This window comes from Lynx canadensis, chromosome X (assembly GCF_007474595.2).
Source record: "Lynx canadensis isolate LIC74 chromosome X, mLynCan4.pri.v2, whole genome shotgun sequence".
Classification (NCBI taxonomy): Eukaryota; Metazoa; Chordata; class Mammalia; order Carnivora; family Felidae; genus Lynx; species Lynx canadensis.
Window position 1 is genome coordinate 107,472,454 of NC_044321.2, and position 144,179 is coordinate 107,616,632.

At 46.1% G+C, this 144,179-nt stretch overlaps 1 protein-coding gene across 1 annotated transcript; it reads right to left on the reverse strand.

The window, feature by feature from the left end:
• Window positions 1-11,073: 11,073 nt before the first annotated feature.
• GPC4 (glypican 4) lies at window positions 11,074-120,732 on the reverse strand. Its single transcript, XM_030306025.2, has 9 exons — window positions 120,573-120,732; window positions 48,265-48,423; window positions 32,796-33,187; window positions 20,704-20,869; window positions 15,619-15,749; window positions 15,371-15,517; window positions 14,460-14,596; window positions 13,656-13,831; window positions 11,074-13,555 (listed from the first exon to the last, which is right to left on the reverse strand). Exons 1-9 carry the CDS (start codon window positions 120,730-120,732, stop codon window positions 13,353-13,355), a joined length of 1,671 nt encoding a protein of 556 aa, XP_030161885.1. The 3' UTR covers window positions 11,074-13,352.
• Window positions 120,733-144,179: the final 23,447 nt, after the last annotated feature.

Genomic DNA, 144,179 nt, shown 5'->3' on the forward strand with positions numbered 1-144,179 from the left:
GGGCGGGCGGGCCCAAAGAAGGGAGGAGGAGGAGGAGGGGAGAGGCTGCTTTGAGGATAGTGGCTTCAGAGCTGGTGGTGGGAAAAGGGAACATGAATGAGGAGGGTGGGGAAAAGCGGGGGTAGCAATATAGATGGAATCATCCTTGAAATAAAAACTTTCTGCACTTCTGACCATGCAGGCATACTGAAGGGGACTCTTCCCTGCTGGAAATGGAAAAAAAAATATTTCCATAGCATCATACTGACATTTGAAGACGACCGACGAGAATGCAGGATGCTGGTGAACCCAGGCAACTCCCTCTGGTCTGGTCAGGCAGGGGTGATCCATGTAGTCAGAGGAGAATAGAGTCACTGGGGCACAGATGGTCCCTTGGCGCTCCCTTGGACACTGCCTCTAATCCCCACCTGCTGAAACTCTGCAGTGAATGCTACCAAGCCCCTCCTCTGTCTTGGCCAAGGCGGAAGCTGTTGTTATTCCGCATTCATCTGGATTCGTGTGATCACACCAAATACACCATCCTACTCTCGTCGCAAGGTGACACCAAGGGAAATCATCCCCTCCTCCCGTGAGGACAACCAGCTCAGCTAGGCCTCTCCAGTCGAAATGGGGAAGGAGCCACGTGGGTCCTACATACGACAACTGTGCTTAAGGCTAACAGTGCAAGGCATTTCCTTAAAAACATTTCCCCCCAAAATGTTAGTTATTAGGTTATGCCATGGTCTAATCTCTTGTTAAAATTTAAACCATTCAAACCAAAAATGGGTTTGAATTATGAAAAATATCTAAAGATCTGAACGCAGACAAGCCAAAATTTTCCCGGAGTTATTTGGTTGTTTATTTTCTAAAGTATCTCTTGGCAACATGTACGAAACTGCAAGGAAATTTTAGTTAGAAACGTCTGAAAACTTCCATTTCCAGTGGAAACACTGACAGCAACTTCAAAGGCTCTGCCACCTAATCACTGAGCAAACAGTCCACGTGCATACACTTTGGAGTTGGCAGAAAACCTGTCCTAACATTTAGAGATGCCCAGAGATAGAACACCACCGGAGGTAGTGAGATCCCTGTCACCGGACGTGTCCAAGCAGTGCTCGGGCAACCACATGGCAGGACTATTGTAGAGGGCAATCAATCATCAAGGATTCAAGATTGACTTGGCTGACCTTTAAGGGACTGTGGGAATTGGGTTGAGCTGGTGTATGTCTAGAAGGTGATAAATTGATCTCTACGTAGCTCTGCGTACATTCCGGAATCCCTGAATCTCAGTGAAGTTTCCTATCCCCGCCAGAGCTGCTGATGGCTAAGGCACTGATGATGTAATGCTCCACTTCTCCATCCCGGCTGCAGCGAGGGTGCCCTATACTCCTACTCGTGTTTCCCTCTAGTAGTACGCAGGTGTAGCCAACCCAGTTATCTGCCTACCCAATAACCATTCCTCCCTTCTTGCTTGTGAATCAGCCCCTAATTTGCTCAGTGCCTATCCTCCTCCCTGAAGCCAGGTCTTTCAAATAGGACTAGCCTTGGGGCGCCTGGGTGGCTCAGTCGGTTAAGCCTCTGACTTCAGCTCACGTCACGATCTCGCGGTCCGTGAGTTCGAGCCCCGCGTCGGGCTCTGGGCTGATGGCTCAGAGCCTGGAGCCTGCTTTCGATTCTGTGTCTCCCTCTCTCTCTGCCCCTCCCCCGTTCATGCTCTGTCTCTCTCTGTCTCAAAAATAAACATTAAAAAAAAATTTACAAATAGGACTAGCCTCAGCCCAGGGCATGAATCTTGGTTAGACTTTATGCTCAACAGCTTCGGACACGTGAGCCAATCTGGACAACAAGAGGGGAGGGAAGGTTTGCCGGAACAGGGTGCCTTCGAGGAAAGGTTCTTGGCTCCTCGAGAGACTTGAGGGAAAGTGTCTCATTGCTACCAACAGAAAGTGGTGTGTGAGGTTGTATTAGTACTCTAACTGCTACAGCCATTTTTTCAGCTCTATTGAGGTTTTCCAGCCATCTCTCAATCATGAGAGAAGGTATCCAACATGCCACGGTTGGCAAATTGAAAGATGGAAAGAACCCGGATCCTTGATAACAACATTGAGAAATAACCATCCCTGCAGCTTTCCTTATGTGGTAGATTCTCGTCAGAGGAGATGATGAACCCCTTATTGTTTAAATCCTTTTGAGTTAGATTTATCCTTCCTTGTAACCCAGACCGTCTTAACTAATACCACTGTCTTTGATGGGGTCTTGGCTTCTCAGCATGTTGCAGGGATGTGGCGAACCACTCTTTTAATCCGTGTGCTCTGGGCCAGGAGGCTGCATGAAAGACGGACAAGGGACGTACTCAGAATCATCCTCTCCCCCTACTAGTTTTCTAGAGTGATCTCCACTCCTTACTCAGGCTTCCCTTGTGGTGTTATCATGCTCAGCTAACTCCTTAATCCCTTATGAAATTAGACCTCTTGTGGGTCCGCCTCACTCCCTCCACACTTGCCTGGCCTTTTCTGGGGCCTGAGATGTGGTGGATGGGCTCCGTTTGGGAATATTAAAGCCTAACCTGTCACTGTGGCAAGACGACTGCAGTCTCAGACAGTTGACCTGATGCTTGTCTTCTATTGCTTTGGAGTTGCCTCTGACTGACTGCCCCACAGGGCTGTGTGCCCGTATCAAAGGCCAGGCTTAAAACTGCTTTGCCTGGGTCAATAATTCTCCAGGCGTAGTCTCCGGACCAGCAGCGTCACCTGGAAAAGTTGCAGAAATGCAAGCTGTTGGGCCCCATCCCAGATCTGCTGAATTAGAAGTTCTGGGGATGGGGCCTGGCTATTTGTAGCGGATCGATCGCTCCGGGAGATACTGACGCACACTACCTCGGCCACTGCCATGACTGCTCACGGGGGTATAGGCATTTCCTAGGGCTCTGATGTGATTATATCACACTGCAAGGGTCCCATTTCACTCTGCAGTTATACTTCCTTTGCCGTGACTATTTGATTGCCTGTCTCCCTCTCTAGTGGCGAGCTCTGCCAGAATGGTCACCACGTCTATTCTGCTTCGCTATGGTATCCCCGGTGCCTGGAAGGGTGCCCGACATATAGTACGTACTCTGTCGACGTTTCTGGAATAGGAGGAAGGACCCCTGCGGGCCACATAAATGATCGGATGACATATATTGCTCCATACTAAATTCAGCAAATTCCTAAGGTCATATCTAGCGAAGACGTTCCAGTTGTGCAATGTTCTCTCTCTGAACTGGGTAAATTGACTTTCAGGTCTGCCCACCTTGAAGCAACGAGGACGCCTTCAAATGACTCCAGAACATGACTTCCACTCAGCAAGCTGTCGTGCTGGAGAGCCGCGGATATCGGCTATTGCTCATTCCTTTGTTCACCTTTCCCTGCAGCCTTGACGCTGCAGAACACTGAGGACCCCAGGGCCAGGATAAAAGGAAACACGAAAAAGGCCTAAGAGGCCCGGCAGGGCTTTTTGTTGGTGCCAGCCCAACGCCACTCACTCCCCGCCCTTCCAAGACCACATCGGATCCTTCGAGAGAGGAAGATGGGACTTGGCTACTGGGAGCCACTTCTGCATGGCTTTCTCCCTTCTCCCTGTCCGCTCTGGAGCTTTGCTATGTGACCAGGAGAGAAGAGCTTTAATTCACAAATGCGATGGCAACTCAGGGTCTGGCAGGAAATTGGGGGCAGGGGGGTGGTGGCTTGTGGTGGGGGGAGGCACAATCAGGGGGATCGAGGGGCGCTCACCTGAGCGTCCTCCTGCCTGCCTCCTAGGAGGGAGGCTCAGTGCGTGGAGTTTCTCTCCCCTGGCTTCACCGGTGGAGAGGAGAAAAGAGGTGTGTTTTCAGGGTGTGGAGGACGGCGAATGGGTAAGGTAAAGGGACCACTGGGCGTTTCTCTTGTTTTCAACCTTTAAATCAGAATATGTCATTATTAGACACTTAGAATCTTCTCTTGTCGGGAAGAAGCAGGCTTCGCACTCCCATCTGCTCATCTTCTATAAAACCCCAGCCATACTTTGATCCAAATGCGGCCTTCCTGCTACCACTTGGCAACGGCACGGCGGGTGTACAGGCCCACTCCATTCTACATGTGTGCAGTGTGTGGCCTACAGAGTGGGCGCCGAGAGCGCGGAAGGGGCCGGGGTCCATCTCAGAGTTCCGCAGCTGGGGCTCCTTCCTGCCCAGGCTCCAACCTGTGCCCGCTGCCGGAGGTGAGCTCAGCGGCCAGGCCTCAGGAATGCGGTCATCCAAGTGGTCACGGAGCCCGGCGTGCAAGGCCTTGTCAGACTGCCCCTGCCCTGGGCAAGGCCTCGTGATGGGGCAGCTCCTGGGGCCCTGGTCCCCTAGAAGGCCACTTCTTACCTTGGAACTCCATTGTGTTTTCCGGCTCCCAAAGTCCCGGTGTGTGCGTCTTCCCAGCATTTCCTCATAACCACCCTGTGCCACACACAGGGCACAGAGAGACCTCATTTAAGAGGAAAGCCCAGAGAGAAGTGAAGCAGCTGTGTTGTAGTTTTCAGACTGTGATCTAGGTCACCCAAGGGGTAAGGTCACATAAGCTGCCTAGGATGGTCCCGCCCCTCTCACCCCCTCTTCAGAGGAGTCCCTCCTTAACCTGATATATATTTGGCCCATTCATCCTGCAGGCTGGCTGCCTAATGCTTGAAGTTTCCCATCTCCCCTAAAATCCCAAGTCCCTGCAGGATGGCGTCTGGGGAACCAGACTCCGGGGATCCTTCCCCACGTTCCTCTCCAGAACCAAGAGGCCAGAGCAGAACAGAGTGGCCTAAGATGCCTGGCAACACTGGGATGTCTGCAGGGGTAGGGCTGTGCGGGTGGGCTGGAAGCAACGCTTGAAGAAACGGAGAAGACACACCCACGTGGCTGGCCACAACCCAAGGATGTGACAGTGTGGGAGGCTTCGAGGACCACTTCTAACGTATCTGAGTGCACTGTTAGCCTGGGCATCCAAGAAGTGCCCCTCGTGTGGAACTGGATTGTCTTTACCAGAAAGCTCCCAATCAAGATGGTCTGGGGGACGCTAGGGCATAGGAGGTGTGAGAGGCGCTGAGCCCCTTCCGGATGCACAGTAGAGTGCTCGGCACGGCCAAGCCCAAGGATAACCCTGTAGGATCCGTGCCACATGCTTCTTAGTTCATGTTTATACACCCGGGTCAGCATGTCAAGGCCTGTGCAAGAATTTCCATCAGATCATGCCCATTTGAATTTTAAATTGCCTTGCCTAGCTTTTGAGGGTTTCATACTCTGATCCCATTCTTCTCTAGTCCTGTACTAACAAATATTCACCTCCATTCATTATTATGTTTTTAAAATTTTATTTATTGAAGTAATCTCTACACCCGATGTGGGGCTTGAACCCATGACCCTGAGATCAAGAATCATACACTGTACCGACTGAGCCAACCAGGTGCCCCTTCACCTCCATTCTTTAGACACATTGCTTTTCCACCCCTCGATGACCCACATCTGTCCCGCACCTGTCCTCGGGCCAGTTAGTGCCACCTGTCAGCCCTTACTCCTTCAATTTCACAGCTGCCAGCATCTTACTGGGAGGCAACCCGTGGCACCCGAAGAGTACTAAGAACAGAGGATCGGTCCTGCCCACAAGTAGTTCACAGAATTCCCTGTCCTTCTTTTTAAGTCCAGCTAGAACCCTGTCCCTCCCAGGAAGCCACCCCTGCCACTGTGGTGTGCTGCTCTCGCTTGATCAGCAGGGCAGCTAAGAACTTCTGTAATTCACTGGCATGTTTCCCGAGTGACCTCTGCCTCCCCAGTGGAACTATGGGCTGAGAATGGGTCTCCCCTTTATACCCTCCTTCATCTTCCCATGCAGAGACCAAGGCCAGCCATGTCGTAAATCATAATACTGCCAAGAGAACACTTATCATGACGAGCAGTGAGTAATGAATAGAATTGTTGAATTACTATTTGTACACCTAAAACTAACATAACACTGTATGTTACCCATACTGGAATTCAAACTAAAAAAAATTTTTTAGGGGCGCCTGGGTGGCTCAGTCGGTTAAGCGGCCGACTTCGGTCAGTCAGTTAAGCGGCCGACTTCGGCTCAGGTCATGATCTCGCAGTTTGTGAGTTCAAGCCCTGCATCAGGCTCTGTGCTGATGACAGCTCAGACCCTGGAGCCTGTTTCAGATTGTGTGTCTTCCTCTCACTCTCTCTCTCTCTCTCTCTTTCCCTCTCTCTCTCTAAAAAATAAACATTAATATTTTTTTAATAATTATAAATTTCAAAATAAATAAATAAATCATATGACTTCCTCAAATCCCATGTGCTTCTGGAAACCCACACACCCGGAGCCAAAGTGACTGTCATTAGCAATCTCTGCTAACCAAGGGCTGGCCTCTTCAGGTACTTCTTTGGAGTGTGTTTCAATATGACAGGGACCTGCAAATTTTTCGGACGTAAACTAGTTCTCCAAAAGGGAGCTGAGTAGACAAATTAGGCAACGCGGGGCACATCAGGGCCCATCCAGCCCTGATTGTGTGTGGGCCAATGGCACAAGGGGCAGGTTGAAGAGTAATACCAATGTCTGATGGCTACCTCAGAGGATGCCTCCCTTACCACACCGCCCTCACCCGCCCCTGGAGTCCAGGGATTTTGTTCACATCAGCTGGTCACCATCAGCCTACAGCATCCATGGTGTAACCAATTTCATAAGTCACTACTTGATTCCCCAGGTGTGTGTTACATGGTCAGACCAGTGAGGCATCCCTTGCCTTTCTTTCATTTGGAGGTAGAGTCCACAGCCCCTGCTGGTCTCACAGGTTTCTCTCTGGACCTTGGATCAAGGTTGGGGTCAAACACGAGTCTGAGTACCGGTAGAGCAGGACCTTCCCAATTGTTTTCAGTATATACCACCTGATGGGCATGTGTTCAGAGGAACAGTCAACAAAAGCTCCCAGGTTCCCTCTCTGGGTAGGAAATGGCAAGTCAAACTCTCCTGTCCCTAAAGCACACGTTTTGTCTTAGGATGTGGTCTTTTCTAATGTGCACGGAGACCAGTCCAGGAGAAAAAAACCTGGTACTACACTCCTCTTCCACGGCAGTGCCTATGAACTTGGTTCTTTGTGTCCAACATCTGACCCATGTCTAATGTTTAAGGTGAAATCCTGTTGAGGGTTCTTGAAGATGCCCAGATTATAGTCACAGGGTTCTATTTATCCCAAGATGTATTTACCTCCTTGCAAAGTCTAGATGACTATGCAGGTTATGAATTTTCCGTATGTAAACCATGGTGTTTTTCTTAACAGACTGTGTTCGTGTAAATGTTCAGCAAGTTTACCCTTTCCAACGATGCCGCTGCCAGGGCCACCCCAAAGCCCTTCCACACAGGGTCACAGGAGGCTGTCCTGGAGAGGGCGGACAGAATCACTTAATGCCTGTTCTTCCAAAACCAGCACAAAGGCCACATGGTCCCTATGCACTATCAACTGAGCTCTTCCTGCTTCGAAGTTCACTGAGCAAGGAGCCACCACGTGAGGTTACAAAACCTTTTTATCAACATTTGTTTCCGAAAAGAAGGGAAGGGAAGGGAAGGGAAGGGAAGGGAAGGGAAGGGAAGGGAAGGGAAGAGAAGAGAAGAGAAGAGAAGAGACAGAGAAGAGAAGAGAAGAGAAGAGGAAAGGGAAAGGAAAGGGAAAGGGAAGAAAGGGAAAGGGAAAGGGAAAGGGAAAGGGAAAGGGAAAGGGAAGGAAAGAAAAGAAAAGAAAGAAAAGAGAAAAGAAAAATACCGTACTGGCCCTGTGGAAGGCCAGGTTAAAGGTCATGGCCAGTACGGTTCTAATAGCGGCAAGTGTGACAATCGTGTCCCTTCCTGATGACTGACACGACAAAGTAAGGAGAAAGGAGTCACGGAGGGAAAACTAGCATTTGGGGAAAAAACAGAAACAAAAACAGAAACAAAACACCAGGCTCTGGTGGCCAACCAACCTCTGTTCCAAACCTGGTTCTTGCATCTCTTACTGTACGTCACCCTTGGAAAAGTAACCCGAGTCCTTACACGCAGGTGCAAAATGGAGCGACTTCTGCTTGTGGGACCATGGCTGCGCCTTGGCCTTCGTGCCCCGTGCACAGGTTTGTCCTGGCTCCCTGCTCAGTCGGGATGTTTACGGGTGCCCAAGCAGCCAGGAACTTTCTTTTCACAGTAAATACGTTCAAATAACTTTTGGCTGCTGCGGCCGGAGCTGGTTGCAAATTATTCCGCACCGAAACGAGCTTTTCATTGCATTTTACAAGCGAGGTGAGGGCGGGGGCACTCAAGACCTATAAAGGCACGTACAGTGAACGGGTTCAGATCCTGATGCCAGGGCTCAGAAAATGACTCACCGACCGGAGTTCCTTCTTTGTGGCTAACCCGGCACCAAGTGCCCAGCGTGGTGAGTCACCGAGAACAGTGGGCTACAGTCAGTTCTAGGTTATCAATGTCGGCGCAGAAAAGCAAGTCCCGGGCTGTGGTAAACCTAAGCAATTCTATCTGGAATGCATTTTATATGTGCACGCGTGTATTTTTTTCTTGGCCGGAGACTTACCTTCCTAATGATGTTCCCCTTAGGCTATCATTAAAGTTAGCCCGCGCTCCCCAAGCACACACCGCCGACAGCAGGGGGAAGGCAGCCCGTAAGCGATGGGGGTAAGGTCGGCCTGGGACCAAGGGTTCGAAAACACACAAACGTGCGCGGCAGTAAGTACGTGTCTGTGCGCGCACAGGATTTCCAGCTGTGCCGCGGGAGAAACACGGTCCACGGAGTGGCAAGGAAGGTGCTGCAAAACTTCCCCAGCCACCGGAGAACAAAAGCGTAAAACCCTTCAGAAAAGCATCTTGGCCTTGAGCCTACCGGTCGCCTTTCATCAGCGCTCGCCGGGTATGCCTGAGGCGCGGCGGCCTGTTCTTTCCAACAATCCGGTGCTTATTTTTTCGGGATGCCTCGCCGATGTTTAAGAAGCGTCCCAAGGAGAGTGAGATGTGCACTTACTGCCACGTGTTGGACACTCGTGCTGCGAAACGGAGTCCTGTAGAGTCTACGGACCAATGCTCGAGTCTCTCCAAACGCTGATGGATAAAAGTGCAACTTTACACGAAGACTGAACCCTGACCCTCGTTTGCGTATTCGAATGACTCCTTGGCAATCGGACAGACAACTTAAGGCTGACTGGGAAAACCCAGGTACGCGTTTCCGGGACGCTCTCCTCTCCATCTTTGCATGACGGCGGCCGCTGCTTCGAGGCCTCTGGGCTTGAGGAAACTTTTAAGAGCACGGAATCCTAGGGGCCCCTGGGTGGCTCAGCTGGTGAAGTGTCGGGACTCTTGGTTTCAGCTCAGGTCATGATCTCACGGTTCGTGGGTTCGAGCCCCACATCGGGCTCTGCGCTGGCGGTGCGTGAGCCTGCCTGAGATTCTGTCTCTCCCTCTGCCCCACACCTGCTCTCTCAAAAATAAACTTAAAAAATAAGTAAAAAAGAATTTTAAAACGTATTCTAATAGAGTAGGAATCATTCCCAGGGTACATTTCCTTTGAACCATTCTCACACATTAACAGTGGTGTTCATGTGCGGTGTTCTAAGAGGATCTTCCCAATTGCTTTGGCCAGTCAGTACCTTCTTCACTGGTGACGATATGTTAACAAACTACCAGGAACAAACTTAACGTGAACAGACAGCATCCTAATGATGCACTCCAGGATTGTAGCACTATCATGACTGTTCCTCGTTCAATTCGACACTTGTTTCTTGAAAAAAAAAAAAAAAATCACGTAGATCCATCTGGGCCAAAATAGTCAAAATCCCAAATGGGGTACCACTGAGAAGCCATGCCTTTAGAATAGGAATCTGTATCTTTAGGGATCCCTCCTCTCAAAGGTAATTAATTAAAAAAAAATTAGGACACTATATGCTACCTTCCATGTAAAAAAGAAAAAACAACAACAACAAGGAGGAAAAAACCTCTATTCATACTTGCTTGCACATCACGAAACGTTGGGAGATATATTTATAAACCAACTAATAAGTTTAGAGTGTGGGGGTAACTGGACAGATTGGATGCAGGAACGGAAGGGAAACTTCCCCTGTATACCTTTATGTAGGTTTTGGTTTTTAAACCCTGTCAAGTATTAATTACCTAATGAAAAGCTAAACTAGATAATTTAAATATTATAGGGATTTGCCTGATGGATGGCCTGGAATTCCTAGATTACTGTATGTTATCTCCCAGAGAGTTTTCACATTTGTAAGGACTTCCAGAAGAAAGTAACCGGAGGAGGTTAAAAGTGGAAACTGAGCTTGTACAATAAAGTGTATCCCAGAATGCAGAGCTACGTTTCCCGCCCACCCCCCCCACGAAGAGCTGAGTTGGAAAAAATGTTCCCAGTGCTTTTTTTTCCTGGTTTCGAAAAAGGCAGGAAAGTTGTACTTGGTAGTTTGGCATTTGCTCGAGGGTGAGAAAGCACACGCAGGCCTCCTGTAGCAGATCCGGTTATGAACGTACTGCACCCTTCAGCTCTGCAAGTGGACACATTCTGCAGACGCAGAAGGCCAAGCCGGATTTTGTGTGGCATCACCTACATCTATTTTTATGCTGGTTCTAGAATCACAGGTGGCAAATTCTACTTCATGTGAACTGTTAGGTTTCTAACACCGAGGGAGGAAAGTTTTAACGTGCACATCAGTTCTCTGTCCTTTGCCTTTTATCAAATAATAGGTGCTGATTACAGACTCTTTCCTGAAATGAAATGTACATCTAAGAGTCGTTAAAATGTTTTTTTCTTAAGGTACAAGAGTGGTGAAGTACTGGGAAAGAAAAAACTTTCAAATGACTTTGTAAAACACAAAGTCACATGCTATTAACGGAGACTCTGGAAAAGTCAGGTCTACTAACAAAGCTTTTATTCTACCTCATACTCTGAACTCTTAAGATTTTAAAATATTCAACTTGCCTTTATTCTTTTTTGGTGGGGGGGGGGGGGGAAGAGTGGGGTGCAACGGTGAGCCTGCCAGCTGGTTAGAAGCCAAGAGTTATCCAGTCAGATCTGAATGGAAAAATCTATGATTTGTTTATTCCATAGTTCAAGTTCAAAAGCAAGAGACAATTTAAATAATAAAAGGGTAACAGGGAAAAATGCAAAGAAAGAAAACAAATCCGTAAGAGTCCAGAAGAACCTTCAAGAATATTTAATTCGGAAAATGTTATTGGTGTAGAGAACTTGACTGAAAGAAAACAGCTGGGCAGAGTTCAAGGTTTTAAATTAAAAACAATCTAACAAGGTCTACGGGGATAACTCTTTGAGCCACAGTTTGGAGACCAGATTCATTTCTAACCAAGTAAAAGTAATAGCAGTCTAAGCTAAAAAGGAAATTCCTCACAACTGAGGTAGTTACTAAGTATCAGCACACTTTCCAAGTTCTCACAAGGCGGCTGAGCTATTTACAATCCATTCTCCTCATACATAAATGGAGCACCTTTTCAATTTTGTCTTCTGTGATTTGTTTTAAAAAAAAACAACACTTATACACACCAGCCAGAATATGCCTATTTTATTAACATCATGCTTTAATAAATAACTGGCTACTTCTAATAAAATTAAGCCTCTGTTTACAACAGCCCCCAATATTCCATTTGACCATTCTGCAGAATTTGGTGTAAAAAGTTGAATGAAATGTAGACCCTGAGCTATCAAGTAATTATGTTTCAATATAAAAATAGAGAATTACTCTTACAACTGAAGATTGAACAAGAACACAAACCACCTCTCTGTGGGTTTTAGCTTCTGTGGAATCGGTTGGGATCTTAATGGCTGTCTAGAGCAGGAAGAGACTTGCAGAATTTTCTTTCTGAAGACTTTCGGGACCTCCTTCTTAAAGTGATTTGTTACATTCTCATAGTTTTATGAGCCGTCATTTGTGAGGATACAAGCAACGGGTTCCTAAGGGTCACCGCTAAGATACCACCGTCTTCTCAGATCTATCTCCTCTCTCCCATCCTCCTCCAAAAACAACATCACATGAAAAGATTCCCGACACTCAGATTCCCCCCCCCCCGCTCCGGTGGACGTCTTGGCTGTTAGGGTGGCACAGCGTGGTGAACCACTGCCAGTCCTCTGTCTTTTTCATCAGAGAGGCCTGGACAAGAAGACTCAAGCAGGACACCTTAGAAATCTTTTTTACACAAACTGGAATCCAAAACCAAATGCAAATGCACAGACACAGACTTTTTGAATGTTGACAGCTATCCCGTGAGCCCAGGCTGTACCCTGGTTCTGACTAGCCCCCAGACAGCTCCCTCCACTATATGGCTGGGTTTGAGATCCGGCACACCATAACGGGGGACCAAATGAGCTTATCGGTCACTTATTTCGGCCATCGGGGTACCAATTCAAAGCAGGTCAGCGTGGACGTGAAGACCAGCATACAGCGGCTCGCTAAACTCGCCCGGATAAAACACAAAAAGACAAAAACCCACCCCCGAGCTAAGTGTGAACATGTGGTAACTGGGACACCCTGAATGCCTTCTATATTTCCAGGGAGAGTGTATTCAAAAGAAACCTTCTTCTAAATGGGCCACACTTTAAGTGTAAACGGGTTTAAGGAAAGGACCGATCTGTGATCTTAGTTTGTGTAACTCAGTTCAACCAAGATGGGTATAGTCTGCAGTCTCTTCCGGTCCCTGGCCATAAACGAAGCATAGCCTTCTTCTTGTACTGATACTCGAACACACCGAACGAGTGTTTCAGAAGCCCCCTGTACGGCCTGCGCGATCTGCCCTAACTTAGTAAAAAACAAAATCACATCCACTCGTCTCCAGATAAGGCAACTAAAACAACAGGGATAAATGGAAATTTCACTGCTTGTTGGGCTTTTCCTTTTAATAAGATAACATGTACAGCTATTTAATATTTCAGAAATACGTACATGTTACATGCCAAGAAAGGACCCTGGTTTTCTTGTAAGAAACAAGGTGAGATCATAATTGAAGGAAAAAAAAAAAACAACCCACAAACAAAAAGAAAAAAAAAAAAACAACAAACAAACAAGAGTGATAAAATCACAAATGCACAACTAACTACAGTTCTGTACCTACACTGTTAGCCACGTTTAACATGATTCCAGGGGAGCAGGAACTGACTTGACATCCAAGTCCCTTTTCCCCGCAAAACTGAATGAAAACACAAAGTCAGCCTTTTGGAAACCAGTGGCCACATAGTAAAAACTGTACATCGTTGTCCATTCATTTAAAAAGCAAAGTCACTAGGATGGTATAAAAGTGATAACCGGTGCCTCCTTAACTTTTTGACGGAAACTTTTTCTCGACAATTAAGAATTATCTCCACTCTCTCTGCATAACCAGGAACAAGATGCAGGAGACAGCGAGGAGGTAGGGCTGCGCCCCAACGCGGGCACCGGTGTCGCCGGTTTTATCACTGGCGCTCTTCCCCGAGTGGTCAGTCGCGTTGTACTCCAACTCCGAAGGGCACTGCTGATACTCACAACCACTGCCGCTTCCCTCTCCGCTGCTCTCATCGCCTAGTGGTTAAAAAAACGGAACAGAGGTTTCATTCTGTTTGTTCTCGTCACAAGGCGCCCAAGGACGAGGTGTAAATCTCAAACCGCGACAAACGCTTACTGATATCAAAGAAGTCCACGTCATTCCCGTTGTACGCGTTCTTCATTTTGCTGGTCATGACCCGAAGGGCCATGATCTGACGAAGGATCAACATGTCCGTTTTGCTGGTGTCGACCTGGACCTCTGGGTTATTGCCCTGGTTGGCTAACCCGTTCCCCGTCACTGCGAACAGGTATCTGAAATGAGAAACGACCCTGTGAAGATGATCAGTAAAACAGAAGGTCGCCAAAGATCACCAGAGAGAATCCTGCTTGGAGTCTAGTTATTTCCGCGGAGGGCGATGCCCCGGAAGTTCTTCCGCTTCTAAACAGCTTGGATTTCTCCTTTTCCCGGGCAGGCATCTTGTTTCTCCAATTTGATGGGAACCTTTTGGAAAGCAATGGAGGTTGATGGCTCAGAGTCAAGTGCCGATACGGAGGCTACGGAGCAAAGTTACTAAGTGTCTAGGGGGAGGGACGCAAGACGTCACCCGAGAAGAGCACGAGACCTTTGGAGAACTGGTGCTTTAGGAGGCGAAGCTGGTGGGCAAAGACCCACAGGGACCGAGTACCATAAAGACGAAACTACTGGAACGGCCTGAGCCCTGGCTGCAGCCCTCACGCGGGGTTGGAACCGCCGTCACAGACTTTGGGCCCAGTACTCTTTGTAAGTAGCCGGGTGCCTTCCCGATGCCTACGGGGTAAAGCCCATTCCTCAGAACGTCCAGAAGACTTCCACGTCACTGCTACCTACTGTGAGATGCTCCAGGATGCCTCCCTCAACTGACAACAGACAGACCCCCTCTGGAGCGCTCCCGGGGCTGACCTGCTCTTGCCTCTCCCGTTCCAGCAGCCATCCTCGTTGCCATTCCCAGCGGCCATCCTCTCGTCATTGCAAACGGTGCTGGGCAGAGAGGACCAGAACTTTTTGGCCTCTTTCAGCTTCTCCTTGACATCGGTAACCTAATGAGGTGGGGGGGGGGGGAAGCAAGCGCTCTGTAAAAAACTCACGGCCACCTAAACGTGTGTCTTCTGATCATTTCTAAAGTAGCTCCAGAGTGCTATGTAATTCATTTTCAACTTGAGTCACAAGACAGAAATGCAGATCAAATGTATACAGAAAAGAACAAGATCACGCCCATGAACTAAGAGTCGAAATGCAAGCTCTGAACAAGTTGCCCGGATCCGCTGCCCACTCGACCTCTTTATTACAACTACCAACTGCCGCCTGCCAGCCTCCGTGCCCTGTAGATACAAGGAGAAGACACCCTCTCTTCCCACCAGGCTTTTACACTCTGGCTCAATTATCTAGAGCAACCCCTCTGTGAAAGCGAGTGCCTGTCATCACGCTCCCTCCTCCTACTGTATGCACAGCCTGCTGCCACGTGCTCGTACTTTCCGACCATCCCAGCGCTTACTATACACCCTCTTTGTCACTTAAACCTGGGATGTCGGCTTCTCCCTCTTTGCTGGGGCTGAGAACGAGGATGAGTCTTACCGCGTCCCTATGACATGCACAGCGATGGGCGCACGGTACACGCATCACATTTCCTAACTACGTACCGACTTTATGAGCTAGAAAATCAGAGGCAGATTTATTGACATCCACATGCAAGTTGCTTGAGAAGTTTCACCTGAAAGACCCGCACTTGAAAGCCTTCCAACTAAAAATGCATTCGGAGCAAATGTTTTCAGTTCTTTGCCATTAAACGCGGCCGTTCCTGCCAAACTGCTCACCAGTCGGTCCAAACTAGTGCCGGCTGCTGTGGTTGGGCGTTCCTCAGGGTGATATGGTCTGAAGCGAGCGCTGAAGGCACCTTCAGAGATGGAACGGGAAATCCGGCCGGCCGGGAGGGGCTTGGGAGGTCCACACCCCTGGAAAACCTGCATTGAGGCAAGCACGAGTCACATTAGGGGAGTCGTGTCCCAAGCTGGAGCAGGGGAGGGGCTCTGCCCGTCCTCTCCAGTGTCCTGCCTTCAATTACCTTCTGGGACACTTGCACACTGTTCTCTTGCATATTCATAATAGCATCGGAAATCTTCACATCGATGGGGTCCATGACCGATTCGATGTTGAAAGGGCCCTCGAGCCTCTCCGCCACCATCAGCATCGCGTCTAACGTGACGTTGGGGGAAGAACAATACAGCATAAACAGTAAATCGTCAGTCTGGCCTTGGGTCATCAGTGTGGTTATTTTACTGTCTCTCGTTTCGGGGGGGGGGGGGGAGGAGGCATGCGTCATAATTCATGTTTTTGTTTCTTTTTAAAAAATGTTTTATTTATTTTTTGAGAGGCAGCATGAGCAGGGGAGGGGCAGAGAGGGGGACAGAGGATCTGAAGCGGGCTCTGTGCTGACAGGCTGACGCCAGTGAGCCCGACGTGGGGCCGGAATTCACAAACTGCAAGATCATGACCTGAGCCGAAGTCAGTCGCTCAACAGACTGAGCCGCCCAGGCGCCCTTTACAGCTTTTTCTATTACACCGAACTGCTTTTAGTCACTATGCATTGCTAGCTCTCTAAAATGTGAAGTGGCCAGGTGAATGCTCTATTCCACAGCAAGGAAACCCAATCAGGAATGTTCTATTATACTGATTATTCGTTCCTTCGTGTGTCAGTGGCTGTCACTGTAAGGCTGTCCGACTCAAAAACGCAAATCTGTTAAAATCCTGGCGTATCACTTTCTTGCTTTCCTTTTTGAAATGAAACCCTTTCAGATCCCTGAGTGCACACCTGCAAAGTACAAATGACAGTGTTCCTAGGAATTCTAATGACTTTTCAAATAATGACCTTTTGAAAAATGCAATTTTGTGCGAAGATAAACTTCCCATTTCAAACACAAGGGCCTCGAGTTAAAGCAAAAAGATGTACCTCCTTTTTGTTCTGGTGAAAAGACAACACAAGGCCACAGTACACAGAAAGCCACGTGCTCACAGCGTGAGTCTTCACGGATCAGTCTGCGAATTACTTTCACATTCTGGAGGAGTCTAGAAGGTTTCGGCACACACTGACTCTCTTAAAATACGCTGTACTTGTTTGTCTGCTGTATGCGTTCGTTGGGATTATGAGGCTTGGTGTTTTCAGTGTCCTCTAATTTTCACCAAGAAATGTCAGGCAAATTGGATGTCCGAATGGGAAAAGGACACTCCTGACAAGCAGGAACTTTTCAACTTGTTCTCTCCCCTTTCCACTCTAGTGCCGAAAGCACGGCAGAAGGGTAGGTAGGCCCACGTTATCCACAGCCTTCAGGCAGGCCAAGGACAGCTCCTAGAAAGGAGGGCTAGTTTCCTGAAGATTATTATGTGCCCTTTTCAAAGAAGGCCGCAGGCCACCGAGTGGATCTCCTACCTAAACCTTCCAGTGCAAAGGAGTTTTAGCATCAGCATATCAATGACACCAAATTTGGTCAACCTTTCACCTTGAACCTAGGACAAATACAACACACCGTTTTAAGGCACGGGGATCATTGCTCTCAACTGCAATGGCGATGTCACAAACCACAGACAGATTTCCGTGAAATGCACTTTTTTTTTTTTTAAGTAATAACAAATGAAGTTTCAGGTTGCATTGTGGTAAGCGCCAATAAAGTGACGCTTCCAACCTCTAAGCAAAGGCTGCCGGCATGAATATACCATTGTCCTAGAGGAGGAAAAATGCTTTTGATGTGCTAGCAAAAGGAGACTTTTGTAAACAAGTGGAGCACAACTTAAATGTGTTCATCATTGTCAAAGCATCAGGGCTGGCACGTACAGAAAGCACATTCTTCGCCGAAGAAGTCGCTTGCTCCAAATAAAAATATTATGAATAGACAGATAATAAACATCCAAAATGCAGAGCTTTAAGCAAGAAAAAAACCCAGCGCGTTTTGAAACTACTTATTCCCCTAGTGGCGAGGAAAGGCCAGATCACTAATGTGTTTGTGAAAGACTGAAAGGAAACATAAACCCGATTCTTCTGGCTGTTTGGCGTCTTTGTAAACTCTGGGAATGGAGGGAAGCCGGGCCTTTGTTGGGGCCGGTGCCATGGCGCTGGGCGCTGCGCGGCTGAAGAATGCGCGAGCTGCCTCCCACCCCCGGGGGAGTCACGGTCGGCCGTCAATGAGGCTCTTCCGTAGGAGCCCTGATGTAGAAGCCCCAAGAGAGATCCAAAGATAGTTGGTTTGGTGTTTTTTCTTCCGGCTGGTCTAGGCTGCCGGCCTCTGATTTGCGGGGTATCTGACTGGTTCCTGCCTCCTGCCAGCCACCCTAAGACCCCAATACAAAATTCATGCTGACAGCAACGTGTGACATGAATAAGGCTGGCTAGGAGTCAGATGACTGTTAACGCAGCTACAGCAGGTGATGGAAAACGAGGCGCAACCAAGCATCACTTACGCTTTTCCAGAAACTGACTTTGTTTCGGGGGGGGGGGGGGGGGGGGAGGGGGGCGGCGGTCGGGGGGTAGTATTTGGCTGACCTCTTGAACCAACCTCTTCCAAAACCAAGTCCAGGGTGCTTCAAACTGCTTGGATCCATCTGGATAAAGGCTGACAACACTGTAGATGCAACTCAGGAGAAGGAAAAGGAGGACGTGGCGGCCAGAGGGCAGATGTGGAAAACCTATGCTTAGTGTCTCCAAGGGTCTAGACCAACTGCGGGATTTCAGTGCTCAGGTTATTTGGCACTGGGTCGGCCCCGCCCCATCAACAAAGTGTCCCCTTCGCGCTAGGCAAAGCGATTCCTTTCACACTGTGCCGCCAATGATCAGAAACCCACACCTTCGGCCTCATGACTGACTGGGAGAACAAAAGGCAGTTTCCCCGACTTAACCCCAAGATCTGATTTAAAGAAGTGGGGGTGGGGGGAAGCCCTTGACCATTCATTAACTGCAGCCGTTTAAAGGGGAAAGCAAAATTCTTTGCAAAGAAAGGAAAAAAAAGAACTTATAGCTGAGGCATGTAAATTGGGAGTGAATTCCACAACCACAGAGCAAATTAAACCCTGGTGAAAATTCATACAAAAAGCACAGGGGATGAACAATGTCTATTATTCCCGGCCTTTTAGACAGAAAGAATAAAATACCCATTAAAAATTAAGTTTAGATACCATTATACACCTCATCCCTCCAAAAAAGGATCATTCCAAATAACTGAGGAAAATTGATTCAGAAATCCTATCGATTTCCACTTGGGTTTAATTTGGTTTCTTGAAAGGGAACAGATGTAATTTTTAAGACTCTCAACAAGAATAACAGCAGCACCTCAGCCTCACGGTACCTGGCTGAAAACATTAATTAAGCCAAGCCAGAGGACGGTTTTGATTTGATGTGGGCCCTTGGAAAAATATTTTGTTAAAAACGGGGGAATTTGTGTTTTAATGCCACGAGTTACAGTTTCTGCCAGACGTGTTCGAACAAAGGAATAGTGCAAGGGACACGCCCCCCTCTGCACCTTACTCCTAACGGATCCGGACACAAGTTGGCAAAACTAGGTGACCGTCACTGTACGTCGTTGGTACCGTATGGCGAATTCTACTCCTTTGCCCCGAGAACTAGTACGTGAGGTGTTATAAAGTAAAAAGGCTAACCAACATTACAAAAATGAAGTTAGCAAAACTGAACTGCAAATGTGGCGTTCGGGTGTGGGGGTGAGGGTGGGATTAAAAAAAGAGAGAGGGAGCAAAAGCATCAACTTTAGATCTGGAAATGCCACGAGCTTTGCTTGCCATGGGAAACAGTCGAAAACAACGATCTCCCCCCTGGCTTCATTCTGGGCATGATGCGCCATTTGTCCGCGTGTTGCCTTCGCTGGTCTTAGGCCTTCCCTTTCATGGGATTCGGCTTTTCTGCATGTAGATTTTTTTTCCTCAGGTCTTCTAGCTTTGAGCTATTTAGGCTACAATTGTGCCGAAGTGCTTAATATTCACGTCTTTTTTTTTTCCCCTGTGTCAGTGTGCTCAAGAATCTGCTGGAGCCAATTTATTGATGCATTTTCAAACAGACTTAATATGGTAATTAGCTCTCATGCAGACTAGAAAGCATTCTCTCCCACTCCAATCCCCCCCCCCTCCGCAAAAGTGCCAGCAAATTGTATGCACTTAAGTTCTGCAATTACACAAATGTGACTGGGGGCTGGGGGAAGAAGCGAAGTTTGCTTTTGTCAGCTGTTAGTATGTGTATTCGGTGCCACTATCACAGGAACGTCCATACTGATGTCTTAGGACTAAGCTATGCATGAAAAGCACATCAAGGGAGTCGATGACTGGACATTGAAATTAGCTTCACTTGTCCTTTCCCACAGATGTCGATTAACCCTCTCAGAAATTGGGTCCTTCGCTTACATGGCGGTCTGGATGCCGGGCTTCAGGTGCACGTTGAGAGTGTTTACCTCTAAAATGACTAGATCAAGAGCCCCTCCGTCCCCACCAGAGCGGTCTGCTTCTATCAAATCCTCTACAGAAACAGAACTCCTAAATTCTTACAACTGGATTGCACTTCAAATCCCCAAGGAGTATCCGTCCAGTATGCAGAAGATTTGGTCACAGTGTGACAGGTGTAATGATTCAAAAGCTCAGCCAGTGGGGTGCCTGGGTGGCTCAGGGGGTGCATTTCGGCTCAGGACATGAGCTCATGGGTCGTGAGATCAAGCCCCGCTTTGGGTGAGCCCGCTTCTGTCTTCCTTCCGCTTCTGACGGCGCCTGCTTGGGATTCTCTCTCTCCCCCTTTCCCACTCAATTCTCTGTCTCTCTGTCTCAAAATAAATAAATAAGCATAAAAGAAAAAACAAAAAGCTCACTCAGTGATGGCTGTACTCCAGCATCTACACGGACACAAACCTATCGTGTTTAACGAAAACTGACCTTTAGGAGGAAAATGTCAAAAAATCCCATTCTCATTATTAAAACTTGCTACTCACCGTGTCTAATGTCTTCTACAAGTAAATGAACTTGTAGAACGGTATGAACTCTGAGTACAGTCAGAACCCTGGCAGACAATAAATACTGAACAGAACTTTCACAGATGACAATTACAACATTCCATATGGCTGGCGTTGAGCTCCCTCCAATGACACAAATACTTCCCTCGCTTACTCACCTATGAAATTGTTCCACTCAAAATCAAGATCCCCTTGGTGGGCCAAACAGCCTCTCATAATGTTTGAGCAGTAGTTGTAACATGGCTTCACGGTCACGAGCCCCTGGCAGTGGGAGCAGTAGACCATCCTCAACAAGGCGTGGGTACACTGGGCAGTGGGGTTCACCTGGTTTGGGAGAAGAGAAAGACAATGGTGGGGCCAAGATAACACAGAAATCCCAAGTCCATCAAGCTGACCCTGAAGGTTGGGCCACAAATTCAACTTGAGAATGAGTTGTGACAGACCATGCTGAGCGGGCCTGGCCTGCTTCTTCTAGAGGAAGATTAGATAAAAGGAAGGAGGGAGGCTGGGAACAAGGGTGGAGGGAGGGAGGAACAGGGCTTAACCTTAAATCATCAAGGTGCATGGATTTCCCACCCTGTAGACTCCCATTCTTCCTCCCTCCCAGTCCTTTTCTCTCTTAAACACACTCACTCTCTCTCATTTTCCATGGCTCGATTGTTTCAAAGTCCTCTTACAAGTAAATCTCCGGGATCGGCCACGAGACACAGCAGAGGTGACCTCCTCCTGCCCGCCATGCCTGGCCTGGGGTGGCCTCTGCCTTGCCAGACTGGGACCCCAGCGGATCTTCTTCTCAAACATACAGACCACAAGACTGTCCTTTGAACCTTAATCCCCCAATCAAGGTTTAGAAGGGTACCCAGTCTGTACTCCATTCTGTGCCAGTAGCTATGCAGAAGGGAAAAAACAACAAATACTCTACAGACGTGAATCTGAGTAAATGTAAACGTGGGGTGAGGCGGAGGCCTTCCGAGGCCCGGGAGCAGTACAACACAGTGTTCAGGGAAAACCTGATGGAAGAGAGGAGGCTTCAGTTACATTTTGAAGGAAGGGTTGGATTTAACTGGCCAAATGAAGGGACACCATCCAAGCCGGGGAGAGGGAAATGAACACGGGCTGTAAGAGGGCGTACCGAGCGTGTGGGGCTGAGGAGGTGCGGGGACTAAGACTGAATGCCAAGGAAGGAGGGTGCGTGTGGCCAGGGCCTGAAGGCACATGAAGAGCAGGCGACTAAAGTTCATGACGAAGGGGAATAGCAAGGATGGAAACGGTACCCAAGTCAGACTGGGCTGGCCGTCCACTTAGTGTCTGCTTTATACTTATTTTTTTAAATTTATTTTCTTTAAAAATTTTTTAGTGTTTATTTATTTTTGAGAGTGTGTGGGGGTGGGGCGCGGGGCAGAGGCAGAGAGAGAGGGAGACACAGAACTCGAACTCACCAACTGTGAGATCATGACCTGAGCCACTCAAGTCGGACGCTTAACCGACAACCACCCAGGCGCCCCAACTTCTTTTTTTTTTAAATGTTTATTCATTTCTGAGAGGGGGGGGGAGGGGCAGAGAGAGGGAGACAGAGGATCTGAAGTGGGCTTTGCGCTGACAGCAGAGAACCGGATGTGGGGTTCGAACCCACAAACTGTGAGATCATGACGTGAGCCGAAGTCAGACGCTCAACTGACCGAGCCACCCGGGAGTCCCTCCTCTTTCTACTTCTATACGGTGATGCTGTCTGAGGCCCGCAAGAGCTGGTTCCACGGGCCATACGTTTTCACCGATGCTTAGAAAGCGTGGCTAGGCATCACTCGCTGGCAGCTGCCCAAAGGTTCCCATCTTCCATTCTCTCTGCCCCAGCCTCGGCTTTTCGGGGTCACTAGGAGAGGATTAGTGCATCCTTCTCGATCTGCACACGTGAACTTTACACCAGCGCAGGGAGCACATGCTGGGACCCAGGGCAGTCTGGCCGCGCACTTCACCTCCTCCGCAGCGTGACTTCAGATGCCGCTTATCAACAGTCCCCTTAGGAACAGGAACCGGGGCAGAGGTCGGGGAGCAGGGGGCGGGGGGGCTGGAACTAGCAGGAGAAAACCTTAACACCTTTGGGCTCCTACCTGATGTATACACACACACACCCTCTTATCTTCACCAGACCTCTAGCCTAAAAGGGGCAGGGCGGGAACATCCAAAAACAAGGTGGTACCCGTTTACGTTAAAGTCAACATTCCCGATAAAGAATTAGGACTTTTCCAAAGTCTTAACCAGGCCCATGTTAGTCCTTTTAATTATGTTTTAATGTCCAGCGTAATCTTGGCTCCCCAACCAGTCCGGATAACTAAAAGTTCATTCCTTTGAAAGTCACAGGCGGTTAAGACTTAAACGCCTGCCCTCCCCACCCCCTCATTTTGTGGATGGGCAAACAGGCCTGGAGAGAGGAGGTGGCTGGACGATCCTGGCGTCACAGAAGTCAGAGCTGGAAGGGGCCTTAGAGATCACAGAGTCAGGCTCTCACACTTAAGAGATAAGAAAACCAAAGCCAAGCAGATTAACTGACTTGCTGATAGTCACCCTGTACATCTGATTCTAGAACTGCACCTGACCAAACATTTCCCAGACGGATCATGCTTCCCTGTTCTTCTTACTACACACCAGGCACGAAACTCTCAGCTGGGGCATCAGTTGCTTTCCTCTTTAATGATACTGCTAGACGCCTGTATTTGAGAGACGTAAAGAGTCAGAATGTAAATCTCTACGAGAAATCACAGAATAGCCTATGGCGTTTGTTGAATATTATGCTTAAGAGTTAACAACGTTGGGGCGCCTGGGTGGCTCCATCGTGACCTCACAGTTCGTGGCTTCGAGCCCTGAGTTGGGCTGCGCACTGAGCCTCGAGCCTGCTTAAGATTCTCTCTCTCTGCCCCTCCCCTGCTGGTGCCAGCTCTCTCCAAAAAAAAAAAAAAAAAAAAGAGGAAACAATGTCTCAGTACAAAAACATGTAGAAAGCTAAAGTGCCAACAAATAGTTACTGAGCACTTATCTCAGCGGTGGGGATTACTCTGGAATGTATTTGTGATAAGGTACCGAGGCCGGTAGGAATCTGTGTTGGAATATGGAACTTGTTCTAGAAGGCACACAGACATTCCAAAATGCTATGGGTCTTTAGGAAATAAGCAAAATTGAAAAGCCCAAGAGTTATACTCGAGACACAGTTTTTTCCAGAGAGACCTTTTTTTCCTTCTTTTTTTTTTTTTTTTTTAAACTCTAGGACGTGGTCCGCTGTATTCTTAGTTCCACCGTAAGTCAAATCTGGGATGTAGCAGATCTTGTAGTACAGTTCCCTAACACAGGGACATGTTGGCTCGAGTTTGAAAAACAGAAACTGAAGGAAATGACACAGTAGAGTTTTATTAAAGGAAGATTATGAAGCTGGGTTTGGCCGACTTTTTCCATTTCATTCTCTGGCTAAGCACTGGCTCATGCTCTACACAGGACTGGCGGTCTAACCACTAAAAACGATCACAAGGAACTGAGCTATAACATGCTCTGGAAACGCTAAATACCAGGACTGAGGAGAGGTGGCAAAGTTCTAAGAAAACTGCGATGGGGAAGCACACACACAACAGCCATGTTGGGGCAAATCGAATGGAATCTTTTGTCTCACAACCATTAGCCAGACCACTGTGAGGAACTTTACATGAAGGGAATTCAGACCCTGGGAAAACAAAACCCTTGTGTGAGAATGAGGCCCTGGTATAGAGGAGGGTGTTAACACAGTCAGGAAACGGAAAGAAATAGGGGTCCCCTGTAATGCTCATCCCCACCCCCAGAGGTAATAGCAATAATGTGACCACTCCCCAGGCCTTGGGTCCCCCTCTCACCGGCCCAACCAAGCTCAGGATGGTGAACCCAGAGTGCCAAGGAGCAGCTCTCCCTTTGGACTCTGGAGTACCCGGGGGAGAAACAAAATGGAGTAGATTCCTTAACGCCCCTCACCCATTTAGCTCATCCCCCCTCCCATAACCCCTCCAGTAACCCTGTGTTTGCTCTCCATATTTAAGAGTCTCTTATGCTTTGTCCCCCTCCCTGTTTTTATATTATTTTTGCTTCCCTTCCCTTGTGTTCATCTGTTGTGTCTTAAAGTCCTCATATGAGGGAAGTCATATGATATTTGTCTTTCTCTAATTTCGCTTAGCATAATACCCTCTAGTTCCATCCATATATTTGCAAATGGCAAGATTTCATTCTTTTTGATTGCCGAGTAATGCTCCATCATTGTCGTGCTATATGCTAACTTGGATGTAAATTTTTTTAAAAAAGGAAACAAAATGGATACCTATCTTTTAGAATCCTCAAGAGCTTCATTCTGGGACTTTATTTATTTTCAACGGAAATTCAAGTTCATTCACATTCTCCTCCCTTGTAACCCTCAAAATCAATGACTTCTTGAGTCCCCAGATAACTTACTAAAGTAAGTACTTAGTAAAGTACGTTTACGTCGAGACCCAAGTCCAAGTGGTAGATTGGGCCACATGCAGAGTGATAAAAGGGGTAAACTATACTCCAAGGGCTTCCTTTGATCCTTGTGTTCAGCACCAAGGGTCTGGGGAGCTCAGTCGGTTAAGTGTCCGACTTCAGCTCAGGTCATGATCTCACGTTTGTGGGCTTGAGCCCCACGTCGGGCTCTGGGCTGACAGCTAGGAGCCTGGAGCCTGCTTTGGATTTTGTGTCTCCCTCTCTCTCTGCCCCTCCCCTGCTTCCGCTGTCTCTGTCTCTCAAAAATGAATAAATGTTTAAAAATTAAAAAAAAATGTTCAACACCATGGTTCCTTTGGGTTACAACTCTTGACCACATTTGAGGTTTTCCTTTGGTTTAGAAGGGTCTGTTGAACTCTGATGCCACTAATTTCAGAATCCTAGGGGCTGGGGTAGGAGTGGGAGTAGGGGTTATGATTACTTTGATAAAAGGCACGTTTTCTCAGACCTCTCTTAGAGGAGTTACTTCTCAAAATGGTATTTAGAAACAGAGAAGGGAAAATTATACATTCTTCCCTTTCCCCTTTGAGCCACTAAGAGAATGGATCAATGGGCTCAGGAGGAAAAAGCTTATTTAGCATTTATGGCTTCACGATCATGAAGGTCCTGATGTCAAGGCTGAAGAGTAAAATATTCTGCTCTATGTCAGAATTACCTGTCTACTGATAGCTTTTATTGGATTTTATTAGTACGTAAGATACAGTTATAGAGTACTTACTAGGTGCCAGGCTCTGTTCCGAGTACTTTACGTGTCTATTAACTCCTTTACGCCTCAAAATAATCGTATGAGAGGAGTATTATCATTTCATTTCACAGATGAGAAAGCCGAGGTCCAAAGAGTTTAAGGGATTCACACATGATCGTCCAGTAAACGGCCAAGCTTTGCATGCGGGCATTTTGGTTCTAGAATAGGTACTCTCAACCTCCTTGAGTATCGGAATGGCTTCTTTTGAGTAACAGAGAACAGTGAAGGAAACGTGAGGGCAGCACGTGGGGCTGGGCCTTCTCCACAGCTCCCCAGACCCAGCACAGGGTATCCACACTCAGGGATGGGGAGGGATGTCTATCCACGTGGATCAGTACTTGACTAGATCCTTGGATGAGAGGACATACTACTTAATAAACAATAAGGACTTATTCAGCCAATGCGGTAACGTCACAATGGTTTAAGATGCCACAGGGGCGAAGAAAAAAATATATATGCCACTCACCGGCCCCTGCTCACCAAGAGTTCAACAGCTCAAGCAAACACTGCTGCACATGGAGAAAAAAAGAGCTACTTCAACAACAACAACTCCAGAAAACAATACACACATTTTACCAAAGTTCTGACGTTTTGAAAGAACTGTAGCTATGTGGCAGAGATGACCAATTTCTACTAGGAAGTGGGGCATTACATATGAAAAAGGTTTGACATTATTTATGTAAGAATGAGGTGGTGTGGGTGCCTGGGTGGCTCAGTCGGTTAAGAGTCTGACTTCAGCTCGGGTCATGATCTCACAGTTTTTGAGTTCGAGCCCCGTGTCGGGCTCTCTGCTGTCAGCACAGAGCCTGCTTTGGATCCTCTGTGCCCCTCTGTCTCTGCCCCACCCCTGCTCCTTCTCACTCTCTCAAAAATAAATAAACTTGAAAAAAAAAGAATGAGGTGCTTTGACTTGTTTACTTTGGGGGGGGCAGCATGGTAGAAAGGGGACATCATCAGGACTCAACACTTCTATATGAACTCAAATCAAAATCTGAGTTAGTGACCCATGACAATATATTAACAGCCAATTTCCAAGTCTTAGAAAATCCTTCAAGACTGACCGAGGTCTTTCTAAAGGCTAAAGTGTCTTAGGATTTTAGGAGGCAGTCTGTGTTTCATGGTAAAAGTCAATGGGAGGGAGGAAGAACCCTCATTTCCCTTTCATAAGATACTCATTCCTGCCATCCTCAGGATATACATTTGACACTGATATCTGCACACCATTTCTGCTATAAAAAGGCTTTGCAGAAAAGTCCCCTTCTCTGCAAAGACTTTTCTAATATAGATTGCGACTTTCTACTAAATAACCTCCATTTTCCAAGCACCACATTAAAAACTACTGCAAGCAGCCTGAAGAAAAGAAAAATGCTGGAGAGGAACTCTTCACGCAGCCTGGATTTCGTTTCAGTAATTCAGAGCGAGCCTTAAGCCACATTACACAGTGATGGCAGTCAACAAGCTGCACTGAAGTTAAAAACACATTTCCTTTTAGTTTATTCCAGTCCCTGACATACATTTGCTGCAACGTTTTTTTGGGTCTGCAAAGCCAATAGTACTGAACAAACAAAAAAAGATCTAGATTTTATCTGTTGCTTGGTAACATAAGCACCCAATAAAAATAAGGGGAAAATCTTTCCCAAAATTATGGTTAAAAAAAAGACAGGGAACCCAAACACGCTGTGAGACGTGACGAGTTTATTCAACAACTTCCTAGTTTTTGAATTCACTGAACACTCATGAAGAAAGGACGATGAGATGCTCCCATTTCCTTGAGAACAGGATTTTAATTTTTTTTTTAACGTTTATTTATTTTTGGGACAGAGAGAGACAGAGCATGAACGGGGGAGGGGCAGAGAGAGAGGGAGACACAGAATCGGAAACAGGCTCCAGGCTCTGGGCCATCAGCCCAGAGCCTGATGCGGGGCTCGAACTCGCAGACCGTGAGATCGTGACCTGAGCTGAAGTAGGACGCTTAACCGACTGAGCCACCCAGGCGCCCCAAGAACAGGATTTTAAAGACGTAACAAAATACATGGAATTAACCAGGACCCACTCAGGAATATTTATAGACACACTGTAGGTAAGACTGAAGCATCAGTTGTATTGACCTCCTTACAGAGGGCTCCATTTTTGTCCTGAGAGTATGCCGCTCAGTTTCCTCAGTCCTTCACACTCCTCCCATCCCATTCCCTTCCCTATTAGCTGAAGTCCTACCTTCCTCTTTGCAATCCTACTGTTTATAAAGGTTGTGAGTGAAAACAAATATTAAGTGTTGAAAAAATGTCTACACCCTGCTTCTTAAAAGCTTTTTGTATAGGGGCACCAGGGTGGCTTATGTGGTTAAGTGTTGGACTCTTGATTTCAACTCAGGTCATGATCTCACGGTTTGTGGAATGGAGCCCTCCGTCGGGCTCTGCGCGGATAGCACAGAGCCTGCTTGGGATTCTCTGCCTCCGTCTCTGCCCCTACCCCCCCGCCCACGTGCTCGCCCCCTCGTGCGCTCTCTCTCTCTCTCTCTCGTGTGTATGCATGTGCGCTTTCAAAATAGATAAACTTTTTAAAAAAAAAAGCTTTTTGTATAGATTTATAAAATTTACATTTATCGTGATTCAGGAAATGGCAGAATAATTTGAGCAGCATTCCTGAAGGGGGAGCAACGGAAATTGTTTTCAAGGCAGGACAATCATTTAGACATCACAATGTAAAGCACTGATTTCTAATTATAGCCCCTGTAGTTGGGGTGGGGGTGTAGACACAGTCCCATTATGTCAGTGTTAATTGAAACCATGAGAACGCAACTGTCTTTGGCATAGGAGCTATTAATTTGCATGGTGCATGCAACCACTTGTGCGTTATGGCAGGTAAATACGAAATGCATCACGAACCATGACAAGTACGATGGAGTAAGGAATACGGAGATGTGTAACGCCAGAGTACTCGTGAACCATTTGTTACTAATTAAGGGGACTCTTCTGAAGCTGGGACTGTGAATCTCAGTGGAGTGAGCTGCAAGGCAAGTGTCCTTCAACTAAGAAGTGACTTTCTCTTGGAGTCAGTTAAGCCTGCTGGCGCTAATGGCCTTTAAAAGGTTTCAGTGATCATCAAATCATTGCTACACGTGTAACTACAACTCTTGTGTTGCAAAAGTTAGCTGGAAAAACAGGGCATCTGCTTACACACTGAAAAAGTGGGAACATGTTTGAGTTAGGTATACAGTAACTAGTCCCCAAGACCACAGTGCTTTTCCATATTTGACTTTGAAAGACACCTTTGTAGAGCGGGTGGGTAAGGTGGCGGGCCGGAATTAGGAAATCTATCCTCCACTCTGAGACGCCTTTCTTTTCCACGCCCAATAATAATTAATTCTATCGGACACCAAAAGAAGGAATGTCTATTTCTTGGGTTGCTCTAGTTACACCTGCAGACTACCCTTTGACAGCAACCGGCAGTGGGGGGAGCCCATATGAAAAACCAGTGCTTGGGTCCCCAAACTGGTCAAGAAGCTTATCTTATTAACCAAATATAGGGTTTTTTTTTCCAGCATGTTCAATTTGGAATAAGGTTTTGATAGATCATTTACTGTCTTCCCTATACCACTGTATATTACAATTTTCTATTTCATAGTCATACTCTAGAAATTAGTGTAATAAATATTTTCTCAAATACTTAAGTATTCCTTGCAGGCTTCTAAGCAACAACATTACAGAGATGAGAGATTTTTTTTTACATATATTGTGTTTTAACTCCTTTAGAAACTGATTTGATGCCCGAGTGTCTTATTATTGTGTAATTTAAATAACATAACCCAACGTAGCTGAAGGGTTTGCTTTTAAGTTAGTCCTTAGTCTACAAGAAGCTCAGCAGGGAAGCACAACATTATTTAAAAAGTTTACGGGGCTCCCAGGTGGCTTAGTCGGTTAAGCATCCGACTTCGGCTCAGGTCACGATGTCGTGGTTCGTGGGTTCGAGCCCCGCATCGGGCTCTGTGCTGACAGCTGGGAGCCTGGAGCCTGCTTCGGGTTCTGTGTCTCCCTCCTTCTCTGTCCCTCCCCCACTTGTGCTCTGTCGCTCTCTCTCCCTCTCTCTCTCAAAAATAAACAAACATTAAAAAAAAGATCTTAAAAAAAAGTTTCCAATTGCAAATACAAACTTTAAAGCAGACATGAAAGAGCATTTTCAACCAAACAAGTGGCAAGTGATGTTTACTCAAAGTAAATCAAGCCCTACAGCTTGTGTTCACTGTATTCTCACAAAACTACGCAAATATCTCTTAGGCAGATACGAGAATACAGTGACCATAGAATACACATTAACTCTGAAACAAATTTAGGGTTATATTTAGAAAGGAACGTTCTCCAACAACTTAACAGTACTAAGGTACACAGGAAATCTCTTGCTTAAAAAAAATTCATACCAAAAGAAACATCAGAAATGGATCGTGACTCTTACTTTGAGTCACATGCTCCTTACGGCATAGGCTAAGGGCGTTTGGATCTTACATACAAAAGCCGATCTTGCTGATTTCCCACCATGAATTCTGAGAAGCAGGTCAAGAAGAATGTGACACCGGGAAACCACAACTGCTTCCTTGTCCCTACCCTGGGAAGTGGGCTGGTGTGGACAATGGCAAGCCTTCTGGCCCTCAACCTTCTCAACGGTGCCGAAGGGTCTCGAAATCACTTCTTGTTTTATCTAAAGCCTTCTACCCCAAGTGGGAGGTTCTGCAATCTCAGTTCTCTAGGGGGTCTCCAACTTAGCAAAGTTAGGCTAACCAGACTTGTGCTGGCCTGTCCCTTTACCCAAGAATCAAAAGGGGGATGGTTAATTTAAAAGCAACCACTTTTCAGACGCTTACAAAAAGGGCTTTCTCCTCCTTGACTTTCTCTTCAGCGCAAGTCTGCACACATGCACACACATACACAAGCAGGCACACACACTCATTCAAGTCACATAGCAGCGCCTGTCTGCCTATCCAGATTAGGATGAAGCCAAGGACTTGCTGAAGAAGGGCAGATGTGTGAGGTGAGCTACAATGTAAATGACTTTGATCTGGAGTCACTGTGCCTTGTTTCGGGACTCTGACGCGAGCGCCTGCAGGATTCATAATGGATGCCGGGGTTGGCAGAAGTTCAGCAATCAGATTATTCCTTTAATTATAACCACCATCCCCCCACGTGCACACATCCACCCTCCTATGCCTCAACAAATTGTTGCAAGTTGTAAGGAAAACATCAGGAGAAAAAGGAGTGAACAGAAACATGCTGGAAAGAATTGTTTCCTGCAAATGTATGGCCTGGAGATGAGAGAGAACAAACAAAACTGAAATAACGAATGCAACCAATCAACGAATCCTCGTATCACCCAATCCTAGTACGAAATATCCCATAAGCATCTAATCTTTTACGGCACACAATTCATCAGAATCTGCTCTTTGCTGGGTTAACGCAAGTTTCGTCTCTAACTAGGGTAACCATGAATCCCGGTCCGCTAGGGACAATCCTATTGCTTATTTCAAATTAGTGGCACATGTGGTCTGGGTAGGGCTGTGAATAAGCACCTCTCGGTTTCGACGATAAGCATCCTGGTTTGGACGATAAATTGAATGGTCACTTGAACTCTAGATGAACTGGGAGACAATCAGATTGATATTCCAGTTGTGTTGCTGTTCAGTTTTTATTTTGACCTCTCCTTCAGTCCCCCAAACAACCAAATGGCCTAAGTAAAAGCTGCTGACCTTATGACTGCAATTTTTTTTTTAGCAAATGGACTACAATTTAGTTTTTTCCTTTGGAGGCCGGAATGTAATGGCACCAAGATCAGTCCTCCAGAAGGTAATGTGCCCCAGGTTATTCTGTTCCTTCACTGGTATTAAGTCATGGAAGGGTAGAGGTGGAAAGGCCTTCAAATTTCGTCTTTTTTTCTGGGGAAGGGGGAGTAAAGGAGCCATAGAACCATTTCCCCCTCAGAATCTGACTCAATACTCGACTTGGCAAAGGGGAAAGCAAAGCTTCTCCGGTGCAGCCAGGAGGTGAAGTCCCCGTGTCTCTCTTCCTCTCCTCAAGGAGGCCCCTGAGACACCTTCTTAAGGGGCTTCAAAGAACACAGTCCGATTCCTTCAATTTACAAATGAGGAAACTGTAATATATTTATTCTGTCTATTGGTACTCCTATAAACAAAGCCGTAAGTCAAGAGCAGGTGGCCCACACTGATTGTCATAAAAAGCTCTGCCTTCTCAAGAGCATGGAGTACACCTTAAAACATAGAACAAGGAAACACGCAGTAATGGATGCTAAATACTGTTCCAGACTGCAACCGGCAGGCCCAAACCCAGTCACTCAAAGCAACTAAATATGGAACCTGTCTGCTTCTTCCTCTGGAGGGGAAGTAGAATAGGAGGCAAAAAGAGTATGGCGATATTAAACTCAGTTTGAAAATGAAGGTTCCAAAGTGAACATACAATCTGCTTCTAAGAATAGCTACCAAGGAAACCACTGAAAAGAATGACGATGTTCCTCACAGCATTGGTTTCTAACTATACGGCGTACGTGTATCGGGCCAATGTGTGCGAGGGAAAAAGGCAAGAGAGAGAAGAGAGCAGAACAGAAGAAAACCGTTCTCGAGCCCACGTATTTGTCTACCTCCCAAACTTCCTCTTAAAATGCAACAACACAGGGGTGCCCAGGTGGCTCAGCCGGTTAAGCATCAGACTCTCGATTTCGGCTTAGGTCATGATCTCAAGTTCGTGAGATCGAGCCCCACACGGGGCGCTGAGCTGACTGCGTGCAGCCTACTTGGGATATTCTCTCTCTCTCTCTCTCTCTCTCTCTCTCTCTCTCTCTCTCTGCCCCTCCTCTGTCCACGCTCTCTCTCTCAAAACAAATAAACATTAGATAGATAGATAGATAGATAGATAGATAGATAGATAGATAAAATGAAACAACACACACAAAAAAACACAGGATGCAGCCAGTGCTTACCACGGACACTTTGCTCACTACGTCCCTCGCAACTGCCAAGCCCTGAGCAAAAGTACGGGCTGCTACAAACGCACGGGTGACCTGCAGCTTCAGCTTCCGAGGGACATCTCCAAAGGGCTTCAGCTGCTCGGTGTACTTGCTCACACATTCCAGGTACTCGTCTGTAAAGTGGTACTGGGAGTTCACCAGGCGGAACATCCGCTCCAGAAGGCGAGCCCAGAAGTCACTTAGCATCTCTTCCAGGTTGACGCTTCCCGCCACATAGTAGCGCTTCAGCTCTCCGAAGAGATCTTTAAATAGCTCGGAATTCTGCATGTATAAGCGGCCATATGTCTTCACGAACATGTCATTGAGGGATTTCTCTGCGTTTTCCAGCAGTTCTTTGAAGAATTCTAAAAACCAAACAAAAAAAAAAAAAGAAGAAGAAAAAGAAAGAAAGGGTTTTCAGTAACTGAATAACGGAGGGCTCTTCGGGTCCATTTGAAGACTGAAAAAAAAAATCAGAGAATTAAACTGGAAAACATGCTCACATAGGTGGATTTCTTTCGAGGGGATGTGGCATTGCTGGTCGTTTGTCAACGAAAGGAAACCTAGGTCACAAGTTACAAAGTCTCAGGGGGAAAAAAAGAATTTTTAGACCAAGAACTTTTCGGAAGTCGATATAAAACACACACACAGCCAGACACTTCTCTCATTCAGTCACAAGGTGAAGAAAGAACCAGATAAAAATGGGTACATGAAGTCTAAAACATGAGATCTGCCAGAACTTTCCTAAGACTCTAAACCAAAACCAATGATGCCTCTGAATTGAAACCTAACACCAGTGGACAGGTATTTTCAAAACATGTTGTTTTACTTGGACACATTTTTTTTTCTTTTTCTCCTTACATCTACATGACATGTAAGAACGCTACCCAGGAAATGCTAGCGGACAAGAAACATATGAAACACCCTAAAAGCTAGCACTGAGATTTTCCGCAACTAAGTTCACAGGTGTTCCCTGGGACATTAGTACAAATTGGGGTATCCAAGCTGACCTTGGGTTCTTAAAGGATTCATATGGTAACATCATGAGATTCTTGGCGGGAAGTGGGGAAGGAGAGAGAGAGAAATGTCTCACAGACTCAACCACAGATCTGGTATATTTATAGGACAACAGGGAAAACTAAAATAAATAAGAATTCCTGGTTATTTTGGATTTACTTTTTTGGCCTGAGTGTTAAAGATAGTAATCTCTTAAGTACACATGGCAAATTAGTTTCTCCTGAAGCTTTTCTTAGGCAGGTCAGAGAAGAGAAGAGCTAATGGTGCATCTGTATCAATAATTCTTCAAGAATCTATGGTTGGTATAAAAATAAACACTTCATGACATCAAGTTTATAAGCAGGAAATGTAATAAATACCGAAGCAAAATATAAGGACATCAATTAAGAAAGTGCCTCCAGGGGTGCCTGGGTGGCTCAGTTGGTTAAGCATCTGACTCTTGGTTTTGGTTCCGGTCATGCTCTCGCAGTTTGTGAGTTCAGGCCCCACATAGGGCTCTGCTTGCTTGGGATATTCATTCATTCATTCATTCATTCATTCATTCATTCATATTCTGTCTGTCTGTCTCTCTCTCTCCACCCCCGCCCCGTGCTCTTCCCCGCCTCCTTCCCTCCTTCCTTCCCTCCCTCTCTCTCTCTGTCAAAAATAAGTAAATAAACTTAACCAAAAAAAGTGCCTCCAACCAAACATGGAGCAGCAAAGAAAATATGGTGCCTCTTTCAAAGCCAGAAGAACATTAACAATCTTATCAAAATGCAATAGGGTGACAAAGCCATTATCTTCTCATAATGGGAAAGCATACTGGCAGGCAAATCAGAGGCTGAAAGCTGCCTTCAAATAGTTTCTCAAAACCTGCACTGGAAACACAGAAGCCTTTTGGAGGGGATGCGTGCCTTTGCTTACTTCCAAGAGATTCCATACCTATGTCCCTAACTCGTCACCACGCATAGTTGCTCGATGCTTGAGGCTGAAGTCCACAGTCTTCTGCATTCCAGCTTTATAAACTATGTGTGTTTTGTTTGTGGGGGTGGTTTTGCACAGAGAACGGCTCTTTCCTTTTCCTTTGGTTGAGTTTTTCTCTCTACTACCATTTATCTTGTATTTCCTAGGCTTTCTTCAAGGAGAGAAAGGAAAATGGATTCTCTCCGAAGAGGTAAAAAAAAATTTAAAAAATGAAAAAAAAAGGTTGGGAGGCCAAGTCAACTCCTCACCTCCATTACAACTGCACAGTCTGGCATTTTTACCAACGTTCTCTCCCTGGAATTAGACCAGAAAGAACACAAGGAGATAGGGGAACTATATGAAAAGCATTATTCAAATCAGGTACCTGAGAGGCCTCTGATTCTCTCCAAAATCCTAAGTGATTCTCAAGTGTGGCCCCAAGACGGGCAAGCATCACCAACATCACCAGGATACTTGTTGGAAATGCCAAGTTCTTGGGCCCCACCCTAAACCCACTGGATCCGAGGCCCTGGGGATGGAGCCCAACCATCTACAACCCTGCTTCCCCTAACATGTGAGAACCACTCACCTCTCAATAGGGATCAACACCAGCTCAGGGCTGTGCTAATATGAAGCATGTGGGTTAAGCGTTTTAATTAGAGGAAAATGTCTTCCCAATGAGTTGGGTTTTTAAAATTTCTTTTCTTGCATTCTTGGGTATGATTTATGATGCTTTCGGGGGGACAAATGTTCCTGTGCGGAAGTCTCTACTAAGTGTGTGGATGCAGGTAGCACTTTTCTAGAATTCAAAGCTGGGGAGTCTTGCGGTAAGAAGAGACCTTAGTACGTGTCCAATGAGTTGCACACATAGCTCCCACATACTGGAAAAACAAAGCCTGGTCATTGAGATCAAAATGCAAGCCTTCTGTCAATCCAGTGCTATTAATATTTCACGATCCAAAAGAGAAGATTCCAAAGGTAACCACAGGCCCTTCCTTAATATTGGATTTTTATTATAGTGCTCATAAAATTGGCACACGTCATTTAGCGTAGAAGTAGGATGTTGAAAATTATTTGACTTGTGCTTTGATGACTCACTTAATAAGTAACTCTGAATACTCGCATTTCTAGTGAATGGCATCCACAGGTTTTAAGGGTAGGGGCAGAGTGGCATTTCAAAGGTATTTTAATTGAAAACATCTATAAAATGTCAGAGTTCGTTGTTCAGGCTTCAAAGTGCTCCAGGTCAATGAAATGCTCAGACACTAAACATTTTATGGACAAAAATAAAAGTCTTAGAGTTCGTCATTCAGATCAAAAACCTATGGGTTGGTGTAGCTCTGTATAACATAGCTTTGGAGTATAAGAGAAATGATCTAATTAAGAGGAGAACCGATTTCAAACCGGCATGCCCTCTGTCTAACACCATCGTGGACCTTACTTTGTTTCCCATGACTCAAATCCGGTCTAGAAAGGGTGTGTGTGTGTGTGTGTGTGTGTGTGTGTGTGTGTGAGAAGTACATGCGCTGTGTGTTATGTTAATTTAAACTTTAAGAGATTAGCTTGGCGCTACATACATATTAAATTCTAATTCCTTTGATTGTTCAGAAAATTCATTTCCTTTCCTTCACACTTTAAAGACTCTTTAGTGTGGCTATATAAGTTGCAAATATAAAGATCGTTGGAGTGGGCTATATATAGAAATTGTATAAAACTGATATAACAAGTTAAAATCTGATAATTTAATCCCTCCTAATGGCTATGCAATTTGACAAGTATTTACTGAGTGGCTATTAGGGGCTCAAATCAAAGCACACTGTTTTACCATGCACTTTAACCTTCTTGCCGAATCAGACTCCGGTCAGCATTTCCAGAAAGACAAATTTCCTTCATCCAATTCACCTTCACTATACCGCCAACCCTCCACACGTGGTTTTACGTGCCCCAGAGATTTTTAAAGCATCTATAAAATCCTTAATCCTTCGTTTCATATAGCAAGTTTTAAAATATTCGTCTCTTTCACCTATGGAAGTTAACAGAACAAAAGTGAAGGGATCCCAAGAACCCAAACTAATTTCTCTTTGGACTTCTTATGGTCCTGTTCGGTTGGACTATGTGGCCTATGCCATTTGCCTCGGACACCTTGCAAGGTTGGCAGGCATAGTTTAAATTCTAAAATCCATACTAAGGGGCACCTGGGTGGCTCAGGCAGTTAAGTACCCAACTTTGGCTCAGGTCACGATCTCACGGTTCATGAGTTCAAGCCCCACATCAGGCTCTCTGCTCTCAGAGCCTGCTTCAGATCCTCTGCTCTCTCTCTCTGCCCCTCCCCCCAAAAACAAACAAAAAAAACATTAAAAAATAAATAAAACAAGATCCATACCAATTACTAGGCACCTGGGTGGGTCAGTCGGTTAGCATCTGACTCTTGATTTCAGGTCAGGTCACGATCTCACCGTTCGTGAGTTTGAGCCCCAGGTTGGGCTCTGTACTGACAGTGTGGAGCCTGATTGGGATTTTCTCTCTCCCTCCCTCTCTCTCTCTCTCTCTCTCTCCCCCTTTCTGCCCCCCCGCTCAAATAAATAAGCATTAAAATCCATACCAATCAGGTACAATATCAAAGCATAATAATTTGCTCTAAGGAGAAAAAAAGAGAAAACGGGAGAAAAAGCTTTTACATCTGCTACTCCTATCAAACTAGCAGCTTTCGTAGATTGTTAAAGAATTCTTTCACATCCCCTCTCCCCCTTTCCTTCCTAGGACACTTCCTTCTACAATGAGGACTAGAACGTGGGTTAGACATTCAGGTCCCGGTCCATTAGCCATCAACAGCAACCTCATAAATGGTTGTAACGTTCATCTCCACTTTTCCCCCATTATTCAGAAATCAGGATCAGGGTCAGAGCTTAACTGCTAACAAAGAACCGCGTAGGCATGAAGACACCTCGCAGTCATTCCTTCTTAATCATTGTGTCTGAAGCCAAGTGTAAGACACTTCATGGCTCAGAGAGAACCAGCTAGAGCAGTGTAAACCAGAATTCCACAACGACCAGAAGCTTAGTTAACTGGCATTAGGTCTCCCCTGTGGCAACTGCTTGTATTCATGAAAAATGCCGGGCAGGGAGTGTGTTTCAACTGATGCTACCAGTGGCTGAGAGACAGTCAGAGAGAAGAAGACTGTGTATAAGCGTTGAAAATATGGTATCTGTGACCAGGGTTTATTTCTCCTTCAGCTTCCAGTTTGGAGGCTTAAGTGTTTACGTTCTAAGGACCAAGCTACTCCCAGGTCTCATGAAGGTGCACCTGACATGGGGGTGGAAATAAACACCGCAACATGCTATACATATCCAACCCGGCGTGACACAGGGGGAAAAGCATGGGACCTCTCATTGATGAGCTGTGTGACCCGGAATGGACAGAGGAGCTACCCTCTCTGATCTTCTGTTGCCTCATCCATAACATGAGGCGGTCACTACTCATCTCACATGGATGATGGCCAGCACGTAGGAGATGCTCAAGAAATGGACACTTTCTGTCAACTGTCCAGGGCTATTTTGTCACCTTTAGAGTGTCTTCCTGTCTACAATCACTTAAATCTTTCTTTTGAAGCTGGTTTTCATCTTTCCTGGCAGAGTCAAATAGTATCCAGCTCCGGGTACGTAAATGAAGCCAAAGCGGCTGGAGATGGATTAGGAAGACCCAAGGCCTTACACAACTGGGAGCAATTTAGTCAAGGGAAATGCTTAACGACTCTGACTTCCAATGCTGTGAAACATCTCAGACATCTACGACGGTGGCAGCTGCCACTGAAACACAGCAAAGACAGAAACCTCAACCCATCGAACAGGTTTTGTATTATATTAGGAGGGAGTATCACACACACCGCACGTAGATAAACACGGATCAGGGCATTAGAGTAAGCCAAGAACTGGGGAAAGGAAAATTAAGAAATAAGCGGCAGGTCGGTCCCCAAGCCTCCCCGCGTATGTCATTTGCACACCGCCTTCTTTTCCTGGAGTCTGCTCGGTACATCGAGCTGGGGGACTCTAAGTATTTTCCAGCTCTAAAATGCGATGATCCTCAATGTCAGGAGTATCACTTTAACATGGGAAAAACTAGGATGAGAAGGCAGCTTTTCCATATACGAGTTTCCTCCATAAATATCCTGTCTTTTAAAAGAACGAAAAAGAACATCACGTACAGCCACTTGTCTTGCATCAAATAAACATTCAAAATTCTCGAAACAGGTCAAAAGGCCCCCGGTTCTGCTGTTCAATGCCATTAGTTACTCCATTATAAACAATCGACTGGCCATTGATTAATGAGCTAGAAAACATTCTAGAACTAACCCATGACCTACAGAGACTGGAAGCCCTTTCTATTCAATCCGTTTGGCGTGGTGCTACAAATTACCACCTTGTATTTATATTATTATGAAGCTGCTTTTTACACAGATGGATTAATTTCCTCTTTACTGTAAAGACTGTATTTCACAGCCCTGGTATGGTGCGCAAACAGTAAGTTACCACCTCGACGAAATTCCTGAGAAAAGAAGCCTGTGAGTGCTACAAATCATACCTTTCTCACTGTTAAGAAAACTCCGAGAGTTCTATTCACCCCCTCACCCAAGATCACGCGTTAATAAAGAATGGTTGACATAAGCATCTATAAACGTCAGAGCAAACGGAAATTAAAAAAGCATCTTACGGACTGAAACCAAACTGAAACTTTGGTCTTTGACCATCTCCTCCTGTCTTACTTTTTCAGTAGTCTCTGTATTTTAAGTTTTCAGCAGGGACTTTCCTCTATCCTGGCATAATCTTACACTCCAAAAGTGCCTGGGAGGGCATGGTGTACGAAAAGGACATATACATGGGGCACCTGGGTGGCTCACATCCAACTCTTGATTTTGGCTCAGGTCATGATCTCATGGTTTGTGAGTTCAAGCCCTGCATCAGGCTCTGCACTGACAGTGCAAGGGCCCGCTTGGGATTCCCTCTCCCTCCCTCCCTCCCTCCCTCCCTCCCTCTCTCTCTCTCTCCCCCCTCTGTCTCTGCTCCTCCCTTGCGTGTCCTATCTCAAAATAAATAAACTTTAACCAAAGCTTTTTTAAATAAAAGGACATGTATTTGACTAACACTCATCAACCGGTGGCATCTCGATAGACCTCTCCTAGGTTGATGACAAGACAATTGCCAAGTGCAGGCCTTACTAGGGGCTGCGAACATATGAAAAGGTGCTAGGGATCCTGCCAAAGTAGGTTGATCTTCTTAATTAATGCATTTCGAACGCTAAAGCTCCTTATGTTGATCTCTCATGGCCCCTGTCTCATGCTACTGTAGCCAGAGACATGGGACAAATACTGTAAGGCCCCTTGTACTGGACCTCGTCCCATCCATACTAAGGGTCTACCCAACACCAGCCAGTTTCCTTTAACACCCATGTTTCTGCTCATTCAAGTGCCCAGAGAAGGCAGAGGGGATGCTGAAGCTACCCCAGGAGGGTAACTTCCATATACTAACCTCTATGTGGATCTACTGTATGGCCTCATATACAAACCTCATCATACAGTCTAGGTGCTCATGACCTAATTAATATCAAGAGAAAAGTCAGGACAAAACGCAGCATAATCAGTTATGATGCTAATTTGCATCTACCTGCACAAAACACCATGAGGTAGGGCCAACGTTGACATAGACACAATGAGTGTTAGGGACCTGGGGTAATTTTTTTCAATAGACACTGCTCAATTTTGAGCACCCAAATCATTCAGTGACATTTTATAGCCAGAAAAATACTATACCTTCATGTATCCAAACATTACTTTATTTCCCTTTATTCTATTCATTTAACTTAATTGCTGGAAGTTTCCATGCATTTTTCTGCGGTCTACAAATGGTCTACAGTGAGCACTGATACTTCAGGAGAAAAAAAAAAACATTTTCTTCAAACACCACCAAAGCACTTCTTGTATTTTTCATAAAAATGATTTTTTTTTCCTATCAAGTATCCCTTTCAAATTATTGCAATTTGAAAGGTACGGAGAGGTATGAAAAAAATGTAAATAAATTGCCCACAATCCCACCGCTAAAAGAGAGCAACAATGGTTTATCAAATTACCTCTTTTCCCCATGAAGATATGCATCACATGCTTGAAATCATACCGTATTTGTACCCTGTTCTCAGGTAACACCGTAATGGTTAACGTTTCCTATGTGATTAAAGATTCTTCAGAAATATCACCTGTGGGGCACCTGGGTGGCTCAGTCGGTTAAGCGTCCACCTTTGGCTCCGGGTAATGATCGTGCAGTTCATGAGTTCAAGCCCCACATCCGGCTCTGTGCCCACGGCTCAGAGCCTGGAGCCTGCTTTGCATTGGGTTGTCGCGGTCTCTCTCTGCCCCTCCCCCACTCACGCTCGCACGTGCTCTCTTTCTCTCAAAAATAAATATTAAAAAAAATTTTTTTTAAAAAGAAACATCGCTTTGTAACAACTGCGTATACATGACACTGTACGGACAGGTCACAATCGTTATGGGACCCTTAGACCGATTTCCTGTTTTTCATTATTATAGGTTAATGCTGTGATGAACGCCCTTGTACATCAATCTGACCGCAGACCTTTCTGTCCCTGAGATAAATACCTACACGTGGAATTAGTAAATCAAAGGCTGGGAATGCATTCGAAACTTCTGACAGACTGACCTCCAGAAAAGGTGTGCCCACGTGGCACTCCACCTGAGTCACATGTCTGAGTCATATTTATTCCGAGAGTTTCGATGGCTTTGCTAGTTCTTTCAAGCGAAGGGGGGGGGGGGGGGGACGGAGACGGGAAGGGACAATAAACAAGAAAGGCCTGACCGGCTTGAGAATTCTCCCAGTCAATCAGTCGGGAGTCAGTGCTAGATCAAATACGCCCCTTTCTTTGCCTGGACAGACAGCTGCCCGCAAGAGGGTGGGCAGAGAGGAACAACAGCGTTCTAAACTCCCAGGCTCAGAGTGCAATGAACCAACAAAGTAGATAAAAGCAGTTCAGCTGAAGCTCTTCCATTTATTTACTTGCCTCCAAACAGATCAGCTGCTTCTTGCTGCTGCCTTGACTTCTAAAGAAGTCAAAGCTAACAGCAGAGGCCCGCGGCGAAAGCGCCCCGGGCGGAGGGATCCTTGGAAGCTGCACAAGTATTTGCAACCCGCCCAGAGCGCCAATGCTACGGCCACGATTGGTCACACTTCAGATAACAACTCAAAAGGCAGAAAACCTTTGTCAATACAGAAATGTGTGTGTTTTGTCTGAGCTCTTGATTTGATTACAGTAAAGCTGGCAGTGGCTCTTTTTCATCAAGTTTCACAGAGAGATTATAAAAGAGTTAGCATGGAAGGAAAAGAAAATAGAATCGTAAAGGAAAGGGGAGTGGGGCTTCCCAACGAAATCAAAGACCATTACTATTATGATCTGGAAAAGAGCGCTACATTTGCAGGATGGCCAGAAGGCCTCGGGTCTCTCTCTGTAGTTTTGTGGCTGTGAAATGTTGTCCACTGCACTGTGGCAGAAGTTTGAAAAGGCAACACATTTCTTAAAAAGGCCTCAACGGATGAAATCTGAGGTGAGGATGAAAAAGCGACCCTAGGTTGTATGTACGTTAGACATTTCTTTGACACATTTATTTTGAGGATATTTAAGACTTTAAACAAAGGTTACTATTTATTTGAGAGAGAGAGAGAGAGAGAGACAGAGAACGTGGGGGAGGGGCCAAGAGAGAGGGAGACACAGCATCCGAACCAGGCTCCAGGCTCTGAGCTGTCAGCACAGAACCCGATGCGGGGCTTGAACCCACGGACAGCGAGACCATGACCTGAGCTGAAGTCGGAGGCTCAACCAACTGAGCCACCCAGGTGCCCAAGACTTTTTTTTTTTTAATGTAAAAACCTCCCAGGGGGCCTTTGGTTATAAAGTCAATATGGATGTGCAAAGGAAAATAATAAAACCATGCAGCTGAAAAAATAAAGTCAGAGGTCAGGGCAATTCCGGAAATTTCAGTTTGGCTAATGGCCATGAAGCTGGGTTGGACGTATCTGCCTTTTAAGGTGAGCGGCCAGCTTCCTCCCACCGAGGTCACCGATTTCGTGGGCATGTGAATTCTAATGCCATCAACTCCCTGCACCTCCACGCTGGTTATCCGACTGGCCTAATGAAGTGGATGGCCAGTATGAAGTCTGGGAAATTTCCAGTCAGTGATTAAAACACAGATTTGGCTAAATCTGCAGAGTGTGACATGTCCTGCCTTTGTGAAATGATAGAAAACAAGGGGGCGTGAGGGCTTAAGGAAAGGGTGGCCACTTTGATTTGCACTTGGCCCATGCAGATAGATGGGACAGACAATTATTTCTTTTATGTGCGTTTTAAGCTAATTCAGAAAATTTCTACTATTATTCGAGTTAACAAGCTTCAGGCTCAAGGGAGGGTTTTCAAAGACCTGCGGAGAGTAGTGGAGTTAAGAAATCATAGCGGGAAAATAGAGGGTACCAGACAGGCGGCTAATTAACATCTTGTAAGACCTTTCACTAAAGCAGCTGGTCTAGTCACATGTTTAGAAGATACACAGAATTTTTAGAATTGAAAGGGTCTTTAGAGAGCATCTAGCTCAACCCCCTCATTTTATGGATGGGAAAACTGAGACCCAGCAAATGTCAGAACCAGGCTGACAATTCAGTGTGCTGTCTCCCAAAGTTACTCCATTTGCTCCCTAAAATGATGAATCAACAGAGTTTTCGCGATGGGCTAGCATCAGACAACCTATCTCCTTAAGATTTCTTCAACATGCAAACCAAACCGTTTGATTCGGGAAGTTGGGCAAAAATATACTCGCATACTTGTTAACATCAGTTTTACTACGTGATTCAGAGATATACTGAACACGGCAGCTCTAATCTTCTTAATCTATTTGGGTTGTTTGAACCATGCTTCTTTTAAAAACAACTAGTCTCTCACAAAACACGACATTTTGGGGTGGGCCTTTATGTTGTGGTCCCAAAACACGGATTACGCCCCACTTCTATTATTTCTATTCCTCTGCCTGGCAATTCTTTCAAAGCCCCCTGAACTGCGCATGTGATTAGCATATTCATGAGACAACCGATTCAGCTATGTTAATTAGCAGTTCTCCTTAAAAAAAAAAAAAAAATCCCAGAACTCGCCAAGAGGGGGAGCAGCCAGCTCTGTCACTATCGCTTCCCGGCTCTAGGTGTCTAGCCTAGGATGGATTTCTGGCACCGAACATCGTAAGTTAAAGAGTGGACAGAGAAGATTACAGTGTGGAAAAATAAAGAGGTGAGACCTTAGACTCAGATGTGCAGGTTTAAAATGTGAGAAACCCGAGAATTCTGTGGGGGAGATGCGCTGCCTGAACGTGTACCTCTGTACTTCACTCGAGCCTGACAACACACACCTGCACACAGTTGACAACTTAAAACAGGATTTACAGGGGCGCCTGGGTGGCTCGGTCTGTTAAGCGACCGACTCTTGATTTTGGCTCAGGTCATGTCACGGTCCTTGGGATCGAGCCCCATGTTGGGCTGTGCACTGACAGCGTGGTGCCTGCTTCAGATTTTCTCTCTCTCTCTCTCTCTCTCTCTCTCTCTCTCTCTCTCTCTCTCTCTCTCCCACACACACACACACACACACACACAATTCTCTAAACTCTAAAAAATGAATTTACAGACTGTATAATCTCTTCAGATGGGCAAACAGAAAACTAAACGTGTAGAACAAAAAAAAAAAAAAAGCCTTTAGGGATGAGGGAACTGGCTTCGAAACACCACATTTGGCACCTGAACTCCGGAGCTTCTCAAGGCGGAATGATGGAAACTTGGGGTAATGGGATGGTCTCTGGTTAACGAAGGCTAATCCCCTAAAAAGCCTACAAATTTTGTTTTTGTTGAAAAGTTTATAACAAGCAATTGTTCCTGTCTTAGAAAGAAGTGGGTATCTCATAAACAAGACTAAAGGTTTTAAGTTGCCTGTGCTCGGGGTCACCACTTTAATTTTTTTTATGTTTGTTTATTTTTCAGAGACAGGGAGGGGGGGGCAGGGGCAGAGAGAGAGAGAGAGAGAGAGAGAGAGAGAGAGGCACAGAATCCAAAGCAGGCTCCAGGCTCTGAGCGGTCAGCACAGGGCCCGACACGGGGCTCGAACTCCTGAACCACGAGATCATGGCCTGAGCCGAAGTCGGACACTTAACCGACTGAGCCACCCAGGCGCCCCTAAATTTATACCATAAGCTTGGAAAATAGCAAAAGATGCTCCTTTGAAGTTGCTTGACCTTGTACGTTCCCATGGGTCCCTTTCCTATTTCCTCAGGACTCACCCTCAGCCTTCTTTATACCACCTTGCAGCCCCATCATGGTTCTCCAGCTGCCATCCTGCTGCTCGGTCCAACCTTCTCTCTTCCATTCACCCCAAGAACCTCGGGCTTGTCCTTTACAACGGCTTGGACAATTCTTTGAGCAAAGCACCCTGCCCTTGGATTTCTGAGCATCAAGACAACCTCTGTACGATTTTACTCACCATCATCTTTAGGCCTGAGGAGTGTTAGCAGTTCCTAACGGCCATCCTTAAAAATCAGTCAACAAACACAGCACACCCACGTGAGGCTTATGGTTTGTTGGATAGCAGTCACGTTTTACCATACAAAAGCATTTCATTATCTCAGAAAACCCAAATTGGAGGAAATAGGCAACATATCCCACACCTGTTCTGATCACCAGACCAAACACATTTCAACTACTATTCATTCCCTCAAAAGAAATTTAATCTGTTCTCACTACCTTTATTGTCTATGCCATAGTTGAAGTTAGAAGAAACGAACTAGAGTTTCATAATCATTTTCATGACCAGTTTTGAAACTGATACAGTATTATTAAAACATTTATTGAATGTGAAACCTGGTAGGGAAGGGCAAGAGAAACTTTTCTCTGTAATTTTTTTTAATGTTTTAATTTATTTTTGAGACAGAGAGAGACAGAGCATGAGCAGCAGAGGGGCAGAGAGAGAGGGAGACACAGACTCTGAAGCAGGCTCCAGTCTCTGAGCTGTCGGCACAGAGCCCGACGCGGGGCTCTCGAACTCACAGACTGTGAGATCATGACCTGAACTGAAGTCGGACACTTAACCGACTGAGCCACCCAGGCGCCCCTGTTTTCTCTGTAATTTTTAAAAAAACTTCTATTAACACTTACTGGTGGTGTTTCTCTGTGTGGCTTCTTAAAAACTACACGTTGGAATCATATGAGTAATGCCACAAAACCATGGGGAGCGAGAAGGGGAAAGAATAGCTAAACCAGCAGGCCTGGAGGCGAGAGAGATCACTAACGTCTGTGGCCTCATACCAGGAAGAGACAGGTCTAACAGGAAATGGGGCAACTTGGGGCACTTGAAAACTGTTTTATCTCCAACTCCATCATGCTGCCAACAGGTTAGTTGCTTGTAAAGAGCAGGACTTTTTCCTTCTAAATGACATGATAAAACCCCAAGGGGTCATTTTTTTTGGTATCAGCAGCTCAAGTTTTCAAAGATGGCTATCTGATTATCTTTCTAGGTATTGTCCTCAACGTTAAAGAAAATGCTTGGGTTACTGTGTTGAATGAGAAATGCCATAGTCAAGCAAATACCAGTCTTTCTAATAATTATAATAATAATTTATATAAAAATAAATATAATAATTATAATTAATAGAATATAAATAATTTGTATAATAATAATAATAATAATAATTAGACCACCAATATAGACAGAGGTGGTCTAAGATGTCTTTTGATATCAACACCCATCTCTGCGTGGTATTAGCACGTTGTTAAGTACTCTTTATAGTTACAACATGTGCGGTGAGTGGGGTATTGACTAATAAACAGGAAAGAGATATAAAAACATTTGTATCCAGGGGCACCTGGGTGGCTCAGTCAGTTAAGCGTCCGACTTCGGCTCAGGTCATGATCTCACGGTTTGTGAGTTCAAGCCCCACGTCGGGCTCTGTGCTGACAGCTCGGAGCCTGGAGCCTGCTTTGGATCCTGTGTCTCCTTCTCTCTCTGCCCCTCCCTAACTTGTGCTCTCTCTGTCTCTCAAAAAATAAACAAATGTAAAAAAAAAATTAAAAAAAAAAACATTTCTATCCATCCAGGAAAAAGGAGGACATAAAATTAAGACTGAACCCAATTTTGCACAGCAACTGTTGATAAAATGGGCACGAAAAATGGTATGCTATGTAGGGAAAACTTCAGTTCAACTACATTACAAATTAAATATGCTCTCATGGTCTAGCCTGAGAACCCAACACTTATTAAATCGGTTATAAGTTTCAAATAACAAATCTCGAAGCCAACATTTGAAATACAACCTGTTCTTTAGCTGGGGACTGCCTTATCAGCTATATAAATCTAATTTCATCCAACTTCTCACCATGGTAACAAGCCCTTTGCAGAAATACTCAAAGACATTTCACATCTCGAAAATTTGCCTTGTACTTCTTCACCACACATAATGTCAAGAAAAGCACGCTTCAAAGGTACTATGTAATTAGAATGGCCTTTAAAACAGGCACAAAGAAAACCATTCCTATGAAACTTAAACCTACTTCATAATAATCTTCAGACTGAGTACAGAGCACCAGAGAAAAGAATCCTGAGGGGTTTGGGATCCCACACTCCCTGGGTTTTAAAGTCTGTTACCGGTAGCGTTGCCTCCGATACGATTGAAGCGTCTCTCATTTGGACCCTATTGGCTAGCTGTTCACTATTAAAAGAAAGTGCGCCTACGAGCTTATGTTTGGCACAGGGGACCGAAATGGGTTTGGTCATGGCTTTACGTGGACAGACCACACCAAAGTGCCAGCTGAGAGACGAGGCCCAGCTTAACAGCAATTATAAATATAGTAGCTACTTCTGGGTCATCGCTGCATGGAAACCCAAGAGCTGAGTTTTAATCCTATCTGTGTACCACAGGGCTTCTAGGAACTCTAGTGGTCTCTGAGGAATCCAGTTTGAAATCTAATTGGAAATCCAGCATCTGCAGAATCTCTCTGGTTATGGTAAGTTTTCAGACGCCTGCTTTTTATTAGGGAGGTTTTTTTGTTTTGTTTTGTTTTTTAAAGTAACTTGCGTCAACAACACTATTTTGCGTTCACCCAAGAAAATAAATGAAAGCCTTTCAATTAAACTACGCTAATCTTTTTGTCTCCTTGTGACCATATTTCCATAATGCCTACCATACAGATTCTAGAGCATCCAGAAGGGCGCTAGCAATGACACTGGAGGACTAACTCGCCCCTAGGATCCAACAAGGAGAGTATCTTTGGAGAAGGCAGGGGAGCTCTGAAAAAGCAATTGGACAAACTGAACTGTCACCTCTAAAATGTGACTCGAATAAAAGGTAAAGACCAATCCAAGAGCAAAGCACGTCGATGCTTACTTGGACCAGACTTCCAAAACCTACCATCAAACTTCTTGTAACGGGAAGCAAAGATGGCTTGCAAACGATTGCACTGTTCGCTGACCACACTTTTGAAATCATCTTTACTTTGCAGGCTGTATTTCTCCTCCATCTCCGGGGAGCAGCAGGTATAACCCTGAGGACAGATCTTCAAATGATCACCTGGAAGATAAAACGTAAGACAATCAAGCTCCATTATCATTCATCAAGGCCAAGAGGGAAGAGTTTGGCTCAAGTGCACACTCTCTGCTTCATTTCCACCCGTGAGGTTCCTGCAAAGGCCTAGGCATCATGTGTATCTGAAAAGTTTTACTAAACTGAAAACATAGAGGGGGGGCGGTGGCTGGCTGGCTCAATGGGTAGAGCATGCGACTCTTGATCTCAGGGTTGAGTTCAAGCCCCACGTTGGGGGTAGAGTTTACTTAAAGAAAAAAAAAAAAAAACTAAAAACATCCGTTCTGTTATGGGAAGGCGAAAATAATAAAGCCACCTACAATAGACAAAAACTTTTGATTCAGGAACATTGCTACACTACAGGAAAATCGGTGCTGCCAATAAACATTATCGTTCAATATCAACCAAAGTCTTTTTTTTTTTAATATATATAAACTATTCAAGATTCTATGAGGCATAAGTTTTTCTAGCTTTTCTGAGTTTACATTCCAAGAGGGGGTACCTTAAGGAAGAATGATTTCTAAAATACATGACAGCCGAAAACTGAGCAAATACACCAGCGGTAGTTATACTGAGGAGAAGCAAAGGGATAAGTGGATTTCAAGGGGTTGTCGACCAAGAGGAAATAATGCGAGTTCACACTGGGTAATTTCAGGCTATGATAAGTCACAAAGGGTAATGGCAGGTGATCTTCAAACTTCAGGTTTTCTTGTCCGGCACCCTCTATGCAGTTGTTAGACACCGTGTGACCTTATGATACTGGGATGTGTAGCCACTCATCCCAATATAGACTAATGGCATCTGATAAATATAATCTTTATGTAGTGATATAGCCCTGAGAGTCAAGACAAATGTCAAAGACGCCATCACTCCACAGCAGCTCAGACACACAGAGGATCTCCCTCCCCTATACCAACTAGGTTCTGCTTGTGGTTCGGACTGGACGGTGCGGAGGGCTTTTTTTTTTATGTTTATTTATTTTATGAGAGAGGGAGAGAGCACACGTGCAGGCGAGGAGCAGAGAGAGATGGGGAGAGAGAGAATCCCAAGCAGGCTCTGCATCATCAGTGTGGAGCCCGATGTAGGGACCGTTTGCAACTCTGAGATCATGACCTGAGTCAAAAATCAAGAGTTGGACGCTTAACTGAATGAGCCACCCAGGTACCCCTGGAGGGCTTTTTTTTTTTTTTAAATAGACCCCAAAGTTCACCCACACCTTGTTCCTTCGGCCACAGAACAAAAATGTGCTTTGCAGAGACCATAGCTCTTCCTCCTAATGACCAAGAGGTACGGTGTCATTGAAAACTAAACCCAAACAGGTACCACCCCTTGAGTTGCTCCACAAATCGGTGTGATCGAATTTTTACAGAGGTTTACAAGGATTCACTGCCACTGTTCCTTCTGCTATTGCTGTCCATGTTCCATGTAAGATGAGGGGTCTGGAAAAAAAATCAAGATCTCAGGAACTCAGGAACTGAGTATATTGAAGACATATGCACTTGTCAATGGTAAGTGTGTACAATAAATAAAGGGCCGTAGAATGATGAGCAGATCAAACAAGTAACGGGAAATGAACCGGACCGTGCGCTGGCCATTGCTGCTTCTTGGCTGCGTGTGCTTAGAAGTTAAGTCTTCACCTAAGACAGATGCCAACGTGGCCTCGGGGAGGTGGGGGATTTCAGATAAAATGGAGTTAAGGAACTTAATTTGACTAAACTAGGACTGTCAACTGCACGTATGCAAACAATTACATGATCATATATATTCCTGATCATTCTTCCTTCCTGGCAATTAACAAGCAGGGAGAATGTTACTGCCACACAAAAAGGGGTGTGCGGTATTAAAAGACTATTTAATAGAGAAGGCGGAAGGGAAACAATCTTCAAACAGCTTCCTCATCCAGAAACTGCTAAAAGTTCCTTTTGGCATTTTTGAAACCCTTGGTCAACAGATAAATCTAACAAAAAATGTGTGTGTTGCGGGGGTGGGGGGGTTGTGTATAAGAGTTTAGAAGCTTAGATCTCATTAGTCGAAGAAGAAGGTTGCTAAGGCTCAGTTTTCTGCAAACACCTTTGTTACAACCAAAAACAAAACTCCCTCTTTGCTGGCTTAACAAGTTCACAGCAGGCCTTTGGTGCTGAGACACATAATTAACAGAGAGATACCCAGTGGTCTCCAGGTTTCAGGGTTGAGGATTTCCCCCCAATATAGTCCCAACGTGTGAAATAATATGAAGAACCCCAACTAGTACAGTACTTGCTGTGGTCGCATTAAATAATCCATCACACTTACACCCCACATAGAAAATTAATTGGAATGCTCAGAATGAGAACTTAAGACACGCAGGGCTATATAAATGAATTATAATAAGGGAGCAGCTACTCTTTAAGACTGTCACAGGCTAAAATTCATCACACGCTGGTTTTCAAATGCATGCAAAGAGTCCATTGGGGTATGCACTGCATTTCCGAGGCAAAACAATTCATGAGTTTGGAAAACAATCTATGTTCACCGAATCTTAACAGGGTTCACATATATAATAAACAAAGGGGCCACTTATTGGAGGCCATCAAAATAAGCTAAGTCCAAGGAAAACTACTCCTTTTTCCCAGCCCCAATGCAAGCAGGCAGGCAAGCAAGCAAACACACACACACACACACACACACACACACACACACACACACACACCCGAAGCCAGAAAATTCAAAGAGACAGCAGGAAAGAATAATTTTCTACATTTAGGAAGGTGCTAGACATTGAGGGGTTTAAACTGACCCACAGGAATTTTGCATTGAGGAGACACCTTTCAAAAATGGGTAACAGCAATGAAAGTTACCAGCAACCTGCTGAATGCACGCAGCACCGTTTCCACAGATACATGTATACACTGGCACATCTAAAAGGCCCAGAGTGGCCCATGTACTCTGCCCATTTCACAGCCACCAGGGGCCCTCAGCAGGACTTTACGGAGACCTGTCTACAACAGAACACTGGAATACGTATTTGTTCTGGCAATACCTAATAAGGAGTCCACTTTCATTTTAGAGAGGTCTTTCCAGGAAGACTTGGTCTAACAGTAAAAGGCTTGCTTTGGGTCAAGGATGACAACAGGATGGATACGTGGTTAATGCTCCTGCTGGCAAAGTGGTCTTGCCCTCTGTTGCAAAGCAGCCCCTCCAACAGGCCACTTATTCTGTCGGCATCTCTAAACAGCATTGCTTGAAAACGTAACGTGACGTTCTCGCCCAAAGCCCTGCCTGAGACACACGCAGTCCAACCCATACCTGGTGAATTAAATCCCAAGCTCAGTGCCATGACCAGTTCCTGCTGATGAGAAGTACGAGGAGGAAAAGGTGGGGGCAGTCTGGGTGCATTTGAAAACGGAATCAGAGCTCAACATTCTGGTCAGAACTTGACCGATGCATTTGATTTTTAAAACCTGCATACTTCTGGGGGCGCCTGGTCAGCTTAGTCGGAAGAGCGTGCGACTCTTGATCTCTGGGTCCTCAGTCTGGGCCCCATGTTGGGCGGGGAGATTGCTTAAATAAATACTTTTAAAAAAAAAACGTGCATATTTCTACTTTAAGTGCCCAAAATGGTTCCTATTAAAAACCAGAGCACACGTATTATTTCAGAGACGTTATTTGTCTGAGACATTCCTAAAATGCTGTGTCTGGATGAGAAACGCCCTTTCTTTCTGGAGATCTCCTTTCTAAACCTGGTGATCCCTTTCTCATTTAAGAAAGACGGAGCGAGGCTCTCCTTGGGCTGAGAGAGCCGAGCACAGGGACAACAGGATCCAGTATGGGGCAGGCAGACAGCCACTGCAGGGAGGGGGGAGTGCTGAGCACGTGCCTTTTTTTCAAAGGGCCTTGGGTATTTCTGATACATACAATTCCATAAGAATTTTTACTTGAGGGGCTCCTGAGTGGCCCAGTCGGTCCAACATCTGATTTCGGCTCAGGTCACGATCTTGCAGTTTGTGAGTTCGAGTCCTGTCAGTGCAGAGCCTGCTTTGGATCCTCTGTCTCCCTCCTCTCTGCCCCTCCCCAGCTCATGCTCTCTCGCTCTCTCTCTCTCTCTCTCTCTCTAAAAAAGGGATAAACATCTTAAAAAAAGAATACATTAAAAAAAGAATTATTACGTGAAAGGCTCAAGCAGTAGAACTACAGATGAGCTATGAATAGCTGTGAACCAGTTAATTGTAGTTTCCTCTCTTTCCATAACTCAGCTTCCTCCGTCCATGACCCTTGGCTGCAGGTAGGGTTTTCTCCACGTATCTCTTCTGGTCCCTTAAAACTCCCCTGGCTGCTTTCGCTCCTTTCCTCTCCCCGTACTGTTCTTTGTTGCTCTACCCCGTATCTTCTGACTGCGCAGAATATGAACCTGAAGAGGGTTTTTGTTATATTTGTTGTACTTGTTTCGAGTTCCCTGTTCTTCATTTAAAAAGCAGGTAAGTTGAATGCTTTATGCTTTTCTAAGGAAGCACCTAAATTAAGTTGCTTTTTGTACACGGCCCTTGATTAGTTTTTTTCTTTGTGGGTCAGTGGCCTTCTAAAGAAAACAGGTCCCCTAGCCCTGTCCTTGGAGGCTCGGATGAGATTCAACGAAGCGTGCTTTTTAAAGCTTAACTCTATGTCATTAAAAACAAAACAAAACAAAAAAAATCACTCAAAAGAGCCAAACGTTTTTCAATCACACCAGCTCTATGTAATTTCTCTTTAGTCTTGATATCAATGCCTCAGTTTTCGAAGCTGAACAAAGACAATCACAATAAATTACTGCTCAGTCCTGCCGAGCATGTATTGGCTCCTTTTTGGAAGCGATTCAAATCAATGGTTAAAGAAGTAGGCACTGCACATGAGGCATCTAGCCCGTGCTTTAACGGGACTCTGCCGCGAACAATCTGTGGAAGTGTGCTTTCTCGTTTTCCCTCATCGACCTTCCCCTCGCCAAAGGCTGGCTCTGATGTACAAACGGGGTGCAGCTCACGTCAGTGGATTTCGGCTGCTCCTACCCACCTTCCCGTAGAAAATGTTACACGTGGCGGTTAGTTCTCAGGCCAGCTCTCTGCTTATTTACTATCAACTTGACTATTTTTAGCTATATCTTACAACCACTTTCTAGGTCTTTCTCGGAAAATGCCTTTTGAAGTCCAACTAGATGCCAAGAAAACGTCTCTCCAGTGCTCACATATCCGGGCGGAACGGTGATGAAAGAATACCTGTAGTCACCACTAAGGTGTTAGCTTTCTGCACCTGCAGGAGATAAAGTAAGTCTCTCGTAATTAGTCCCCCAGAGTTCGAAAAGGAGGGAACAGCAGCCAGAAACCTCTAAGGGACACAGTGGCAGAGAACCCAGGCTTGCCTACACCAGCATGATTTGTAGGGCAGACATCCTCTGCACCCCAACGGATTTTACCAATAAAACAACCAAATGCTCTCGGTAAATAATAGACACACAAATTGCAGCCTAAGGGGAAGGGCTGGCCGCCTTGAGAAGAACAGACTGGAAGGCCCTTTGCAAACTGCAAATGTAAGAGACTAGATAATCTTACATTGGTCTTTCCTGCAGAAACCGAGTGCCTCGCTTGGGTTTTGATGAAAACTTAGCGCTTTACAAGGAGGGGTTTTTAGGAAGTGAATGTAAAAGGTTCCAAATATTTAACACTATTTGCACCTTTCATTCTGCGAGGCTAATGGTAGTCTAGGGATAAGAAGACTGATGTGGGGATTTCAGGAACTGGGTTTGAGTCTCGGCTGACATGATCCACTGTAGGCTCTTGGGAAGGCTCTTGAGCCTTAAAAAGCCCTTTGTAAACAAGGAAGCATTATGTCAATGTAAAAAGTGCCATGATCGGGGGACCTGGGTGGCTCAGTCGGTTGAGCATCTGACTTCTGCTCAGGTCATGATCTCGCAGTTCTTGAGTTTGAGCCCCACACTGGGCTCTCTGCTGTCAGCGTGGAGCCCGCTTCAGAGCCTCCGTCCCCCTCTCTTTCTGCCCCTCCCCTGCTTGCATTCTCTTTCAAAACTAAACTTTTTTTTTTTAAGTGCAACAATGAAACAGAAAGGAAGAACATCAATTATGCCCTGAGAAGCCACCGAAGTTCTCCATGAAGAGACTTTTCTGACCACTTGTACTAGCTGAGGGACAGGGGCCAGGAAGGCAAGCACCCTGTCTCCTCTGGCTAGATCAGGAAAATTTCTTATTCCAGCCTGGATTTTAGGGGAGTAAAGATGGTCAGAAAGGAGGTATTGAATGGCATGCATAAGTGACGGTTTAGTGATGACAACGAAGCACAGACCTCCTAAGGGCCATCAAAAGCAAAGTCCTGGGAGCTAAAGGAGGCCTGATGATGAAATAAAATGTATCCCGGATGGGATCCCGGAAGGAAGAAAACGATACTGGGGGAGAACTAAGGAAATCACACAAAAACTTGCAGGTGAAGGTTTAGAGCAGTAGTGATTTTATTTTATTTTATTTTATTTTATTTTATTTTATTTTATTTTTATTTATTTATTAATTTTTAACATTTATTCATTTTTGAGAGAAAAAGAACATGAGCAGGGAAGGGGCAGAGAGAGGAAGATACAGAATCTGAAACAGGCTCTAGGCTCTGAGCTGTCAGCACAGAGCCCGACGTCGGCCTCGAAATCACAAATTGTGAGATCCTGACCTGAGCCGAAGTCGGACGCTCAACCCACTGAGCCACCCAGGCGTCCCTATTTTATTATTTTTTTTTTAACATTTATTTTTGAGAGACAGACAGAGACAGAGCACAAGTGGGGGCGGGGCAGAGAGAGCAGACACAGACTCCGAAGCAGGCTCCAGGCTCTGAGCTGTCAGCACAGAGCCCGATGCGGGGCTCGAACTCACGAACCGTGAGATCATGACCTGAGCCGAAGTCAGTCGCCCAACTGACTGAGCCACCCAGGCGCCCCAGGCTTATAGCAGTATTATTCATAGTAGCCAAATATCCATTGACGGGTGGACAAACAAAATGTGGTATATCCATATGATGGATCATTCAGCCGTAAGAAGGAAAGGTATGTGTTACTGCATGGCTGAATCTAAAGAAAATAAAATTAAAAAAATGAAATGAAATGAAATGAAATGAAATGAAATAAAATAAAATAAAATAAAATAAAATAAAATAAAATAAAATAAAATAAAATAAAATAAAACAAAAGCTAAATGAAAGAGCCAGTCACCAACGTCCACATACCATAGGATCCCATTTATGTGAAATGTCCAGCATAGACCAATTTACAGAGGCAGAAAGTGGATTCGTGGTTGTCTAGAGGAATGGAGAAGTAAGGGGAGGTTACAGCTAAAAGGCAGGGGATTTCTTTCTGGGATGATGAAAGTGTTCTAAAATTGATTTTGGTGATGAATCCACAATTCTGTGAGGGTATGAAAAGCCGTTGTACACTTTAAATGGGCGAATCAGGGGCGCCTGGGTGGCGCAGTCGGTTAAGCGTCCGACTTCAGCCAGGTCACGATCTCGCGGTCCGGGAGTTCGAGCCCCGCGTCGGGCTCTGGGCTGATGGCTCAGAGCCTGGAGCCTGTTTCCGATTCTGTGTCTCCCTCTCTCTCTGCCTCTCCCCCGTTCATGCTCTGTCTCTCTCTGTCCCAAAAATAAATAAAAAACGTTGAAAAAAAAAAAAATTTAAATGGGCGAATCATTTAGGATATGAACTATATCTCAATAAAAGCGTTAGTTAAAAAAAACTAAGGAAATCAGAAATCAGATAGGGACTACAGATAGTAATACATCAACATTGGCTTATCAATTGTGACAATTTACCACCCTAATGTAAGATGTAAATTTCCTGTGCTATCACTATCCTCCCAACTTGTGTGAATCTGAAACTCTTCTAGGATAAACAAGTGTGTTGCTTCTTTTAAAAGCAAGCTTCAGTTCTCAAAGGGTGTGTATACGTATGGAGGGGCTTTCATCAGGTTTTTAAAAAATATATAAATACTTGGTATAACTTTACTAATGGGAGCTACATTAAGCTGTTATTTGCTGTAAGTAATTTTCCTAATCCCTCAATTGCTACTTTACTCTTTTTCTAATTTTGATTTGTCCCAAAAGTAAAAACAATTCCTTGCCATTGGTCTTAAGAGTTACCAAAACAGTTTCCATCTACTTTCTACTTTCTAGAGCTAAATTCACGTAGCCACAAAGTGAGCTAAAAAGCAGGTTGCTGGATAACCCCGGGGCCTCCACGCTACCTGAGAACCCCAGGAGGAATATGCAACGTTCTGCTTCTTGGGAACAAAGAAAGAAAATCTCTAAAGGTTTTTTTAATAATCCCAGGAGGGAGAGGGAACATATACATTAATCCAACCTCCCTTTGCGAGAAGGAATGGAACCACGGCATAGGATGTGCAGTGCACATGGAAAGCCTTAAGTCACTTGACCTAAGCCTTAATAATAAAGCACATCAATTATAGTCATTATGCAGATGTGGGATTTGAGATCACCTACCAATCAGTAGGAGAAATGCAGCTAGTTAGTATTTTGCACACCCGTGCCGAAACACTGCTCTGGAGGGCTTAAGACTGCCAATTATTTTTAGGTCCACTAATCCTGCAAGGTAGGCCAGAGAAGGCCAATCAGAAACACAGACATGTTGAAAATCAGTTGTATTAGGTTTTTCTAAGAATACCTTCCTGTGAGTGTAGTGGGAAGAGTTAGGGTTGCTGCTTTAAAGCTCCAGGCTTCATTCCCATGAGCTTGCAACAGCTTTCAAATCCACTCCAGAGAGAAATCAACAGGGTTTTTATTGCTCTTTAAATGATAAGCGAATTATGAACCAAAGTTTATGCCTGGCAACCTCAGAACCCGCTTTTCACTGCACCAAAGGTTTACTAAAGGAAGGCATATCAGCCAAAATGAGCGAGCGGCGTGAAACGCACACTCCGACCCGTGTCACCGTCACGTTAGAGCAGCCAGGGCACCTGCCTCTATTTTGCACATTTACAACCACTTTGTCCAAGGTCTAGGACCCAGCAGGAATACTACTGCTGGTGGGTATAACCCAAAACCCTTCAACGATTCGGAGGATCCAACGAAGAGTACCTAAGCAATCGGTGCAGATAAAGGCTCACAGGACTGTGGTGGAGACCTTTTGGGGGGTCGGCGAGGGGCAGGCTTCCCGGGCGTGTACCTGGGCAGCATCATTTCAGAGTTTCTCTCGAATCCCAATTTCTAATCTTCATTGGGCTCATAATTTAACCGAATGCCTGGAAATACGGGATTCCAAATGCCTACGTTATATATTCAGCTACAAGCAACAAAATAGCCTAGAGAGGAATACCATCTATTGGCTGGGACACTTTTGTCTCTGGTGCCCAACAGTTACTTCTGGCACCTGTGAACTCAAACCACGCGTCACAAGCCCTGGTAGAGGAAGACCCTGGTGGGGTCATCTCTAAGACAGCTCATCGGGTCAGGCTTGGAGGGCCACAGGGATTCTCAGGGTGGGGAGACGCTGGCCGCCAGCACCTTGCTTTTTCTCTGCACACACCTAGCATGCACCAAGTCTTAAGGGTTGCCCCTGTGAGCAGCCTCCGGCAGGCAGTCGCTTAAAACTAGAGAACAAGTGAATGAAGGAAAGTATCCTCAGGAAAACAGGGCGTGACTTTCCTTATTATTTCTAAATAATCTCTGAAGAAACCCCCAGGGACCTCGTTTTCAGATAACCTGCCAAAGCCACTTAGGTTTCACAGCAAGATCAGAAAGGGTGAGCGGTGAAGTCCCGAGTTTATCACAGGCGTGGAAGAAAATGCAGTTGGTGGGTGGGGAAGCTCACAGACACTTGCTCTAAGACAAACATCAATGCCTTTCACTTCAGATACATTTCATGGGTCGAGGGGGTCGTGAACGTTTTAAAAATTATCTTCGCTGTTTTCCTAATTGCTTTCAGCTGCGGTACCTAGGGACCCAAAACTCCTCCTTAACTTCTTTTTACTCTGTCTCGCAGGATACACCTAAAATTCCTCTCCAAAATACCGTGTGAGACTAGGTTTTCAGTAAACCTGCTTTCTAGGAAAAGCATACCCCAAGAACAACATACTCATTAATCATGAGTCCTCCCAAAGATATTTTTTCCAAATGGCTATCTAGAAAGCATTTGCACTAAGTGATAGCAAAGTCGGCTGCTTCACATAAAGCAAATGATACTCTCACATCAGATTTCAAGCCACCCGAACCATTCTTTAAAACTCTAGCCAGGCATCAACGAAACGGCAAAGAGGAAAGAAACATTTGCATTTTCAATGCTTGTACTTCATTACGTCCCTTAAAATCCACTTCCACACGACTCTTGTTCAAGGTCTCAGTGAGTTACAGCTTACTCTAATACAGATCTGCATTGAAGGCCTCTTAATTAGAGTCCATTCCACGGAGACTAAGCTCCATGGACAGGAGCCACAGCTGAACAGGGGTTCATTGCTCTAACACGAGAGGAATACTCCTGCACCTTAGCACAGGCATATGGAAAAGGGGCAGGGTCCCCCTGTGGCAAGGCTGAGTCTCTCCGACCCTCAAAACCAGCTCTTCTCCTCACCGTTATCAAGCCCCCTAACACCCGGGCCTGCCACCTTTGGGGCATACACCCTAGAACGGATTCCTTTTTAGGGGGCTCTCTGCTATTTAGAAAACTTTTGTTAACGGTAAGGTTTTCAACGTATACTTCCAGTTCTAGGTCACGTAATGGAGCTTGAAGTGGAATCTGTCTCGGTCCTAATTTTGCACAGAATGCCACTGTTCATGTCGCTATCCAGAGGATTATCTATCTGTACCCTTTGCTTCCTTCCTCGAAGTCAACTGGAACGAACAGTCCCACAATTCTGTGGTGAAGCCAATTACCCCAAGGTTCCGGGGCTCGGTGAGCAAACTCACAAACAGCTTTTGGGAAGCAGATCACTTGCACTGGTTTCCCTTTGTCCACATAGATCTTTAGTTGCTTGAAGAGCACAAGGTCAGTCACTTGCCAAGCACAGAATTACTCTTATAGAAATGATGTTGCCTTTCCCAGAAGATGGAGTTTGCTGAAGTTTTCAGCGTTCCCACTCTTCATTACAGGTCCTCTCGGCTTACCTTTATAGGTGACGCACCCCGCGTCTGATTGGGATTTATCCTAATGGCAATCTATTAGCTCCTTGGCACCACTTGATCCCCCAATCTCACCTTTCAGAATCTTTCCTTTACGATCAGACCGGTTGATTAATTACATTTGATTTCTTCATTAGGATTAGAAAATCCAGTGTATTTATCACTTGAACTAGTTACTTCGATCGGTCCACCTCAAGAGATCATCTCTCTAAATCAAAGAACCGTTCACATTACCTAAACTAACCTTGGACCTGATTCAGCAACACAAAAACACTAACGCAGTATTTACCAAGCGCCTCTTATGTGCCAGATGTCATCCATCAGTGCAGAAAATACAAAAGGCTTGGTCTCTACTCTCGAAAATTACAAGAGGCCCAGACACGGATTTTATTGTTGCTCTACACGCTTTTTCTTTCTCCCTCTTACTCTGTAATCTGAATTCCTCCAGCCTCTATCCCCTCAAATCTCCGAGGTCCTCTGATCTTCTCCTGGAACAACTCGAGTTCAAAAGACAGGAGAGCTTCTCACATTGGGGCTTCAACAGATATGCTTTTGGAGGTGCCTCTGGACAAACTGGGGGAAAGAGTCACACCCTCAAATATCATTTATGAGCTGCCAGATACACTGGGTTCATTTTTTGAGTCATCCAAAACTACGGAAGATACGAGCTTGGACTCAAAGCAGAATCTCATAACGAAGGAGAGAAGCAAACTCCTTGGGGACCTACTTCTGCTGCCTGTCTTGGTCAACAAAGCAAAATCCACAGAGCAAAAACGTCTCGCACAGATGCTTCTGAGTTAATCTGGCTTGACACATCGGGTCACTAAACATTCCCATTTATTTTAAAAACCTGCACCTCTCAGACGATGTCAGGGTTTTGATTTTTCAAAGTGTCGAACTCTGGGGGCACCTGGGTGGCTCAGTCAGTTGGGCGTCCGACTTCAGCTCAGGTCGCGATCTCACCGTTCAGGAGTTCGAGCCCCGCGTCGGTCTCTGCGCTGACTGAGCCCGGAGCCTGCTTCAGAGTCTGTGTCTCCCTCTCTCTCTGCCCCTCCCCTGCTCATGATCTCCCTCAAAAATAAACAAACACTGAAAAAACTAAATAAATAGAGTATTAAACTCCGGTCACTTGAGGATGAGCTGCCCTAAACTTATGTTGCAACAGACAATCACTCCCTGGCATGGCTCCATACCATTTTTTGCAACTGAGGTCCCAGGAGTTTTTGTGCCTTCGAGTGACCGTAACGACAAACCGCCAAGGAGCTGAGGTACTGCAGAGCTCCTCTCTGCCCCACTAGGAATAATCCCTGTTTGTTCTGGGCTCAGAAACTCTGATAAAAAGGTGCTTGAAGAGAAACGTAAGGTGCCATGCTGACTGCGTTCCACTTTACTCTCATTCCTTAAGGATCACACGGAGGGAAAAGTAAAGGCAGATCCTGGGCACTGCACTGAAGTATTAATGGGACTATTTATTTACGACACGAAAAGATTTACTTCCTTGCGGAAGAAGATGGAAGAGTGACCGCTGCTTTGCCGGCAGGTGACGAGGAAAAGAAAGAAACCAGTCATTTGCTTTGCATTCAAGTCTCCACAGGCCCTATTCAATTTTCAATTCCTGACCATCCTCAGATACAGGCCTGCCAGATAAGAGGCCTCACTCATAGTTACCCCGGGGCCACGTAGATGTGAATGTTCCAGAAAAAAAACTAGCGCACTGGGGGCGGCCTGGACCTCATTACTGCAGAACTATCAGATAACCAAGAATGAAGGGCTGCCCGTTACCATTTTTGCTTTGGGTGGGGATGAAAGGAAAGAGGCCATTCTAGTTTGAGCCTCTAAGAAATGCAAGTTGCTGTCACAGGGCTGACACTGGAGTCACCGGAGAAGGGTGCTGTCCCAGGACCTAAGTAAGGGACGCAGCAGGGCTCTGGAAGCCTGGCCGAGAGTCAAGCTTGAGACGTATGTGTCAGCTTGCTCTGGGCCAGAGCAACTCGCCAAGTGGGTGCCTGTTTCCTCATTTCAATATCCGACTTGCCTTCCACACATCTTTCGGACCATGGGTCAACTGCTGGCTTGTAAAGCAATTACTGTAGTCAAATCTCAGCTCCCAAGGAAGTTCCAATCACTCCTTCGGTCCCAGGATGTGACCCACCATCATGGCCACAGGAGTGAGAGAGAAAAACCGGAAGAGCACTGGGTGAGGAAGAAAGACCAGGAAGATAGCGCGGAACCCAAGGCTGAGTAGAGGCGATCTGGCGCGAGGGCCTCAGGCCCCGTGGTAACTCTCATCGAGCAGAGGGACGTGTTTTCCTCTCTCGTTTCCGTTACACAGAGCCTGCAGATGGCACACCATTACCACGGCAATTACTGGCTGTCATTATGAAAAGTCTTTGATGTGATCGCAAAAATTATTAAAATGGCCCTTAGAAAAAGAAGGGCGATAAACATAGCCTCCTTTGTAAAATCCAAGGACCAGTTTCATACCAGGACTTTGTGCCAGAAAAGAGGTTGTCAGTGTAATATACCTGTTTCCAGCTTCTCCCCTTCAAGATGTCTTCTCCCACGTGGAGAACAAATAATGGTATGTGGTTCATGATCTATCTTTTTTTTTAATTTTTTTTAACGTTTTATTTATTTTTGAGACAGAGAGAGACAGAGCATGAACGGGGGAGGGGCAGAGAGAGAGGGAGACACAGAATCGGAAGCAGGCTCCAGGCTCCGAGCCATCAGCCCAGAGCCCGATGCGGGGCTCGAACTCACGGACCGCGAGATTGTGACCTGAGCTGAAGTCGGCCGCTTAACCGACTGAGCCACCCAGGCGCCCCATTCATGATCTATCTTAAGAGTATACTGACAGGTACCTCAAAGGAAAATACAAAAGTAAACTTCTCCTTGTGGACACACATGTATTTGCACAAGCTCCCAGTTTTTCCTCACCCCACAGTAACCAACAAGAGATCATTATCAGGGGCGCCTGGGTGGCTCAGTCGGTCGAGCGTCCAACTCTCCATTTCAGCTCAGGTCATGAGCTCACAGTCATGGGATCAAGCCCTGGATGGGGCTCTGTGCTGAGTGTGGAGTCTGCTTGGGATTCTCTTTCCCTCTGCCCCTCTCCCCCATCATGCTCGCTCGCTCTCTCTAACAAATAAACTTAAAGAAAAGATCATTTTGAAAATGGCCACGTGGTGCCTGGCTGGCTCAGTGAAGCATATGATTCTCAATCTCGGAGTTGTGGGTTTGAGCCCCACGATGGGTGTAGAGATTACTTAAGAAAATAAAACAAATAAAACTAAAAACGGGAGATGCCTGGGGGGGCTCAGTCGGTTAAGCTTCCGACTTCAGCTCGGGTCATGATCTCACAGTTCTCGAGTTCAAGCCCCGCGTCGGGCTCTGTGCTGACAGCTCGGAGCCTGGAGCTGCTTCGGATTCTGTGACTCCCTCTCTCAAAAATAAATAATAAACATTAAAATAAAAATAAATAGATAGATAAATAAATAAATAAATAAATACATAAAACGGTCTTCGAGGATGAGAACAAATGATAACTCACATTAAATGTCGGTCTTGGTTTAAACAGAACATGTGGCAGTGCTGTACTTATCTGCTGGAATTAGTAAATACTGTAATGTACTTAAATGGGTATCGGTAACCAGAAACATGAAAGAAAAGAGAAGAGCTCACTTTGTTCTCTGTCTCTCATAGGATCACAAACCGTGCAAGGTCACATTTTCTTTTCTTAATCCACCTAATCTTAGGTTTAAACTGAGTCGAGACAGCATAATCCCAAGTATATCCAATGTTACAGGGGCACATCCATGACCACAGCACACAATTTTAAATCATATTCTGGAAATGAGCTTCAATGTGGGGGGAACGGGGCCATTTCGAAAGCTTAAGTGAGTAAATGTCCAGCATCATAAGCCCGTCTTTTTTTTTTTTTAATATTTTTTTTAATGTTTATTTATTTCTGAGACAGAGAGAGACAGAGCATGAGCGGGGGAGGAACAGAGAGAGAGAGAGAGAAAGAGAGAGAGAGACAGAGACAGAGACAGAGAGAGAGACAGAACCCGAAGCAGGCTCCAGGCTCCGAGCTGTCAGCACAGAGCCCGACGCGGGGCTCAAACTCACAGACCGTGAGATCATGACCTGAGCCGAAGTCGGTCGCTCAACCGACTGAGCCACCCAGGTGCCCCCATAAGCCCTTCTTTTTGCAAATGAGAGGCCTAAATTATAATGCCTCCGACCAGGCTAACATACTCTTGCTTTTGTTCATGGGTATTTCTAACATATGATCCCAGCCCAATATAAAGACACCAACTAACCTAACTCAAGTGTTTCCACTGTGACAAATTCAATCCTATAACAATGATACTACCACAATGAAATAAACTTGGAGAAGAACCACAGTTCAATCTCAAGTTTCACACACATGTTTGAGGAGGTGTTTGGCGGCACAAGCCTGGGCGTTCATTTGGCCTAATGACCGGGTAGGTATGGGTTAAGTGTGGGGCATATTCACAAAAAGGCGTGGTTTCATTATCGCGAGATGAGCTTTCATGATTTCATGATCTGAGCAAACAGAAACACAAATTATGCCAGAGATTATGAAATGTGCCTGTATTTAAAAAAAAAAAAAAAGTCACGACGCATTTTGCTTATTGGTGAAAACTTTTATGATAGCATTAACAAATCTGGTAGCCCTGGGAGAGCAGACAGAAGCCAAGCTTCTTTTTCACTACAAACCAAATGAAGAAAGTCACAACAAGGAGGCCACTCAACAAACAAAGGGAAAAGAAAAGCTTACCACACACATTACTTGCTCTGAGTCTCTGAGGCAGGCAGGCAAGCTCCATGTGACGAGGAAAGCGTAAGGACTTTTGAGTTCAACGGGCCTGAATTTGAACTCAAGTCTGTGCAACTTTGGGTCAGTCTCTTCACTTCAGAAACGACTTCACCTTCTCGAAATTCGGGGCAAAACCAGAACCTACCTAACAGAATCATGAAATGTATATGGTGCTTCACAGAAGAGTAGCTACCATGATAAATACTGACATCGGAAGATACTATACAGGGGGCACCTGGGTGGCTCCGCTGGTTGAGCGTCCGACTTTGGCTCAGGTCATGATCTCAGTGTTCGTGAGTTCAAGCCTCACATGGGGCTCACTGCTGTTAGCACAGAGCCTGCTTCAGATCCTCTGTCCCCCTCTCTTCCTGCCCCTCCCCCACTCATCTCTCTGTCTCTCTCTCTCTCTCTCTCAATAATAAATAAAACATTAAAAAATAAAAAGAAGATACTATATATTCCTCAGAAGGGGATCAGCTGGAAGCTTCCTTTAATCGATGGAAGGGTGTTGTTTGTTGGTTACTGTTACTACTACTGCTCCTCATCTCAGGTAGCAAAATAAAGGTTGAGTCGTATGAAGCTGCCATTGTTCTAGGTCAAAAGGATCAAATACCAGCAACGTTTATATAGCCCGACCTAATTATTTTGAGGCATCAACTTTCTATCAACATCCAAATATTTCTACATACAAACAAAGATCGTTCGCGTTCTAGAATTGCTGCACTCGTGAATACAATTCGGAAGAGTGACATAAGACACTCCTATTTACTTACTTAAATATGCAATCTTACTTTTTTAAAAAAATGTATGTGCCTGGAGTGTGCAGTATGTCGCTGCACTGCCCTGACAAAACGATCATTTCCTCCCTCGTGGCCAATCATTTTGCTGAGACAACACTGTGCTCTACCACAGAAAGGTGGATGATTCAGAAATTTAGAATGTCGAAGGATAAACATATGTCAAAGAAAAACCAAAAAAGAAAAGAAAAAAGGAGGAAAAAAAAAAACAACCAGCGAACCCACCCTGAGATGAAGGGAGTTTGTTCCCTGTCACATCAAAGGAAGGGAGAACAAAGATGGAAATGACAGCTCCCTGCGCAATTGTGATGCATTCAAGTGCTGATTTTTTTGATGTTTCTGATGAGAATATATTGACCTCAGATCGTCTGTCACTTTAGCACCTGATCACCTCCTTATGATCTATTTCTTAAGTATTTCTGTCAAATACATCTTCCCCTACTAGGTTTTAGACGGGTACCATAGATTTCCCTCCATTATCCCCTTACAATTATGCAGAAGATTCACAGACATGAATAAGGAAAAGAAAATTCATCAACATAACGCTTAACCTGCCAAGATGTGTAGGCAAGGTTTGGAGATGAAAAATGAGGGCTTCCTGAACAAGTGTTTCTAGAAGAGTGTGTGGGAGGAGTGTGCAGGGAGGGAGGGAGGAACAGGTGCTCCCTGGCCTTGGTCCTGAGTAGTATATAGGACTCAGGGCACCAAGTAACTGGTTAAACATGTAACGGTGATCACAGCACTATTAAATTCCACAGCGTGATAAGAGAGGAAAAGAAAAGTTCCAAACCCATTAAATGTGTTTTTCCTATTTTTGGCTAAGAAGCTATGGCAAAACCAGGCATTCTGAGGGAGAAAGAAAGAGTTTGAAAAGTAAACAACATGCAAGACGCCTGGAGACTGGTTTAAAAATAGACAGAAAAACAAACCTTACCTATTGTTACTTCAGAGTAAGTGCTCCCAAGTACTTATGATTTGGAGAGGGCTGCAGAGAGAAGAGAAGCTTTAGTGTGGATAAAAAGCAGAGTGAAAAGAAGTGAAGGTATCTTTGATGAGATAAAGAGCTAGTCGAGACACAGAATAGAGAAAAGCCCATAAGGCACTGCAGGCTGGACACAAAATAACCACCAGGCAGGAGCAACTTGCGAGAGACTACAAAGCCAACCGAGTAAGAGGCTCTTTTCGTTCTATCACAGGGAGGAAGCCATGTAGAGCATCCACGGGCCCACTTAATCACAGTCACAGGACTGAAAAAGGAGACGGCTGATGGACTGAATGAACTCTTTGTCTTCTAAAGAGATTCGCATTCCCGAACCCGAATGCTGAACTGGGCAGGTCAGAGGTACTAGATCAAATAGCGGTAAACATGGTGGTCTGCGTGCAATCAACAAACCAGGAATAGATAAACCACGGTGACCAGATGGTACCCACCAGCCAGTTGTGAAACTGTTTTGGCCCACATGTGTAGGCCATCTTTACAAACAGCGACTGGGCCCGAGAGACTGGTGCTTGTCAATGCGATTCCTATTCAGAGGAAGGGCTCCAGAAGGGACCCTGTGAAGTAGAAACCTGTAAGACTCATTTCCATATCAAGTGGGCTGGCAAACTTTACAATAAAGGTGAAATCGTGGCACGTTTACAAAAAGAAAGCCTATGAGGGAAGAGAAAGTCAAATATTTTGGCAAAGGAGACAGATCATGTTCATCTAATAAACCAGAGCTCAGGGAAAAATATGCGGTTCAATGAAGGGGACCCTGAAGATCAAATGTATAGGTGTGCTAAAAACACAACAGAAAACATTACCCTGTATCTATGCGGCTATGTACTGGCATTGACTCTTCAAAGATACAAAGGAGATAAGCAAAATTCAGAAGTTAGATAAAAAGATTGGGGCAATTATTTAAGGGATGTGGGAGAGACAACAGAAAATAAAGGTTCAATGTGGAAAGATGGGAATGCTATTTCTTTCAATCAAGCATATGGAGAGGCTTTAAAAGTGTTCTTTTTATAGTCTCCTGATATACTGAATTTATTCGATAAGCAATCCTAGAAGTATAGCAATGGATCACTTACACATTGCTTCAACTTTTGGAACAATCCAATAAGCAAGGGAAGCCTTGGTCTAACAAAAAGAAAAAAAGGGGGGGGAGGAATAAGAAAAAAAAAAACATTCAAAGTAAGTGAAATTTACTGTAAAATATTGGAGCCATCCTCTGAGACACATTTTGCACACAAATATCCCAGTTGCCTATTTAACCAACTCTGCTGTCTAATTTCTAGACAGTCAGTTCTGGCCTGGGTTAAAAAGGGCCCTGAGGACCGCATTAGCCCACCATTTCTTAAACGATTTTCACAATGATGACCCTTGGTCTGCCTTAATTGATTACGGTTTTTAATCTTCTGTTTCATAAGGCAAGGGAATAAATATTCCAGAAATATTTTCACCGAAATGTTTAGAACATTTTTCTAAGAACGTTGATATGTGAAAGGGTAATTATCTGGAAAAATCTCTTACTCAAAATATTTCCTTTTCAGATGAAGCAAGATAGCGAAGCTATTATTTTAAAGCCACAAGCGGTAAGGTCAACAGTCGATACAGGACCCAACTCAAGAGCTTCACAAAAGTTCTACGTGTATTCAGAGAGCAGATCAACAGGGTGACTTATTAAGGAAAATTCGCTTGTTTTTGTATATATTTAGATACTTTGAATTTGTGTTCCAAAAAAGAACATTCATTTCCTTTCCACCTGACTGTGGTGTCCTTGCCAGAGACACAACTTGACCAGAGAACTGACCCATGGCGGCAAGGCTATTTTTCCTTTCAAAAGACATCCAGCAACAGATTCATGTTACCAAAAACGTTAATCCTAGAAGACTCAGAAGAGAGGACTTAAGTCAATATGAAAATAAGGTTGATTTCTTCGAATGGGCTTATTTAATTCTTCAAACATGTCCGTTCCCATTTGGGAAGAGAGCCTCTGCTCATTGCACTCCACACCATTCTTTATTCCTCTCAAGACAACTCGGGCTTAGTGAAGGAAAAAGATCCAAAATATCCAAGGAGCAAACAAACAAAAATAAGATGCTTACGTAAAGCCAACTCTCAAACCACGTGCCTTGGGACAAGTCACTGTGCACACCAGAAAAGCACCATTTCTGGTCTTTGTTAAGAGAATGTATTAAGTGTGGGGCGCCTGGGCGGCTCACTGGGTCGAGCGTACGACTTCAGCTCAGGTCATGATCTCGCAGTGAGTCTGAGCCCCGCACTGGGCTCTGCACTGACATTTGGGATTCTCTCTCCCCCTCTCTCTGCCTGTCCCGGACTCGCGTGCGGGCACTCTCTCTTTCTCTGTCTCTCTCTCAAAAGTAAATAAACATTTAACTTAAAAAAAAAAAACAAACCAGAATGTATTAAGTGCTCCAGGGAAATGAAACGTAACAAACCCTGTGTAACAACATGGAAGGCCAACCTAAGAATGCTTTCTGGAAAACAAAATTGCAGAAGCTCTCTCGTTCCTTCTCCTTTCTATCAGAGTACCCAAATGCAAAAGTTACTCATCTCTCATGGCAAAGAAAAAGGGACAAGGCAGGATCCTGAGTAAGGAAAAGACTCCCACACAAATCAAATGCAATAATGGAAACAAAGACACTGGGGGGAAAAAATCGGACAGAGAAAGGGCAGGGGCAAACGGTGGCTGGCTCTTTGTCACCCTGAAAATGCCAGTGTACCAAATATCACATGCCGGATCTGTACCCTACATAGAACACAGTACAAATGTTCTACGTTCGAAGGAACAAAACAAAGAATGGTTCTACAATTTTAAATAGCCCTGGTCCGGAGACTGAACTTTGCTATAAACCCCTCGTTGCTCCCAGTCTCTCGCAGGGCATTTTATAAATGAACATGTGTGTGGTCATAGATGGCACTCAGCACTGATATTTGGAGATCATTTCTTTAGAACAATGGCCTCTTAACATTTCCTACTTCTTAGCAGGAACGGACGCTAAAAGCGCCAGAGTCCTGCCTTGCTAAAGAAGGGATGAAAAGCTTACAATATTGCCAGCATTTCTGAGAGAAACAAACCTCCTCTGTGAGGGCTGTCCTGAAAACAGCCCTCTGTGATGGCTCACACAATCTTTATTTCATGAAAACCTACACAATGATGACTTTTCAGCAAAAGCTTGTCAACTCCTTCTTTCCTCTCGGGAGAGCCGAGTGGGTGCTGCTGTGGTCCCCAGACCCCCTCAAGCTCCTGCCACCGCCCAGCTGTCTCCCACTACAAAAAACAGGTAAGTCAAGTCAGGATAGCCTGGGCGAAGGGCAGGAAGGGGGAGGCAATGATGTTCCTTTTGCTAAGACAAATGGTGATGATGGTTTGCTTTTCTGACGGAGAGCTGGGAAGGCCATGGCCGAGAGGTCAAGAGGTGCCTGGGTGAGTGTGGTCAACACTACCGGTTCAGTAATAGGAATCAACCATAGGAGCGTGCCCTCCTCCGGCGAGCAGAGAAATGATGTTTCTTTCTAAACGCACAGCACCGCTACAGACTGAATGTTTCTGTCACTCCCACTTTGAGATGCTGAAACCTAACACGGGATGGTATTTGGAGGTGGTATAATTAGGTCACGAGGGTGGAACCCCCATGAATGAGATCAGTGCCCTTATAAAAGGAACCCCAGGGGCCCTCACAGCGGACAATCAACAGGCACCTTAATCTTGGACTTCGCAGCCGCTGGGACCGTGAGAAGTAACACTTCCGTTGTTTAAGCCACATGGTCTCTGGAATTTTGTTATAGCGGCACAAATGGACTAGGACAAGTTAGCTTTTACTCTCCCACTTCCCCAAATATCCTCAAGCCTTTTATTATAAACATATGCCACTTACCCACTCCTCACCTCCCAACATTGCCCGCACTCTTTGGAGGATGGAAAACAGTGAAATAAGGCCACATGTTAAGCAAAGGCTATCAGAGTTTCCAACCACTGAGAACTGGAAGGAACCCATGACCTTGAGATCTGATTCCCTCAGTCTACGGAGAAGGAGATGAAGTTCCCTGCAAATGTGGGTGGAATTGTCCAAGGCGGCACAGTACTAAATTATTTGGGCTCCTGCCATCCAGTATGGGATTTTTGTGTCCCTTATCAGTCAGGTGAACCCAGATATTAGCAGTTAGGGAAAAGCAAATGGGAAATTCACGAGTCCAACATGGTGCTAGACACATTGCTTGCGCCCACCCCCCGCCGCCAACTGGTTTTTACTATCTTCCCCCAACTATTCTTTAATCAAGATGTAATTCACATACCATGCAATTCACGCTTTTAAAGCGTACAGTTCATTCGGTTTTAGTTTATTTGCAGAGTTGTGCAATCACCACCACCTAACTCCAGAACTTTCTCCATTTATCAGTTGATGAACATTTAGGTTGTTTTCACCTTTTGCCAACTGTGAATAATACCGCTACCAACGTACTTAAATTATATTATTTGCCTTTTATTTTGATATTGGATATAGACATTGACAAGAAACCCTCCTGGCAACACTAAAATCTTCGTAATCTCCAAACTTACAGTTTTGTCTGTCTTTTTTTCTTTTTTCGTCTTTTTTTTTCCTTTTTTTTTTTGTTTTTTGTTTTGTTTTGCTCAAAGGGTTTCAAATTCTCTTAGGCATGTACATACCTAGGAGTGGAAATGCTGGGTCACGTAGGCCAAAAAGTCTACGCTGCACTTTTCGAGAATCTGCCACCCATAGACATTTTGGAGTTAAGTATTCCATCTGGACTGGCCTCAGATAGAAGCTTAACACAAGTTATTGGTCTCCACAAACTGGCTGCTCTGGCCACCAGAAACAACAATGACATTTAAATTGGGAGTGATGACCAAAACAAAACAGACTCCAAAACATGGGTTTTAATCCCTCAAATAAGAAAACACACTTAAATTTAGTCACTACTTCCTGTTTTCATCCAAAAACTTAGACAAGGCATTCTGAACTTCAAATACACACGCACAATTGTAAAAGTAGCACGAAACAGTAAGAATCATATACACCACTTTTCTTTAATAACTCCCATATGAATTACATCTTTCAGAAATTGTGAAAGGAATACCTCACTGTCTGGATCAGAACACAACAAATGATCTCAAAGAGATCTAGAGATGAACGCTGTTGAAAATCTAAGAATATCCACTGTTCCTAATGCAGCTAAAAACTGTGCTTTCTAGAGTAACTAAGATGTTTAAGACAGTCTCATTCTCCACTGATTAAGAGACCCTAGGGACACCTGGGTGGCTCAGTCAGTTAAGTGTCCGACTTCAGCTCACGTCATGATCTCACAGTTCCTGGGTTCGAGCCCCACGTCAGGCTCTGTGCTGACAGCTCAGAACCTGGAGCTGCTTCGGATTCTGTGTCTCCCTCTCTCTGTCGCTCGCTCTCTCTCTCTCTCTCTCAAAAATAAACATTAGGGCGCCTGGGTGGCTCAGTCAGTTAAGCTTCTGACTTCGGCTCAGGTCATGATCTCACAGTGCATGAGTCTGAGCCCCACATAAGGCTCTGTACTGACAGCCCAGAGCCTGGAGCCTGCATCAGATTCTATGTCTCCCTCTCTGCCCCTCCCCTGCTCGCACGTGCTCTCGCTCTCTCTTAAAAATAAATTAAAAACATTTAAAAATAAACAAACATTGGGGCGCCTGGGTGGCGCAGTCGGTTAAGCGTCCGACTTCAGCCAGGTCACGATCTCGCGGTCCGTGAGTTCGAGCCCCGCGTCGGGCTCTGGGCTGATGGCTCAGAGCCTGGAGCCTGTTTCTGATTCTGTGTCTCCCTCTCTCTCTGCCCCTCCCCTGTTCATGCTCTGTCTCTCTCTGTCCCAAAAATAAATAAAAAACGTTGAAAAAAAAATTTAAAAAAATAAAAAAATAAAAAAAAAATAAAAATAAACAAACATTAAAAAAAAATTTTTTTTAAAAAGAGACCCTACTAATGCAAATGTTATCAACTCATTTTAGGAAGACAGCTTGGGCAGGTAAAAGGTCATTCTTGTCAAAGATGGGGGTGGGCTGCAATGGATTGTTTATGGAGACTCACAGAGCTTGTTGATTTCTTTTCATTATGAAAATTCTTCTTATTCATTACTCAGGCTGCTGGGCAGAGCATTTTCCCTGATCACAGCTGCAGAATTGTAGCCCTGAAGCCAAATAAGTAATTTTTTTTTTTTTTTACAACTTCCCCAGTGTCTTGTCTCTTAATGTTTTATTCTATTTCAACTCTGGTTTTGGTGCCTGCCTGTGAGGCACACCCCCCAAGCTTTCCAGCTAATTTTTTAAACTTCACCTTTTCATCCCAATATTTCATTAACCTTTCACCACTCTCATGCGTGCTTGCTCTACCTATATTCCCATGAACCATCCTTTCTTTCTCTAGTCAATGAACATTTACTGGCTACCTCGTATGTGTCAGGCATGATGCCAAATGCGGAGGGTAAGAAATGAGCCTGGTCTCCGCCCTAAAGGAGCTCAGAGTCTAATACAGATGATTCCAGCAGCCCGTTCCCTTCCCATTTCTTTCCACCCCAGTTAGGACAACATCTTACCAAAAGTATCTATTTGAGAGCCTATCTTGACTTTCTTGACTTTCCCTGTTCCCAGGAGACCCTCTGCCACTCGATGGATACCAGCACTGATAGGGCCATCTCTTCAGAACACGAGAATCTCAAGGATCTCCAACCTTATTTAATAAACCAAAGTTAGAATGATTTTACTTTCAAAGATCTTTAAAAAATCAGTCTGTAGGGGTTTTTTTTTGGTAGAAAAAGGAAACAAGCCTGTTAAAACCTGCAAATATGCACTGTTTTCTGCATTACTCATCTTTCCTAAATAGTTGCAGCTGTTTTGCATGCTTTTTTCTGCAAAAAGATGAAGCAACATCCTATACTGGATGTTAGGTTAGAGGGCACACGTTTTAGACAGTAAGATCAGAAATGGCAAATGGCTGGAGAGTGAAATGTTCATAAGCAATCCCTTGAGAGCTGTACAGAAAGGAGAGAACGCTGTAGCAAGACATTCATCAGTTCTCCAAGTGTTTACATGCTATCAGAGCAGCCTTCTCAAGTCCTTATCAGCTTCATGGATTTCAGGTCAAATACAATGAAGGCACGAATCAGGTATGCACAGAGAGATGATTATCATTACATAAAAGCTACACATATGTTTTCAATGGTTCCGTTCAGTGGTTCCCATCCTGTGGGTCTTTGAGGTATTTTCAAAATATCTATAGGTCTGCCAAGTACGGTCTGCACACTGAATACTATCTCACTTATAGAACACACTATGGTTTTCTCAGACTACGCAAGGTTGAGATCCAGTGCAGCCGGCACTCAGCGCTCCCGTGCAGGGAAAGAAATCAGGGGAAGAGAACATAGCCAGTTCATGAGACCGTGGGCAGAAAAAGTGGCAGGTAAACCTCAATGAGCTGGTGCACGTAAGACAAATGATCAAAGTGATTTAGAAAAGGATGATGAACGCTTCTTATGTGCAGCAAATGGGATCGCCACAGATGACACCAAACCATATTCTGTTGGAGCCCAAAAGAGAGAGTAAGACCCTGCATGGTATCATTTAAGGGGCAATGATGAAGAAGTCAGACACCGTGGTCCTCAAACTGACTGCTGCAGAGTGGCTGGGTGACGTGGGGGCAAGTATGCCCTCGTCTGGATCTCAAAGACTTCATTCTGTAAGATGACTTCTGTACTCCCATCTGGCTCCAACATTCATAGGACCTCTAAGATCTTATGTTCCCCATGATTCTGTTTCCAGGGGCTCCCAGGGCCTCCTGTGGGGGGCAGAGCTGATGAACATCAGCCCCCCCAGTGAGCTCCTACACAGAGTGCCTCTCCAGTAACCAAGGGTTTATTTTATTCACTTGAACATCCTGAGCCACAGTACCTGGTTGAGTTTCTCTCAATAAATACTTGTTTTGGATGGATGTGAGGGCTGGAAAGGGCTTCAGAGCCAACAGATACAGACCAAACCTCTCATTTCTTAGTCACCGGAGGTCCTTAGAGATCCTTAGGGAGGGAGATCTTCTGATAATTTCTGACCCCTTCCGTAGTGAGTGTACTTTCTCTTCCCTAACCCTGCCTCCCCAAGTTCAATGGCGATTTCTACCTTCTGCATTTAGTAGCAGGCCAAATAGGGTAGCTGTATTTTAATAAATTATGAGGCGAAAGCTGTGTATACCTCTGCGGGGTGGTTCAGTTTATACATTCCAATCTATGAATGCCAAAAGCTGGGAACGAACAGAGTTTTCAGTCCATTACGTCTGCAGGGCTGGAGGCTTGCCAAGGCTAATGGGGGGACATTTCTAGAGATAATAAACGGGCCCCTTTGCAGACTTTTGCTTTGGAAGCCAATTTAAACTTAACACCACTGACAAACGGAATATGATTCCCATTCTATCAAAGGGTGGAGGACTGAAAAGCAGTAACGAACTAAAGCAAAACATTCTTCCCATGGCCACTGGCAGACTAACCTACCCTCAGTACAAGCCTGGCAGGATGGACATAAGGCTATAGGACCAATTTCATAAATTGTATCCGAGCACAGCATTTATTGTTTTGGGTCTCAGTTTCCCCTTTCAAACTGGATGCCCTATAGGCTACTTCGAATCTCTAGGATACTCTGGTCTTTCTTGATTTCATTTTCAATTAAAAGAATCCAGGAAAAAATAAAGTAGTGGGATTACATCAAGCGAAGAAGGTTTTTGCACAGCCAAGGAAACCGTCAACAAAAGGAAAACCCAACCCACTGAACAGAACAGATTTGCAAATGATCTATCCGATATAGGGGGTTAAAATCCAAAATACAGAAGGAGCTCATAAAACTGAGCACCCAAAGAAAACATAATAATCGATTAAAATAGTCAGGGGACCTGAACAGACATATTTTCAAAGAAGACATGCAGATTGCCAACAGACATGAGAAGATGCAAAACATCACTAATCATCGGTGAAATGCAAATCAAGACCACAATGAAGTATCGCCTCACACCTGTCAGGATGGCTAGTATAAAAAAGACAAGAAATAACAGGTGTTGGCAAGGATGTAAAGAGTAGGGAACCATTGTGTACTGTTGGAATTTAAATCGGTACAGCTACTGTGGCAAAAGTATGGAGGTTCCTTTAAAAATTAAAAAAAAATAGAAATACCGTGTAATCCAGTAATTCCAATACTGGGTATTTGGCCAAAGAAACTGAAAACAATGAATTGGAAAAGATATACGCACCCCAATGTTTACTGCAGCATTATTTACAATAGCCAAGATGTGGAAGCAACCTAAGTGCCCATCACTAGATGAATGGATTAAGAAGCTGTGGTGTATACATACACACAATGGGGTATTATTCACCCATAAAAAAAAAAAAAAAAAAGGAATGGAATCGTGCCGATTCACAATAATATGGATGGACCTAGAAGACACTGTACTAACTGAAATAAGTCAGACAGAGAAAGACAAATACCAAAGGATTGCTCTTAAATGTGGAACCTCAAGAACAAAGCAAACAAAGACAGGGGTCAGAAGTCCAGAAGACAAACTGGTGGTTGTGGGAGGCATGGTACAGCAGGGATGGGCAAAATAGGTGAAGGGGACTAAGAGGCACAAAGTTCCAGTTACAAAATAAATAAATGAGTCACTGGGATGAAAAGTCGAGGGAACATAGTCAATAATATTGTAATAATGTTGTCTGATGACAGATGGTAACTACACCTACTACGATGAGCACTGTGTAATGTATACATACGGTTGTCGATTCGCTACGCCGCACGCTTGATACTAACACAGCACTGCATGTCAATTACACGTCAATAGAAAGGAATGCAGGGGCAATCACTTGCAATTGATCGAGATAAAATCCTAAGGAATAAGTGTGCTAAAATTTTTTTAATGTTTACTTTTTTTATTTTGAGAGAAAGAGTGCAAGCAGGAAAAGGGCAGAGGGGGGGGAGAGACAGAATCCCAAGCAGGCTCCATGCCATCAGCACAGAGCCTGATGCAGGGCTCAAACTCACGAACCGGGAGATCGTGACCTGAGCCAAAATCAAGAGTCGGATGCTTAACCGACTGAGCCATCCAGGCACCCCAGGAATAAGCGTTCTAAGAGCCACTGAAACCGAAAGTCAACAAGACTAATAATATAACCTGTTCACACTACCATAAAGGTCCACATTTGAAGTCCTCTACGTGAACCTCAAGGGCACAGGATCCCATGGACAACATGCTGAGGTGGTCTCGAAACCTTCAGGTAACGAACCTGGACTTGAGGAGCTAAGGTGCCTTCAAAACCTGGAGATTCGCGTTTCCATCCTCGCTGCTTGTCCCTACTCTCCTCTCGATCATGGTCTCTCTGAACCAGGTTGCTTAAGAGGCACTTACCAACTGCCACAAGGTAATCCAGGTGTCTTCATGTGACATTCGCTGGTTAAGGACCTTAACTGTCTTAGCCCGCTGCTGCCCAATTAACTAAGTTTTCCTATAACTGGCGAGGGCTGGACTGGGACCCTATCCTGGCCTGACTTACAGCTTCACCACAGGTGCCTGCCATTCAAGGCTCCAGTTTAAAACACTGCCCTGTTGGGGCGCCTGGGTGGCTCAGTCGGTTAAGCGTCCGACTTCGGCTCAGGTCATGATCTCGCAGTTCGTGAGTTCAAGCCCCGCGTCGGGCTCTGTGCTGACAGCTCAGAGCCTGGAGCCTGTTTCAGATTCTGTGTCTCCCTCTCTCTCTCTGACCCTCCCCCATTCATGCTCTGTCTCTGTCTCAAAAATAAATAAATGTTAAAAAAAAAAAATTTAAAACACTGCCCTGCTGCCCTTGCCGACACCTGTTATTGCCCTGGGAAGGGAGCTGACCCACCCCAGTGCCCCCAGAGCTAGAAATAATCCTGCGGGCCTTCCCACCTCCCACTACACTTAGGGTGCACATTCTTGTCCAGGGACCCTCCACATCCTAACGCGCGTTCTGCCTGCTTGGGGCAAGGGCTAAAGCTGAAGACACTCAGAAAGTCCTCCACGACCTCCCCCATTTTAGCAAGAGAGACACAAGGTGAGCGAGGGACTTCATCTCTCAGAAGGAAGCAATTCACTTCTTTAACCCCAGAAGAGGATTTCTGTATCCTTGTTAAGCTTCAGAAAGTAGAAAAGGGACCGAAGGCACGGAGGGATTAAGTGACTTATCCAAGGTCATCTAACACAGCACAGGAATCCGTCTCCTAGCTCCAAGCCCACTAAACCACACGCCACAATAATAAACACATAAATCTGATTCCAAAACACCTATTCCACACTATTTGGACATTTCTGTACAACTTGGGTATTATGGTGTTCCCTAGGCTGATGATATTTGATCACTGGGCACAAAACCATAATTCATACTTTGGCCTACAGCGCTGTAACCAGTTTAAAAAAAACAAAAAACAAAATACACAAATAAAACAGTAAAGAGTGCTTGTCTGCTACTCTTTCTTACTCCCTGGGAGGAGGCTCGTAGAGAATAAAAGATTCACTTTATCGGTCAAAAACAAAGACATTGGCAGGCCCTGGAGGAACGCAGTTGTGTACCCTGCATTCAACTTTCACACACAAGCTACACGGAGGGAGGCAGATATTTGCAAGCTGGTCCCCAAAACCCTCCCCGACTCTTACTGCATCCAGACGTGTAGCCAAGGTTATGAGAAGCGATCTTCATAATGATGGCCCACAGGTGCTATCAGTCAGGCTCGATTCTATTCTGTAAGATTCTTTCTATGCCATCGGTATACATGGCTTTCCTGCCTCCTTGAAAAGCACTCTCAATGAATCCAGAACCCGCTTGGCCAGGAGACTGACCTGGTGGAGCTTCATTCCGCAACCTTAGGCTAACTCACCCCTAGCAAAGAACTGGAAAGTTCGCTTAGCCTTTTTTTGAAGCCAAACTTTTTGAAATCAGGTTTAATTACCAAGTTCTCTTCACGAATATACCATTTCCTGTCCTGAGGCTGACCATAAATTATAGCCCACCAGGACACATTTGACAGGGAAAGAAGACCCTATTAACAATCATGCAAGGGGGTGCCTGGGTGGCTCAGTCAGTTGAGCGAGTGACTTCGGCTCAGGTCGTGATCTCACGGTTTGTGAGTTTGAGCCCCACGTTGGGCTCCGTGCTGACGGCTCAGAGCCTGTAGCCTGCTTCGGATTCTGGGTCTCCCTCTCTCTCTCTCTCTGCCCCTCCCCCACTCATGCTCTGTCTCTGTCTCAGAAATAAACATTAATGGGGCACCTGGGTGGCGCAGTCGGTTAAGCGTCCGACTTCAGCCAGGTCACGATCTCGCGGTCCGTGAGTTCGAGCCCCGCGTCAGGCTCTGGGCTGATGGCTCAGAGCCTGGAGCCTGTTTCCGATTCTGTGTCTCCCTCTCTCTCTGCCCCTCCCCCGTTCATGCTCTGTCTCTCTCTGTCCCAAAAATGAAAAAAAAAAAAAAAAAGAAATAAACATTAAAAAAATGTAAATAAAAGAACAAACAATCATGCAGGGACAACACGTGTGAACCTGAACTGTACCGGGCAAATCAGAACAAGAAGCCCTTCTCTCACCTATAATCTTTCAAGTAAAGTATCCTTTGCTTCTTTCAAATAAACAGGGTAAAAAAAAAAATACACAACTGTTCCACTCCACGCCATCTCTCTTCCAACTGTGAACCATCTCAAAAACAGTGCCGGAAACTAATTGGACCTGCTTGGTTTTTTCTTGCTGGGGTATGAAGTCTTAATGTAATCACAATGATCTGGATGGCCAATGGAGGCCCTTCAACGAGGACACAGGTCTCCCTGAATGAGACACTCGGGAGACAGCAACGTGGCACGTTTTCCAGTACTCCGAACGTCCACGCGGACTACAGACTTCATTCCTTCTGTCCACACCAAATTCTAAAAGGAGGTTTTCAATTCATAAAAGGACTGCTAATAAAATCTGCCATCTTTCAACATGTTTTATACTCCTTATCATCTGTAAGATTTTGTTCATTTACAGTTTCTCTAAGATTTTGAAGAGCACAGTAATTTTATCATCTAAGGAAATACTGAGAAAATTACTTCAGTATAAAGGAATAGGATATTGGGTGAGCGACACATTTGTTTAGTACTTTGACGTGGCTTCTTGACTTTATCCGTGTATGCACATGAAGATCCCACCTTATACCATAGATGTATACATGGGCGATGCCAAGTTATAGTGCGTTATATGCAAAACCAGGGAATTGATTTTATTCTGCTTGCAACCAAATGATTTCATAGAAAACCACATCCTTAATTCTCCCCAAGAAGTAGGATGTACAATTAATTTAATCCTTATTATGTGCTCTATGTTTGCTTTCCATCCTGTTACTGCCTCCCTTCGTGCAATCAAGAGCTCCCGAAAAACTATTACGTCAGTTACGTTTGCCTCCTCTGAGAAAGGTTATGACCCTTTTATATACCCTGTGGGGCTTCTGACCCCAGTTCCTGGTTTTGTTATATTCCTGTTAGGTTGTAGTCCTCACAGAACCACTGTCATTTACATGAGATAATTCAAGTCTGTCTTAAGTGATATTGAACTTGTAACCGTTAGATAGTGTGAGCTAAGCAACGAAACCTAATATAATATCTAGGATGCGGTTGATTAAAAATGACATGAAACCCTAGTCAAGGCTGTCAAAATATTTTTCAAATGCTTCACTTACACAGTGACTCAGTCTCACCCGATTCCCTGGTTTGGCATACGGTAAGGTGCTGTAATTTAGGACATCTTCCACGTATACACCTATGTATAAGGTAGGATCTGCACTTGGATACACAAACAAAATCAAGAAGCCACATCAAAGTATTAAAAAAAAAAATGTGTCGCTCACCCAATATCCTATTACTTTATACTGAAGCAATTTTCTCAATATTTTCTTAGATGATAAAAGTACCACACTCAATCCACAGTACTATTCTCTTCAAAATGAATTTGAATTGAATTAAACGCCCTAGTATTTACAAAGCTTTCTTCCCAGGATAAATCATTCTTTCTGCACAGGATATGAACATGTAAATGAGGATTCTCAAACAGCAAGTAACTAGTGAGACGTACAGTGCCAGGCATTTAATTATCCTAAGGGATTGGGGAAAGACAGAGGTTGAGAATTAGGGCTTAAATAAATCATTTTCATCAGAAAATTGTTTAGTGACCTATAAAACATTCAACCAAGGACTCTGGACTCAAGGTCTCGCAGCCCAGCTGCGACTAATATTACTATTAACAACCCACCATTCAAGAGGGAGACCAAATAATTAACACTCAACTTGATAAAAAAAAAAAAAAGGCCAAATTACTCCCATATGATTGCTTTTAAAATAAGCAAGGTATGTCAACTAGTTGATTACTTAGTTAAAAATGAAAGCTGACAAGGTAGATTGAGTGGAGGTGGGAGATCAGGTCTCTCAAGCCAGTACATATGAAAATCAAACTTCAAAGTCAAGTGTCTTCTTACCAAATGCTTTAAAACAAAAACAGAAGAGCTCCTCAAAACCCACCCACATCGCTCCAGAAATAAGCTTTTGCCCTGAGAATAGAGGCTATGCAGTCTGAGGTTTTTGTTCACCTCCCCAGCCACAGCAGCAAAATCTGTCCCCCAAATTTTCTGGTAAAGTCATTCTGTTTTGTCTTTTACTGTTCACCCAAAACAAAACATGGTTGGAAGGGAGGGAGGAGTGAGCTGTTTTGCAAGAGGTGGTTAAGACTTCCGGGGTTGTTTTTATTTGTCGGAAAACGCAATTTTCTGGAGAACCACTTGAAATAAAGCAGCAAACAGCTAGACGTGGGGCACTGGGAAGTTCATTATCTTAGCTAACCTGCATCCATTGATAGCTCCTGGAAAGTTCCTCAGTTTTGTTGTCAGTTGGCGCTTATTTCTTCATACCTTCATTGTTCCAGGGGGACAGTTCCGTCATCTCTGCTTTCTATCCTGGACCACGTTTCCGGGCTTATCCAAGAGATGCTCTCAAATGCTCCGGTTGTAATAAGCCCCCTTTCTCCTTGGATGTTCTTTGGCCTCCAGAAGCCACTTGCAGATTTAACTAATTTCCCTTCCAAGGACTGAATGACCGACCACTAGCTCAATAACTATTTGAGGACCTAGGTCTACATTCAGAGAAATTCCACAGAACTGCTAACCAAAAGAGATGTTCTTTTAAGACTGTAGCTCTTGGGGGGTGGGGGGGAGTGGGGAGGAGAGACTCGAAGCAAAAAGGAAGTTTCAATTACTTTGTGAAGCGGAGCAGAAAAATTAAGTGAGATCCAAGCAAACTTTATTAGCTATGACGCGCAATCCTTAATGCTTTTGTTTCGTGAGTTCTCTGAAACCTTTGCTGGAATATTTGAAGAATTCATCACGCTCCAGCATCCCAATGTAGTTGCCGTGTCTGGATGTGTGTGGAAATCGGTCTTTAAAAGCAAGTTCCCATTCAGCGTTTCATGAGCACGTTAGGAAATGAAGAGAAGTCCTAAGCTGCCTTCCTGTTCAAATACACACGTAATTGGAAACTATGGCAAATTTAAAAACTGTTAATTAAAAGCCTACTTTAATTCTTGATTTTTAGGCCTAGACTAGCCTCACTAGCTCTTCTTCTCAGGGTTTTGACATAAGTGCAAATTGCCAAGATGCCCCCCGCCCACCCACCCCCACATCCCTGCCAATTTTTTTACTTTACCCAAATCACGGTTCTCTCTGGGGAAAAGTCAGCAGCCTGCCCTGTCCCAATGCTGAGATACGCTCAGATTTTATAATCTCAAAGTTATCAAATAAAAGCCTGCGGCCATGACTTCTAAATATAAATAAAGCCATCTTTATACACAAAGCTTGTCCTTAATGGGTGTATCAGTTCTTGGAGAGAAAAAAAAATATGCTTGAGTTGATTTCTCTTTTCCCAAATTGGCTAACATAAGGCACCTTTGGCCACTAGACCAGTTGCAATGTTTCTCACAGAGGGAGGCAATTAGCTTAGCCAACAGAAACTGCTTTCCTGGACAGTCTGAAAGTCATTCTAAAATTGAGCCGAGGGGGCTGCAGGTGATTTCATAGAAATGACTGCTGCTCCTACCCTAAATGAGCACATTCAGTCCTTCATCGCTGAGCCCAAACACCAAACTTCCCCGCCCAGACCCAGGCTCCACCGCTTGAAAGAGGTTACATGGAACCCGAATTTTGCTTTTAAATTTCAGAAAGTCTTTTTGTGTTGTAATATATACCCAAGGGTATATATGTTAAGGGTAGTCATAAAATGCTGGTGTTCATTTTCTAGAAAGACCTCTCCTTTCCAGTCTAAAGTGTAACACTTAGAGTCCTCTCTCCAATCATCTACACCTACTTGTGACCAAGCCCACCCCATCCCCCCCCACCCCCTGCAGACAATCAGCTTCAGGGCCGCCCCTGGCAAGCACAAGTCTGACACGTTCACAGAGAAAACACCAGAAAAATGCAGTTTCTGGCTCAGTAAGAACATCTCCTTACTCGCTAGATCAGAATTCTCCCCGTTTCTAACATTTTCTGAAAATTAGAAATCAAGACACAGGACGTAATGGGGAATGTATTTCTCTGACCCTCTCTTTTACAATCTACTGATAAAGCTCTCCCCTGAAGAAACCCAGAGCCTAATTCCAGGCCAATGAGTTTATGATTACTTAAAGGTCACCGACCCCAAGATATGTGTCACTTGTTTTCCTAACACGCAGCTTTGTCTTCTGGACTGTCAAAAATGCTTTGCTAGGAAGTAACAGTGAAAGCCACTTTCAGAAAGGCTCGCTTCCTAGTCGTATCATAGCTAAAATGGGGCCGGAGGGTGGGAGCGGTGAAACTCCAAAGCTTAACATGAAGTAGTCTGCACGGATGGGGTTTTAACACTTCTGTTCGGCGTTTTCATGTCTACAGCGCACGGTAGGGACAGTGTTCTCGAAGGAAAGCAGTGCCGAGTTCTAAAAGAGAACGTGCTCAAATTCCTTCGCTTTTCTCATCAAATCCCTTTCCGCTAGGCCACTGTCTACTCTTAGAAAGGTCCACCTGCCTTGAGAGCTGAAAAGTAGAATAAAATGATAATTCCCTCCTCCCCACCCCATGACTCAGAGGTTAAGCTCAACTAATACTCGTAATTGCTGAACTGGAAGTTTTGCAAAGCCCTTCGATAAGGTCTCTGGTACAAATTAGGAACATTTTAGGCGTTTGCTTAAGAGCAAGCACATGTCTTCGGGAGCGCTGCACTGCCTGCTTGTGGCTTTTTGAGAGTTGCCGGGATATTTTGGATAGCAAGCTTTGAAAGTTCAAAGCTAATTTCCAACATTCTGCTCCTCAGTGTGTGGCTTTTAACATCCTATTGGTGGACAACCTTAAACCCAAATGACCCTACAGGTTTCACTTTTGAATTTTTGCCGATGCCTGAGGGCTGCGTGTGCCGTGCTCCCTGGGGCAGCCCCATTAACGTTTCACCGACACTTTCTCAACTTCGCCACCAGGTCCATGGTTCCGGGAAATCCGAGGAATCTGCGATAGGATCTCGTCACTCCCACTTCTTTTCTGACTGCTCCACGGGCATGTAGTGGATTGCAAGCAAAAGCATTCCTTACCAGATGCTCATCCTCCGATAAAGAAGAGCTACAAAGAATCCAGGCAGCTACCTGGATTTCTACAGCATTAGTAGGAAAGAGCAGACATAACTGGTCCCCTACACCTTCTACTTTTTTTTTTCCCTTAACACTTCATGGAGCATCACGTGGTTTGCTCCTGGATAGGAACCAGACTCACCAGGAACAAGCAGTGCTGAGAAAAGAGCACGCGTCTGATCAGTACCCCAAAGGGGATAGCACCAGAATGTACTGATATCCGTTTTATATGCTATTGTATTTTTTTAATGTTTATTTATTTTTGAGAGAGAGAGAGAAAGCCTGTGAGCGGGGGAGTGGCAGAGAGAGAGACACAGAATCCGAAGCAGGCTCCAGGCTCTGAGCTGTCAGCATGGAGCCCAACGTGGGGCTCGAACTCACGAACTGTGAGATCATGACTGAGCTGAAGTCAGATGCTTAACCAGACTGAGCCACCCAGGCGCCCTACATGCTTTTTTTTTCTTTAATGATTTTACAGGTGGGTTAGTAAAAGAAAAGCACAACAGCACAAATGGGCTCAATTAGCTAACAGTGACATGGAGGTGTCAAAAAGGTAGGGTAATTTACTTTTCGTTAATATCAGTGCGTAAGCTCCCTCATTCAGAGAACAAGGAGTGTCTATTATGTGGCAGGCAGGCATTAGACTCGGGTTACAAAGTCCCTGCCTTGAGGAAGCTTCCACTCTTAGGGTTTGCCATCACCAGGGCTTAGGGGCAAAGAGTAAGCAGCCATCTGACAAAAACGAAGTCAGGAAGGAAGTCAGACATCAGAGACAAAGTTCACATAAAGGTTCTCCAAGGCCCCATTCTGGAGGCTCTTGCATGGGAATGGCAGTGCAGAATACACTCATCTTCAAGTTGACCTGCCTCTAAAGTACTCAGTGATAGGTCCAGCTAATGAGGGAGAATGGACAAAAATCAGGAAGGCCGCCGTCAGGGTGGGTGGGTGGGCAACCCGACGATGCCTCTTATCACAGGGACATGACTGTAGACGGGGCCCTCAAGACAGGAGTCTGTGCACAGAAAGCAGGTTAGTGGCTGCCTAGGCCTGAGACAGGTGGTATGAAAGGAGACTGATCGCTAAAAAGGTACAGGGTTTCTTCCGGGGGTGACAAAAATGTTGTGAACAGACGGTGGTGGTGGCCACGTGACTCTGGGAACATACTAACACCACTGAACTGTACGCTTCGAGTGAGTTTTACAGTAGAGGACTTCTACTTCAATAAAGCTGGAGGGAAGGAAGACACCAACTCAGCACACTTTTGTGCCTGGAGGTGCCCGGCACCATGGGAAAGGGCTGAAACCAAAGCCCTCCGCAGCCATCTAGGGCGAAAAGCCTTACTCTTTGTACAAAATAGTAATTCGGTTGTGCCTCGAGTACCATGCTATTGTAAAACTCGGGAACACTAGGGAATAGACTTTCTGGAGTAGGGCGGCGGTGGGGGGGGGGGGAGAAAGACAACTAAAAGAAAAAGGGGAAGAACGTCACAGGAAGGGAGACGCTCGGTGGGAGAAACAAGCCTAAAGGTGGGAAGGTAGCTGGGAAAAGAAAAAGGAAATAAAATGTGCAAAGTCACGTGGAATATGGCCAGGGTGAACCGAGCTTCTTTGATCACAGAAACCTTTAAAAGCTTAAAAGTCTCCAAAATTGGGAGGGCGGGGGGGGGGGGGGGGGGGGAGGGGGAACGAAAGCAACCTACAGTTGGTTACACATGTTGAGAGGAAACAAGGCCCAGTGAGTCAATCTGCTTCTAGAACCTTGAGAACAAATCAGTGACCCTTCTTGGGCTTCCACTTCCAGTCTTCAAAAGCACTGTGATTCCTAATTATGCTCAAATCCTCTCTCATTAATCAAGCAGAGCCCTTAAAGAACCAGGAGCTCTTCAGAACAGGACTATCATATTGCACTCTGAGTTCACAATACAGAAATTTACTAAGCAAGTCATTCAAGAGGTATATGGACGGCATCTAAACGGACTAGCTTTCACATGAGAGATCAAAACCTTCCGAGTATCCATAGGGTTTAAAGACCTTGGCAAAACCTTTGACAAACCTTGTTGGTTTAGGCTGTCAAAACTCCCCAGGAGCCTGCAGGTTTGTTAGGAAGCTGTGGCAGCCTATTAGGACACTGTATATTTTTTGCTGCCTGGTTGGCCAATATAGTCTAAAACAAGTAATATAAACACTTGCACATACTGCATAATAAAGTATCTTCAAAGCGTCTGACCATTTCAGACCTCAATTTGTAAATATCATCTATCATGCATGACAAAGTATCTCACAGGATTAATACGATCATTGAAATCCTGCCAACATTTGCGTATTGTGGGATTACAGAAACTGAACTACCCACCCCTGACATGTGTATGTAGTAGCCCACAGCTTTCTGATTTGTTAATGTGTCCTCAAGGAAATAATTCTAATGGAAGCAATTCACAGTAAAGTTCTCCCCAAGTACTGAAAGAAACATGCTAATAAGATGGATAGAGGCATTTTTGCAGATTTACAACAAAGGGCAGCTTCTGGAAAATGCAAAAATCTGTCCACCTATTGTGGTAACCAGATTCTCAAAAACAATTTCTTCATAATCATAGAATAAATAGCATTCCTTAAAGGTAAAAGCCACTGACACTAAAAAAAGAAAGCTTAATAGAAAACCACTTTACAGCTGAGGCAATTTCCATTTCTTAAGAATATTAACTGGAGAAACTACAAGTAGTTACACATTCTTGAAAATGGCCCACTTGTACTTGGGAATATCACAGCCCTTGGCCATTTAGCAATCCAATTCTCGCTGTTAGGGAGAGCAAAGCCTCCCTTCTTTCTTTTCCTTTCCAGTCACTGAAAAGCACACTTCCTCCCCCCACACACTCCAAAAGGATGAGAAGTGCTAACCCAGGGAAAGCAAGTAGTGGCTCTAACCGCTGCGACTATTAAACACAAGTGCCTGGATGTGAACTTTGCTTCATATTGTCCACCGCGATGGTCCTTAAAATATTTTACCGGTCCAGATACTGGTCTAATCCGCTCCATAGCTGCAGGGGATTACACCGTAGGGTTTGCAACAGTAAAAACTCGTTTAGGAAGGGAGAGAAGAATGTAACTTGGAATAAGACAGACAGAAATGGCCCCTCTTCAAATTTCCCAGTACAGCTTTGAGAGCTGTCCTATAGCCAAGTCTCCCCGGGGTTCTCCTAATCCTCGGCAGCCACTGAAGAGAGCCAGGATGAAACTTTTTTCTGAACAAAGAGAACTGAAAAGGGCCAAGTCTCAAAGTCACAGGCTCCCAGCTCGCCACTGGCTCAAAGCCAAGGAGCAGCCCGCGTGCTCAGGGCCAGCGGCCCTGCAGCTGATGGACAGACAGCAGGCCGGGGAGGGCCGGGCAGACAGGGAGAAGCCACCCATCTGACCCCGGGGGCCCCCTCCTGCCGCCCAGAAAAACCTCCCCAGGGTAACAGGGCTGCCCCCCGCCCCGGGCCTTGCCAATGGCATTTCACACTCGCCGACTTCTGGCAACGAAATCCCCGTATCTGACATGACGGCCCAGGCATGTGTCTGGGCACGGTGTGTGCGTGTGCGGCCCCAGCTGACAGAGCATTCCTGCCTCCATGATGGAATCCAACACAGATACCCTCGCAGGAGCAGCCAGCCGTGCCGACCGCTCGCTCGGTGGCGGATTCCCGAACACGCTGGGAGCTCGGGGCTCTCCCGGCGGTAACAGAATCGGTCTGCAGGCCGCCCTGGGCTGCAGAAAGGAGACCCAGAGACGGCCGAAATGCCCTCGGTGAAAGGAAGCCGCGACCCACGCTGCCCACACCCGGGGGGGCGGCTGTCGGCTTGCACTTGCAGCCTGTTCTCTGCAAGTGCTCCCCAGGCCCTCCGCGTGTTTGCTCTGGGCCTGTCTCCTCAAGGGGCTGGGGGGAGGGAGGCTGACTACCTCTCTGCCTTTGTCTGCCCCTCACAGGGGACCCTGCCTGGGAGGCACCGGGCAGAGGCTCGATGCCTGGAGCCTGCAAGCGTGAGCACAGACAACGGTGGGCACGCTTTTTCTGGAGGGCCTTCAACCTGAGAGCGACTGGGCAAGCGGCAGCTTTGTTCTGCTTCCCTTTCACTCACAGATCCGTGTGGCTTCGACTCCTGCTGTGCGTCCCATCCCGGATTTTTCCTCTGCTTCCCTTGAGAGGCCGCTGGTTTCTTTACTAGCAGGAGCTCCTACCTCCAAGTTCCTCAAAAGCCTGGGGAAGGGAGGCATCAGGGAAAGAGAGAGGAAAACATACCGAAGGAAGCTAATCTACACCAGGACTCCTCCAACTGGGGGATCATGACCTCCAAGGGAACCGGAGAGAATTTCAAGGAGGTCAGAGGCCCTGGAGCCCAGGGCCCAAGACCTCCCAACATCTGTTGCCAGTGAGGGCAGAGCAGCCTTTTTAATACAATTTCCTCTCCCACATCACCACCAATGTTTTTTTCTAGCCCCTAGGTCTACCCAGCACCCCCTGCCACATGACCTCATCTCTCATTACTATCCGAATTATTGCCTCATTACGTTGTCCTGTACCGTTCATTTCCCTGGGCAGCAGGGTTGAACTAAGAACTTAAATTCTGAGTGGAATTCTACCTATTTCCTGTCTTTGTTGCCTTCTCATGAACAACATCTATCAGTTGGATCTTCAAAAAATGCTTTATGATGCTAATACCAATAGTTAGCAACATACATTGAGCACTTGTTATGTGTCAGGCACCATGCCAGGCACTATATCATCCATGGTAGCTCCTTTGATCATCACAATTCTAGGAGGTAGGTACATAACTATTATTTTACCTCCTTCCACACGTATGAACACTGGAGCAGAGTCACTAACGAGCTCCAGAGCCTATGCTGTTTTTTAATGTTTGCGTGAGATATAACTCACATGCCATAAAATTCACCACTTCAACTGTGCTACACAATGGCTCTTAGTGTATTCAGGCTCATGCGACCATCACCACAGTCAATACGAGAACGTTTTCATTACCCCCCAAAAAGAAATCCCATACCATAGTCCTCACATCAGTTCCCAAGCCCTAAGCAGCCAGCAGCCACCGATCCTATACTCTACGGATTTGCCCGCCGTGGACGTTTCTTAGAATTGGAATCATACGATACGTGGTCCCAGGACGTACACTCTTAACCATTATCTGACACTGAGGAAGAGGAGGATGTCCACTGACCAATCTCAAACCCGTGTTCCTTCCCCCAAGCCAAATCCACATTACCAACAACTTCCTCTGACAACATGAAACCCCACGCAAGGTGCTTCTGTTGTTGGCTGGAGGTGAGATTCGGTCGGGGGCCGGGGGGGGGGCGGGTTGGATCCCTTGGGGAGTTATTAGGAGACAGCATGGCCCAAGAAAATGGGCACTGCCTCTGGAGTCAGAAAGACCTGTGTTCACGTCACATGCTGCTGACAGTCATGTAAAATGGAGCACAGCCACCATGGAAAATGGTTGGGCAGTCCCTCAAAAAGTTAAACGTAGGATCACCATATGACCTGGCAACTCCACTCCTACAATTATACAGTGGACCCTTGAACAACTAGGGGTTAGGGACACCGACCCTCCCCCCAGCACAGTCAAAAATCTGCTTAAAACTGCTTACCCTGAAAACTTAATTACCAAATAGCCTACTACTGACCGGAAACCTCGCTAATGGCATAAAGAGTCGTTTGCCTGTATTTTGCATGTCGTGTGTATTATATACTGTATTCTTACAATAAAGTCGGCTAGGGAAAAGAAAGTGTTATTAAGAAAATCACAAGGAAGACGGGGCACCTGGCTGGCTCAGCCAGAAGAGCATGTGACTCTTGACCTCGGGATCGTGAGTTCAAGCCCCACACTGGGTGTAGAGTGTACTTAAAAAATAAAAGAAAATCTTTAAAAAGAAAAGAAAATCATAAGGAAGAGCAGACACATTTGCAGTAATGTACTTAAAAAAATCTACATAAAAGTGGGCCCCCACAGTTCAAACCGGTGTTGCAAAGGGATCAACTGTATTCAAGAAAATTGAAAACAGGGGTTCAGACAAAAACTTGGGCATGAATGTCCACAGCAGCACGATTCACAATAGTCAATTGGAAACCCAATGTCCACTAAGTACATAAAGAAATGAGGTACAAGAAAACAATGGAATATTATACACCCATAAAAATAAAGCAAGTGCCGAAAGAGACAACCGGGGATAGACCCTGAAAACATGATGCTAAGTGAAAGAAGCCAGGCACAAAAGGTCAGATATTGCATGATTCCATTTACATGAAATGTCCACAACAGGCAAAAATCCATACAGACAGAAAAGAGTTTAATAACTGCCAGTGGGTGGGGGGAGGGGCGGTAAGGAGTGGTGACTTAATTGGGTGCAGGATTTTACTTTTTTTAAATGCTTGTTTTTTGTGCGTGAGAGAGCACGCAAGCCCGGGAGGGGCAGAGAGAGGAGGGGACAGAGGATCGGAAGCGGGCTCTGCACTGACAGCAGCGAGCCCGACGCGGGGCTCAAACTCACGAACCACAAGATCATGACCTGAGCCGAAGTTGGACACTCAACCAACTGAGCCACCCAGGAGCCCCCAGAATATTACTTCTGAGAGGATGAAAAATGTTCTACAATCAGTGATGGTTGATGGTTGCACAATAATGTGAATATACTGAATGCCGTTGGATTGTACACTTTAAAATAGTTGAAATGGCGAATTTTCTGTTATGTGAAACTTACTTAAATAAAAAAAAAATAATAGTTAAGAAAGGAAATCCTGGGGTGCCTGGCTGGCTCAGTCAGAGGAGCGTGCAACTCCATCCCGGGGTTGGAAGTTCACACCCCGTGTTGGATATAGACATTACATAAAAAAAAAAAAATCTTTTTTTTAAATCCTGTATTCAGATACTTTGCAAGTGGAAGAAGTCACAGTTCCCTGCAGGGCAAAATACATTTTACAATGTTTTTTAAAGGAGGGAACACATGGAAATTAGTGCTGATATACACGAAGGTCTCAAGTAAAAGAATCAATTGGTGAGCCAAGGATCAAAACCACTGCCCTCACTCTCTGGGCAAAGATACCGATTTCCATTCTCCACCTGAAACACTGACATTTCTATCAACATTTCTGGAGACAACAGAGTGGTCCTCAATAGCAAATAATAACAGAGAAATCAGAGGCTCCATGGAAACCGGACTGCTTTGACCTGACGATCGGAGAATCCAGAATTCTCTTTACAAAACCTTTTTAAAATGTCACTTCTCGACTCCCAGGGACCCATTCCCAACCAAGCAGAGCAGCCTTACAAATTTGATGCAGCTCCTGGATGGCAAGAAGTTTTAAGGCTAAGAATCTATCTCAGCCAATCTACAGAGAAACCCAAAGCTTTTCAAAAATAATAGAGACACTCTGAGTCCAAAGCATCTCGAGTGAGGGGGATTATAGGAGATGATACACACAGAGTAGAGCATTTGTATTTTGTGAAGAATCCTTCCCTGCAAAGAGAAAATAAAGTATTTCTTTCCTAGAACAGAAGGGCAGCGTTTTGTTGTTGTTGTTGTCGCTGGAGCACTTGTCTGTATGTTTATATGCGATGTGAATGTCTATTTTTGAAAACAAATTCCTCTCTAAGGCGTTGTTTTCCCTTTGAAAATGAGTCTTTAACATGATCGAGAGCTTCCCTAGGAAGAAATGGTTTCTATAATCCATAAGGGGAAAACTGCACAGAAAAGAGACGCAGACACCGCTCAATACGGTCCTGTTACGATCCATGCCAGACTCTGGAAAGACCTGGTTCTGATATGCTTTCAATGACTCTATGAAGACAGTTCATCAGAGGGCTCAAACATGCAGCCAGCCCTAGTTAAAGCCTCCTCGCCATGGAGCGCTGACCAGTGCTTCATCGACACCAGCGATTCTGAGTAAGCAGGAGGTCAAACAACATAGCGTCCCCCTCTACATAAAACCAGAGGTCAGCTCTCTGCATGCTACCTGGCCCTCCCAAGCAGCACAAGAGGCCCCCTGGGGAAAGGACAGACTGGTGATGAGTCCTGACTAGCGGGCCCTCAATGGCAGCACTTCTGGGCAGCACATACAAAGGAGGTCCTATGTGAGCAGCTATTAAGAGAAGGAAAGGAACTTTCTACGCTTAAGAATACAACAAAGAGGGCTGCCGGGGTGGCTCAGTCGGTTCAGTGTGGATAAACGACCGACTCTTGATTCCGGTTCAGGTCGTGATCTGCTTGTGAGTTTGAGCCCCACTTTGGGCTCTGTGCTGACAGTGTGGAGCCTGCTTGGGATTCTCTCCCCCTCTCTCTGCCCCTCCCCGCTTGAGCGCACACACACACACACACACACACACATATACATGCTCGCTCGCTCTCTAATAGGTAAACTTTAAAAAAAAGAATGCAATGAAGGGTATTCACTAGAATCTGCTATGCTACAACACTGATTTCGAACATGAGAATTTGTTCCAATGTGATATCCGAGGCAACCATTTGAGCACGTGAATTTCACATTGGCTTTCTCGTGCCATATTTGCCGTAGTAGTTATGCACTTCTTAATCATTCAGCATGTGCAAAACTATACTATTGTTTTTATTAGGTTATTACTTTTTAAATGTGCCGCTAGTTAAGTTTTTTAGTGCCGTGCCCTAACCCCAATCTTCCCATAAGGCCTGTGGTTTTACTGCACGATTTTGCAGAGCACAGTGATCTTTAGGGATGAACATGTGCGACGGCAGGACAAGACTGCCAAGTTTGTAGCGTCAACAGGTTAAGCGGAAGCTACACACTTAGTGGGTCGCTAACTTTTTACCTGCCCTTTCGAGGGAAGCACGTTAATTACAGTGACTCCTTCGGCAAGCCCAGGGATCTCTGTACCAGGCACGGTCTGCCTGAGACCCCACATATCTAAGTGGGAGACATAACCCAAGTCAAACTTTCCAGCTGCCAGTGAGAAGGGACCAAATTAACATCTGTCACAGGACGGAACGATACTAAGAGTGAGAAGAACACAAACAACCCGATTTAGAAAATGGGGCAACGACCTGAGCAGATATCTTACCAAAGATCTACAGATGGCAAATAATCATATGAGAAAATGCTCCACATATCATACGTCATTGGGGAATTGCAAATTAAAGAGATACCTATTAGATAGCTATTTTAATGCACACCTATTAGGATGGCCAGAATCCAAAACACTGACAACACCAAATGCTGCTGAGGACGTGGGGCAACAGGAACTCGTTCATCCCTTGGGGGGTGGGGGGTGGAAAATGCCACAGCCACCCTGGAAGACGGTGTGGAAGCTTCCCACAAAACTGAAGACACCCGTGTGCCTTGGTTCTTATCCAAATGAGCTGAAAACTTACGTCCGCGCAAAAACCTGCACACAGATGTTTACAGAAGCTGTGAACACAATTACCAAAACCCGGAAGCAGCCAACATAGCCTTCGGTAGGCAAACGGAGAAATAAACTGTGACAATCCTGACAATGAAATCTTATTCGGTGCTAAACAGAAGTGAGCTATCAAGCCATGAAAAGACACGGAGGAAGCTTACATGCATATTGCTAAATGAAACAAGCCAAGCTGAAAAGGTTGCCTACTGGATGATTCCCATGATACGGCACTCTGGAGAAGGCAAAACCACAAAGACAGTAAAAAAGATGAGTGGTTACCAGAGGTTGTAGAGAGGGAGAAATGAACAGGCCGAGCACAGGTGATGGTTAGGGCAGTGAAACTCCTCCGGATGACACTATAATGGTACATACATGTCATTATACATCTGTCCAAACCCACAGAACGTACATCGCCAAGAGTGGTCCCTAATGTAAAAAGGATGGACTTTGGGTGATGATGACAGCTTCCCGTAGGTTCGTCAATTTGTAACAAATGTACCACTCTGGAGCATGATGTTGGTAAGGGGGAGGCTGTGCGTGGGGGGAGGCAGGAGGTCCAGGGGGAGACTCTGTACTTTCTGCTCAAATTTGCTGTGAACCTAAGATTGCTCTAAAAAATAAAGTCCATTAAAAATATTAAGAGTAGCTCTTAAATCAAAGTTTAAAGCCCTTTCAAAAACATGTACGCTTATTATTGTGACAATGCACTGTAATGTGTCCAAATGAACCCACTCTCCAGAGAAAGGGCCATGCACACAATACAATGTAAAAGGCCTAACAAATTGTGACAATTTTGACTCCCGTATAAAAAGGAGCCAGGCAATCTTTTTTTTTTTTTTCTTTTTCGTGGAAAGTACAGTGCTATCCAGTTTTTAAAAGTTAGTTCAGTCTCAGGGATCCCCGTCACACAAAGTCATGTCCTTCAGCTGAAGACAGGAGAAGGGCCATACCCTGTTGTTAAATCTGCAGTGAATTAAAGTCACTTCTTTTCAAAGAAAAGTTGTTTTTTTCCTGAGTATCTCAAAGTCCAAACTTTGAAAGAGGAAAGAGAGATGAGAAGAACTTTAGGGTTGCTATAAATGTCTCCGTCTTCGGTTTGAAAGGTTATGTAAGGATGCACAATTACCTAAGTAGGAGGGAGAGCCCAAGCCAAAAGCAGACCCTGGGCATTATCTTTGGCACATGTAAAACGTTTCTGGAAGCCTTCAGAAGGCTTCAGACCTTGGGCTGTTGAACTACGTGTACAAGCAGGGACCCTGAAACATCCCAGGTCATCAAAGACCTTGAGAGGAACCAAGGGCCTTAAGAATCTACCAGCACAGATGTCAGATCTCAAGCACCCCCATCCCCAGTCCCTCCTGCAAACCTGTCACTGGCCAGCATTCCCCTGTCCAACCACCACCCACTACAGTCCCTAATCCCACTGGGAAGCACTGACCTTCAGACTCCCCCCAAAGCCCTTTTGAAGACAGAGGCCTCCCCTCAGGACCTGGAACCCTATGCCAGGACTCATAATGAACGTGCATGTGCTTGCATAAAAATATTAAAACATATCTTGATGCAGGTAATCGATGCCTCCAAGAGCCTAGTATTACTTCCCCTACCAATTTCCTGCACCCTTCCAACTTGTGGGTGAATACAGTAAATGGATTTATGGGCAACACAGCCTCTATCCCACAGGAACGTGTCCTTTTTGACTTTGTAGTACAGCATCTAGTTCAAGGACTCAGTACTGCTTGCAAACTGGGGGGCCTGCAGTAATGTTTGCAAATCAATTTTTATGGGGTGGCAGGTGGCAGGGGAAAAGAGCATAAAAATGTAACTGCGATGGTCTTAGGAAACACTACAGAATTCAGTTGTTAAACATCAGGGACATTCCAAATCAGTGGGCTTATTTGGTTCTGAATTTTACTTAAAAGTATTTATAATCAGAACAGAAGTAACTAGTTTTGTGTTGTTTTGTTTTTTAAGTAGGCTCTACCCCCAATGTGAGGCTTGAACTCAGGAACCTGAGATCAAAGAGTCGCATGCTCTACCAACTGAGCCAGCCAGGTGCCCCCAGAAGTAACTGTTTTAAATAATGGCAATGCCTCGCACTCACATGGTGCTGAAATCATCTTCACATATATGTTATTTCGTCCTCACCATCAGCTCTGAAGCTGTGATCCTATTTTACAGTTACAGAAACTGAGGCTCAGTTTCCGAGCAGAAAAATAAAGATACAAATCCTCTTCTGAGAGGCCCGTGAAATTGAGAGAAGATGCACTGACCTAAATGCTGGGAAGTGCCTGGCCCCCAGCTTAACCAAGACAGGCACTCGAGGACTAGCTAAAATGCAAGCGCTCTTGCCCTACACGTCTACATCCCAGCCAAAACTAACGTTTGATTTGTGGATGGATTATAGATGTGTATGTATAATTAAGCTAATGCTAAAATTAAAGAACATTCCTAAAATAATACCAGTTTGGCAGAGGGTTAGGACTGGGATTTCGACTTCTTTGAGGGCTCGGATACGACTTCTTTGTACAGCAGCTCTCCTATGGGAGGGAGGGCCTTGCAGGGGGAGGGGACGCTGTTAAATAGCAGTGAGGACACTGGAGTCCATTTTACTTGGGGTTTTTTGTTGTTTTCTTTCTTTCTTTCTTTTTTTAATCTAAGCAGTTCTTTCAGAGGATTCTAGCAGGGACACAAATGGAATTGAAAAATGTTTAAACAAAGAATACATATTTGCTTGTTCAAATTAAAATTACTTCTAGGCACATTATCGAGAAACTTTATCTGGAAAGTAATTGGGCAAAGCACAAGGGCTCTTAATTTTAACACGTAGTGTTTCAGAGAGAATGAAAGGGACATGATTTTATTCCCTTTCAAAGAGCAGCAATAAAGACCCTGATGATCCTGTATTACACACGATATGCAGCTCTTAATGCCATTAATGGAAATGGGAGGCAGGTGCATATACTCAGAGACTAAAGAACAACCTGAGAAGTGGCTATTAAGTCAGAGATCTGTCTATTCAGATCCCCCCCCCCTTGCCTCCCTTGTTTTAAGGACCAGCTCAATAACTAGCAGAGTTGTTAAAGCATTAATAGTCCTAATTCGCTCTGACACACTTGAAGGAAAAGTACCTATTCTGTGAGTACAAAGGACTCCCCCCCTCCTCCAGTTTCTAGTCTGTTTAGTTTGTTTTTGAGACCAGAGCTAATTTTATGCAGAATTAGATTTTAGAAAAAAAAAAATAACTCCCATGTTAATCCACCCAGCGCTTCGGGACCCCAAGCTAATTCTCATGGCTATTAGAGACCAGATTCTATCTTAATACTTGAGGTGGGTTGGGGGGGGGGGGACAGCAGCCAGAAGCCCCCAGTCCCTTTAATCAGGGAATCCTCATGCAATCCGGCATGGTAGTGGTGGCAGAAGTTGGAATCTGCAGTACATAAAGGGGTCCCCGCACCTCTGGTGAACAGGCCGCTTAACTCCGCACGCGCTTCTGATCGGCCGGATCCTGACATGACCCTGGTTTCACATGGGTCTGCTAAATCTTACTTGGCCATAACGCATCGGCCTCAGTTCACAAGAGCAAAGTGGCTTCATGGACGAAGGCCTACAGTTATCCCGGGGGTGCGCTGAAAGTCTCTCCTTTGGTCTCCCAGTACTTCCTGTTATTGTAGTAATGCTGCATGAAGGACAGCAGTAGGTTTCAATTATATGCGGCAAATAATTTCCCTGAAGCATTCTGTAGTGATATTAATTCCTTGTTGTTTATCGCTGCCAGAGTGGAAAGAGCAGAGCATTGGAAGCAATTCTGGTGAACAAAGGTTAATATCTGAACATCAAGCAAATAGATAGATAGACAAATGAATAAATAAATAAATAAATAAATAAATAAATAAATAAAATAAAAGTGCATAGAAGACTAAATGAGATTTCCACCTTGTTAGTGAATTAGGGCTCGCGAATTTAGTATGTTATTCTCAAATTCTTTCCCGAAGCATTTAGGAATAATTATACACCACTTAAAGGACAGGCATGGCCAGATAAACCTATTAAGTCTATAATTTGTACTAGAAGCAGGGTTTCCTGTACAGGCGAGCTGGATTTAATTTTATCATTTGTACTTTAAAATGTTTGTTGGTTATTAATCACATGGTATGTCGGACTTCTGAGGCTGCAGCCCTTCATTTTCCTGATACGTGAGGGCTCAAATGCGTGAACTCGGCTTCCCCCCTCCCCGCCCCATAAGCTCGCCAGTTTGCAACTCTGAACATCCATTTACACTCAGTATAAATGATCCCTGATCCTGTCTTCGCGTTAGCCTCAAAAGCTCAAAAACCAGATGATCAGAAGCTTCCCCCCCCCCCAACACCCGTGTGTGGTCTACAAGCCATTTTCTTCCTGGGACAATCCTACTGCTGGGCCCTCCTCTAGCTGAGGCGGTGGCATCAAATCCTTTCAACAAGATACACAGGTTTGCAGCTAAAGGCACTGTAGCAACTCTGGACCTAACAAGCCAGGTGGCAGGCGGGAACGTGTACTCATCCAGGAGCACATACGGGCAGAAGTCCTTATTTTCGAGGCTTCACACTGGAAAGAAGACCTTGCCTGTACCCGGCAGGGACCCGTCTTAACCCTTGGTGTTTTTGGTCCACTTGAGGTCGAGGGAGGAAATGTGCCTCAAAACCTAACATCGCCACTGTTAGATCGAAGCGCTCAGCCAAAGATGCTGCCTTGGAAAGGGCTTCTGGGAATGTATGCCCCTTTCTTCATGGGAAAGGAGTGGGGTATTCTTCCAATCAAGCTAATATACATTTACTGAGCCCCTCTGTATGGCACGCAAGGCACGATGGGATTACAAAACTGAGCAAAACACAGTGCCGGGCTTCGGGAGGGCTTACGACCCCATAGCGGCAATAAAACCAACAGTCGATTTTAATGTGAAGTATTATTTCCTTGAGGACCGAGACTGTGTCTTATTCATTTTTATATCCCTAGTACCCGACGCTTGGTTGGGCACACAGGAGAGGTTTAATAAATGTTTACAGAATAAATGAACAACTCACCATCCTGGTGTCCATTCATTTCTCCACTCATTCATTCATAGCAAAATGCTATGGGGAAGAAAGGGGGATGCCCAACCATGAGTAGCAGAGAAAATGGATACAAAGATCTAGGCGAGATGAGCAGAATGCTTCACTGACAGAAGCAGGAAGACGCGACAGTCGCAGGTATTCCTGGGGAACGAGGACTCCAATTGGGCCGTGTGTAGACAGTACAGGGTGTGGGAAGGGGAACATAAAACTGGGGAGGTAGAAAGATGGGGCGGCGTAAAGGGCCTCTACCCCCAGATTAACTGTTCTGACCACAAAACACACATGTGGCCAGCACCACAGATCGTGGGTTCGTACCACTCTTGGTCTGACGGCCAGAGAGACTATTCTGAACATAATGACTGACCATTTGACTTCTGTTTCATGCAGAGCACTTTAAAGAAAATCTGGAATAAGGATGCATATCTGGATGTTAACGCCTTGCTGTTTATAACCTGCTGAAGGAAGAGGAGCTTGGTTCAAATTCCCACTCTGGACCGTGCCCCGAGACAAGGAGTGGGGTCTCCGTGGCCTTTCAGAAGTTTGGGTACAACGTTGTACCGCCCAGCACCCTACTTTAAGCAGACAGGCACACCCAAGCCAGCTCTCTCTTTAGAATCCAAGCTTCGAAAGTGTGCCTCCGGCTTTCTCAAACGGCCCCTCAGCCTAGCTCTTTACCTCAAACTTTTTTACCTTTAAGGAGGTCTCCTCTGATGCATGTCTAGCCATGTGGCTAGACCTGGGGAGGGGGCGGGCGGGGGGGCTGGGGAGGAGCCTAAATACAAGCCCCTCCCAAAGGCTCCGATCAGCCCAAGTCCAAGGACTGGAGTCACAGGAGAGGCCCTTCTTCCCAACTTCTGTGCACTTACTTGGCATAGAGCTCTGATGAGCTTAATGCTACGGTTTCTAAGACCACAAGGGAAGCAGCCAAGAAGGAGGGACAGAAGTGGCTAAAAGCAGGCATGCTGACAGCAGTACAGAATGACAGCTGACGGCAAGGAAGGAGACAAAAACCATTCAGAAAGCTCAGTTACCCAGAACTGCTCATTTCAAGGTTTTATTGTATTCGAGAATACATATGCAATGAGGAAAGGGCTTTCCTCCTATTCCTCTTAGCTTTCCAGATCATCTCATCAGCTCTCAGCGCATTTGCAGTGAAACACAGAATATCAGAGCCGGCCAGGATCTTAGTGACCAGCTAAGTTCAAAGCCCTCATTTTCTGAACTCCTGGAATGAGGCCCTGACAGGCTCACTTCCTGAACGTCCATCACCCAGCCGGTCAGTGGCAGAGCAGGGCACAGCACCCGGGTCTCTGGCTCCCCGCCCGAGGCTTTCTCCTGCCTGGCAGGGATACACTTTGGGATACACTTACGTGCTTACGTTATAGCAAAACAAAACAAAACTCAACTTGCTTAGAGTGTACTGAATACTGAAATGTAACATCAAACTGGAAAGAACAGTAGCTTAGAACTTCTGAAAAGGTCAGTAAAAGAAATTCAAAGATATAGAGATAGAGATATGAAATTCCTAGAAATTCCTTTCTAATTACATTTTTATCGTTGTTATTGCTATCAGCAGCCTTCACTTATGAGACATCTGCAGCATCAGGGCTCTAGAAGTTACAGTGAGTTCCTAAAACACCATGCAGCAAGCCTCCCTTCAAGGACAGAAAGCTTTCTCGGCCTCAGCAGATGGCCCCCTTTCCACTCATTGTTACAACAGAGTTCTAGCACAAAAAGGCAACGTGGACTGCTTTCGGTCCCCGCATTCACCCTCCTGATCATTCACCTTCTTCCCAAGAGGCCACTTGTAAGCCAGGCTTGGGAGAGAGCAAGAAAAGGGGGCCTGGAAAAGAACTGCCCGGATCCCAGATCCTTTTAGCTATTACACACCGGCACAGCTTCGGTGGTTGCTACTGGTTAGCTCTTTACATCGGTTCAAACCTTACATCTTGTTCTGAATTATTAGCAGGCTTTAATCAGTTAAATGTACTGTAGTCAACAATACCAAGAAAAAAAAATTGTTCATGTACAGAGAGGGAGGACATGGGAATCAGAAAAATGCTACCTTCCATCAAACCACCTGGAATATTATTGTATCATTCTGCGCTGTGCACATGAAACAAGACATAAAGGCTGGGGGGGGGGGGTAGTCTGGCACAGGAGAAAAGATTTAAAGGGATACCTACACAGATCTAATTCCTACATCGTCAAGTCCCATGAACCCTAGAAGTGACGATCTCAGGAGGCTATCAACAACCAAAGGTTACAAGAGGTGTGGAGTTCTTTCACAACAGAGAAGCAGTAACTCACCCAGGAGCCATTCACCAGTCAACCTGCTGGTATGAACTAAAGAAAGAATGGCTAAAGCACTTCAGGGCTACTGGGAGACAGCCATGAACACCAGGATCCCTGGGGACCATGTGGGACACCACGCTGGCCTGGACTCTCAAAGGGACAGCTTCTCCTGCTAAGGATACCTAGCTGGTGAATGATTTATCACTCCTGTTCATTATAAGAAATTAATCTACCCAGTTGCGTTTTCTGGATCCTCATTCTGTTCCCATAGAGGGTGCCCAGTAAAAGGCAAAAAAAAAAGGCAGAAATGGTCCTAAAGAGGGTACATCTGTCTTCCAACTTCAGGCCTTATGGGCAAACTCCTCTTTCAAGGCTCCATTGAGGAAAAAAGAGCATAATAATCACCAGCCATTTGTCAGACAGCCCCCAAAGCAGCAGCTAACCTCTCTCCTCTCCCCCTGCATCCCCCCCCACCCCGCCCTTTAAAAGCACCTCTTTCGGGGCGCCTGGGTGGCGCAGTCGGTTAAGCGTCCGACTTCAGCCAGGTCACGATCTCGCGGTCCGTGAGTTCGAGCCCCGCGTCGGGCTCTGGGCTGATGGCTGTTTCCGATTCTGTGTCTCCCTCTCTCTCTGCCCCTCGCCCGTTCATGCTCTGTCTCTCTCTGTCCCAAAAATAAATAAACGTTGAAAAAAAAAAAATTTTTAAAAGCACCTCTTTCACCAGCCACCTGTCAAAATAAAGCAAGCCACGGATCTTTCAAAAACTGACACTGGAAAGAAGCCGTTGGACGATTTCTTTCCAGGACCTGTTGAAAGATAAAAGATGAAGCAGACAATTTAAAAGGCGAGACTGTACCCTCCCGATCACAAAGCTGAAAGCAGACAAACCGTGGAAGCCAATGACACAGGAAACGCCCTTTGACCAGAGACAGACATTAGGCATAGCAAAGTTATTTTCCATAAAGAATAAGAAGCTGAATTAAGCCATTTCACAACTAATAGTCATAAAATCTCTTCATTGTAAAAAAGTGGGAGAGGAGGGAGAATGGAGGGTTATTACGAGCTCCTCCTTTTAGAAACAATGACACCGCTTTCTAGGAAGTCCTGTTTAGATGACAAATGTTTTAGGAAGGGTTTTGTTTGAGTTTTTTTTTCTCCCTTTGTTTTGTTTTGTTTTGTTTTTTGAACGGAGACACACAGACATGTGGGAAACTGCTCCAATCAAAGGGCAGAAGAACCACAGAAAAAGGCCCTGCCCTTCAAGCAACTAACTTGTACTCACCTTTGGATTTAATCCCCTCCCACAGGACAACATTTTAGCTGTTTCTGGGAATACTGCTGAACTAAGTTTTTAGGAACCAAAGGTGATGCAGGTTCCTTGCAAGTGCTGCGAGAGGGTGCATCTGGGACGCGCTAGGGAAAAAGTGAACACTTAAAGCTGACCGACCACCTGAGTTGAACCTCAGATTTCCTCGCCTAGGCCTCCCCTGCACATCTGGAGCAGAGAAGCGTGGCCTGCGGTTCTGCTAGGCCTTAGACACGAGTGGAAGTTTCAGGCTTTTACACCTTCTAAAAGTTAAAAAAAAAAAAAAAAGCCCAAGAACTCCTCATGAAATTGAACTTAAGGCAGTCATTCAACAGAAGCCAAACACGTAGGAATGGAGAGATGATCACCGTTGTGCTCAATATAAAACCAAACACACACAAACATGCACACCTACAAACCACCAGAAATCATCTCAATGTCCATACGGGGTACCAGAAATCCATTATGGTCGCATTTACCCTGGGGAATATTATACAGCCATTTCAACTGTAACTGTACAGAACTGTGTGTACCTACAGAAGCATTTTCAGCGTTATCTTAAAAATAAGACAAACTGGGGCACCTGAGTGGCTCAGTCAGTGAAGCGTCTGTCTGACTTTTTGGCTCAGGTCATGATCTCACGGTTTGTGAGTTCGAGCCCCACATCGGGCTCTCTGCTGTCAGCACAGAGCCTGCTTTGGATCCTCGGTCGGCCTCTCACTCTTGATTCTTCCCCGCTCGCGCTCTCTCGCAAAAACAAATAAACATTTTAAAAAAAGAAAGGGGGGCGCCTGGGTGGCTCAGTCGGTGGAGCGTCTGACTTCGGCTCAGGTCACGATCTCACGGTTCGTGAGTTTGAGCCCAGTGTCGGGCTCCGTGCTGACAGCTCAGAGCCTGGAGCCCATTTCAGATTCTGTGTCTCCCTCTCTCTCTGCCCCTCCCCCACTTGTGCTCTCTCGCTCACGCTCTGTCTCAAGAATATTAAAAAAAAAAAAAATTTAAATAAATAAAAAATAAAAAGGAAGGTAATAGATTTAAAAAAATTAGAGACATACCAAGTAGTATGTACAATTTAAATGAAGTACAACTGTATAAACGTGAGTAGGGAGGGGACCACGGTATGCGAAGGATATAGAAGTTCCTCCTTACAATTGTTGTCATACCATCTTTTCAATTGGAAAAAATTTAACCTACCATAAACCATAATCTCTGGAGGCCAAGTGACACTGTGACAAGTCAGTGCCAGGTACAAAGTCCTGAGAGCAGAGTGAGGGCAGGGAGAAGAAAAATGGCTGAAAAAGCAGAGAAGGTGCTTTCCAGAGCCCCAAGACCGTGTGAATTCCTAGATCTGAAGTGGCTTCAGCCCACAGGTTCCCATTTCCCCTGGTGTGCAACCGTCTGGTGTTCTGGCCATCGCAGGCGGCTGTCTGTGTTCGCTGTTATCGTGGTGTTGTTAGCAGGCAGCTCAGACTGCGAGACCAAGAGATATGAATTCAGGCACAAAAAAGGAAGCAGTTACCAATAAAGATAAGAAGGGTTTGATTCTAAGAAAAAGAAAGAAAAGAAAAGAAAAGAAAAGAAAAGGTCTGATTCATTAGACTGAACACCACGGACCCAAAAGACTGACCAGATTTCTCAAGTGTGGTTTCTTCAGATTTTATGGCAGATCAGTACAAGAAACGAAATCCCTGACAACACTGATTATTACACTGTTTACTGTTTCACCTAAGAATCTATGTAACAAATACTTTCCAGATTTAGCAAAAAGAAGACAATATCTCACCTAAGGAAATGTTAGGTTTCTTTTGATCAGATAAGCAAAAAATGCATATAACCAGTTTGGCGTCCTGTTTAACCCCAGCCAACTGCAAAGCCTACTACTGGTCAGGTGTGGAGGGCTCATTCGCTATAATAAATAGCCTTGCTTTCTTCCATCCTTTCCATGCGTGTCTTTTTATTTTCTGTTTACATAAAATAGGTTCATCTACATAATGCATTCAGAAAAGGCCCATAGTGAGTGCTCCGGGCAAACGCTATCTACGGCTAACTAGGATAATAATTAACAACAATTACCACCATGATTGTAGGAATCTTGGTGAATATGGATTAAATAATTTTAAGTAGGTAGGGTTTATATTACAATTCAAATTTTAAAACCTTGGAAGAAGATGATATGACTTCTTAAAGTTTCAGGCCCTGCCAGATTTTTAAAAATTAAAGACATATGGTTGAAGGATGGGTCACTAGTTCCTTTTAAAACTGCACCCTTGATGTTTAAGGACCAACAGATTTCCATTAGTAAAGCAATTAGAAGGGCTGATGAAATCATGTCAATCTCTTCCTGGTTGTTTTTGTTAAGTGGGGAAAAAAAATGACCAATATTGACTGATTAAACAAAACAAATATGAGGAAAAGGAAGAGGAGAGGCAGAGGAGAAAGGCCCGGTCGAGGTTACAATAAATTGTTTAAAAAGGAACATGAGCACAAAGTCAAACGATTCAGTGGACAAAATTCAATACAACTGAAAAACACACTTATGTGACGTGGTACTTGAAGAAATTTCCGACATTTTACATTTACCTGGAGTAAAATGCCTTGCTCTGCTTCCTTATTTAAATTGATCACAATCTGCCTTCATTTCAAAGAATTATAATCACAATTGAAATACTTGAAGTACATTTTAATGGTCCCTTGGAAACTGTCTGCAGTTGGGGGCTGGGCTTTCTTCCACAAGAGCATAACACTACTAAATACACAGTATTATACAAATTTAAGGTCTGACACAACTCTCTGATCACACATCAAGTAACTGTTGCAAAAGGTGAAAAATCCCTTTACGGCCAATTTTCGTTAGGAAAAATACTTCATACTCAAGGCAATTTATCTTTGGCAAAATGTAGGATCTGAATCTACATTTCTGAAATGTCACCCCAGGAAGCCACAAAGCATTGGCATACCACTCAAGCTTATAGTGCAGATTCAAAGACAGTTCTGAAATTAAAACTGCGCCAAATGCAATCATTTCCCCTTATTGTTGGTGTCCAGCCTGCATCCCTCTCACATGAAAAACACTTCTCAATTCTGGGGGCTGTTTTTCCTTTCTGCAAAATATGGGGATGGAACAGCTGCTGGAGCTTTGAGAAAGAAAACAAATACTCTGTCCTAACAGCGGAGGCGCCACGAGTCTCTCATGTTAATATGGTCAATTACAGCAATGCCTTCTATAAATGTGACTAATTAAAGGGAATATGGGCTGAATTATACCATATTTTACAATCTCTCTACAAAGAAATACACCCTTGTCACTTTCAAGCACAAAGTGACCCCTCCCCAGAAGTACAGGCAACCGAAGCAACTTAGAGACTACTTTAATAGACAGTTATAAATAACACAATGGTTTCAATTGGAAACCTGCTCTTCCCCTCTATAGGTGTTAAACATCTCCTAATACTGTATTTAGGCCATTCATTTGCTTCTAGCCAACCCTTTTATTACAGACCCAGCTGGGATAAACAAGAATCCCAGAACCTCATGGTGTGTTTACTTCATTCTTGAGCTTAGAAGCAACCGAGAAAATCTCAGGGCTCCAAGAGAAATGCTAAGAGGTTACTGGTGAAAACAGTACATGTTGTGTCTGCTTTCAAAATAAAAGCAGAGACGATCACTCCTCCCTAAACTTAAAGCTACGGTTTAGACAGCTAAGGATTGGTTTGCCCTATCATAAACTCTTAGCCCATACCAGGTACTTCATAGCATATAGACGATTTGATCGCTTTCACAAGAAAGGAACTGCTTATTTCTATTCTTTTTTTAAATTTTTTTAATGTTTATTTTTGACAGAGAGAGAGAGAGAGAGAGAGAGAGAGAATGAGTGGGGGAGGGGCAGAGAGACAGACAGACAGACAGACAGACACAGAATCGGAAGCAGGCTCCAGGCTCCAAGCTGTCAGCACAGAGCCCGACACGAGGCTCGAACCCACGAACCCGGAGATCATGACCTGAGCCGAAGTTGGACACTCAACTGACTGAATCACCCAGGCACCCCTGTTTATTTCTATTGTTAATCAAGCAACTTATCCTTATAATAATAGCAAGCCACAGTATTCAAACTAGGGCACTTGCATAATTGTTACATTTAAATTCACATTTAAAATAGGGCAACTTAATTTATTTTTTTTATTTTTTTTTTAAACTCTACACCCAACATGGGGCTCGAACTCACAACCCTATCCTCATTTAAAAAATTCTTTTCTCGGGGCGCCTGGGTGGCGCAGTCGGTTGAGCGTCCGACTTCAGCCAGGTCACGATCTCGCGGTCCGTGAGTTCGAGCCCCGCGTCAGGCTTTGGGCTGATGGCTCAGAGCCTGGAGCCTGTTTCCGATTCTGTGTCTCCCTCTCTCTCTGCCCCTCCCCCATTCATGCTCTGTCTCTCTCTGTCCCAAAAATAAATAAACGTTGAAAAAAAAAAAAAATTTTTTTTTTAAAAATTCTTTTCTCTCTTCACTGTTCAGCTTGTATGCTTTCCAGTAATTAATTACTTTTAAAAGTAAAACCTTTCAGGGGCACCAGGCTGGCTGAGGAGAGCCAGTCTGGAGAGCATGAGACTCTCTCAGGAGAGCATCTCGGACTCATGAGTTCAAGCCCCACGTTGGGCATAGAGATGACTTAAAAAATACAATTCTCGGGACACCTGGGTGGCTCGGTTGGTTAAGCATCCGACTTCGGCTCAGGTCATGATCTCACGGTTCGTGGGTTCCAGCCCCTCGTCGGGCTCTGTGCTGACAGCTCCAAGCCTGGAACCCACTTGAGATTCTGGGTCTCCCTCTCTCTCTGCCCCTCCCCCGCTTGCACTCTGTCTCAAAAATAAACATGAAAAAAAATTTTTTTGATATAGAATTCTCAAAAATATCAATTATATTTCGATTTTAAAAATAAGTAATCTGGGACGCCTGGGTGGCTCAGTCGGTTAAGCATCTGACTCTTGCTTTCGGCTCAGGTCACGATCTCATGGTTTGTGAGCCCGAGCCCCACATCAGGCTCCTCGGACAGTGTGGGGCCTGCTTGGGATCCTCTCCCTGCCCCTCCCTGTCTATCTCTAAATGACAAACTTTAAGTAAGTAATCTGAAAAACAATCCCTGTTCTCAGAGCCGGGGCACATGGCAGGGAAGCTCCTTCCCAAATTTGCCTCCTATCTCCAGGGACACTCGCGCCACAGGCCAGCCCCTTCCTCTCCCCTGGGTTACCTCCGCATACTCCGTCACCATTAATACAGTCTCGGGGAGGACAGGCATTTTGCTACCCAGTGACAAGTGCATCTGGTCCATCTTTTGTGGAAGCCGAGTTCTACTGTAACAATCACTGCTGGGCCAGAAGGTTTTGTTTTGAGCCACTCATCATGCAAAAACAACGAGTTATTTCTGTGGTCTCTATGGGAATAAAAGTGGACACCAAACTTTCCCAGAAACCTGACGGCTTTAGTATTCCCAGCACTGGGGTGGTTCCTCTGCAGACACAAGAGTTCACTCTGCATTCTGGGGTCCCACGTGATCCCAATCCCCAACATGACGGCTAAAGTCTATTACCAGAGAAGGGCACTCTGTAAAAGCCTCACTGACTTAGCCCGTCTCGCCCGCGCTGCTCCACCAAGGACTCCAGAATTCACCTCAGGACCCAATGACAGAAACGGACCCTGGCCATTCAAGTATCTAGGGGGGACCCCGTGATGGTGTGAAAAAGCACTCCTCAGGGAGAATGGCAAGAGCCCTCATGGGCCTAAGTGCAGAGTCTACACGCTGAAGAAAACTCTGCTTCGCCCTGATCATCATTCACCCAAGACCAAGGGCTTCTCCTTGGAAACAGTTATCACAACTGTCGCGGCAGAAGAATAAAGCAGAGAGGGAGAGGGACAAAGCGTGGCTTCTCGTGAAGGGACTAGGTAAGCGATGCCTCAAAACATTTGAGGGAGCTAGCAGTGTTCTAGGTGCTGAGGATAAGGGCAAAGGGACCCGCCCTTGACTGTGCCCTGAGGAACAGAGAGACCGACGGCGTGGGGTAGACTGGGGGTGGGGGGAGGAGAGGAATAACAGAGGAGAAGGTGTGGGCTGGCATGGGAGAGGGCAATGGGCAGACCCCATAAGGCCTCATAAGCTTTGGCTTTCACTCTGAGTGGCAGGGGTGGGGGGGGGGCGGCAAGGGGGGGGGGACTGGAGCGTTCTGAGCAGAGAAATGATATAGTCTGAGTCAGAGTTCACAGAAAAGGATCGTATTGGCTGATGTGCAGAGACAGCCCGGGCGGCGGGGGCTGGTGAGAAGGATGATAGCCAGAGAGAGCCAAGTGACCAGTTAGGGGAAAGTACAATAATCCAGAGTAAGAGGGGATGGGAGAGGAGACCAGCACAGGAGCTGCCCAGGTGGGAAGAGGTGGACAGATTCTGGATACACCTTGAAAGCAGAGCCCAAAGGCCGAGTTTACGAAAGAGCATCTCCACAGAAGCCACCTGCCACCCGGTGTCCGGAATCTTTGTTCAGATCACAAGAAAACTGACAGTCCCTTATTTTGGAAGGCCGTGATTTCCTCATGTGCCCTCCCCCTCGCGAGATACCAGGCCCTCCTGTAAGACTGCCACACTGCTTAATGATCGATCAGCCTCCCGCCAACAGAGCCTTCTTCCCAGAGTGTCTAGGCCCATCAGACCCGAAGGGGCAGGAAAAAGAACAAGTGAGTTCCAAACTGGGGGAAAACGAGGCAGAACATTAACCAAGCAGCCAGCCAGGGGCATTCAGTTCAAATCCAGGCTAAAGCGGACCCACTGCACGCCCCCCCCCCCCTTAAAAAAATTCTCCCCGCGAACACAAAACACGATTCCTCCGCAGAGCCTCCAACATCGTGGTCGGGGAGGGATTGTTCAAGGACTGCCTCTAAAAGTACGCCAGTGAAAAGTTGTCTTGTTTTGCAATTTTGAACCTTAGCATGGGGAAATATTCCATAATTAAGGCAATTTTAACAATAGCAGATAATAATTTGCCTATAAATTGGAAGGAATGTAATGACTGCTTATTCTGGAACCAAAGAAACAGGACTTTCTGTGAAGTGACTGCCAAGAAAAAGGATACTCCCACTCAGACCGGACCATTGCAAGTAGTAACTGTTAACCACATGCTGTTTGCAAAGACACAGTGCTTTGTTTTCATCTCTAACCAAACACCAGGCTGAAAACGCAAATGGAGACAAACTCCGTGGAGGAAGAGAAACAATAACTAAAGGGAAGAAAACGTTCTGTGGCTTAATGCTTGCTGGGACACCGACGTCAGGGCTTTGCAGAATGAAGGAAAGCTTGGCGGTCCAAAAGAAACCACTTTCCAGGGCGCCTGGGTGGCTCAGTCGCTTAGGCGTCCGACTTCGGCTCAGGCCATGATCTCACTCACGGTTTGTCAGTTCGAGCCCCGCGATAGGCTCTGTGCTGACAGCTTGGAGCCCGGAGCCTGTTTGGGATTCTGTCTCCCCTTCTGTCTGCCCCTCCCCTCCCCTCGCTCTCTCTCAAATAAAAACATAAAAAAAAAAAATTTTCTTTTTTAAAAAGAAACCACTTTCCAGTCTGCTCCTGTAGACCAGAAGCCCGGCCTATAGGAGAGGAGCCAGGCTTAAAGAGGCTTGTGAAAGCCAACTGACAAAGTAGCTGTGAGAAGAAAGGACTAGAATGAAAGGAATGGCTGGGATGAAGCAGGACCAGGTGACCTTGAAGTAGACCAGACAAAGGCAGCAATCCTGCCTGGGGCCTGCCCCCAGCCTCCTGGGGAAGAAAAGGGAAGTGATCACCTGGTAGAAAGGGGGAAGCAAGGAACAGGGGCAAAGGCGGCCTGGCCTCTCTCTTGAAAAGCACCTCTGCAGGTACAGCTGACTTCCTGTGTCTGGAATGGACAACGTAAGAAGCAACCATGTGTCCACCAAGCTTCAAACAAACCATGTGAAACACTCAGCTCCCAAGCAAGTCGATAAATAACACTACGATCTAGGTTTGAAAAGAGGATTCTGGGGCACCTGGTGGACTCTTTCCCTCTCCTGCTGCCCCTTCACCCCACTCGCAATCGCTCTAAAATTAAAAAAAAAAAAAAAAAAAAAAGAGGATTCTCTTGCCCTTTCTTATTTAGGCATCTAGGATTGAATGCAGAAATGTTTAAAGCTTTTTTTTTTTTATTTTTTAATGTTTATTTATTTCTGAGAGACAGAGAGAGAGAAAGACAGAGTGTGAGCTGAGAAGGGGCAGAGAGAGAGGGAGACAAAGAATCTGAAGCAGGCTCCAGGCTCTGAGCTGTCAGCACAGAGCCCAACGTGGGGTTCGAAACCATGAACCGTGAGATCATGACCTGAGCCGAAGTTGGACGCTTAACCGACTAAGCCACCCAGGTGCCGCTGAATGCAGAAATTTAAAATAAATAGTTTCACATGGGGGGCGCCTGGGTGGCTCAGTCGGTTAAGTATCTGACTCTTGATTTCGGCTCAGGTCATGATCTCACAGTTCATGAGTTCCAGCCCTGAATCGGGTTCTGCGCTGACAGTGTGGAACCTGCTTGGGATTCTCTCTCTGCCTCTTGGCTACATGCCCTCTTGTGTGTGTTCTCTCTTTCTCTCTCTAAACAAATAAACTGTAAGGGGCTCCTGAGTGGCTCAGTTGGTTAAGCATTGACTTCAGCTCAGGTCATGATATCATAGCTCATGAGTTCGAGTCCCGCACCAGGCTCTGTGCTGACAGCTCAGAGACTGGAGCCTGCTTCAGATTCTGTGTCTCCCTCTCTCTCTCTGCCCCTCCCCTGATCACACTCTGTCTCTCCCTCTCTCTCTCAAAAATAAATAAATATTTGAAAAAAATGTTTTAATTAACTTTAAAAAATAAATAGCTTCAGGGGCTCCTGGGGGGCTCAGTCGGTTAAGCGTCTGACTTCAGCTCAGGTCATGATCCCGCGGTCCATGAGTTCGAGCCCGCATCGGGCCTTCTGTGCTGACAACTTAGAGCCTCAGAAATGAATAAATGTTAAAAATTTTTATAAATAGCTTCATATGAATTCATTTAAAAGGTATAAATAGAAATATCCATTCCTAGAATGAATACAAAACTCAAAAATCATGCTTGAACTTATTTTTGAACGATAAACATTGCTCAAACACCAGCCATGTGCCATGCAATGTGACAGAAACTGGAGATACATGGTCTCAGATCAGACATGACTGGGCAAAGAAGGGCTTTCTTTTTTGTAAGGTTCAAATGAGGCACATGGTCAAAGACAAGGACCATCAAATGTGTGTACTCCTATCCTTAACTTCTAGCACTTCTTTAATTATGATTATACATTTACTCAGTTTGGTAAATGTTTAAAAAGGAAATCAATATTCAAATATTTAAATCTGTCCCCTCTAACTAAAAACCAACTCTTGCCTCTTGTTACTTCAGGTCAGAATGTCAGTTTCCCAAGCAGAGCATAGTAGGCAGTAACATTAGTAAGGAACTAAATGAACTTGAATGTTCTAGAGGGCTTAGAGAAGGTGTGGAAGGACAAAATCACCAACCAAAAGCTCTGAAGTGACTAAATCACTGAATTAATAATATACAGCCTTTAACTCATTTTTTTAAGTTTGTTTGTTGTTTTGTTTTTTTTTTTTTTTTTGAGGGAGCAAGGGAGCATGTGCACATGAGTGAGGGAGGGGCAGAGAGAGTAGAGGGAGGCCCAGAGTCCGAAGCAGGCTCCAGGTTCCAAGCTGTCAGCACAGAGCCCAACGCGGGAGTCGAACTCACGAACCATGAGATCATGACCTGAGCTGAAGTCTAGCGTTTCATCACTGGGAAACCAGGTGCCATAAAGAGGGGAATGTGTGAGTGAACTAACTTTCCTTTCTTTCAAGAGCAATTCTGAATTTCAAATAGGTCCTATTCTTTCTAAAGTATACTCTCTATATATTTGAATTATACCAAACACCCTTACTCAATACCGCCCTGAAACATCGTAGCGCCCTCAAGGGTTAGGGAGCCACCTCTGAGCTTCCGGCCCATCATAAAGGGGCTCAAGGAACGAAACGGATCTGCCAAGATCAGCCAAGTTCTGGGTCTGCTGCTTAGCTTCTGGCCTCCCCACCCTGTTTCTCTCGCACTTCTCCCAGATGTCAAGTTTTGCCCGCCTCTAAAACCATCCCTCCTCTGACCTCTCCACTCCCCACCGGCCAGCACTACTTGACTTCTACTCAGCCATGGACTGGGAAGCCAGACGACCCAAGCCTTCTGTTTACCCAATTTGAATCCAAGCACCTCAAAAGCTTGAACTCCTGTCTGAAACCTCTTTGAATCCCCAGCACCTAGCATTTTGCTCTTGATAGAAGAGCCATTCAATCAGTGATGGCTGATGATAAATTTCCGAAGGCCTCGTCTCCAAGTAGAATGCATGGGCTTTATGACAGCTGTTTCCATCATGTAGCTTTTCTGCTTACTTCCACATTCCCAGCTGTGTTCTGGATGGCTGTGCCGGCCAGAAGCCTAGGGATTTACTGTACTTCTATTTCTTGATAAGATACTTGAAGAGAATAAACACATGGCAAAGAGGACATTAAAGTAAGGGATAAAGAGATCTTTTTTATTTTACCAATAAAGAGAAAGGGAAGAAATATCACCTAGCACGCGGACACTTAATAAATGACAAGCAAGACTGGATTCCTTTCTAATTCTCTCCAAAGTACTCTCAATGGCCTAGGCTTACTTCTCTCCCCTCAGCAAAGCATCACAGGCGATGCAGCAATTGCCTCTTGATGAAACAAAAATGTGTTTTTTTTTTTCCGCGTTCAGCACACCTTCCTCTTAAATCCGAGTTAGCCAAAATTAACATGAGCATGCACGGAGTCGAAATTAAAGCTCTCTTCTGAGACAATACCTCATGAGGAATTGCATTAGAAAACTTAGAATCATGGCGTCTCAGAGATGAAAGGGACTCGGAGATCATCCAGGGCCGTGGTTGTCAACCATGGCTGCTCACCGGGACCACTGGGGAGCCTTTAAAAAATTATCATGACCTAGCCCCACTGCCCGAAAGTGTGATTTAACTGGTCTGGGGTGGTGCCCAGGCATTAGTCGGTTTTAAAGGCTCTCCAGGTGATTCTAATGTGTGGCCAGGCTTGACAATTCCTGATTTCATTCGGCATTCTAACGTCCCCACTCCCGTTTTTCAGACAAAAGAGAAAGAAGCTGACCCAAGGTACCAGACAACTGATCGGTCAGAGCTCAGCTGGAACTGCTCCTTCCAAGAAACCACGTCCTCCCCGTGGAAAAACTACTCCATCTAGGACAGTGGGGTCGGTCCCCTTTTCCCTCCTCAGTAAACCAACATCCCCCCACCTATCCCACAGCAAATGCATTTTCTGAATATTCTTTGCCTTGGAATCCCATTGCATAATTCTTAAAAACCCAAACTATGTGCGTCTGTTTTCCTCCATCCACTTGCTTCATTTTAACTTGTGATGAACTCTGGGAGGTTAATCAGGCATGGTTTCCCCTTAAAGAAGCCAGACTGCTTTTGCTCTGATAGGCTGGACTCACTTGGCCCAGCCTTCTCCCCATTATCCTCACGCGGGCCTTGTGTTTGGAATGCTTTGCAAGGTGCACCTCCGATTCTCTGAGCTCACTCCCTTTCTAGTTTGTACCTGCCCTGCCGCACCTCGCGGCCTTCCCTCTTCTCCTGGCCTAAGCTCTTTCCATTTTGTGAAAGATTCCTTTTCCCCTGAAGCAGCCTCTTTTACTCTGCCAGTTAGTCATGCCGGGTTCTTTTTTTCTTCCCCCAAGCAGCTGGTCTTTTTGATGTCTGGCACACATTTATCTGGGCTTCCAATAAGATGTTTTTACATAGTTTCCAGGCTTCCTGGAGGTTATTGACTTTTTTTTTGGGGGGGGGGGTAACTCTTCCATTCAATTTTTTTCCTAATTTCTAACATTTGTTAGAGTTTCTTTTTCAAAAGTTGAATACCTGGCTGATGGATCTCTTTGATTTTTCTCTCCCACCAGATTGCTGAATTAAATGCATCAGAACTTAAATATAACATTTCAAATTACCTCCAGGATGGAATTGCTTCATGAATTTTCTGCACTTTCATGTTCTCTGTAGTAAGCAACAGATGCTTGGCCAAGTGGAATTGAAAATGCTAATTCTTACCTGTGCGTGTTTTAGCGGGTCTGCTTATATAAATATCCTAATATCTTTAAGAAGCCTGTGTTCTTCTGCTTGGTAAAGACAATAAACTTCAGATTTTACTTTGTAAAAGGTAACCAATGTGCCCTGAACAGCTTTACATACTGAATCTGATGTGCTAAATTACTCATCTAAATTTACTCCAAATTGCCCAACACGAAAGCCTCCATTATTTATCCCTTAAAGAAGATCTCAGAGCGAAAAGAAAAATAATTTTGAATCTTTCTGGAAAATCCTATGCCACTCAGTTAATTAATAAAGTGGTTAGGTACTCCCCCCCCAAAAAAAAAATAATAAAAACATTTATTATATGTTATACCAACATATGGAGATTTACTCTAAATTTATTTTTTACTCCAGAATGTTTAGCTCCAAAAGATTCCGAGGAGAGTAAGAGACCATGGGATGACAATCTATCATCAAAGCAGTATAAACCCCATGAGACAGTTATGTGCAAAGACCATCGATCTGACTCAAGCAAAGAATTAGGAGGAAGACGGCATGCACCCCTGGGGAGTTCATAAATGACTTAATGAAAGTATCATTTGTGATACTTGATGCCACGGAAGCTCAAAGTGGAGGAATGACTCCATTCAAAGCACTGCAGCAAGGAAACGAAGCTGGTGATGTTCAGCATGGAATGAGAAGGTAACAGACAAGAGGAAGGCAGACTGGTTCAAAGAACTGCATGTATGTGGAGTCACTGTCTCATGCACCTGAAACTCACGTAACACTCTACGTACTAACACTCACGTACGTGAGCTATACTGGAATGAATTTTTGTTTTTGTTTTTGTCTTTTTTTTTTTTTTAGTGTTTTTATTTTTGAAAGTGTGCTCCCAAGAGGGAGAGAGAATCCCAAGCAGCTATGCGCCGACAGCAGAGAGCCCGACGCGGGGCTCAAACTCATGAACTGCAAGATCATGACCTGAGCCGAAGTTGAACGCTTAACCGGGCCACCCAGGTGCCCTGAAAATAAAATTTAAAAGAGAACTGCATACTTAAAACAGCCTCCTGACAGCTCTCACTGCTGTTATTTCCCTTGCCTCACCGACCCTTAACTCCCAGGGGCACTAGGTGGCTTCCTAAAACCGTCGACTGATAACATTCCCCAACTCAGTAACCATCACCAGCTCCCCATGGCCCAAGGAATACAATTTATATTCCTTCAGCTGTTAACACTAGGTTGTCTGTGTCCGGGTATGAACACTTGGCCCACAAGGGACATGACTGGATCCTCTACCTACTATAGCATCAAAACAGTGCTGTGATGGTCTTTTGCTAGTTGATGGTCGTCTTATAGGTTCCATTTCTGAAACCAGCCCTCCATGGGAGCCGGGAAGGTACTTTGTCTTTCGATCTGTCCCACACAGCACAGACTGTTATTTTGGGCCAGGGAAGACCTGGGTTCAGATTCCACCTCTACCATTCACTAGCTGTGAGACTGTGGATCTACTTCCAGACCGCTTTGAATCTGTTTTCTTGTCTTATAAAACGGGGAGGATGATGAAGATAATAATACTTCTGCCTTCATATGGTTGTTGTGGATTTCAAATGAGATACTATGTAAAGCCCTTAGCTGGGGACCAGGTCCAGAGAAAGCAGTCAATAGCTTCAAGCTCTTTTCATGAGGCCAAAATGCATTTTTTGTGAACACATGTGGGAACCACCCCAGTACTAAAACAGTCAGTGTTACTGGGGAGCCAGATTCCCTTCCAACTGATTCAGATTTAACACTGATGTTGTTTCCCTGGTAGAGACAACAAGAAACTTCCTCTTCATTCCTCAGTCTAGTCTCCAGCTAATCCTGAAATTGCATGGAACCCAGTGTGAGTCCAATCAAAAAGGAAAATAGTAATTATACTGAATCAAACATCTTATATTTGTATGTTCTAACTAGAGATTGAGCTGCATAAGCCAGAACTTTTATTGTTTTGTTTTTTTGAGCACGTCCAGGAAATAGTTCCTATACTACCTGGGACAATCTCTATACTGACAGGCCCTGTGGCTCAATTAGAACCTCTTTCTTAAGGGAAACGCAGGGAGCCAAACTGAGGATTCCAACAGAATAGAAGATCACAAGTTCTCTGCAAAATCCAACCCACCTACTTAAGTGGGAAAGAGGAAATGTAAATCTTGAGGACATATGCTGTCTTACATACGATAATCACCTCAGTATCAGAAAATATGCCTACCAACCAGGGTGCCTGGGTGGCTCAGCTGGTTGAGCATCTGACTCAAGTCATGATCCCAGGATCGTGAGGTCGAGCCCTTGCGCTGAGCATGGAGGCTGCTTGGAATTCTCTCTCTCTCTCTCTCTCTCTCTCTCTCTCTGTCTCTCTCCCCCACTCATGCATGCTCTAAAATAAAAATTTTTTAAAAAAGTATGCCTACCTCTCCAATGCACACGTACAGCTTTTGCCATGTAATCCTAACCTAGCTTATGTCGTTCCCAGAACCCTTTGAGGCATACATGTGCATATGCGTGTGTATGTGCCTGCAAGGGCATTGCTCATAAACATAAATGGGAACTGGAAACAAAAACTCCAAAATCACAACTATGACACACTTCTTTATCCTTCAATGTCCCTATGAAAGAGACCTATGGCAAGCTTAAGAATATCTCTAGGAGCACCTGGGTGGCTCAGGCTCAGTCAAACATCTGACTTCAGCTCAGGTCGTGATACCACGGCTTGTGAGTTCGAGCCCTGCATAGGGCTCTGTGCTGACACTGTGGAGCCCGTTTCCAATCCTCTCTCTGCCCCAACCCCACTCGTGCTCTCTCTCTCTCTCAAAAATAAACGAAGAGTAAAAATAAAGATCTCTAACCAACTACCTCACTCTTAAAGGCAATTTCAGCAAAAATTAGATTAGGGAATAAAGTGCCAAATGTTGAGGCACCTGGCTGGCTCAGTGGGTGGACGTGTGACTCTTGATCTCATGGTCATGAGTTCAAATCCCATGTCAGGTGCAGAAATTCCTGAAAATAAAAACTTTAAAGAAATAAAAAAATAAAATCAAATGCCGATCGTTGCATCTCTGTAACCCTGTCTCTTGGAGGGGAGGCACAATGAAAACAGATTGTTAAACTTCCTATTATCATTTTTTACTAGCAAACTAGCATTACCTAGTTAATAATCTGGTCCCAAATCCCTTCTCCCTTGGAACTCTGGGGGCACCCCTTGCTCATCTGCACCACTGAGATGGCACTTCTCTCACACCACACTGCATTCCGATTACGTGTGTGCGCGGCTTATCTCCCTGCTACCTGGAAAGGTCCTGGTGACAGAGGACCCTCTGACCCTTCTCGCTGCCTCGATGACCGAGCACAGAATACCGCACATAGTAGGGTGCTCCAAAAAGATATGCCCATTGAAAGCTGAACAAAAACCTATCCTTTCTGTTAAAGATCCCTTTTGATCTACCCATTATTTGATAAGAACGGGGGTCAAGAGGATAGACAATGCAGGAGGAAGCCCTGTCAGCATGATGTACTCCCTGATACCCTTGAGAGCACAGCAAATTATCTTAATTATGATCTAAAAAGACTGAGACTCCTTAAGAACACAGTATTCTAAAGCTTGTTCAAACCTCTAGAAAGCAAGTACAAGGCCATCAGGAATAAAACCTTAAACTTGGGCTAAGCCTGGAGCTAGGCACCCAGACATTGTGACCCTTTGCCTGGAAAACAATCCTGGGCTTTTTGCACCTAAAAAAAATAGATCATCTCCACCCCTACCCCTCCCCCCCCACACACACACACCTCTGGCCAGAGAAAGTGCCGGGCCATTCATTCAGACATGGGCTGAATCTGAATACAAGTCACTATATTGACTATGCTCCCCAAAATGACCAAAACTATCCGAGTGTAGCCCAGGGGAAGACAAGGCTAATGTATGCATCTGGACAGGCCAGGGGGATGGTAAAGATTACCCCCTGTTTCTATACTGGCCGTCTAAAGGTATTTACTTGGGTCTGTCTGTGTTGTGACAGTGTCCTAGGCTCAAATGAATGCCTCTAACACTCCACATTTTTGAGCCATTCAGTCATGCATTTTTGTTATTGTTGAAAGTGGTGCGAAATTGCACTGCATGAGCTAAAGTCCTTGGTGGTCTTCCAAGGATTCCAGCTAAAAAGGCACTTCCTTTGTTCCTCAGGAGAATGCAGTCCAGTAGGTCATTCAAAAGGGGAAATAAAAGCAGCAGCCCTGGGAGGGAGATGAAGGACAAGACAAAAAGAATAAAATGTTTTGGGTGTGAGCACATTAGCTTCCATTTCCTGCTGCTGGTCGCTAATAACTCTCCTATGTTTGGGGGGGGGGGTGTCCAGATAGACATTTATGCAAAAATATCGCTCAGGTGTTTGCCCTGGACCAGGACAATCAAAGGGAACACCTAGCACAGTCCTTGAGGACCCTTCAAACTTCCGTCTTCCTGAGATGCTGGCTGGGGAAGATGTCCTGCCATTAGGCGCCTACACCGAGCCAAGTGGGAGAAAGTGGGGAGGGCAATTTCACAACCCACTCCCTGAATGCCTCCGGTCCGTCTCAAAGGCACATATTGTTTGCAGGAGCAGAAGATGAAAACTTGTCACATTCCCATTAAGTGCATCGCCACATCTATCCCTTCAAAATGTGGGAATGACAACTGTAACCTTCACGCCAATCATCTCTGCTGGGCCCAGGCCCAAACCGAGCAGGGCACAAAGACCCCAGGTCTGACCTGTGGAGCCCCCAAGCTTCAGTGGCTGCTGGTTCACTTCACTTTTTCTGGCGGCGCGGGAGGGAGAGGGGAAAGAAAGAGGGCTTTTCAGGGCTCTACAACCAATAAAATCGTGCCGCTCTGAGGACATACTTGAGTTCCCAAAAAGACAGGCAGCTCAAGGGCAAACAGTCTCTAATCAGTGGCGTGCGAATTATTTGGTAACTGCCAAGGTGCAGTGAGCTCCTAGGCTGCTCCAACAATTTCTTGAGTTCTATTTCTAGACAGATGCCGAATACACTCGGAAAGTGCCCGGCGACTTCCCTCAATTACCTTTGTAATTTATATGTAATTGATGACTGCACTTAATCTCCAAGGTTATTAATAGCCCTTCCAAAAAATGACCCCCACGTCTTCCTAAGCCTCTAGAAGCGCCTGGTTGAAATTACAGTATTTCCTTTGCTGGCTGCCGGCCCCCTGCCCGCCCCACCCGGGTGACCAGCACCGCGAGGCAAAGGCGCGCTCCGCTCACTTCCATGAAAGGTTCGGAATGGAGGCTTGGCCCCGGGGGGGCTCGAATCGCTCCCTTCCCCGTTAGGTGACGCTGGCCAGCAGCCAGCTAGATTCGTGGTTCTTTCTGAAGCCTCAGGGCGAACCGGCTACCTGCGCCGCGGCTGGCCCCGGCGCGGCCCGCGGGGCTGCGCGCAACAGTTGCCCTCCGCGAATGAGACTGCGACCCGGAGGGCACCGGCCGGCCGCCCGCCGCCAGCCTCGCGAGGAGGGGCGAAGGGCACCCGCCGAAAAGCTGCCTCCCCGGCGCCCCGAGAAGGGCTTCCACCAACACCCCACGCACCCCCCAGCGCCGAAATCCGGTGAACTCTTTCACAGGCTAAGGCTTCTCCATTTGCATAACCATCTCCAAACTGAGATTCAGGTTTCCCGTAGTCAGTCCTTTCAAAGGTTTGTAATTGAATGTGCAATTAACCCTGAAAATGAGGTGAGAAAAAAGAAAGGGGGTGGGGGAAGTACCCTTCCCGTCCAATACCTTCCGGAAAGCAGGAGAGTTTCCAAAAGTCAGGGTTTGGTGGGTTGGAAAGTCGTTTGCTTTTTAAAGGCGACTTCTAAAGCCGCTGGACCTACTAAAACTCCTAATCCGCGTCAGCCGTGGAAGAGAGGCGGGGAGAGGGTTTTTAAAGAACATCAATGAAACCTCCAGTCAAGTTCCACGTTTGGCGTCCCCCGGAATCTGGCAAGCTCTAGGTTGCCCCCACGCACCCCACTAGCGACCCTCACCCCACGCCCCGCCTCTCGTCACCCACACAACAAAGCGGGGAGCCCAGCAAGGAGTTCAACCCGGAAAAGGCGAGGGAGCCGGTGACACGCACTCTGCGGGCCAGAGTCCTCGGGGCTCCCTGGGACCGGGAAGACGCGGCGGGGCGGGAAGAGACGCGGGGTGGCACCGGCCGGTCCGCGGCGCCCCTCCACTCGCAGTCCCGGGGGGGCCGCGCTGCGCGGCGACTCGCTCTCACGCCCTCTCCCGCCTGCCCGTTGCTCGCCCCGGGCTACCTGCGGCCGCGCGGGGGCGGGGGGCACTCCGCGGCCCCTTCCCCTGGGTGCCTGCCGCCGCGCTCGCCTCCCGGGGGCTCCCACCTACCGTTGATCTCGTGCGTGGGGGCATCGTTCTTGTTGAAGCCTTTGGACACGTAGAGCCGTCGCACTTCCGAGCAACTTTTCGGCTTGGGCTCGGCAGCCAGCAGCGCGGCGCAGAGCACGGCCAGGGTGCAGAGAAGCGCGGGCAAGCCGAACCGGGCCATGGCGCGGGCCGGGGCCGACGCGCTCCCACCTCTGGGACCGGGGGAGAGTGGCGGGCGCGGGGCCGGGGGCTCGCGAGTGGAGCGAGAGGGCGAGGGAGTTGGAGGAGAGCGGCGGGAGGAGGAGACGCGGGGCGAAAAGTGGAGCTGGGCCTCGCGCGTCAGGCAACGGTCCCCGGTGCCAGGCGCCCGGCCGGGGGAGGAGGAGGAGGCGGAGGGCGTGGAGGAGAGGAGGCGCGGCGCTTGGGAGAGGAGGCGCGGGCCGGTGGGCTCCGGGCTCCGCGGGACGGCGGACGGGGTTGCGCTGGCCGGCGGCGGGACAGGGGCGCGGGGAAGGAGGAGAAGGTGGCAGGCGCCGCGGGGGCCGCGGAGGGCGTGGGCGGCGGCGGGCGCTCGCTGCGCGCTGCTCGGGCTGCCCGGCGCCGGTCCGCTCTCCCGGCTCGGCTCGGCTCGGCTCACTCTGCCCTCGGCCGCGCGGCTGTGCCCTCCTCAGCTCCGCCGCTGATTGACTGGCCGGCGTGCGCGGCGACGCTCGGCAAACTTGGCCCAGCGGGCGGCACTCAGGGGGAGGGGGCGGGCTGCGGGGCGGGGGGGGGGGGGCCGGAGACGGGCGGGAGCACGCAGGGCCGGGACGGGAGAAAACCTGGAAGCGGGCTGGGATCCGGAGCGGCCAAATCCACTTCCTAGGGGGCCGCACCGGGCGTGCGGCGCTCCCTCGCGCGACACGCCCCGCGGGGCTCCTCCCTCCTGCCCTCCTCCTCTCCTCCCCCTCCTCCGGGGAGGCGGGGAGATGCCGGCCGCCCCCCACCCAAAGAGGGAGGGCTAACTTCTGGGGGGTACAGGACCCGAGTCCTAGGGGACCGCGCCCCTGGGCACTCTTCACGAAGCCCCCGTCCGACGCACAGGCCTTCTGCGCTCGGCCACCTGACTCGCTGACCGTGGGCCAAAGTCGGGCGGAGCCCTCCCACCTCGATACCTGCCCCCGCCCCCGCCAGCCGCCCCGTAGCCCCGAGGACGCCCCTAACCGCCCTGCTCCTGGGCCTGGAGGGGAAGGCGCCGGCATCACTCGAATTGTTTCGCTGAAGGCACCAGGGGACTTCGGACTCAGAGCTGGCCCTAGACCCTCACCTGGCCCTCTCAGACCTGCTTCCCATTCAACGGTGCTCCGGGAGCCGAACCCAGCAGGCATTCTCCTCCCCCGCCTTCCCCCAGACGCGCCTGGTTCTGTTACCCCCTGAAGTGGGAGAAACCACCCCCCCTCAATCCGCCAGCGTGAGACGATGGGACAGTCAGGGATGACCTCGGAGACTTTGGAAACCCGGCCCAAACCCTCCTTGTGCAAGTAGGGAAACTGAGGCCCAGAGAAGGGAAGCGACTTGCTAATAGCATGCAGCCAGGTTGTGAGTTCAAAACCCTGGGCTACGGTCCCAGGTCACGTGGAATAAAGGTAGCCCGAGACCCCCAATTCCCCTCTGCCCTCAAGCCTCTTGAGACAGACTCACACCTCTCTGGGACCCAGTCTCCACTTAGCCACCAGAAAACTGGAAATGGGTGAGTCTCCCACCTTCCCAGCTTTGTCAGATTCCATTAATGAGTGTTTTTGAAGCTCCCAGGGCTCCTTTAATGAAGGGAACTGTGCAGATTGGGAACTTGTCATTACCCTTGTTATTGTTACAATCTGCTTTAAGAGGTTAGGGTGAGAAGTGCCTCAGACACCTCGGGAGTGTGCTGGGAACTGGGCAGATAAAAGGGGCTGGAACTTATTATTTGGCTAGACTCTCAATTCCCATAAAATTACATAGGGTGAAGATATGAACCGTCATTACAATTATCACCCTCATAGGGTTTGTTGAGACTCCGTCCACTGCTGTTTGTAAACCACGTTGACATGTTGGCTCTGTGGAGTTGTGGAAACTTAGGTTAGCTGTTGTCTTGAATGCCCACTGCAGACGCTGACATTTTATTCTTGGAGATCATCAAGGTAAACAGATTGTGACCGGTGTATTGGTGGAACTTAACAAAATTTCTGTGGGTTGGCAGAACACTTAACCCTGCAACTAGCAGAGAAGTTTTTCTAAATACGCAAACTCTACTCCAAGTGAATTTCCTGCCATTTTCAACAGCCTGTCAAATAGTCCAGGTTTTTCTCAAACTGATACCATCAGGTCTTCAAGTTATCGCTAGGGCTTAGCCAAGCACTTGTAACTTTCATTGATCGATGCATTTACTTAAAGAGGTTCTTTACCAAAGACAATACGATGTGAGATGCAACCAATATTAATACTAAAATAAAATCCAGTGACCGTTAGTGAAAAGAAGATACTCCCAAACCATGGAGCCCAAATCCGAAAGCTTCGTTTCACAAGCCAGGGGGAACTCATTCCTTGCCCCCCTGTTTACTCCTGCTTTTCCACTTCATGTATTATTAACCAAAACTTGAGCCTTTTCCACCAGAAATAGTAACCTCTGGCTAGAAACGGATCTGGACAAGTCTGAACTTTTACCACACAAGACAGGAACCCCAAGCCCTGCTCAGAGGCGGTTCCCACTTCAAAGCCTCCTTTCATTTAAATACAAACAGGGTGAACAACTGGCAATCTACGCAACAAATACCATCCAGCTTCCCTTTTCAGATGCCCCTTCGCCCCTCCTTTCCTCCCCTACCCCCACTCCAGCTCTTCTCTTAGAAAGACACTCCTTAGTGGAGATGCACGTACTCTGTAAGTTCTCCGAAGGCCAAAAGGTGGGTTGGGTACTGCATGTAGAACGTAGGAATCAACAGCTTCTCAAGACGATTAACCCTGTAGCGCTTTGGGGGAGAGCTTTTTTTTTTTATTATTGTGGTAAGATACACCAACATAAAATGTACCGTTTTCACCGTGTTAAAGTACACGATCCAGTGGCATTTCAGTACATCCACAAAGGTGTGCAACCATCACACACCTAGTTCCAGAATATCTTCATCATCCCAAAAGGAAACCCCATACCCATTAAGCAAAGTCTATTCCCTTCTCCCCGCCTAGCCCCCTGGAAACCACTAATCTGCTCTATGTATCTATAGATTTGCCTATTATGGACTCTTGGTATGGAGGGAATCCTGCCACATGTGACCCGTGTCTGGCCTCTTTCACATCAGGTCTTCAAGATTCATCCATATGGGAGCACATAGGACTTCTTAATATGGCTGAATACTATTTCATTTTATGGAAATGCCACGTTGGGTCATATAGTACTTTACAGTTTGCAAATTTCTTCCAGGTGCGCTCTTCTACTCCTGGAAAATTTCAGTGTTTTTGTTTTTTTTTTTTTAAATAGGTGAGCAGACTGGGTCTCAGCGAGGTTATGTGGCTTGTTCCCAGACACAGAGCTCCTGAGTAGCTGAACCAAGACTGAAAATTGTAAGGCCTCTGACCAAATCCCATGTGATTTTTTGGTTAGAAAACCCAGTACTTGGGGTGCCTGGGTGGCTCAGTCGGTTAAGCATCTGACTTCGGCTCAGGTCATGATCTCGTGGTTTGTGAGTTCGAGCCCCGTGTCGAGCTCTGTGCTGACAGCTCGGAGCCTGGGGCCTGCTTCAGATTTTGTGTCTCCCTCTCTCTCTGCCCCTCCCCCGCTCCCTCTCTCTCTCAATCTCTCAATATAAGAGAGTAAACATTTTAAAATTTTTTTTAAAAAAGGAAACACAGTACTCTGGGTCTCATTTAGGATCAGCTGTGAATGTGCCACTGCCCAGATTCTGTAGAAGCATCCCTGATTCAGATCACTAAATGCTCACTGAGCACCTACTGTGCGTCAGATGCTGCTCGTCCCTAGAGGGAGGGAAGACAGAAGCCAAAAGGAGTTTAGAGTTGAATGCGCTGGGTACGACACACATGCAAAGGCTTGCTTAGATTGAATGTGCGGTGGACTGGCTTTCGATGGTGGGCAGAGAGAACAAGGTATGCGCTCACTGCTGCTGTCCTCCAAGCCAAGAACTAGTTGAGTCACGTCCACTCTCTCAGCCCTGGGGGGCACTTGTCCTGGCCTGCCGGGGAGCTAGCTTGGTTGCCAGAGGCGGGGATGGCTGGCGAGTAGAATGTGACTTCCCTTCCTGGGGTAGGTGTCCTACAGCCCTCCAGCCTCTCCCCTTGCCCAGCCCATTCTTCCCACAGCCACCAGAGTGAGCCTCCGACAACACCACCCGAACACTGTCCCTCCCCTGCTTAACCCTGCTCCTCCCCACTACGCGACTCCATCCCTTTCTAGATCAATTCCCAAGTAGTGCGGCAGATCTGGATCGTTGCTACCGGGCCACTGTCGATATTACCAGCTTTTTCACTGGCCCTTTCCCACCCTGTATCCTGGGCTTGGCCCCACAAGAGCATGTCTTCATTCTCCATCCTGCCGTGGACTTTCTTGCACCCATCCCCCGCCCCTGCTGGGAATACCTTTTCATTCCCCTCCACTCCTTGGACAACTCCTTCACACTCATCCATTGAGACTCAGCTGAGATATCACTTGGTCTGGAAAACCTTTCTGGATTTCCCCAAGCAGAACTGACGGCTCCCACTCTGGGACCTCCAAAGCACCGTCTGCACAAAATAACTACTCCGCCTGCCCCTGCGTTGGCATGACCACGCACTAGTCATGTTTTCTCTGAGGGGTCCTCCACCCCCAGCCTCCGAGAGCTCTTTCAGGCTTTATTTTTATTTGAATGCCTGTTGCCTGCCAGAGTACAGGTTCACCTGCTGGAGCAGTTTCCCACTGGAATAAAAGACCTAGAATTATATCTGAAATCTCCTGATTTGTAAACGTTTGTGACTACTTAAGAACTCCTAAGAGCTTACCAGCCAAACTCGGCCCGGCCTTCAGCAGACATTTTCACCAAGTGACGGTTCTCTCTCACCCCGTGCCTCTCCTGTTCAAGCACCCAGGCAAGTAACATCTTCTGACCAACGGTTGGCTCTGTGGGGGGCTCTAGAAACTTGGAAGACCAGAGGCATCTGGAGAGCTGACGATCTGCTTGGGGGAGGTGGGGTCCATATCTGCATGGAGAAAGACACCGGTGAGGATGCCATAAGGCAACACCTGTCCCCTGGGACAGTCGTCCCAATTTGCTCTTTGTTTCATGGCCGCCGGTCTCCTCTTGGTCCCTTTGGAGATTTACAGAAGTGCCAGTAACCGAAGGGTCAGTCGGCCGGCAGGAGCCGGCGTGTGTAGTCTGCTCCTGTCTCCCAATTTCCTACTCTCTTTCAGTACTCTTCCTGTAACGCCTGAAGTTCGCCTCACTTTTCCTTGTCCCTCGGCGAGCTCATCTGTGTTTCCAACCTTAACCACCAGCAGCAGATGCCTGGCCGCCGTACTTTCCTGTTTGCACCGGTGTTGCCCCACTGGCCCCCCTTTCCCTTCCGTAATCACCTGGGCTGGTTGGGTCTTGCTTTCGACGCTGTGGCCATCAACTGTTCCTTGTCCACGTTCCATTTCCTCTTGTCTAAACCGCAGAGCCAGCCTCCTAACAGGCCTTCCGGCCTCCAAACTCTTCCTCTCCATCCAGCCACCCGGGGACTGTCACGGAGTCAGTCTTCGGGTAGCATCATTTACAAGCTTCCCACTCCTTGCTTGAAAATTCTTCCGTGGGAAGGCAATCTTACAATAATAACTGATATTTGTTCAGTACTGCAGAGTTTAGGAATTGCTTCCACATGTACTATCTGTGAAGTATGTATTATTTTCCATAATTTATGGGTGAGGAAGCTGGTTCAGAGTCTTAAATTGAGGCCCTCTGAGTCCAAGTTCAATTACAGTCACTTCTCACTATGCTCCAAGCCCAAAACATCCCCGGGAAAACTTCGAACACCGTGCAAGGCTAATAGGGAAGAGACTGGAGAAGGTAGGACTTCCTTTGGACCGTGAAGGACAGGGAGGAATTGCCAGGCACAGAGGGCTGGGGGTGTGTGAGACCAGTGGAGGCCAGTGAAGACACTATTTTGACTGAGTCCAGGCTCATCTGGGGGACTGTCATGAAATCAGGTACCGGATAATGGGGACAACGTACAAGCAGAGAGTGAAAAGACAAGTGGTGCCTTAGAATGATCTGGTGGGGAGAGGGACCAGGAGGCATGGGATGGACTGAAAGAGGCAAGTGAGGCCATGGCCGTCTCCTCAACAAAGTAGTGAGGACCCAGCATTTCTTCATCCAGGGATTCTGTATGAAGAGTAGAAAACAAATACATAAATGACAGAAAGGGAGGGACACCTGGGTGGCTCAGTCGGGTAAGGGTCCGGCTCTGGATTTCGGCTCAGGTCATGATCTCATGATCCAGCCCCTCTTTGGGCTCTGTGCAGACAGCACCCGGACCTGCTTGGGAATCTCTCTCTCCCTCTCTCTCTGCCCCTCCCCTGCTCACACGCTTATGCTGTCTCTCTCTCAAAATAAATAAATGAACATTTTTTTTAATGATTTTAAAAAAGAAAGGGAAAGGCTAAGCTGTGGGGCCAGGCAGACTGAGAGTTGAGTCCTGGCTCTCCCACTAACTGTGTGTCCTTAGATAAGTAACTTACCCTCCCAGAGCTGCATTTCTTTTTGTTTGTTTGGTTTTTTTGTTTGTTTGTTTTGGTTTTGGTTTTTTTCAGGTGTCACACCTGCCCCTAGAGGTTTACAAGAGAAAACCTACGAAAAGCAGTCCTCTTGGCCCAGAGCACATAGAATTCCTTTTTGTACCCTCAGCCCAACTCATAGAGTAGAAAATACATATACGTGGAAGTAATCAGAAAGCACTCAGCACACTCATTTGCTATCCATTCACTCATTCCTTCATTCAACGAGCATTTATTGGGATCAACACTTTGTAAGGCTTTGGGAACATAGTTATGAATAAAACAATATCCCTTCTCTCATGGGACTAAAAGTTGGGACTCGATATAGTAAATATTAGCTAAGACTCTTGTTATGGTTATTATACATTCCATGTACTTCATAATTTGCTCAAACTCTGCCAGCATTGAAATGCTATTTAATATGATAGAATATTGGTCTAGTAATTTTGTTTTTTTATGTTCATTCATTTATTTATTTAAGGAGAGGGTTGGGGAGAGCAGTGCAGAGAGAGAGGGAGGGAGAGAGAGAATCTCAAGCAGGCTCCATGCTGTCAGCACAGAGCCCGATGCAGGGCTCAAACCCATGAACTGGGAGATCATGACCTGAGCCAAAACCAAGAGTCCAATGCCCAACCGACTGAGCCACTCAGGTGCCCCTGGTCTAATAATTTTGTATTGAAACACATGAATTATATCTGTATTGGTCTCTAATTAGCACTGAATTATGCAAGTTGTAGAACACAGAGGCATCGGAGTTATTTTTATCCAATATGGTTCTCTCACTATAGGAAAGGTGTTTCGTATGCCCATTTTCCCAATAAGATAACTGAGGCTCAAAGAGTAACAACAGACATTCTTATGTAATAATCACATGTCACTGGTTTTGGTGTTTTCTCGTACTTTACTACTGGGGTAAAGGTTTCACGATGTATGAAGATGTATCCCACATCTCATGCTCATCAGAGAACAAAGACCAATATCTATATGGAAAGCTGGTTAGTCTTCTCTATACCTAAGCTTTCATTTATAATATGATAAAATAAGGGCATTTCTTTTTTTTTTTTCAAGCATTTGTAATTACTGGGAAAAAAAGAACCCACTTTTCAGTGGATGCATTTTCGTGTGATGGCAAAACAGTTGCCCTAGAAATTCATTCCCCCAGCTTGTGGCCTATGATTTGACCTACAGCTTTAGATGTAAAACACGCATTTCAAGATAATCGGGAGAGAGTTCCTTCTCTAATTTGCCCACTGGACATAAATGGCGCATTCATAGAAAGAAAATTATTTCTTCACATCCTTTTTTAAAAATTTTTGTTTATATTTATTTATTTTTGAGAGACAGAGTGAGACAAAGTGAGAGTGGGGGAGGGGCAGGGAGAGAGGGAGACACAGGATCCGAAGCAGGCTCCAGGCTCTGAGCTGTCAGCACAGAGCCTGACGCGGGGCTCGAACCCACAGGTGGGGAGATCGTGACCTGAGCCGAAGTCAGACGCTCAACCAACTGAGCCACCCAGGCGCCCCTCTTCATATCCTTTTGATTCAATAAAAACACTGATACTTTGTGTTTGGCAATTAGATTGCGAGGGTACTTCTGAAACGATCATTTTCCAAAGTTGTCTGTCTCTTCCACCACTCGCCCAGCCTCTGAGAACGCTGCCCAGGCAAAAAGACCGGGCGGAGGCAGGCAGCCCAGCATTGTCTAAGCAGAGGCTACTAGACTGTGAGATCTGGAAGGGACCTTGGCATTTGTCTAGTCGACCCACCTCAAACTTGACCTTTCCTTTTGCGTTTGAAATTTCAAGCCTGTGAAAGACTGTCAGAGGCAACGCATAGGTTCTGACTAGGACGGTGGCAGTGGTAATGGTGTTTTCCCACCTCGCAGCTTCTATTCAGGATTTCAGAGGGAACAATGGTTCCTGGGTTTCAGGCACACCGTGGCTCAAGATTGCAAAGGACACCTAGTGACATGTTCGGAAAAATAGATAAGCTCTCTGGTGGCAGCCTCCGCCTCTCTCCCAGGGCTCCGAGGATCTGAAGGGAGCCCTCCCCAACTCCGGCCCTGAACATCATGAAACCTTGGACTCCCCGCACTGTGAGGATCAGGAAACCGAGCTACAAAGCCAAGGCCCAGTGAGAAAGCCACATAATGTCTTAAACGACATAAGAAAGTCCTTCGGGGGGCGCCTCGGTGGTTTAGTCGGTTAAGCGTCCGACTTCGGCTCAGGTCATGATCTATCTCATAGTTCGTGAGTTCAAGCCCCGCATCGGGCTCTGTGCTGACAGCTCAGAGCCTGGAGCCTGCTTCGGATTCTGGGTCTCCCTCTCTCTGCACCCCTCCCCCGCTCACACTCTCTCTCTCTCTCTCTCTAAAAAAATAAACAAACATTTAAAAAAATTAAAAACAGAAAGAAAGAAAGTCCTTCGTAAGGTGCCAATTTAGCCCTACAGGTGGTGAGACTTGCACTTTAAACCTGAAAAGCCAGATTGAATTCCTTTTCTGTTTTCCCCTCCTCCTCCTCCTCTTCTCTTCTTTTTCTTCTTCTTTTTCCATAGCACCATCATCCCTGCCTTTATGTGAAGAGACAATGTGCATTTTTAAGAAGACCCAGCGGGGAGTAGGCATTTTTATTCCAAAGAGATACCACAGATAAAAAGAGTTGAAGAGAGTCAGGGTCAGACATCGTTTGACATTTGTCATTTTCTAACCACTGATGGGTGATGTCTACAGAGCTGTTGCTGTAACAACAACGAATTCAAATGAGCAAGGAAACTATAAACCTGCAGACATTCCGAGCATCTAGCTGAATCCAGGCTGCGCACACAGCACAGGGGGATGGCCTTTCCCATGTCCCTCCCTGCTCATGTAGACAAGCTTCTCTTACCCAGACTGACTGTGGATAATTCTAACCGACGTTTTCTTCATTCTCAGAGTACCCAGTGCCCTATTCCAGCATGCAGGAGGCTTGGGGGGAAGAGAGAGGATGCATAAAATTGGGCAGAACCCAGGAAGGGGCTTATGCCTTCTCACTTGCCACCACCTCCAAGAGAACCCTGCCTTTCTTCCCTTGACTTCTCAGGGTCAAGAGAAGGAGGTGGCTAACAAAAAAAGATGTATCAAGAAAAACTTGTAGGGGTGCCTGGCTGGATCAGTTGGTAGAGCATGAGACTCTCGATCTTGGGGTCGTTTTGAGTTCAAGCCCCATGTTGGGCACAGAGCTTACATTTTAGAAAAGAAAAACAAAAGAAAGAAAGAAAGAAAGAAAGAAAGAAAGAAAGAAAGAAAGAAGAAAGAAAGAAAGAAAGAAAGAAAAACTTGTTTTCCTAAGTCAATTTTCTGATTTTAAATAATTGAATGTGATTTTTTTTTAAGTTTATTTTTGAGAGAGAGAGAGGGAGAGAGGGAGAGAGGATCCCAAGCAAACTCTGCACCACACCATCAGCAAAGAGCCCAGTGCAGGGACAGAGGATCCGAAGCTGGCTCTGTGCTGACAGCAGAGAGCCCAATGAGGGGCTTTGAACTCACGAACCGTGAGATCATGACCTGAGCCAAAGTCAGACGCTTAACAGACTGAGCCACCCAGGTGCCCCAGCATATTAATTTTCATCACGGATTGTGGCTGGGTGTTGTAAGAGAAGGTTCTTTCCTATTGCCCTCCGTGGGGCAGTGGTTGAGTAGTCGGTCTTTGGCAGAGCTTGGAGAATGACATGGTGAGAAGTCATTGGGTTGTGAATCAGAGGCCTCCAACTGAGTCCTAACTTTGCCACTATTCTCGACTCCAATTTTCTCATCTCTGCCCTAGACAAGATCCTGGTCCTCAGGAAACTTACGATTTAAAAAAAAAATTTTTTTTTTTTTTTATTAAGTAAACTCTACCTAGGGGCGCCTGGGTGGCGCAGTCGGTTAAGCGTCCGACTTCAGCCAGGTCACGATCTCACGGTCCGTAAGTTCGAGCCCCGCATCAGGCTCTGGGCTGATGGCTCAGAGCCTGGAGCCTGCTTCCGATTCTGTGTCTCCCTCTCTCTCTGCCCCTTCCCCATTCATGCTCTGTCTCTCTCTGTCCCAAAAATAAATAAACGTTGAAAAAAAAAATTAAAAAAAAAAAGTAAACTCTACCTGCCAATGCGGGGTTTGAACTCACGACCCCGAGATCAAGAGTCACATGCTCTACTGCCTGAGCCAGCCAGGTGCCCTGAAACTTACAATTTTGGTGGGCAGACGAGACATGTCCCCCAAGAGACAACCGATGACCCACAACGGCAGGTGTGAAATACCAATAATTAGTCTCACAGGTGTTTGGAGAAAGTTTTTCTTTGAGTCTATTTTCTCTGTTCAACACGAGGAAGCCTTTTCAACGACGACGTTCCAATTTCTTGCTGCAACAGCTGCTGCCGCCGCCAGTAATTTCTAAGTCTTGGGTTCTGCGAGGCTGGGCTACTAGCCATAGGGACTGAGGGTGGCAGTGAAAACAGCGATATTATAAAGGGGGAAGCGCTGAACAGTCAGCAGTGCCCGATTCTCGCTGCACAGAGCTAGTCCTTCACTAGGAAATGAGGAGCAGCTGGCCGCGGGCCCCCCAACCCGGGGAGGGGCTGCTTCCCTAAGCGGAAGAAAAGGCGGCCAGAACTCCAACCCACCCCGGATCCAGGAAGGACCCCAGCTCTCCCACCTGCATTGAAGCCCCCGCCACGCCTTCTGGGAAGAAACACAGCTACAAAGAGCCCCACGGCCTCTCCATTCATTGCCACATCGCTTTGTTGAATTCCATTTAAAATGTGACTTGACAATTGGACAAAATCATGTTTCAAAGAATGCACTGGACAGCGTGCAGCAGGGACCCATTAAAATACTGCTTTGGTATATACAAAAATATACTCATTTTCACAGATTTAAATACTTCTCAGCTCTCTCCAAAGGACTGCATGACAGATGGTTTCAAAGCGAGTCACATTTACAAACAGCAGACAAAAATATTATTTAGCAGATTCTCTAAGAGTTCTTCTGAGCTTTCCAGAACCAATCTTTTCCCATGGGCTCTTTTATTTCTAATTTGTGGAGGCCAAAAGAAAAGTCTACTTCCTAGCAACCTCTGTCTGTGCATTTCTTTTTTCAAAAAAGGAATCGATTCTTTTTTTTAAGGTTTATTTATTTATTTTTGAGAGAGAGAGACAGAGACAGAGACGGAGAATCTCAAGCAGGCTCCACACTGTCAGCACAGACCCCGAAGCATGGCTCGAACTCATGAACCATGAGATCGTGACCCCAGCGGAAATCAAGAGTCGGACGCTCAACCGACAGAGCCACCCGGGCGCCCCGGCTTGTAAAGTTTTGGAAGAGGTCACGCGTCAAGCACACCAGGGGACGAGCCACAGACCTGCTCCTGTAATGCAGAAGCATCCACGGTCAGCAGGCACCGAGACAGACATTAACTCACAAGGCAGGCAGCGCGTGTTAGCGGCAGATAGCCAGCGGTCCTCACCATCAGAGGAGGGGTGAGGTCCCTGGGCCTTCTGGGGTTGGGTCCAGGCAAGGGGAGATATCCACACCAAAGACCTCCAAGGGCTAGGAGGGCATGTGAGATAAACAGGATACCTTGAACAGAGGTCAAGGGGATGAGGAGCGTTTGGAGATGGGCAGAGGGAGGAGGAGAGTGGGGGACAGTCAGCTTGGGGAAGAGTGGAAGCAGAGGGGGGAAGGGCAAGTGAGCCAAGCCTAGGGGGCGGGTCATGTATTGACAGGGAATGGAGAAAGCCTGAGCAAAGCAACAATATATCTGGCCTGGGTTCTGCCTAATAGCACAATTGTGGGTTGTCTGAGTGAAGCCATCCTGCAAGAAGTTAGTGCATTTTCATCTTTTACAGTGAAATTTTCCTGTTTATTCCTCCCACTCATGTTCTAGAATTTTATTTATAACACTTTTTGGCCTGCTCTTTAAAGTGTGTGTGCGTGCCTCTGTGTGTGAGAGACTGACTGAGAAGCTAAAGTACTCTTATTGGGCTTTGAGCTTCTGGAAAGCAGGCCTCACGTACATTCCAAGTATTATAATTATGATCTATTATGCATAAGGAGAAGCAGTATAGACGGTGTCCCTCTGTTCTGGCCGCATCATCTTGTGTAGCTGCCTCCCGGGCTAATAGCCATCCAGCCTCGGCTTCCCATTTGGTCCCAGCAAGGCGGCCTGCCTGTGGCCCTGGGCCACGGGGCCTCTGGCAGTCTGACTCACTGTGCTAGCAGGGCCTTCAGAGAGTCACCGGGGCCAGTCCCCCGCCGTCAGGCAGGTCCGGGACCAGACCACCCAGACAGGTGGCTGAAGATGTCAAGAGAAAGGCCGCCAGCCCAGCTGGGCACCTGGCACACAGCTGAGCCCGCGTGGCAGGCAGGAAGGGCTTCCCCGGGTCTGACGGGGAGGAGTGGGCCTCCTTGCCCTGGTTGGTGGCCCGGCGGTGGCGGCAGCAGGCTGCGGAGGGACCGGAGAGAGCAGGCCCGGCCCACGCGAAGGCCCACGCGAGCCCGGGCATCTTTCCTGGCCCAGGGCCGCCTTGTCAGCCCCAGCCTGAAGCTGGACAGCCACTTGCCCTTTTACTGGGAAGGGGCTCGGACAAGGGAAATCGTCCCTCTGCAGTCCGGGGCCCGGGGGGGGGGGGGGGGGTGGGACTCTTCCTCTGGCCCCCGGGGAGATAAAGACCAGCTCAGCACTCTGCCCAAAGTTAGATGGACACAACCGGCTTTTATCTTCTATTGGCCCAAGGTGTGGCTTAACTCATTCATTGCTAGAGGGCAATACGATGAAGCGGCAAGAATCCTAGATTTTGGAATTGGGTAAACTTGTGTTTGAATCTTTTCTCTGCCCCTTGGCTCCTATGTGATCTTCAGTTTCCTCATCTGGAAAATGGGAATAAAAATAGCGTCTTCCTCAGGGGGTGGTTTTGCAGATTCAAAGTATCTGGAACACAAAATACAGATGACAGATATTAGCTCCCTTCAATTTTGGGGGGGATTTATTTACTTTTTTAAAGTAAACTCTACCCTCAATGTGGAGCTCGAACTCACAACCCCAGGGTGATCAAGAGTCGCATATTCTACCGACTGAGACAGCCAGGTGCCCCCAGCTCCCTTCCTTCTTTACCTTGATGTGCTATACTGACTTGAAAAAATGCATTTCAAAAAATATGAAGGATTGATCTCAATTTCTGTTGATCTAAATACTGCTTTCAATAAATGTACCACTGCCTAGAATTTTAGCCAGTATTTTGCTATAGGGAGATGCGCCTGTGAAGCCATGATTTATATTAGGGTCTCATCTGTATATTCAGAACTTCTTGTTCCTGTGGGTTTTTTTTTGTTTGTTTGTTTTGTTTTTTCTTCAGATTTGTTTTTCACTATTCCTGCAGAACTCCAAGCTGGATCCAGGCCTCTGGGTAAGTTTTCATCACTGCCAAGTGGAGTGGAAGAATGCCTTCTTGTTTTTGCAGATTGAGGTTTCTGAACAAATAAAAGACCGATAGTACTGTCTTCATTTAACTTAATAATAATCCTTTCCAGGGTAGCCTGGGTGGCTCAGTCGGTTGGGCGGCTGACTTCAGCTCAGGTCATGATCTCCCAGTTTGTGGTTTGAGTCCTGCATTGGGCTCTGTGCTGACCGCTCAGAGCCTGGAGCCTGCTTCAGATTCTGGTCTCCCTCTCTCTGTGACCCTCCCTGGCTCACACTGTCTCTTTCTCTCTCAAAAATAAATAAACATTAAAAAAATTTTTCTAAATAATCCTTTCCATTGTATTGAATGAAATAACCTATGTAAAGTGTCCAGCATAGACTAGGTATTCAGTAATTAGCAGCTGCTATTATTATTATTACTTATTACTATTATTATTATAAAGCAGGAAGTGATAGGGGAAGACACTCAAGAGGAAAGCTTTATCATTCGTATCCCGGCCCGGAATGCTGAGTTCCCAATGGATATACATTACATCAAAGGCCCATTCAGGCATCTCAGCAAGATATTGAAGTCAATGAAGTCCCCATAGTTGTCAACTTGATCCTTGAGCCTGAGACCAGAGAGAAAGAAGAGGCTGGCCAGCCTAAAGGTCTTTTTAAGTGCTCCAAACAAAAGGTTAATAAGGAAGTGGACAGGCCCTTCCTGGAGGGACACAAAGGCAGGGCCCTCCCCTCAAGGAGCTTAGACTCTCCCCTTGGCTCACTTCTCTCCCTATTATACCCACTTGTATGTTGTTTTGTAAGTGTCCTTAAATCTTTTCTCAAGAGAGTCACTGGGAGATCACTAATTAGGCCTGTAAACCCATCGGGGACAAGGGCCCCTGGCTTTTATTTCTTTTGTTTCCTGTCCCTCTCACAGAGACTAGAACGGTACTCCACACGGGGCATAGCCTCAATAGAAGTTGCTGACTGTCTGACCTTGGGGACTTGGTCAACAGGCCAGTTAGAAGCCTCAGCTTAAGTTGTGTCAAGTGGCATTCACCGGTGACTGTGACTGGCTGGCTGGTTGGCTGGCTGGCTCAGACGGAGGAAAAGGCGCCACAAAGTGCAAACATGCCAAGGGCAGTTCGGTCGAGAAAGCCAGGCTGTGAGCAGATGGGGGTGGGGGAGGTGGCAAAGGGGGTGGCTCCGTCATCTCCCGCAGTAGATTGGATATAATTACCTCTACAACGTGTGCCCAGATCACCTTCTGTGGAATTGAGTCTTTGACAGCAGACTGCCTGTTGAAAGTCTCAGAAGCCACAGGGAGCAGGAAGCAGGAGAGGGCGGGATATGTGTGTGGATACTTTAAAAGCCTGACCTTTTGAGATATGTTTAATACTGTAAACATCTGAGGTCTCTGGAGTGCCACTATCACCACCACAGCAAAGGCACTGGCTCTACGGGGCTTTGTGTGACATTTGCTTCACTGACCATATTAGCCAAAGCGCAACATTCTGGTTGAGAACGGAAATTCAGGGCAGCCTTTTTTGTCTTGGGGTACAGGAAAGCCCACCAGGAGTCAGGAAGGATTCCTAGTGGAAGCACTGAGCTATCACTTAGTGACTTAGGGACTGTCCTGTCTTCTCTTCGGAGCCGGAGGACAATGTTCTGGAGGCCTGTTGGAGGAAGACAACAGATTTAATCCCTGTGGTTCCTGAAGGAGGGACAGGAACCAAGGGTAGATGTTACAAGGAAGCAGATTTCCACTCTATATAAGGAAGAGCTTTCTAACCCGCTGGAACTGTTAAAATCTAAATGGGTTGCCTGCGAAGGTAATGAGTTCTTCATGTGGGTGAGTGTTGAAGTTTCTGATTTCGTCTTCCTGACCACATATCCTGCTTCTTTGCTCAAATTTGCAAAACCGAAGCCCTAACCACCCATGATTCAAAGTGACTAAATATGAGACCCTGGCATCCTAACCTCAGTGGCTGTTGGGTCCACTGCCAACAGCCCTGGCCGATGAGATGGGGGTTCCTTCCCCTGGAAACTGAAGTTGGGTCTCTCTCTGGGAGGAGGCGTGGCTCAGCCCCAGCACTTCCTGGGGTGAGTTAGGATGTTCCTGCTTTGACCCTGGGGGAGGTGGGCACTCCAGGTGTTGGGCCTTCCTTCCGCTGTTGGACTTTCCGGGTACCAGGCAGGCCCTCCGGGGCTGGGCCAGCTGGGCCAGGCACAGCCCTAGCATCCCACCTGTTTGGCCCCTCTCGGAGGCAAGTCCATTCTTCTGTCCCCAGGAAGAGCTGCCACCAAGCAAGCTTGGCAAGTAAATACAAGACATTTACAAACTCCAAACCATTTTTCACTAGCTTGCCAGTCCCCTAAAGGTACTCTGAGAGAAAAGGACATGAAATTAGCATTCTTGACCTTTGACCCTACACAAATCATCGTTCCCTGAAAGGGTGGCTATTCACACAGCAGAATTCGGTCACTCGGGCCAGACAGACTCAACCTGGAGACGTGTGTTTCGTGAGGCAGATTTGGGGCTACATCTTAAGTCACGTCTCAGTTTTAAGTGTATTCAGCCCTTAAATGAATACTCGTTTTAAAGAGAGCGTTAGAGACTTTTGAGTGGTGCTTTCAGTAATGATACTTCACTCTTGGGAGGGGGGTGGGTATCCATCTGCAATTTACAGAGAATTTTCAAGAACTTGGACTTACCAGATTAAAGGAGCAAAGGCCCAGCACACCGCTGAAACATATGTGCCCCATGAAAGTGAAGATCTCAACCGAAAACTCACCAAGGCCCCTTGATTGTTTACATCCTCTCTTGCTGGCTCGGGACCAGCACTCCCATGAATGGGTACAAAGACCCTGTGGGTCCCCTCCCAGCCACCACCAACCTCCCCTTTGGCCCTTGAGGTCACCAAGAGCTTCCTCTCCACGAGATCGTCTGAGAGTAGTGGGGTGAAGCTGGCCAACCTGGGCCAAAGGCAACGGAGCCCTTTGCCAGAGAGCTGGGAGGGGCCGCAACCGCCCCTACTCTGCCCCGGATATTCAAGGGCACCTGTTGGGATGAGGCCCGGGTGTTGGATGTAAGTGATGAATCACTGAATTCTGCCCCCGAAACCAATGTGGCGCTGGATGTTAACTAACTAAAATTTAACTTAAAAAAGAAGTGGGACAAGCGTCTCAGAGCATACCTGGAGACAGAGTCAAAGATGAGAATCCGGGAAGAATCTAATGAGGAAATTCTTGCCAACGTGGGTGGCAGACAGGGTGTTTGAGCGTGAGGCACTCCCATTTGTGGAGGGCCTGTTAGGTGTTACTTGTTTCTAGGTGCTTTCTTCTGTTATCTTTAATCGTCCCAACAACTCCCTGAGATTGATGTTACTCTCCCCTATTATATGGGACAAGGGCGAAACAGGCCAGGCCTGAGAGGTGCAGGCGTCTGCCCAAGGTCACACGGCAGGTTTCCGGATACTCCCGTGCATCTAACTTGAGTGCATCTAACTCGAGTGCTCGTGTTCTCTGGGCTCGGCTGCAGCACGACAGCTGCCCCAACACTACCTGACAGGGAGGAAGGAGGAGGCAGATGACAGGAGATGCTTCTCCCCCCCTGAGTTTCTGCAGTTTCCAAACACAACACTGGGCCAGGGAGGGTCTGGAGCTGCTCTGCTCCTCTGGTGCCTGTCGGCCTCTTCCTGTGTTGACGCCCCCCCAGGTACCCCAGGAGCACACAGTCTGCAGTGGGCATGGCTCCCCCTCCCCTCCCCCACGTCGGACAAGCTGGAGCTCTTATCCTAGAATTCAACCCTCCCCGGAAGCAGGAATCTATGTGCTAATGTGTTAATCCTCCTATTCAAAAGGTCGCTACTTCCCTACTGTGGGGACCAGCAGCAGTCTATAACCCGCCCCATACAGTATTTCTGTCCCGGGGCGAGGCTTGTTCCAGCCTAATTATAGCACAAAGCGGAGTTTAGACCCACTCATGCAGTTGTTTAAATTTACCGGGAGCCAATAGGGCTAGGGGGTTTGGAAGGTGGCAATAGGGTCCCGACCGCTAAGTTACTGGAGGCCACGAGATGGCCAAGGCTCTTAGGGAAACTAAGAGGACACAGAAGAGTATAGTGCATGTGTGGCCTAGCCAGAAAGATCCCCTTAAGGGGCAGGAGGGTGTGGGCAAATTACCCTACCCCCTAGCTGGGACCGGGACTGGCCTGGCCTCCTGGAGGAATGTGGTCCTCCCTCTGGTGTGCCATGGGAGCCTTTAAAAAGGTTGCCTCCGTTGTGGGAACCTTTCTTTCCTGTGTGGGAAAGAACTGGGCTCATGTTTCAACCAGACCATTCTGAGAAGGCCTAGAAAGAAGGGAATGGTGGGAACAGGCAACCAGGCCTTTCCTAGTGATGGCGGGCACTGAGGAGAGGCAATGGCGACCTCCCTCACTATCTGGCTGGGGCTTCAGAGCAGGCATAGTTACGGGCACTTGCTCCGACTTTGCCGAACAGATGAAACAGAGGAGAGTCTTCAGGAGAGGAAAAGTGTATGGCATTCTGCCCCTCTCCTGCTTCTCCTCAGCTGCTGTCCTCTGGCACTGGGGACCGGAGGAGGAGGAGGCAGCCCTGGTCACTGGACCTAGAAAGCTGCCGAAAGAACCAGTGATTGAAGGGAAGGAGCACTGGACTGGGAGTCAAGAGGCAGGGATCCCATCTCCTTCATTCCCTGGCCCTCTACTAGGGAACTCTGCAGCTCCAGTATTCCAGAATTTACCTCCCGAGGAGAGTTTTTAGAAGTTAAAAAAACAGGACAGGACATGAAACTAGAACCCACAGAGGACTCTTCCCCTAAGTAAGGCAAACCTGGGATGCCATGGTGGTTGCAGCCGCCACGGTGAGCAGCCCCATCCCCACCGAAGCACTCATGTTAGGTCGCAGATAACCGGCCCCTGGGCCCACTGAAGAACACGAGCCTATGGTAAGGACCTTCTGACCAGCAAAAGGGCCCAGGGCACCTGGCTGGCTCAGTGGGTAGAGCGCTGGACTCTTGATCTTGAGGTCATGGGTTTGAGCCTGGGGTAGTGGGTTCAAGCCCCACGTTGAGTGTAGAGATTACTAAAAAGGTGGGGGCGGGGGCAGATCCTAACGAGCAAGGTGGGCAGAGTGGGGAAAAATGCACCAAAATGCATCAGTGGTTGTGACAATCTTGAGATTGGGGATAATGAAGCTCTCCCCTTTTCCTTATTTTCCAACTTTTCAGGAAGGCAGCTGTATTAATTTTTCTAAAACTTGCTTTGCTAAAAGAAAGCTTGTCAGAGGCCATGATCTACGCGGCAAGGTGACTGGAGCCTTGACTGGGCTGACCATTTACTTTGGAATTGTACTGTCCAATAGGCTGACCACTAGCCACATTCAGCTATTTAAATGTCAATTAATTTAAATTAAGAGCAATTTAAAATTCAGCTCCTTCATTGCACTAGCCACATTTCAAGTGCTTAGCAGCCATATGTGTTACTGGCTACCATATTGGACAGCACAAATATAGAATATTTCCAGCATCTCAGAAAGTTCTGCATAGTGCTGTTTTGGAACATCCATGGAAATGGGTTTGAAAGTCAAGGTAATATCAGATGTCTGCTAATGACGCACTGGCCTTACTATAGAGACCAAACATTAAAAAAAAATTTATTTATTTTTAAGAGACTGAGAGACAGAGTGTGAGTGGGGAAAAAGCAGAGAGAGAGAGAGAGAGAGAGAGAGAGAATCCGAAGCAGGCCCCAGGCTCTGAGCTGTCAGCACAGAGCCCGATGCGGGGCTCCAACTCACAGACCATGAGATCATGACTGAGCCGAAGTCGGATGCTCAACCGACTGAGCCACCGAGGTGCCCCGAGACCAAACATCTTTAAAGCATCTACTTAAGGGGCGCCTGGCTGGCTCAGTTGGTGGAGTATGCGACTTGATCTCAGCATTGTGAGTCTGAGCCCCACGTTGGGTATAGAGATTACTTAAAAATAAAATCTTAAAAAAAATAAAGCACCTACTTGGAACCCTTTGCTTATGGTAATGGATTGTTCCACTTTATTTTCTTGTATTTATTCAAAGAGGTGAACTCAACCTCTTTGGGCAATACTTTGTTAGTTGCTACTGTTATTGCACGATTAAAAGTAATAGAACTATAATTCCTGAAAGCATGCTCTTACTGCTTTTAAGGTAGTAGCTGCCCTTGGCACATCCTTCTGGATCCCAGCTTTGGTCCTCCTTCTAGAAGACAATCAGTCCATTTGAGAGGCTGCTATTTTGTGGGATGGGTGAGATCTCCTGAGAGATCTCGTAATGCCTGATAGGATTCCAAAGCTAATTGTTGCCCCCATATCTCACTCACAGAAAACTAGGCCTTATCATGGGTGTGGGAGTGGGAGGGCAGAGGGGAGGTAGAGTGGAGGGGTGGGATGTGGGGAGAAGCCCAGGTAACAGTGGCCTTTAACTATTATCCTAATGTTTCTAGAAAATGAAACAAATCCTCCTACAGAGTTCGGGAGCCCCCCATATCCTCGTCTTTCCCTCTGACTCCTCCCCCAACTAAGAAAAAACACCCTCACTGGATGGGCTCTTGCTGTGGTCTCACCCATAAAAATCCCTCGTGGTAGCTTAACTATCATTCCCTGGGCAAGGCTATTCTGGCCAAGTGCTGTGCCGGGCACCAGGGACACAGAAATGAGCAAAACCCAGTCCTTGACCTCATGGAGATCACGCTTGAGCAGGGGACACAGACATCTAAGCAGTGTATCTCAACCCAGGGTGCTAGGTGCTACCTACAGACACGTACAGGGTGCTGTGGGAGCAGAGGAAAGGGGATGTTGCACTCTGCGTGCAGACACAAGGATGAGTATAAATTCCCTAGGCCAGAAGGGATGAGAGGTGGGTTTTCAAGGCGAAAGCATAGAGCCATGGAACATCTGGCCTTGGGAGGCGGGGAGCAAAGACTGAAAAACCTAAGGCTCCGGCACAGGGAGAAGGTGGGTAGGAGCAGGGGGATGCCTGGGCGATGGGGTTGGCATGGCAGGCCACGGAGGACCCTATGTGGAGTCTGGACTTGACCTTGATGACAATGGGAAAGTCCTAGAAGGCATATTGGCAAGAATGGACTAGAGGGGATTAAGTCTGGACAGAAAAAGTCAGTGGAGTGTGTCAAGCCCTGCTTCTACTCCCGAGACACTGGAATCATTCACTCAAGGTCACTCAGCTTCCAACTCAGTTCTATCTGTCTCTACACTACATTCCATTGTCTCTGAGGACATACCACAGGTAACAGCCTAGGAATTAGCCAACAGACTAATTTCCATTGATTTAACTGGTTTATACAAAATGACACACGGTGCAAGGCACAGAAATATAAAGAAGAATAAGGCATGGCCACTGCCCTCAACTCCCCTGCTTTTTAAATAACCTAGATATGTATCAGAGGGGTTGACTGTAATTTAAACAGCAGTGAATGTAACAGTACTCTAAGACATCCAAACATGTTTAGAATTATAACGACTTCTAATAATAGCTTTGGTAATACAAACACCTTTAGCAGGAAATGATATGAGTTTAGGTAGAAATTTGTTCCACTGGGACTAAACTGTGGTATTTAGATCTTCTGACTGGCCCAGAGAAGTGAGCACATGACCAGAAATCCAAGTTAGCCAGTCCCTTCTATGGCCTTGGGCACATCTCATCTCTGCACATGAGCTTGTTCTTCTGAAATTGAGGACGGATCTAACAGCACTTCTCTGACCAGGCTATGCTAGAAAGTTTACTGTCAAGTCCCATTAACTATTTTCATATACACTCATATATGCGGAACATTTCCCTTTTATGTTCCTTTTTTCTTTTTAAAAATTTTTTTTAATGTTTATTTATTTTCGAGAGAGACAGAGACAGAATGCAAGTGGGTTAGGGGCAGAGAGAGAGGCAGACACAGAATCCGAAGCAGGCTCCAGGCTCTGAGCCATCAGCACAGAGCCCGATGCGGGGCTCAAACCCATGAGCTGTGAGATCAATACCTGAGCCGAAGTCGGAGGCTCAACCAACTGAGCCACCCAGGCGCCCCATAGGCTCCTTTTTTCTTTTTTTTTTTAAATTTTTTTTCAACGTTTATTTATTTTTTTTGGGACACAGAGAGACAGAGCATGAACGGGGGAGGGGCAGAGAGAGAGGGAGACACAGAATCGGAAACAGGCTCCAGGCTCCGAGCCATCAGCCCAGAGCCCGACGCGGGGCTCGAACTCACGGACCGCGAGATCGTGACCTGGCTGAAGTCGGACGCTTAACCGACTGCGCCACCCAGGCGCCCCTAGGCTCCTTTTTTCTTAAAAAAAAAAAAAAAAAAATCCGCCTTACTCTATTTCTCAGGAGGATTTGGTTCTCTCTCCCCCTATGATTTCCATAACATTTCAAAACTCCTCAAATGAAAATATGCGAGTCATGACTTGTGGGTAGCAAGTTAGGACGTGTGGGACAGTTAGGGGGAGGGCAAACTCTGAGATTTGCCAGCAATTGTTTTCTCTCTCGATGCGAACGAGCGAAAAGATCATGTTATTTATACAGCATAAGGTTCCAGATTTTCAGGAATGAAATCTGAGCCCCGCATGTCAACATATTGGTCTGGTCTGTCTTGGAATCTACAGTAGATGGATTTCTTTGTGCTGGGAAACATTAGGAAGGTCAATATTCTTTTCTGATTTTTTTTCTTTTAAGAAAAGAGTTCATTCTCACACTCTAAAGTGGTGGCATTAGATAGCATCCAGATAATACACTCAATGGTCGCGCCGACTTCAGTTTCAAACATAAAGCCCCAGGGCAAACAGCTTTTATGTATTCAGTTACATGTTCTTTACTTTACAGATAATGTTTTTCCACAAAGACGCCCAGCCTGGGAGGAAATACAGAAGTGAACAATCCAATGAAATAATAATAATAGTGATGTTAATAACGAGGAATCCCAAATTGCAAAGAACCCAGAGAGAGATCAAACCGGGCTTCCCAGTCAACCATGAATCGCCCCGGAAAAGGGAGCCTGAGAGAAGCAGGTGGGGCAGAGGCCTCCCCGCAAAGGCGGACGGATGGCCCTGGGGGTAGTGGAAAGAGAGCTGGGCCAGGGATCACGGGAAGGGACCAGACTTCCAAGTCCCGGCCTCTTCCTGAGGAGCTAGCTCTGCAACAAGGTATAATCACTTACCCTCCAAGGCCTTCAGTTTTCTCATCTTCAAAAGAAAGGGGTTGGCCTGGACCTGGACGAAAGGGTTCTGGAGCCCGACAGCTGGGGGCCTGCCCCCTGGCTCTACCACTGGCCTGTGTGGAGCCCTGGACGGTTGGTCTGTCTCCGAGCCTCAGTTCCCTCCCCTGTAAAATCAAGGACCATAGTACTTCCCTGACTGAGCTACGCTGGGAATTAAAGGGATAGGGTGTTTGAAGTATCTGGC

Excerpts from the sequence above, each read along its gene's own strand:
- GPC4 (XM_030306025.2), bottom strand. The coding sequence starts at position 120,732 with ATGGCCCGGTTCGGCTTGCCCGCGCTTCTCTGCACCCTGGCCGTGCTC. Across the intron at positions 14,597-15,370 it reads GCACTAGTTTGGACCGACTG|GTTACCGATGTCAAGGAGAA; the intron begins GTGAGCAGTTTG and ends CCACCTCATTAG. Across the intron at positions 13,832-14,459 it reads AACGGGAGAGGCAAGAGCAG|ATACCTGTTCGCAGTGACGG; the intron begins GTCAGCCCCGGG and ends TTCTCATTTCAG.